The sequence below is a fragment of the Lynx canadensis genome, chromosome E2, assembly GCF_007474595.2.
Source record: "Lynx canadensis isolate LIC74 chromosome E2, mLynCan4.pri.v2, whole genome shotgun sequence".
Lineage (NCBI taxonomy): Eukaryota > Metazoa > Chordata > Mammalia > Carnivora > Felidae > Lynx > Lynx canadensis.
In genome coordinates this window covers 43,990,112-44,096,098 of record NC_044317.1, presented here as the reverse complement: position 1 = coordinate 44,096,098, position 105,987 = coordinate 43,990,112, and the positions used below count along the sequence as shown (strand labels likewise).

The following is a 105,987-nucleotide window of genomic DNA, read 5'->3' as shown; positions in this document are numbered from 1 at the left end:
TTTCTTTTTTAAAAAAAATTTTTTTAACGTTTATTCATTTTTGAGACAGAGAGAGACAGAGCATGAATGGGGGAAGGTCAGAGAGAGAGGGAGACACAGAATCTGAAACAGGATCCAGTCTCTGAGCTGTCAGCACAGAGCCCGACGCGGGGCTCGAACTCACGGACCGCGAGATCATGACCTGAGCTGAAGTCGGACGCCCAATCGACTGAGCCACCCAGGCGCCCCTAGAATTTTTTCTAATTGTGTATTTTTGTTTGTCAAAGAAGAAACTTACAACATTCTGTTTCCACACTGGCTAAGCAGGAAAAGTGAATTTATTGGCTGTTCCAGCTGACAATCCCAGGGGAGTGCTGGCTTCAAGCACTGCTGGATACAGTATTGAAACAAAGCCATGAAGGGCCTAGCTCTCTGTGTCGTTTGGCTCTGCTTTTCTCTGTGTTGATTGCATCCTCCTCTTCATTTAAGAAAGAAAGATGACCACTTACAGTTCTAGGCTGGCATTCCACAAGCTCAGAAGCCACAGTGCCTCAAAGCTGATAGTTCTAGAAAGTGCTGGGGCTGTTTTTCCTCAGCCCATCTTGAGTTTTAATCCCTGAACCAATCATTGTGGCCAGGTTAGAGAATATGCTGATAATCCTGGTCCTGGGTTGCTGAGCACCACTTGAACCACTTGGGTAAGTCTCTCCAAAGGAACTCCATGCTGTGGTTGGGTCTCTTCATGCACTTCCGGTTTCCTCTTTGTCATTGCCTGAATCAATGTAGCAAGTACCTATTGCTTCTGTCTGTCCAGAATCTAGTCCCTTTTATTTATATAAATAACTATGAATAAGACAAGTTCTTGATTACAGCAAGCTCCTGGATCTGGCTGTGCCTGAAGTTAAAGCCACTTCTGGACTATAAATTCCCCTCTCCACTTAGGCCAATCTGAATGATGACTCTAGTTAGTTGCAACATAAATGACCCTCTTTTTTTTTTTTTTCCTCCAATCAATGACCCTCTTTCTTAAGCCAGTTTGAATGGGCTTAATGGATACAAAATGGATCATTTTCAAGGAGCAGAGGCTCACTCAACCTCAAGCAGAGCTAAAAAAAAAAAAGCATTTGTTTTACTAGTTACTAAGGGAAGAATAGTAATTCCATAGTTGATAGATGCCACCTTATTCAAATGATCAAAGTTAACATTACCAGTCATGGGATGAAATGGCATCATGGGCCCCCTGGTATGAAATACTGAGGATCTGACAGTATGTCAATGATATTCCTGACTAAAATACATAATCTGAATCTAATAATGAGAAATGCAGATAGGAATTAAAGGATATTCTAGAAATGAACTGGCCTGTAATCTTCATCTATGTCAAGGTCATGTAACACAAAGGAAGATTGAAAAAAAAGAACATTAAGGAATTGTTTCAGATTAAAGGAGACTAAAGAGACATCAGACCTGAGGGCAACACATAATTTCCAAAAAAGATATTATGGGGCCAACTGGCAAAAATGAATAAGGATTGTAGATTAGATAATAATATATCAGTGTTAATTCTATTATGCTATTGTTGTGTAAGAGAATGCCTTAGTCTTAGGAAATGTAAACTTATGCATTTAGGGTGAAAGGGTATTGTCTCTTCAGTTTACTTTCGAACAGCTGAGGGGGAAAAAGTGTCTATACACAGAGATAGAAAAGAATAAAACAAGTGTGGTAAAATGTTGACTGTTGGAGAGTGTGAGTGAAGTGTATTGGGATTCTTGGTACTAGTCTTAGAAATTTTCCATATATCTGAAATTATGCTAAAAATTGAAAAATATATTGTAAAGGTGTAAGACAATGTCACAGAAGCAAAAAAAAACCAGGAAGTGCATCTGGGTCTCATGAGTTGTATAAATCTATCCGGTTCTTTTAATCTTTCATTGGTCCATTCATCTTTTGTCTGCATCCCTCCATTCTCTCCTTGTAGATATTTAGCTTCCCTCCTTGTCTATAATGATTGTATTTTGAGACATTGGCTGCCCCAGCTATAAAGCACCATGAAGCCTAACACCACACAAATGCTTGACTCTGAAATGTAGTACCCTTATTCCAAATCTCAGAGAAGCCAAATCTTATTGGCCCAAGTTGGGTTAAGAAAAATAAATCATAGGGGGAATAAATAATACCTAGAACTGGATGAAAAATGAAGATACCACCTATAAAAATCTGTTGAGTACATCAAAAGAAGTTCTTTGAAGGAAATTTATACCCTTCAATACTTACACTAGAAAGGAAGAAAGCTCCAGAGTCATGAACTAAGTGACTATCTTAAGAAACTAGAAAATGACATTTCACCAAAGAAGACATACAGATGGCCAACAGACACATGAAAAAATGGCCAACGTCACTCATTATCAGGGAAATGTAAATCAAAACTACAATGAGATATCACCTCACACCTGTCAGAATGGCTAAAATAAAAAACACAAGAAACAATAAGTGTTGGTGAGGATGTGGAGAAAAGGAACCTTCTTCAACTGTTGGTGGAATGCATACTGGTGCAGCCACTGTGGAAAACAGTATGGATGTTCCTTAAAAATTTTAGATACAAATATCTTACAATCCAGTAATTTTACTGCTGGGTATTTACCCCTTAAATGCAAAAACACTACTTCAAAGGGATATACGCACCCTATGTTTATTGCAGCATTATTTAGAATAGCCAAATTATGGAAGCAGTCCAAATGTCTATCAATAGAAGAACGGATAAAGAAGATGTGGTATAGGGGTGCCTGAGTGGCTCAGTTGGTTGGATATCTGATTTTGGCTCAAGACATCTCACAGTTCATGGGTTCAAGCCCTACATCTGGCTCTATGCTGATAGCTCAGTGCCTGGAGCCTGCTTCAGATTCTGTGTCTCCCTTTCTCTCTGCCCCTCCCCTGCTTGTGGCCTATCTCTCTCTCACTCTCTCTCTCAAAAATAAATAAGCATTTAAAAAAAGACGTGGTATATATACACAACGGAATATTATCCAGACATAAAAAATAATGAAATCTTGCTTTTTGCAACAACACAGATGGAGCTAGAGAGTATATTACTAAACGAAATAAGTCAGAGAAAGACAACTATCATATGATTTCACTTATATGTGGAATTTAGGAAACGAAACAAATGAACAAAAGAAAAAAGAGAGACAAACTAAGATTCTTAACTATAGAGAACAAATCAATGGTTACCAAAGGGGAGGTGTGAGGATATGGGTGAAATACATGAAGAGGATTAAAGAGTACACTTATCATGATGAGCACTGAGTAATGCATAGAATTATTAAATCGCTATATCATACTCCTGAAACTAATAGAACACTGTATATATGTATATTTTAAAGTGTATTTATTTTGAGAGAGAAAGACCATGCGCAAGTGAGGGAGGGGAAGAGAGAGGGAGAGAGAGAGAAAATCCTAAGCAGGCTCCTCACTGTCAGCATGGAGCCCAACATGGGGCTCGAACCCACAAACCCTGAGATCATGACCTGAGCTGAAATCAAGAGTCAGATGCTTAACCAACTAAGCTACACAGGCGCCCCAACATTGTATGTTAACTATACTGGAATTAAAATTAAAAACTCACTAAAATTTAATATAATAATAATAATGAAATGTTGGAAGATGTTTAAAAAGAAAAAAAAAACTAGAAAATTAACCATAGAATAAACCCAAAGAAAATAGAAAATTTCTCTACTTTTAAGAAAATTAAAGTTAATGAAAAATGTAGAATAGAGATTCTTTTTTAAAAAGCCAACACGATGTTCTTTGAAACTAACAAAATATACAAATCTTATTACAAAGAAGTCATCGAAGTTATGAATGAAAAGAACTGTGAAAAACAAGAAGTAAAAATAAAGAGCTTTCAGTCCTAAAGGTGCTTTGTGAGGCTAAAGCAAGCCTGGAAACTGTAAGAATGTGTACGTGTTTGGGGGGGATATGGAGAGCCATGACAGGCCTGGGGGCTAGGGGTCAGAGCCTAAGCAGACTGGGAGGGGTATGCACAGGAGGGTTGCCCAGAGTGGGCTGTTAGAGCCCTAGCATAGTGGAAAGGGCTGGTACGGAGGACAAGGGTAGCAGCAACAATGGGACATCAGTGAAATACAGAGGGATTGATCAAAGGAATAAATATATTAATGACAGCTAGCTTTCTCACCATCAGAGAAGGGGCTTCGTGTGGACAAGAAAGCATCATAAGCCGAAGATAATGGTTAATCCATTCGGTGTCCCTGGGGTCCAGAAGAAAAAAGAAAAACAGGACAAAACAAAAGTGCTCAGGCATAACTGTGTGCTCATGGGAGCATACGTTCATACAACCACTTTGTTTGGCTTTATCTACTAATTCTTTTTTTTTTTATTAAAAAGTTTTAAAATGTTTATTCATTTTTGAGAGAGACAGAGACAGAGTGCGAATAGGAGAGTGGCAGAGAGAGAGGGAAACACAGAATCTGAAGCAGACTCCAGGCCCCGAGCTGTCAGCACAGAGCCTGTCACAGGGCTGGAACTCACAAACTGTGAGATCATGACTTGAGGAGAAGTTAGACGCTTAACTGACTCAGCCAGCCAGGCACCCCTCTACTAATTCTTAACATACACATGCCCTACTAACATATAAGTATACTCCTAGGTATATACCCAATAGAGATGCTTATATCTGTGAACAAAAGAGGCATAAACTAGAATGTTCATTGGTACCAGAATCCGGAGACAACCCAAGGGTCCATCAGGGAGAACAGATAACTCAGTTGTATGTTCATCCAATAGATACTATGACAATGAAGATAAATGAACTACTGACTCAACAACGTGGACATATCTCAAAAACATAGTATTGAATCAGAGAAGTCAGACCCAAAAGAGAACACATTATATTTCATCTGCTTAAAGTTAAAAGCAGGCAAAAACAATTTGTAGCATTAGAAATCAAGAGTGGTCGTCTTTGGGAGAGACGGAAATAGTGATTGGAATGTGACACAAGGAGGGCTTCCAGAGAGATGATAATGTTCTTTGACCAGCGTGTTAGTTACACAGATGTTGTCACTTTCTGAAAATTTATCATACTGAACACTTGTGATACAGACACATTTCTTTATGTGTGTTTTACACTGTTAAAATTTTACATTATATCTCTTAAGTGGCATTATGGTTGGAATTGCAATTTTCCTGTATGGTGAACAATCTTTGGAGCCATTCTGAAAAACAAAAAATTATCATTTTCACTCTACTTACTTTAGAATTTCATTTCAGAAAAAAGTCAGTATATTTCAAACAGTACCGAAAATTTTTATGCATTTGTATATATGTGGTCTTAATAACTTCAGATAATTAATAAACTTTTTTTTTAACTCCTTTAAAGAAGGTTTTAACTTGTTTAGGGTGCGGACGCAGGGTCTAGCATTCCTGGTTCCTGACCTGTAAAAGTCTGTAGCGCCCTCCAAACAAGGTGGCAACCAAAAACATTTGTGCAAATTTCCAAAACTTCCACCAGGGGGCGGTACCGCCCCGTTGGAGAAGAACAAATCTAGACTACGATTCTAAAGTGGTTTGTATATTTTGGTCTGTGCTGGAGATAAAAACTTGGTGGTGGTGATGGGAGCGTCCTCTGATGTTAAGTGGTCGCCGAGCCCCAATATTTAAGGCTGAGTAGGTGTGCAAGGGCATTGAGACACAATCTCAGGAGTACGGGGTAGAGAGAGATTTTCCTAAAATTATTGCTGGAGAATTGTCAAGGCAGGAGTGATAGGAATTGAGGCTAGTTGAGATGGACCAGGATAAATCACGACGGTCTTCTTATGGTGTTTGTACTTTATCCTATGAATGGTAGGAAGCCAGTAAATAGTTGAAATAACAGCAAACAGCATTCATGAGCCGTCTGCACATGCCAATCCCCATTCTAAGTTCTTTTTGCGGGTTTTCTCCTGCAACTGTTACCACTCATGAGCCCAATTGTTTTATCATCTAGTGTCCATTCACCCTTTTCCATGCTGACTCTTGGGAAGCAGCAATGCCTATTTCTTCACTTTAGGTAGGCTTTGTGCATTGGATGGATGTAGACCTCTACCTGGTGCTCCTGCAAATGGCCACTCGGATTTGGCCAAAGTATTTAACACTCCAACCCCAGTGATTGGCTTAGAGGTCATCAGGGAACCCATTCAGAACTAATGAAAGGACTCTGACCCCAAAGCTGTTCTCCCACTTAGAACTATTTCTCTTTGCGAATATTAAATCCCCTTTCCCTCTCACCACAAAATGGGTGACCACCCACAGGACCATCTGGAACTTCATTCAAGAATCTTCCATGGCTACTATTGAGCAAACCACTGTGTTCTGTCTGTTCTGCCAAGCACCCAAGATTCCCCACCTAGGTTCTCCCCCTCCCAGTCTGTTATTTTCAACCTAACTTTACCCCGGTCTTAGATTTTTCCTTTGGGTAGGTCAGAATCTTTTGTTGTTGCTGTTGTGGCAGATTGTATTTTTCAAAGATGGCCACAAGATTTGCTCTTCTTACAATGTGACTCGACACTATCCACTGAAAGAGAAAATCTGTGCCCCCCCCCCAACACCTTGATCTGGGTAGGTTTATGACTGGCAGAAATGACACTGTGTGACTTCCAAGACTAGGTCATAAAAGGCAACACAACTTCTTCTTCATTCCCTTAGGATGCTCACTCTAAGAACTTGACCACCATGCTGTAAAGAAGCCCAAGCATTTTACAGAGAGGAACTGAGCCTCCCAGCCCACTGCCTTGACTCAGCTTCCAGCCAACAGCCAGCACCAACTTGTCATATATGTGAGTACAACATCTGGAAAGTGCATCTTCCAGCCTCAAGTTGAGCTGTCCCTGCTTATACTGCATGGAACAGAAACAAGCTGGCCAAGCTGAGCCCTGCCCAAATTGCCAATCTATAAGCAAAATAAATTACTGCTGTTGTTTTAAGCCACTAAGTTTAGGGGTAGTTTATTTTGCTACGATAGATAACTGGAGAATTGCTTCTGTTGACTCTCACTCATGGTGGCTTTTTTTCTTGTGTGCTTGGTGATCTTTGAATGTGAACTTATTACTTGATCTTAGTTACCAGGAGTCCTACAAACTTAAATTGGGGAAGCCTTCCTCCAGAGGGGATTTGCTTCTGGTTCCGGTGGTACTGAACGGGGCACAATTAACCTGGGTCTATCTCAGGTCCTCTCAGGGTCTTGGCTGAACTTGAGAGTATCAAGTCCAGATGCCCCACCTCTCTGATAGCCCAAGACTTAGCATCTCAATACCAATGCTGTCCTCAGCACTCTCAGGGCAGCTCTACCTGTCTCAACTGTCCCCTGCTCTGTCCCCTTCCCGGTCATGATTTTTTTTGAGGAGGTGATTCTTGGGGACTGTTTTACTTCTTGCAAGATCACAGCGACTCAAGAAGGGGGCAATTTATTCGTACTGCAGCAAGAAGGAATCTCTAAGTCCTGTATCCAACAAATGCCAAATAAATCCATTAAATCATTCATTTGTGCCACAAAAATTAAGTCCTGGGCTAATCACTGGGGATAAATTAATGACATAAACAAATGTGGTCCCTGCCCTCATGACACTCACAGTCTAGGTGTCATATTAACTAAGTATTTGCTCAAATAAGAATGAACGTGTCAGGAACTACAAGTAAGGGGTGGAATGGTTAAACTTCCCCTCTCAGCAAGAGCTGCTCAGGGCAGGACTCGTGGAGGGTGTGTCTTAAATCCTGAGAACTGAGGGCATGTGGGAGTTAATTAGGCAAATAAGAAAGGAAAGCGTTTTCAGGGAAAAGGAACAGCAAGTGCAAAGGCCCTGAACTGGATGAAACCTGGTGTGTTCAAGGGACAGAAAGGAGTAAAAGAGGGTGGGAGTGGGGGAGACATAAGAACTAAGTGAGAGAAGTGAAGGGGTTAGACTTTGGGGGCCAGGGTTCTCAGCTGGGGTGAACATTTACTCACCAGGGGAGCTGGTGGCATTCCTAATGCCTAAAAGAGAACAATTACATCAGACTCTGTGAGGTTGGGGGCCCAAATGTCAGAATTTTTAAAAGCTCACTGGATGCTGGAAACAACAGGTTAATGGATAAACAAGCTGAGGTGTATCCACACAACAGAATACTACTCAGTAGTCAAAAGGAGTAGAATTATTGATAAATGCAACAATTTACATGATCTCAGAGACATCATGCTAAGTGTAATAAGCCTGTCTCAAAGAGCTCATACTGTATGGCTGCATATATTTGACATTCTCAACAATACGAAACTACAGTGATGGAAAAGAGATCAGCGGTCATGGGGAGTTATGGGTGGGGAGAGGGTATGGCTGCAAAAGGAGTGTTTTGGAATGGTGCAATTGTCCTTGCCCTGACTGCAATGGGGAGGTGGATGAAATGGATTTATACGTGTGTTAAAATTCATTGAACTGTACACCAAAGGGGGGAAAAGTTATTTTTATTGTATGATAATTAAAATAATCTCCTCAGGTGATCTCATTGTGTAGTCAATGTTGAGACACTGGTGATGGCCTTGAAGGCCATCCGAAGGAGTTTTTTCTTTCTCTTCAGAACCATGGGGAGCAAGGGAGGGGCATCCCAGAGATGGGAACCCCCCAGGATGATTCATACATTAAGGCTGGTCCGGGGAGTGGAACACTCATTGGTCTGAAGGCGCCAGGGGGATGACACATATTTGAGCTTTTTCATGCATTCATTCAATAGCTATTCAGCACCTAGGTTGTGTTGCCTGTGTCTGGAGACTGCAGTTCACTGGGAAACAAAACAAAACAAAAACCTAAACTACTCCTTCCTCCTACCATGGAAGGAGAAAGGAGTAGTTTAAAGATGGCAAGGGGAAATCTGGGAAGGGAGTCAGAGCCAGTATCTCTGATCTCCCCACTTGGCTAGAGTCTCTGGGCTTGATTCCTGGAATCTGGGATTCTTATGGAAAAGTTTTTGGGGATCAGAGTGAGGGGACAGTGTTCCTCAGATGCCACACCTGATCAAAGTCTTTGTGCCTGTCACCCTTGGGACTGGGGTTTCCATGAAGATTTGAGGGGATGTGCCATTACCCATCCATGCGGTCTCCTGCGTATCTCTCCCCTTCTCCTCCTCCACTCTGTTCCTTCCTCATTATTAAGCCCCTGTTCCTGCTTCAGCCTCCTCCATGGCTTCTAGCCTTAGACCCCCTCTCTTATCTACTCTCCACTGGGCAGCCAGGGGGATCTTCTTTATTTTTTTTTTCAGGGGGATCTTCTTCTTTTTTTTTTAATAATTTATTTTTAAATTTACATCCAAGTTAGTTAGCATATAGTGCAACAATGATTTCAGGAGTAGATTCCTTAATGTCCCTTACCCCCCTCCCACAACCCCTCCAGTAACCCTCTGTTTGTTCTCTATATTTAAGAGTCTCTTCTGTTTTGTCCCCCTCCCTATTTTTATATTATTTTTGCTTCCCTTCTCTTATTTTCATCTGTTATGTATCTTAAAGTCCTCATATGAGTGAAGGCATATGATATTTGTCTTTCTCTGACTGACTAATTTCACTTAGCATAATACCCTCTATCTAGTTCCATCCATGTAGTTGCAAAAGGCAAGATTTCATTCTTTCTGATTGCCAAGTAATACTCTATTGTATATATACACACCACATCTTCTTTATCCATTCATCCATCGATGGACATTTGGGCTCTTTCCACTTTGGCGATTGTTTATAGTGCTGCTGTAAACACTGGGGTGCATGTGCCCCTTCGAAACAGCACATGTATATCTAGGGGGATCTTCTTAAAGCCTAAATCTGAGTTTCTCTTCCCCAGCTAGAACCTTCCATGGCTCCCTAGTGTGCTCAAGGTAAAATCGGCTCTTTATAACAAATATTTAAGGTTCCTCACAATCTATTCCCAAAATACAATTTTGCTCCTGGTTTCTCTCCTCTCTCTACACCTCCCTAAACTCTATTCCTCTTAATCTCCCAATGCGCAGGTGTAGGAAGGCTTTGAACCTAGACCCTCAGCTTGTCTCCTACCCTTGAGGCTGCTCTGGCAGAGCTCTTGAGGAGCCTGGAAGGCCTAATAACATGATGGTTAAGAGACCAGAATCGGGGACTCCAGAGTCAATCTAAATTGTCACTGGTAGGAGACTGAACTAATAAATTATGGCTCTTGACCAGAACACTGGATTTACAATAAATACATAGGATAAAGGAACATATTAGATGACATCACAAGAGTATAATCAGACAAATACAACATGAGGGGCATTCTACAAGACACCTGGCGTGGGCTTTTTTGGAAGGCTTTTTTAAAAAATCATGAGGACTATACCACAAATATACCTCAAACACTAAAGAGACATAAGAACCAAATGCAAAGCATGAACCTGGATTGATTCTGGTTTAAAAATAATAGTAACATCTATGAGAGCCATTTTGGAGACAATTGGGGAAATCTGAACATGAGTGCAATATTAGACACTAAAGAATTATTGATATTTTCTTAGATGTGAGAATGGTGACGTGGGCATGTAGGAGAATATTCTTATTCTTTATTCTTAAGACGTGCATGCTGAGATGTTACAACGTCTACAACTTTCTTTTTAATCTTGGAGACAGATGATGGGGGGAGAGGATCAGAGGGAGAGAGAATCTTAAGCAGGCTCTGTGCTCAGTGTGGAGCCTGATGCAGGGGTCGATCACCCTGGGATCATGACCTGAGCCAAAATCAAGAGTGGAGTGCTCAACTGACTGAGCCACCCAGGCGCCCCTATAACTTACTTTCAAATGGTATGGGGGACACATTTACATTAAGAGATAGGGGAAGAGGAGAGAAAAAGCAAATATGGCAAGGTTATTGGATCTAGGTGGAAGGTGTATAGGTGGTCTGTGGCCATTCTGGAAACCGTATCTGCAATTTTTTCATGTTAAGTGTCAGGAAAAATGAAGCCATCAATAATGAGAGCCCATACAATTGAACATCCTACAAATGTTAAAAATGAGACAGATCAGCAAAACACAGAGAATATTAACAAAGCCAAAGTTGGTTGTTTGAAAAGATTAACAAGATTGATAAAATCCCTAGTTAGACTGATCAAGAAAAAAAAGAACAGAAATTGCCAATATCAAGAATGAAAGAGAGGCTGTCTCTACAAATTCTGCAGTTAGATTTGACAATTTAGATGAAGTGAGTATTCTTTGAAAAACGCAAGTTATGAAAGCTTGTGAAATAGAAAATAAGAAGAGTCCTATATTTATTTAAAAAATTGAATTCGTTATTGAAAACCTTCTCATAAAGAAAACAATTGGCCCAAATAGCCTTACTGGTGGATTCTATCAAAGATTAAAAGAAGAAACAACACAGAACCTTTCAAATTTGAGATAGAGCTATGCACGCTGAGATGGGAATGATCTTTCAAAATACATCGCTAAGTAAAAAAAAAAAATCAAAGTACAAAGGAATAAGTAGTATTTTCTCATTCTGTAATAAATAAAGGAGATATATAGGTGCACTTCTATGCGTAGTATATTCTGTCTTTGCAAAGATACCCCATTGCCTTAGAAGGAAGAAATTGAGGGACTAAAATTCAGGAGCTGGAGAAATATTAATTTTTCACTCTGCCTCCTTTTGGATTGTTTTAATTTTTAAATATGAACTGTTCATGGAATAAAAAAAAACAGTTTAGGGGTGCCTGGGTGGCTCAGTCTGTTAAGCATCCGACTTTGGCTCAAGTCATGATCTCGCAGTTCGTGAGTACGAGCCCCGCATCGGGCTCTGTGCTGACAGTTTGAAGCCTGGAGGCAGCTTCAGATTCTGTGTCTCCCTCTCTCTCTGCTGCTCCCCCACTCGTGCTCTCTCTCTCTCTCTCTCTCTGAAAAATAAAGAAAACATTAAAGAAAACAGCTTAAAGACTTTTTTAGCTCAAGCTTTGCTGGATTTATAATCTAATTCCAGTCACATGTTCTGTGAATTGAGTCCTGAAAACAGACTACACAAAGAAGTGGTTAAAATCTTGAGGCCTTGGGTCTCACAGTTGGTGAGATCGAGCCCTGCACTGGGGCTGTCAGCATGGAGCCTGTTTGGAATTCTCTCTCCCTCTCTCTCTCTCTCTCTCTCTCTGCCGCTCTCCCACTTGAGCACACACACACATGTTCTCTCTCAATAAAAAAATAAACTTAAAAAAATCTTGAGGCCTGAGGTCTGGGGGACAAGGTCATTAAGCCCACGCTTGGCCATCAACTGGCTGTGTGATTTCAAGCAGGTATCTCCACCTCTCTGAGCCTCTGCTTTTAACACCCATGGATTAGGGGCTCATGTGAGAGTCCCTGGATGCAGTACTCCAGGCGTGTTGTCACGCATCGTGGCCAGGAGCCTTGAACGCTGCTCAGTGGCACTGGGAGAGAACTAGAAGATTGTGCCTGGGGCACAAGAGACCCCACGGGCCTCTTCCCTTTGTTATTTTTTAAATTTTTCAATTAAACACATTTTTTTTTTAAATTTTAGAGAGAGAGAGAGCAGGAGAGAGGGGCAGAGAGAGATGAAAAAAAATCTCAAGAAGGCTCCATGCTCAGCGAGGAGCCCGATACAGGGCCCAATCCCACCACCGTGAGATCACGACCTGAACTGAAATCAAGAGTCAGACGCTCAACCAACCGAGCCACCCAGGGGCTCCTTGCCTTTGCTATTTTTAATCTATCTCCTTTCACTGTGATAAACCATAACGGTGAGTAAAACATCTCTTCTGAGTTCTGCGGATCCTTCTAGCCAATAACTGAACCTGAGGTGGTTTTAGAGATCCCCAAACACAGCAGCGATTAACAGTATATACCTCACCAGGAGCACAGGCACCAATGGAATTTTGCACACACAGTACCTAAATATCACAGCCGGTACTTGCTGAGCACATGTTGTGTCCCAGGCTGTGTGTGCACATGAACTCACTGGATCCTCACAACAGCCCCATGAGACTGATACTCGGATTGATGTTTCATTTTTATCTTGTTGTGAAATGTATTGTCTATTCAGGGGTATAGAATGCAAATGTAGGGCATTAAAAAATACTTAATAACGTGAACAACTGAATCATCAGGTTAAGAAAGGACAGCCCCCGTGTGCCCCTGCCCAGCTACAGCGCCTCTTCTCTGGCTTTTGGGATAATCATTTCATTCACTGTGTTTTCTTTACAGTTTGACCACGCATGTACATATTCCTAACGCTGCTGTCACTTCCTTTTCCTTGCTTTCAGGTGCATTGAACAGAAGAATGCAGCATATCCTGTTTGGTGTCTGGCTTCTTTCACTCACCGCTATGGGTGTGAGATATTTTTTTAATATATATTTTTAAGTGTATTTATTTGGGGGGGGGGATGGGCAGAGAGAGAGAGAGAGAGGGAGAGAATCCCAAGCAGGCTCTACACTGTCAGCGTGGAGCCCGACATGGGGCTCGAGCCCATGAATTGTGAGATCATGACCTGAGCCAAAACCAAGAGCTGGACGCTCAACCGACTAAGCCACCCAGGCGCCCCTCTCCGTGTGTGAAATTTAACCATGTGGTTATACGCATCATTAGCCTGTTCTTTTTTCATTGCCGTATAGTAGTCCATTGTGTGAGCAGGCCACAATGTAGTTATCCATTCTCCACCTGACAGAAATCTGGATGGTTTGCAGCTGTTACCAACAGTGCAGTTGTAAACGTTCCTTCCTCTTCATGTTTCCCGACGGCGATGTTCTCAAGGTTCTCTTTCTCAACGTTCTCTACGCTATATGCTCAGCATGGTACAGCTGGGTTACAGGTTATGAGCATTTGTAAATTTATTCAGTAAGTAACGCTACCATCTTTCCCACTTGAAGATGAAGCACTTGCAACAAGAGAGGTTAAGTAACTTTCCCAAGATCCCAACACCAGACTGCCTTGAACCCAGGGGTCCTGGCTCCGGAGTCGCACTTTCACTTAGCGTGGAGAGCACCTAGGAATTGTGAGCTGCTGTGCTGAGGGTGGTTGGGGGTTATTATTGGGGCTTTCCTCTCTTGTCCCGTTATTTTGAACTCTGCCCCCCTCAGTTAATAATTAACTGCCCCCCAAGGAGCCTATGATCCTAAAAGATTTGCCTTTCCCTGGCTACTGCCTGGTTAATCAGTCACTGTCCCTGGCCGGGCAAGGGGCACTTGGTAGACCTCTTTACTTGCTGTCGGAGCAGCTGGGGATTCATGATGCTCCGGACCTGTCGTGCTCTCTGTTCCCAGGCTGGGCCCTCCACTGGAGGCTGGCAGGCCCTAAACTTTGATGGTGGGGCTTTTCACCTCAAGGGCACGGGAGAGCTGACACGGGCTTTGCTGGTGTTACGGCTGTGTGCCTGGCCCCCTCTGGTCACACATGGCCTGGCGGTGAGCAGTGACCGTGGGGACGGGCCTGGGGGGTCCCCAGGGCTGGATTCTGAGCCCTTGCTCTGTGTCACTCCAGCTCCAGGCCTGGTCTCAGCGGCTCCTGGGCTCCCGGCTCTCGGGCGCACTTCTCCGAGCATCTGTCTACGGGCAGTTTGTAGCTGGTGAGACAGCAGAGGAGGTGAGGGGCTGCGTCCGGCAGCTCCAGGCCCTGGGCCTCCGGCCCCTGCTGGCCGTGCCCACTGAGGAGGAGCCCGACTCAGCTGTCAAGACTGGGTGAGTAGGGGCCAGGCCCTGGGAGGTTGGCAGGAAGGGGGGTGGCGGGCTCCAGAAGCTAATGCCTGCTGGCTGGGCAGCGAGGCCTGGTATGAGGGGAACCTCAGTGCTATGCTTCGGTGTGTGGACCTGTCACGAGGCCTCCTGGAGACCCCTGGCCCGACTGGGAACATCCTTATGCAGCTGAAGGTGACGGCGCTGACCAGCACTCGGCTCTGTGTAAGGGACAGACCGGATGGGGGAGGGGGGTATGGCTGCCTACCAGGTCCTCCTCACCACTCCACCCACTACCCTATTCCAGAAGGAGCTAACCACGTGGATCAGAAGACCAGGGGCTTCCTTGGAGCTGAGTCCTGAGAGGCTGGCAGAAGCCATGGACTCTGGGCAGGTAAAGACCTCAGGCTGGGGGAGAATGGATGGTTGGTGGGGAATGTGGGGGGAGCGGAGTTCTCTGCACTTGGATGTAGCAACCACCTGTAAGCGGGATATTCAAACTAGGTAGCTACTGCTACTCCCCAGGCTTAGAATAATCAGAATAAGTATGCTATAGCCCTGGGGTCTGGTCGGAGGAGATGGAATATGGGTCATCTGGGGGTCTTGGGGAGGGGCCTGGGGGCTGGGAGTTCTCAGAGGAGGGAATGAGATAGTGGCTCTTTACCAACTAGAAGAAAGTAATCAGTATTTGGTCAATCAATTCAGCTATGCTATATGCTGAATGGCTGGGAGTTGTGATTAGGCCAATGGGGTTTTGGTTAATTCATTCATTCCTTTCTTTTTATTTGCATACACTATTTTTACCCTCCCTGCCATTGGCATCTGGCTTCGTGATGAACAGAGGGGCCCTCCTCCTCCCTGGGTCACTTGCTTTCCTTGGCATCCCTAAGAGCCTCACACCTGGTTTTCCTTTTTCATCTCTGCTGGCTCATTCTCCATCCTTTGGGGCTCTTCTCTGCCTGTCTCTTAAATATGGAGGTTCCCCAAGGCTAGGTCCTGGCTCCCTCCTCCTTACTCCTTAATCCCTTCAATGGGGCCTTCTTACCCACCCTATGGCCTCAGTTTCCCCAGTCTGTACTAATGAGGCCCACGTGTATCTCCAGCCCTAGCTTTTTCCCTGAGCCCCTGGATATCCTCCAGACCCCTCACACCTAGCAGGTCCTACCCTGGCTTGAGTGTCTCGCCAAGGCTGCTGCCCTTCCTGTCCCCATCTCAGAGACATCCCCCTACCATCCCACGTCTCAGATTTGAGTCCCTACCCTCCCTGGTCTCCACAGTACAATTCACAACTGTCCTGTTCACTGTCATATCCTCAGCCCCTGGCACCTAGACGAGATATGATAAATAGATGTTAAATAGATGGATAAATGGAGCAAGTGATTTTTAAGCAATAAATTAATAGCGAAGAACTTACTGATCACTCACAATGCACCACACACTCTCCTAAGTGGCTCACATATGTTTGAAGGAAATGTCTACCCTGCCTGTGAGTGGGTATATAGAGTGATGGTTAAGAACTCAGGGTTTGAAGGTGCCTGAGTGGCCCTGTCAAGTTAAGCATCCAACTCTTGATTTCAGCTCAGGTCATTATTTCATAGTTCGTGAGATTGAGCCCCAAGTCAGGCTCTGTGCTGTTAGCATGGAGCCTGCTTTGGATTCTCTCTCTCCCTTTCTCTCTGCCTCTCCCCAACTTGCTCTCTCTCTTTCTGTCTCAAAATAAATAAATAAACTTAAAAAAATAAAAGAACTCAGGGTTTGAGGAAGCCGTGTGGCTTTGGACAAGTGGTCTCGCCTCTCTGTGCTTCAGTTTCCCTCTCTGTAAAATGGGGGATGATAATAGTCCCTACTTCAAGGAGGTGAAGATTAAGGGAGTTAAATTCTTGGTGAGGTATGTGAAATAGCACCAGGCACCACGCAGGACCTCGATGAGGGTGGCCATCGCATACAGCGAGTTTTGCCAGTTTACCCCAGAACTCCTCCGAGACTCTGCCCTCAATTCTCCGATTGAGGAAAAGATGACTGGGCAGGTGCCCCATCTCTTCCCTCCTTCTGGAGAGTTTTCTCCACTAAGATCTGGGGGAGGTTTGCCATGTTCTCACAGCCCAATTCTGGGGGAGTTCCATTAGCGGACTTAGGCCTACATCTCCATGTGGATTCTGTTGGATATAATAGAACTAAGTCCCACCTGTTCCTCCTTCTTTAACTTCCCAATTTCTTTGAACTCACCTGGACTCCTTGCGTCACCCGCGGCTCACATTGACCCTTGGAATCTCCATAACAAGATCGTAAGTTAGGGACAAATATTATTTCCACATTACAGATGTGTTAATTCCCTGAATGTTTATTGACCACCTACCATGTGCCAGGTGCTGTGCTCCTCCAGGGGTGGAGGGTGGAGGGGACGATGACCAAGACAAACTCCCTGTCCTTGCTGGTCAGGGAGAGGCAAGAGACACTCAATAATTAAAACCAAAGCCAATATGGAACACGTGTCAGTAGGCATCATAGGGAATAGTAAGGCTGAGGAAGGAGAAAGGAAAGCCCCAGATCGGGAGCTGCAAACTTGAACCAGGGAAAACCTCTCTGAGAAGGTGACATTGAAACAAAGACCTGGAGGAGAGGTGGGAGCGAGGTAAGTGGACATCTAGGGGAAGAGTGTTTCCCACAGTAGGAACAGCCAGAGCAAAGGCCCTGAGGCAGGAAGGTGCCAGGCATGTTGCAAGAATAGCAGGGAGGCGAGTGTGCCTGGAGGGCAGTGAGCTCGGAGAGCTGAGGACAGGCAAGCAGAGGGGCCGGATGGGTGGAGCCTTGTGGGCTGCAGTGAGGCTCTGGCCTTAGATGAGGATACTGAGGTCCTAAGAGACCTAATACAAGGCAACACTTAATGGCACTTACTATGACCTAGCTACTGTTCTATGCACTTTCTATGTGTTAATTCCTAGTTACCTCACTCACCAACCTTCAGTCTTCTCCCTGGAAAATGGAGCTTGGAATAACCATCTACTGGGATCGTTGTGAAGATTATATCAATAAGCTAGTATATGAAGTCATTTATTAAAAATTGTTTAAAAAATTTTAATGTTTATTTTTTTATTAAAAAATTTTAATGTTTTAATTTATTTTTGAGAGAGAGAGACACACACAGAGTGAGAGCAGGGGAGGGGCAGAGAGAGAGACGGAGACACAGAATCCAAAGCAGGCTCCAGGCTCCGAGCTGACAGCACAGAGCCCAATGCGGGGCTCGAACCCATGAATGACGAGATCGTGACCCGAGCTGAAGTCGGATGCTTAACTGACTGAGCCACCCAGGCGCCCCATATATTTTTTTTTTTTTTTTTAGGGAGACAGTGCTAGCGGTGGAGGGGCAGAGAGGGGGAGAGAATCTTAAGCAGGCTCTGTGCTCAGCCTACAACCTGACAAGGGGCTCGATCTCACCACTCTGAGATCATGACCCGAGCCAAAATCAAGAGTCGGATACTTAACCGACTGAGCCACGCAGACACCCCGGAAATCACTTATTATTATAATGACAACATATATTGAGCGCTTATCATGCGCTGGGCCCCTCCCATTCTTCTGTCAAGGCACACTCCACACAGCAACTCCATGAGGTAGGTGCCATTATCGTCTAATCATTGAAAAAATAGACAACAAATGAGGCCCAGAGAGGTTATACCACTCATCCAAGGCCATACAGTAAGTGGTGGAACCAGGATTCAAACCCAGATCCTGGGTTCTTGACCACTTTATTTCCCTCAATAAATAGTATCCGTGTGATACAGCTACTTTTCATATTTCTAACGATTTCTAAACAGTTTTCCCTTCTCGGTGGTGGGGGAGAGGAGACGTAGGCCCTGGAAGGATCCAGTAACCCGAGCCATTCTCGCCTCCCCTCCTGCTCCCCCAGGACCTTCAGGTCTCCTGCCTCAACGCCGAGCAAAACCGGCATCTCCAGGCCTCTCTGGGCCGCTTGCACCGGGTAGCACAGGTAACATCTTCTGTGGCCTGGCCCCACGACACCTCCTGGGCACCCTGACGCCTGACCACGGCCTCTCTCACCCTCAGCACGCCCGGGCCCAGCATGTGAGGCTCCTGGTGGACGCTGAGTACACCTTCCTGAACCCTGCGCTCTCTCTGCTGGTGGATGCCCTGGCCATGCGCTGGAACAGCCCCGGCGAAGGCGGGCCCTGGGTGTGGAACACTTACCAGGCCTATCTGCAGGTGTGTGGCACGCTCTGGGGGACGGAGGGTGGGGGTCCCGATGTCCTGACCCGAAGCTGCCGGGGTCCTCCGCCAGGACACACATGAGCGGCTGAGGCTGGCCGCCGAGGCCGCTGACAGGGCTGGCCTGGCCTTCGGAGTGAAGTTGGTACGAGGGGCATATCTGGACAAGGAGAGAGCGATGGCTCGGCACCAAGGGACAGAAGACCCCACTCAGCCTGACTATGAGGCTACCAATCGGAGGTAGGACTGGGCCAGACAGGCCTCTGAGATAAACGATAACCTCTAACCTCTCATCAGAGCGCACTACATCATGCTGAGCTTCCTGTGTATGTCCATGTATTACTTCCTCTCCCCGGTTTAGGACATCGTCCCTTCCCACCCTGAACAGCAGCCTCCTCTTCGGGCTCCCTGCATCCTCCTTTGTCCGTCCCCCTCCCCAGTCTGTTCCCTACCGGCAGCCAGAGGGAGTCTATTAATATTGAAGTCAAATCCTGTCCCTCTTCAGTTCAAAACCCTTCCATGGCTCCCACTGCACCTCAATAAACCCCAAATCCTTAAAGCAGCCCACAGCTCCCTCATGATCTGAGCTTGTCACCTCTCTGACTTCTCTTCCTCCCACTCTGCTCCTCACTCACTGCACTCCAGCCACACTGGCCTCCTCGATGATCCACAGGGCCTTTGCACTTCCTGTTCCCACTGCCTAGAATGTTCTCCCTCCACACAGCTGCATGGCTCCATCCCTCACCTCCTTACGTCTTTACTTATTGGTACCTTCTCAGGGGACCTTCCCTGCCCTCCCTATCAAAAACTAGAACGCCCACACCTACTCTCTTCCTGAATTTATTTTTCTCTTTAGCCCTTACTTACTGGCATCTGAGGTTCTATACACTTTCGTATTCAATTGCACATTGTCTGTCTCCCCCCTCTCTGGAGTGCGGGCTTGGGAGGGCAGGGGTTTCTGTTTTGTTCATTGCTGAACACCCAGTGCTTAGAATCATGCCTTCTACATGGTAGCTTCTGTACAGGTCTGTTCAAAACATAAATAAACAACCCCAAGAAGTAGGTACTATTATTATTACCCCCCACTTCAGAGGGAGGAACCCAGGCACGGAGAGACGGAATCACTTACCCAAGGTCACATAGCTCGTAAGTAGCAGGGCCATGTTTTGAACCCAGCAGGCTGGCCCTACAACCTGCATTCTTACTCACCTCCAATCATAGTGTGCGGGGAGCAAAGTATGGGTGAGCTCCTTGGGCCCCCATCCCAGGACCCTAGGAAGGAGGAAATTGTTCCTTTACCACATACTTTCTGATCACCTAATTTAGGTCAGGACCTGTGCTGGACCCTGGTCCCAGTATCAACCAAGGTGGTCCCCAGGCCCTGTCCGTGTAAAGCTTACAAAGTCTACCTCCATTTCACATTGGATCCAGAAGAGGTTTCTAGAGATGCAGGGACTGACCCAAGTGTACAAGGCAAGTGGTCAAGCCATGGCTGGAACTGAGGCTTGCCTCCAAGGCCCATGAGGGCTCCTACATAATACGGTTGTGCCCCACAGGCTTAATCACTGGCACCATTATTATTTCTTTTTACTAAGATATAATTCATATACCATAAAATCCACCGCTTTAAAGTATACAATTCAGTGGATTTTAGTATATTCACAAGGTTGTGCAACCATCGCCACTAATTCCAGAACATTTCATCACCCCCCAAAAGAAACCCTGCATCCATTAGCAGCAGTCACTCCCCATTCCTCTAATCTTTCTGTCTCTGTGGATTTGCATATTCTGGACATTCCCTATCAACGGAGTCGTAGAATGTATGGCCTTTCGTGCCTGGCCCCTTTCACTTAGCATAATGTTTTCAGGGTTGTTGGAACCATGTCGTTGGATGAATCAGTACTTCATTCCCTCATACGTCCAAATAATATTCCACTGTATGGACGTACCACATTTTGTTTGGCCACTCATCAGCTGACAGACATTTGGATCGCTTCCACTTTGGGCCATTGTGACTAGTGCTGCTATGAACATTCCTGAGCACATTTTTGTGCAAATATACACTTCCAATTCGCTTGAAAGCTCAATCCTCTAGGAGTGGAATCACTGGGTTATACAGTAACTCCCTGTTTAACTTTGTGAGGAACTGCCAGATGGTTTTCCAAAGCTGCTGCACCTTTTTACATTCACACTAATAAATTTGTGTGATTAAAAATCACAATGATTCAAAAATGAATACAGGCATACCTCACTTCCACCCAAATCCCCATCTCATTTTGCAGGCTCCTCGCCCTCCACGGGTAACCACTTTTGTTAGTTTGTTACACATTTCCTAAGGTCCTTTATGCATAAATAGGCAAACACAAAGGTTTTGTGTGTCAGTGCACGAAAGGTATCATGCCTGCACACCGCTCCCTGTTTTTCCACTCAACTGCTTATTTTAAAGGAAGAACAGTCTAGTGATAATAAATCCAGGCCCTGAAGCATCAGACAGCCTGGGTTGAAATCCCAGCCCAGCCACTTCTAGCTGTGTGACCTGGGGGCAAGCTTCAGTCTTCCCCTCTGTAAAATGGAAATAACCAGAACGTCTACCTCATGGAGCTGACCTGAGAGTCAGAAGAGTGAATATGTGTGTGTCAGGCAGGACCCCAGAGGAAACGGAATTCCAAGCAAAGGGCTTTAACTACAAAGAAACGTAGTAAAATGCACTCTCTTTATAGAGAATAGGAATATTGAGGGAGCCTGGAACCTACAACAGCATGAGGCTCTTAGGGTCCTTGTGCCATAGCTGAGGAAGAGGGGCCACCCTAGAGGAGATGTGGCCACCCACAGAGCAGACAGGGTGAGCCAGGGAGGGGGCTGAGGGGTGAACTACCCCAAGCTCTCTCTCCTCCCACCTTCTGATCTCCTGCCCATTACACCATGGGTGATACAGGCCATAAACGTCAGTTTCCTGGGTAGGGGGCAGAGGAGGTCAGAGGACAGATCTGGCAGTCTGTCCAACTCAACTAGCCTAGTACATGAAGTCCTTAGGGTAGCGCTTGGCCTGCAGCTAGCTGGGAAAGCATTTGCCAGTCCTCTTACCTTTCCATATCAGTGCCCAAGAGGGTCCTCATCCCTTCTCACGGCTGCCCGGCCCTCCACTCTCCATTGTGTGCCACGATTCGTTTCCGCCAGTCTCCACTTACAGACAGTTGGGTTATTGCTACTCGTGTTCTGTAGATAATGCTGCAGTGAATGACCTTAGGTAAATTTCATCTTGTGCACGTGATGTGGCCCTTTGCTGTGAGACTGCCATTGTGCCAGGGGCTTTGACACCCTCATCTTACTCCATCCTCAGCAGCGCTGTTAGGTGAACTTGAATTGTTACAGGAGAGGAAAAAGGCTCAGAGAAGGGCTAACCCTTGCACCTGGTGCAGGCGGAATGGAGGGACTTTCTGACTCCAGAGTACTTGCCCTTAGGCACCCCACCTCCCAAGGACAGGAGCCCTTAGTCCCTGGGCACTGACCCTTAATCAGCGGGTGCCACAAGCTGAAGAGATCATCTCCCTTCAGCTACAGCCGCTGTCTGGAGCTGATGCTGACCCATGTGTCCCGCCGTGGCCCCATGTGCCACCTCATGGTGGCTTCCCACAATGAGGAATCTGTTCGCCAGGCAACCAAGCGGTATGTAGAAGAATGGAAATAGGGACCCACAAGAAGGCCCCCTTCCTTCCTCTCCCTTGCTCACATGCCAGGGTGGGCAGAGGGGTGGGTGGTGGACGTGGAATAGGGGGAGGAACGGTGAGGGGCCAGTAGGTCCACAGGGGTTCTGGGGAGGCTGTTCAGACTAAACAAGACATCGCTCCTTATTTGCTGGGGCATAGAGAGGTCTGAGGGTCCCGGGGAAGGAGGTGGGACTCACTGGAGAGCTTTCCAGGGGCTTGAGAGCAGTGGTTATCTATCACTGGGTTTGGAAGTACTTCAAAATTCTAGTAACTGAAACAGCCATATGACTGCATAATGGCTGCTTTCAGCTCTGAATCCAGCCACTGTCTGACTTGACGATGTGGCCTTGTTTGTAGCATGTGGGAGCTGGGCATTCCTTTGGATGGGCCCGTCTGTTTTGGACAACTTCTTGGGATGTGTGACCACGTCTCCTTGGCATTAGGTATGTGAATGGGCCCTTCTCCCCATACCCGACCACCATGCCCCACCCAGTCCTAGGCCTCATTCCCTCCCAGCCACATCCCTTCTCGCATTCCCAACCAATGCCTGGCCAGCCTCCCATCCAGACCCTTCCGGATACATCTGTTGTTCCCATTATCTGAAGGCCTTGCCTGCCTCTCTCTGAGTCTGCTGTCTGTTGGTTTTGTTGGTTCTTGATCATGGTGTCTTATTTCCTGTGTGCTTTGTTACCTTTCCTGTGTTGTTCCCCTGGGTCTGAGACCAGAAGATTTATGTTTTCTTCTGCAGGCACTAAGGGGTACAAAACCACTTTACCCTAAATTCAGAGCTTGAGGTTTCTTGAGGCATCTCAGTGATGCAACTTTGAGCTACAAATATGTGAGAGGGCTGATCCAAGGCCTCAGTCTCTCAGAGATGGGTTTCTGTTTTCTTCTGTGCTCCACTTACGGTCAAGGCCATCATTCCCTGTGAGTGGGGGAAGGTGGGAGGGTTGACTTCTGGTTAGCTCTTACACGGAGGGTGCAGCTTGATTTGGGGGAGTTCCCCATTACAACTCTCACCCTGGTCAGGCTCTGGGCCTCGATCTCTGCACCCCCTCAACTCTGCAAAGTCATCAAATAGCAGCTCACTTTTGCCTTCAGGGTGGAAGGACTTCCTGTGCATCCCTTCCCTCCGGGTGCTCACTTTCTCTTAATTTTGGAGTAGTAAGCTCCTTACTCTTTTGGCAGCATTTTTATAACTTTAAGAAGATTTTCTAAATGTTTACTGCAGGATTTCTAGTTTTCTAAGTGGGAGATTTTATCCAACTCACCTAGTCTGCCATGTTCTCCAAAATGAAAGTCTCTGTTCCAGATGGGGCCTCACCCCAAACAGGTGTTCATACCCTGCCAACACTCTCTCCACAGGGCAGGCCGGCTATGCCGTGTATAAGTCCATCCCTTATGGTTCCCTGGAGGAGGTGATCCCCTACCTGATCCGGAGGGCCCAGGAGAACCGGAGTGTGCTGCATGGTGCCCGCAGGGAACAGAAGCTGCTCAGCCAAGAACTTCGGAGGAGGCTGCTGGGGCGGGGCCTGAGGGTTCCCCATTAGCACCCCCAGGAGTCCTGTGGTTAATAAAGATCCTGAGAGCTATTGCCCAGGCCGCTGTCCTGCACTGAAGCCGCCTCCTTGGGGAAGGACTAATCTCAACCTCAGTCAGCCCATTCTAGGGAGACCTTTAGCTGACCCTGGAGCACAGCAAGGGCATTGATCAAAGACTTATGATGCCTCTCCCTAACCCCAAGGCAGCCTATCCTGCAATGGGCCTGGGATCAGTCAAGTAACTGATGAGGGTGCTTTCTTAACTCCAGTGGATGTCCAGATAAAGAGTAGACTTTGAGGTACTGCATCAAGAGGCCGGGAGGGGCAGAGGGAAGAGGCAAACCACTCATTCACTTGGTAAGCATTTACTGAGGCTCCTTCTGAGCTACACTCTGAGGTGAACAAGGCTGAGGACACAACAGTGCCGAAGACGACTCTGCAGGCCCTGCCTCACAGAGCTTAGTCAGTAGTGGTAGACAGATCCGTCTTCACATAATGACAGCCTGGTGGATCAAGAGGGCTTCCCAGAGAATTCATAAGACTAACCAAGTGAATGCTGAGCAGAGCATTCAAAAGCAAGGACATATGCATAGACAGAAAAGTGTGGAACAGACGGGGGAGTGGGGAGACAGGGATGGAAGGGTAGGCAGGCCAGATGATGCCATCTTGGATGCCAGACTTCAGGGCTTGGACTCCAACCCAGGGGCGTCAGGATGCCCTGGGGAGTCAGGACAGTTTCAGGTAAGGGAGGGACAGAGTTAGGCCTGGCTTAATAAGATTTCCCTGGTGCCATGGAGAGGGTGTACCACAGTGGGGTGACAGGCTGGGAGCCGGAAGGAAGCTGGGGTAAGAAATCCCTGCAGGCAGCTGGAGCATGGCAGGGCTGTAACAAACTGAGGAGGGGGCTGGCTGATGGAAAGGACACTAGGAGGCTGAGTGGATAGGCCCTCCGCAGACAGACTGGATGGGAGGGAGACATTGCAGGGAGAGGCCCAAGGCTCTGGCTTGAAGAGGGGGGACCCTGAGATGGGGACTGGGGAAGAAATGCAGTTTGGGGGAGATATTACGGCAAGCGTGGGACCCAGTGGATGTGAGGGTCCCAGGGGATTCCCAGGGGGAGGTGTCCAGGACACTGCGGGCCCCAGGTTTGGGCCAAAGAGATGAGGCTGGGGCAAGGAAAGGGAGGAAACAGCCCACGGGGATGGTGAGAAGCGTGGGAAGAAGACAGCCAGGGACAGGGATGAGGAAAGGCCCACCACCTCCAGCAAGTCCTGGGGCAGGCGTAATCAGGGGGTAACGTAGGGCACAGCCCACAGCTCTGGGGTGGACATCGCTTTTTCTTTTCTCGCGTCACTTCAGGGCTGGAGGGGCGCCTCTCAGGGGTGGGGGCTACTGCGCAAGCGCAAACGTGGCGGGAGGGGGCACTGATGCGCATGCGCCGCTGCTTCCCGCTCGGCCCGCCAGAGCTAGAGTGCCTGGGTCACGTGGCAGTCACGTAGTGCTTGCTGTGAGAGCCCAACGGTAGGTGCCAAGACCCCTGGGCTGGGCCCTAGGCCCCCAAACCTTCCTAGAGCTTACTGGGCCCTCAGCTCTTGGCCAGACCCGCCCCCAGGCCGCCCTCTCCCTCCTTCCCATCCTTGGTGGCCCGCAGACCCTACCCTTTGTCAGACTCTGGCTCCCAGCCCACGGGCACAGGCCTCAGATCCCCTTCTTCCTCAGTCCCTTCCCCCAGCGCGGAGATCCCAACCCAGCACCCAGAGGTTTCCCTGAACCTCAGTCCACATCCCCGGACCTCAGACCTTCTCCCAGCCCGCAGACCCTGCCCTCAGACTGTCTTCCTCCCTTCGATCCCCTTGCATAGCCTGGAGACCCTGCCCCTTCTCAGGTCCCAACCCTCAGGCCCCTCTTCCTCCAGACCCTTTTCCTAACCCCCTAGATTCCTTTCCTACGCTCAGATCCTATCCCTGGAGGTCCTTACACCTCCCTGAGATGGAGTGCCCAGCCCTCAGACTCCCTTAGATCCCAGACCTGCTGGTTGTAGCTCCCAGAGCCCACCCCTTTGCGCCTTCAAACGCCTAACAACAAATCAGACCCCTCCTGACTCCCCTGCCTTTCTCACACTGCCCTCCAGGACTCCCAGCCGGCTCTGTTTTTATTGCCCCCAGAGGTCCTGTCTTCACTTTCTCCTGCCCTCATGAGACCCCCTAGGTGATCCCCACCCGGGAGCTGACTGAGTCCGGAGCCCACAGATGCCCTCCCCGCGCTCTCGATTCCCCGTGGAGCTGGGCTCTGTTAGGGATCCAGAAGCCCAGGTGGGACAACTGCATCGCCTGGCTGTAGCTGGGGGCCCAGGCTGGGGCCTCACGCGGCTCCTGCGCAGAGGTGAGGGTCTGGCTGCTGCAGTTGCCTGTGGGGCAAGATCAGGAGGCAGTACAGAAGGTGTGACTTTAGGTAGCCAGTCAACGGCTGTGCAGCGGGCACCTGTTGTCCATGATGGGGATTTAGGGGTGAAGCTAACTTTTTGGGTCATTTCAAATGGAATCTATGAAGAGAATTTAAGAGAATGGTGAAGATAAAGTAGATACACTGAAAAGGATGGCTTTTTGGATGGGGTGATACTTGTCCCACGTTATAAAAGTTGGTCATGCAAAAACCTGGGGAAGGGCACTTCAGAAGGGTGGAATAGCCATTGCAAAGGCTTTGAAGTCCAAACAGACTGGGTATGTGTAAGTAGCCTTGGAGCAAGGGGGCTCCGAGAGAGGGCTGAAGCTAAGAGGCAGTGGGTGCAGACAGCAAAGGGCCTCAAAAGTAGTGTGTGAATTTTGTTAGATTTTGTTCTGTGTGTGATGGGAAAACATTGGAGTTGTAAGCAGGAAATGAAGGCCTGATTTACAATTTCCATTTTTTCATTGATTTTTGTAAGTTGATTGTGTATCTGGCTACTACTTTCTGAGCTTAAGTAATCGTCGTAATTTTTGGTTCTTTTACATTTTTTGTTACCTGAGGATGGTGACAGTTTGGTCCAGCCCTTTAAACTCGAATTCTTTTTTTTTCTCATGTGAGGTGTTGGCCAGAACCCCTGAACTTTGTTGTGGGTGGATAGCTCTTTCCTTCTTGATATTAAAGGGAATTAATCTGTATTTCTGCATTAAGTATCGTGCTTACTCTTGGGTTTTGGTTTATAATTTTTATGAAGTGAGGAAGTTCCCATCTATTCTTCATTTTTGAGATATTCCCCCCACCCCCAGTCATAAGTAGGCATTGAATTTTATCAGGTGCTTTTTCTGTATCTACTGAGTCAAATGTGATTTTTGTTCTTTAATACATGAATGTCTTTTCCTACGTTGATTTTGTTATGTTGAATCATCCTTGATTTTTGGGAATAAATCTATTGGGTAATCCCTTTTACTTTATTTAGGGGGGGTTGCATATATGATCATAAATGGAATTGAAATATACTTTCATTTTTGGTTCTGGAAGTTCATCTGGTTTTGGAATTAAGGTCTTACTAGCTTCATAAAGGGAGCCTTGCCCTCTTTTTCTCTTTTTTTTTGTTTTTGGATCATCGTGTATAAGATTACCTATACATGGAATGAAATGATTACCACTGTAATGATTATATCATGCAATGAGGTGTGTTTTAAGAAGATCCTTCTGCAGGGCAAGACAAATGCAGAAACCCAGTTAGGATGCCACTGTGGATGCAGTGAATGTGATATTCGGATGTTCCTAAAGGACCACATTTGGAGGGATTTTGTGACAGAGACCAGGCTGGTTTGGACCAAGTGCATGATTGATTTTAGTCATATCTGCCAAGGACATAGGAGTGCAGGGACAAAGACACCACGCATTTTCCCTCAGTAGGGATAGGGGCTAGGGCCTAGAGGAAGAAGGGTGAGTCCAGGGTAGCTGGGAGCAGTGGGCGAATGGGCTTCATGCGGTTAGTTACCTGTCCGCATGCAGCAGCCACAGCAAGGATGATGGGTGGGGAGAGGAGGGGTTAGCAGGGGGATCTGAGCAGGATGATGGGGGGGAAGGGCTTGGCATAGGCGTGGAGGCGCAGAGGAGGCTGCTACTTGGATTCAGCTCTTAGAAGCAATATTCAAAAATAAACTTGAGAGATTTCCTGATAAAATCCAAAGAGTTTGCTTTTCTTGAAGAACTGGATGCTGGCCACATGGGATGTGTATACATACACTGAATTAAAGCTGGGTAGAGGCTGCCTGCCGTGGACAGTGCTTACTCCTGTGAGCCGGAGTCCCTGAGAAGTCCACCTCCCCCTGGTCCCTGGGTACTTTTGTGTGACTTTACCACTTCTGGGACGGCAGATGGGTGTCAGCGTGGCAGGTAGACATCACCCCTTGTTGCAGCTCTGTGCACTTACTAGTGGTGAGTACTGTGTCGAGGCGAACTCTGAGGCAGAGTCCCCAGTGGCTGGAGGGTGGGGGGTTCCAGGACGTACAGATAGAACCTGGAGTCAAGGGTCACCCAGTCAAGGAGGGACTGTGGGGACTGGAAATTGGCAAAGGTGTTGCCTAGCAGCCCTCAGGACCTCTGCCTCTGGAGTAGAGGGCAGGCACAGTCCTGAGCCTCGCTGCCCCTCAGTTGTCCAGGTCGATGGTGAGAACTCTGCTGGGCAGACAGGGCTCTTCCTTTCGGCGCTGCTGGGCCACAGCTCTGCCGTGCAGCTCCTGCTGACCTTCGGCGCCAACCCTAACCAGTGAGTGGACGGATGGCGGTGCCCCCACGCTCCCAGGTCTCTGAGTCACAGTCCCAGAGGTCCTGGGAGCCAGGGCTTTCTTCTGAAGACACCTCTCTCCCTCAGGACACCCTCCTATCCCCAGTGACCTCCCCCTTGTTCTCTGAATTAACCCCTTCTTGTCCTCCAGTGACTATTCCCCTTCTCCTGGTATCTCCCATGCTCACGGTGATACTCTCACCTCTCAAAGACCCCACCGTGTCCCCCAAGTGACCCCTCCTGTTCTGATATCCACCTGCCACGTTCCTTTCATCCCTCGGTGATCCCATCCTGCCACCTCTTGTCCCTGTTACACCCTTTTCCTAACCCATTTCTGTCCTCATTGTTCTGCTGCAGCCGCTGCCTCGATGGCAGCACGCCTGTGCACGCAGGTGCCTTCTCGGGCCGCCGCCCGGTGGTGCTGCACCTGTTGCGGGCAGGGGGTGACCTGCGTCTACGTGACCAGCAGGGTCGCACGCCTCGGGACTGGGCAGAGCAGGGTGGTGCCAGGCAGAGCCGGGAGGTGAGCGGTGGCCCAGGTAGGGTGGGGGCGTGTCGAGCCAGCACCCCGATCTGCTTCAGCGCACCCCGCCCCCATCCAGGTGCTGGAGCTGCTAGAGCTATGCCGAGTCCGCGTAGCAGCACTGGTGCATGGCGGTGCGTTGGCAGCCAGTGCGTCCCTGGGCCAGCTGCAGGCCGGCTCTGTACACCACCTGTGTGGCTCCCTGTGGTTGCCGCGGCTGCTGCGTGCGGACGGGTAACTATCCACGCGTGAAACCCACTCGCCCGCCGCTCCCAGCTACCCTGGACTCACCCCTGTACTTCCCTTTGCCCCAGGGCACCGAGGCAGGAGCAGACCAGAAGACCCCCCCAAATCCCAGCCTTGGGGTTTGGCCAGGTAAGCGGGAGAGGTTGGGGGAGCAGGGGCCACCCCTGTCCATTTCTTGCCTCATAGTCTCACGCCCCATCCCCAGCTGAGCAGCCTGTGGCCACTGGGGCTGCTGACGGGCATACCCCTCGCGGACCCCAAGGAGCTGCTGCCAGCCCAGGGCGAGCCTGACCGCACCTACGAGAGCAGCTCCTGCACCCTCATGGCCAAGTGAGAGCTAGCCCCCCCACGCCCCTGCCTAACTGTCCGGCAGAGCTCTGGGAGGTGTCCAGCTCTCCTAACCTCACAAGGAAAGCCCCCTTGTCTCAGACCTGCACTCTTACCACCTCCTCATTCTCTAGCCTCCTGTGGAGGGGCCACCCTGTGACAGCTCGGCAGCTGAAGGTACCGGGAACTCAGCCTGATGTGCTGTTGGCCGACCTTCAACACTGCAGGTACCTCCACCCCCACCCCCAGCCTTGCCCTCAGGCTAGCCCCGTCCCACAGACCAGTCTCCTGCCTGCCTGTCCTACTCAAGTGTTTCACAAACAGAAGGCCAGGAACGTGACAGCCGCCACCGTTATAGTCTTCACCTCCAGGCCAGCGCTTGGCACGGACCCCTCTTACCGGAGTGACCACCCCTCCCCCTGACCGTAAAGTGGCTCCCCGTTCCGTGTGCAGTGTGTTACAGGCCGGTTGTAGGGAGGGTACCACAGGTGGGGTGTGAAGTGGGTGCCGGCCCTGCGAGCCAGGTCTCAGTGTCTCCTCTGTCTGGTGGCTGGTGCAGATCGTCAACCCCTGGCACGCGGTGAGCTGTGCCCAGGGGCAGCCCCCACCGTGCAGGTTGGGGCCTCCTTGTGAGTGGCCTGATCTCCTCCCACCCAGCACCCTGCACCACCCCAACATGTTGCTGCTGATGGCACTGAGCCCCTCGGCGGACCTGTCAGGACTGTGCCTCCTCTTCGAACCCGTGTGGCTGGGCTCCCTGCACGTGGTGCTGCACCCACAGGGACCGAGTCAGGGAGGGCCCCGCACTGTGCCAGGCCTGCCGCCCGGCCACCTGCTGCTGCAGGTGCTGGAGGCCCTGCTGTTCCTGCAGGCCCGCTGGCGTGCTCATGGCGGCCTTAGCTCTCATGCCGTGCAGCTGGTACGGCCAGGCCTGGCCAAGGTGGGCAGCCTGGAGCACGGGCGCCCGCTGCACCGATGCTGGCCGCCGCCCAGGTGAGTGCCTGCCTCACCTGCCCGCCCCTGTGTCCCTGTCCGGTGGCCACTGGCTCACCAGGCCCCTTGGCCTCCGCAGGCCACAGCAGGGCTACTACCCCCGGGGAGGCCCAGGCCCAGGGCTACCCCCGCCTCCTGAACTGTACCCATGGCTGCCACTTGAGCTCATCTGCGGTGACGTGCCTGCCGCCACCTCAGATCTCTACAGCTTCTGCATCCTGGCCCAGGAGGTCTTCACCGGTCAGTGAGTGATCCTACACCCCGCCCCACGGAGGTACCTGTACTGTTCGGTCCCCCAGTCATGCTTCCTCACAGGAGAGCTGCCCTGGGCTGGGAGAAAGGGACCTGAGGTGAAGGCTAAATTGGAGGCAGGTGAGAGCCCGGCCCTGGATCCCCTGGTACCAGCCCCCTACCAGGCCCTGGTTCAGGCTGGGCTGGGCCTAGGGCCCGCTGACCGCTGGGGCAGCCTGCAGAGTACTCGATACCTGCTGCGGGAGGCCATGGCCCAGGTACAGGGCAGGTTGGCAGGGTGGGTGGTAGCCTTGGAGCCTTAGGCAGGACCCACGTCCCATACTCAGCCTCCTTCCCCAGGACTCCACTCCTGAGGTGAGCTCCCGGAAGCATTGGCCCACACGGTACCTTTCATCCCAGGGTTCCCCACCAGGTGAGAGGGCAGGGAGTGGGTGGGAGCAGGTGGTGAGCTCAGCTCTGCTCTCCCCATTCCAACCAGCTGGTCTGTCCCCCCAGAGACACTGTACTGTGAGGTGGCTCCCAGAGCCAAGACTATACCCAGGCCTGTGCCCCCTGTGATGCCCCTAGGCCCCTCCCCATGCCAGGTAGGAGCCAGAGCAGGGACATGGAAGACCAAGGGAGCTGTGGGGCACCTGGGCAGGCCCTGCCAGCTCTCTGCCATGGCTCTTTGCAGGCCCCGGAGACTCCTGAGACCCCAGGCCACAGCAGAGTCCAGAGGGGCACAGCCTGGGACTCAGGCAGCAGCTTGACTCTAGGCAGCCTGAGCCCCAGCCCCAGCTTCTACCCAGGCTTCAGCCCCGCAGCCAGGGTCAGCCTGCACCGCTGCCTGGAGCCCAGCTCAACAGTATGGATACCCGCAGGGCCCTGTGCAACCATTCATTTGTTAATCTTTCACCCCTCACCCCAGGTGTCACCAACCCCAATATCCCTGGCTGCCTCCCCTTTGAACAGGGACTCACAGGACACCTCAACTTTCCTGTCACTCACCTGTGCCTCCCTGACCAACTCTATTTCACCCAGGGCCCTGTCCTGTGCTCTAGCCATCAGGACTCAGCCTCCCTTCTGGGGACCCAGGGCTCTTTGGAGGAGTTTGAGAGGAAGTGCTCAGTCACGATTCAAGCCCTGCAGGGACTGTGGCGTCACACACACAGGGCTGCCCTGCGGGGCCCCTCTACCGTGTGAGCCTAGCCCCTGCCTGCTGACCCACAAGGAGGCCTCCCATACCCTGGAGGCTGCTGGCAGGGAAGGCCATGAGGGCAGGTGAAGCAGAGGACCCTGAGCCTATCCCCTGCCCCGTGCCACCTTCCCGGGCACCCTCCATGGCCACTGGGTGGCAGCTCCAGCCTTTTTCCCCTGCAGGTGCCCAGTCCCGAGCTGATCAAAGGAGATCTCTTCTCCAGCCTGCAGAAGTGAGAAATGGGCCCTGCTGGGGGACCCCAGACCCCTTCCTCATCCCTGGGGTAACCTTGGCTCCACCCCTATCCCACTACTCCCCAGGATGGACCTGCTGGAGGAGGTCATAGCAGAGCTGCAAGGTGGATGCCAACTCAGAGACAAGCCCAGCCTCGACCCCACTCCTGACACACATTCTTAGGGTGCCCATGACTGCCTCCCTGAAGATATCACTGCTCAGAGCCTCCCAGGAGTGACTCCCCATTCAGCACTTGCTGAAATGATAAAGTGATAAAGCAGCCTATCTGTCTCTGCCTCTTTGTTCACTGCATCTGGCTCCAGCATGACACTAGCAGCCATGTTTTCACCATTTTTATTAATTTTATCAGATGGTTTAGTGGGGGGAGGTGGGCAGGAGCTGTTCCCCAACCCCCTGTGCACAGGGCAGGACAAGCTGGGGGCTCCTGAAGGGAGAGGGAAGACAGGCTGTTAGCCTAGCCCTCAGATTTGTGCGAGAGCCCCCAGGATGGGAGGACGGTGGGGGGATGGGTGTGCCCTTCGGCCCAGGGTAGGAAAGCTATAACAGGTTAGGGACCCACATCAGAAACAAGTTACAAAGTTAGAAACCAAGGGTAGGGGTCAGGAGCTCAAGAAAATACAAAACAAGGGATTGGATTGGGCCAAGATCAGTGAGGGGGAAGGGAAAGGAAGAAGGTTTCCCCCAGCTGTGGCTCAGCAGTAGCTTCGGGTCTGACCCTCAGAATGGAGGGACCAGCTGGGAGTGGGGTAGGGGGGTGGGGGACCAGCCCCCTCCCTTCCTTGCCCCCCATTCCTGTACAAGGATCCTCGGTGGTGTTCACCCCCCCTCCCGTAGGCTGGTGGGGCTGCCCTATACAGCAGAAGAGGCTCTGGAGGGCCCCAGGGCCCAGGCACCCTGTGAGGGGTGTGGGGGCCCCAGGGGGCCCGCTGTTTCTGGGGGAGGCGGGGGGCTGGGGGGCCAGGATCTGAACGGCTACGGGGGTGGGCAGGAGGGGAGGAGGAGCTGGAAGAGGCGGGTGAGGGACCCCTGGGCCCCAGAGCTAGGTTGACATAGAGGGGCTCAGGCCGGGTAGGGCGCCGGGCAGGATGCTGGGAGGCTGAGTAGCCAAGGTGGTCATGGGGAAAGCAGGAGGGGGGTGGTGGGTAGCTGAGCAGGAAGTCGGGGGACCTGTGGAGTGGTGGTGACTGGCCAAGCAGGCCGTATGAGGCATTGAGCCTATCTGGGGGCATAGAACGAAAGGGACTCCAGGACCGAGTGGGGCCAGAGTAGGGGGATCCCTCACCTGTCTCGATTTCATAGTACAGGTTCTCTCCCCTATCAAGTGGTGCAGGGGGACCTAGGGGGCTCCTCCAGACCGGGGCTGGGGAGCTGGGCTGGTAGGATGGGGAACCCAGGGAGTACAAGCCTGGTTTAGGGACCCCAAGGAAGGGTGGCAGGCACTCCCGGGGGGCCGAAGAGAAAAAGCCAGGAGTAGGAACCTGTGTGGGGACAGAATACAGGAACTGAGCTGCTGTCTCTGGCTCATCTCCACACCCCCTGCATCCCCCACTTGTCCTGAGCTGGGCACTGACCTGGGAAGGGCCTCGGAGTCCCCTCCTTGAGGTCCCTGGGGGACGCTGGCTCCTCACCAGGCTCCCGTCACTTTGTTGCCTCGGTAGGGAAGGTGGGGGTCCAGGAACCCAGGCACCCGGGTGGGCTAGGGAGTTGGGGGCTGGCCCAACCCCTGAGGTCCCTGGGGGCTCACCGCCCACCTCCAGTGACAGTGAGCGGTGGAAAGGGGAGTGGGGAGCAGAAGGGGTGCTCCCATGCTCCTGTTGGCTCTGTCTCTGGGCCACCTGCTGAGCCCGCTCAGCCAGGGCCAGGGCCATGAGGCGTGCTGGGTTCTTGGGGGGTGGGGGCGGGGCTCCCCCAGGGCGCAGGAGGGACAGGGGTGGGGGCAGCAGCGGAGAATCCGTACCAGGACCTACACAGAGAGGAATGGGAAGAGGAGTCAGGCAGGTCTTGGGTGCAGCTTCTGGGTCTATGAGGGTGTAGGGTAGGCTGAGCAGGACTCACCGTGCTGGCCTTGGGGCCCCCGGGGACCAGGCAGTGACAGCTTGCTGCAGATCTCCTGTTGGCAGGTGTCACTCAGCTGGGCCTCGGCTCCACGCAGCAGCAAGGGGATGAGATGGGGCCGCAGGCCTGGGTTGGGGCTGAGGGCTGGCGTTGGGGTGACTGAGGCAGGTGTTCCCCCAGCCCCCAGCAGCTCTAGGACAGCAGGTGGCACTGATACAGCTAGGGGCTCTGAGATGTCCAGGGCGGTGGGCGAGGCAGGGTTGGTGGTCCCACGGGGTGAGAGGGCCTGGGGGGTCACCCTGGGTGGGAAGGCAGAGGCAGGGGCTGGGGGTGCTGGGCTGGCAGGAGGTGCAGGGTCCCCTGGTGTGGGGCTGCTGCAGCGAAAGGTCAGGGGATCAAAGTCGAGCCCCCGGAGCCCCTCCAGGCAGCGGGGTGGGCTGAAGTCCAGCTCGTCACCATCATCTAGCCAGGCTGAGGTTCGGTGTGAAGGGGAGCCAGAGAGTGCCCCCAGCCCAGCTGCTGAGGATCCAGATGACGAGGACTCAGAAGAGGAGGAGGATTCAGAGGAGGAGGAGGAGGAGGACAGGCTCTCGCAGGAGCCAGCAGGTGCTGGGCCCACAGGGAAAGCATCGCTGCTGGAGTGGGGTCGCCGTAGCCTGTGCAGCCTCTGGAGGCCTGGAAGAGGGGACAGTTTGGTGTCAAGGGCCAGAACTTTACGTACCCATACATCAGTGAGAATAGGGCACACAGCCCAGTGGGTTGGTGGAGGAACGCGAAGAGGCACTTCCCTGGATAGGGTCACAATGGCTGCGAATCCAGGGAGAGCTGTTCAGACTCACAGTGATAAAGGAAATAAATGGCAAGGCCACGAGGAGAACCATTCCAGACCCAAAGGCAAGAACGAAGTCTGACAACCACATAGCTTGTGAGCATGAGACCAATGGGATCTCACAGGTAGCTGGTGGGAGTGCAGACTGGGGCAGCCATATTTGGAAAACAAGTGGGCCTTCTCATGTACAGTTGGACATGAACATACCCTACAGCATGCACCTCCATCCACTCCTGGGTACGTGCAGCGCTCTCACCAGAGTGTGGGGCATGGCAGAGATTGCTCACCAGAGCCCCTCAACCCATCGGGAGTGGGACGGACATGCAGCTCTGGATGGGACATCCACACACGGCTACCAGAGAGCAGCTGAGAGGAACGAGCCTGGGCTACACTTGGCCACATGGGTGGCAGTGAGTGAAAAGTGAAGTTCCTCATCCAACACCATACCCCCTTTCTTAGGATACCTTTAAAGATCCAAAGCCACTAGGACTGTGCTGTATGTTATTTGTGCAGACACCTACAGGTGAGGAGACCTTAGAGCAAGGGGATGCTGACCATCAAGTCTTGAGGGCGCCTCTGGTGGGGAGGCAGCAGATGCGAGGGGAGAAGCTTGCAGGTAAGGTCGTGGGGCTCTTTTAGTTCTGGCCAGTGGGTTCGTGGGTGTTCATTTTATTATCTAGATTTGTTTTTCAACAGGAATGCATAGAAGACTGTTTGAAAGGACCCTGCCTGAACCAATGATCACAGTACATCATGAACCAAGGGTGATGCTTTATCCAACTCATTGTACCTAATGTCCAGATTAAGGGAAAAAAAAACCCAACCCACCAAATTTGAAGCACATTTAGAGGCCACCTCAGGGCCCCCGGCCCTCCCAGTTCCACCTGGGCACAGGCATGAGCCACCCTGTGCTCACCAGCTCCGCTGGCCTGTGATGACAGAGACTCCTCGCTTTTGGCAGATCTCAGCGTGACAGTGTCAGGTCGGCCACCTGCTAGGAGAGGTACAATGGTCACAGGGCACTTCAGAGTGCCTCCCCCTACCACCACCGCCCACTGCCGGCCTCTGACCTGAAGGCTGCGGTGGGGCACGGGTGCCCCCCAGCCAGGGTAGAGGTTTCTTTCGGGGGATGCTGGGGCCCCGGCCCAGGGCAAAGAAGGTCTTCCAGCTGCTCCCCCCTGGCTTTCGCTGTTTCTCGCCTCTCTCCCTTTTCCTCCTGGGGTTTGCATGAGACACAGGAGGCAGTTTGAGGATCTGGGGCCTCCAGGCTGATCCTATGCTCCCCTAGCATTCCACTCACCTCTCCACAGGTGAAGCTGGGGCCTTGGGAGTTATGGGCTCCGTGGGTGTCCCCAGACGGCCCTGGGTGCGAGCCTGGGCTTCCTCCAGCGTCAGCAGGCGAGTGGAGGGGCCGCTGCCCGCAAGTGACTTGGGCCTGGGGAGGAGGCAGCGGCCTAGGGAATTGGGAAAGGGGGCAGCTGTCAGCTCAGGGTGCCATTCAAGGCCACGGGCAAAGCCAAGCGCTACAGCCCAAGCCCCGGCCCCGCAGCGTGCCCACCCGGGCTGGCAAGGCAGGGGGCCAGGGCGGATCAGGCGGGAATGGGTGGGCAGCAGGCAGGTGAGGAGGAGGAGTGAGGCAGAACGAGCTGATGAGGAGGCAGCTCCCGGCAGCCAGCGAGGGCAGCGGCTCTGGCTTCAGTTACCTCGGGCCAGTGGGCCCTCCGACGTGCTGAATCCTGATTGGGCTGGGGTCCCGGGTTGGGCGGGGAGTCTGGGTGGGGCCAGGGCGGGGTCAAGTCTGGGGACCTCCCACCTCCTCCCAGATGGACCCATGGCCCCAAGAGCCCCCAGGAGCTACAAGGGGTGAAGGAAGAACGATGTCCGGGCCAAGAAGTGGGGATCCTGAGCGTAGGAGCTGAAATGAGAAGGGGGGGGGAGGGGAGGGAGAGGCCGGGGCGGGGTCCTCAAGGAGCCAGGAGGGAGGTCCACCTTCAGTGGGGTAGGGATAGGGCTGGGAGCCCACCTGCCCTCCCACTGCAGCCCTAACAATGAGGGGGCAGTAGCCAGGACATGAGCGGGTGAGATGGGCGTACCTGCAGGGTCGAGGCCAGCAGAGGAGAAGGTGTCGCTAAACAGGACATCCACGTGGGTGAGCAGGAATTCCACCACCACAGACTGCACCCGAACCTCCCTGAAGGCTGCGGCCCCACCCAGCCCCACTGACTCCAGTTCCATGGACCTGGGTGGGAGGAGAGAGAGGGAGGCCAGGTGCTTTAAGCTCCAGCTGGTGGATTTTAGCTACCCAAAATGGGGAGCCAATGGAAGAAATGACTGTCATCTAACACCTCTGACCTTCCCCAAGTGATCACATCTAGCATTGGGTTCTCAACCTTCCCCCAAACCTCCTTCCTCCCTGTCCGCAGCTCAGTCAATGTTCAGGCCAAACACCTCCGGGTGTTGTTCCTGATCCCTGTCTTTGCCTCACACTCACATCCAATCTCTCAGAAATCCTCCCTGCTCCACCCACAAAATCTCTCCAGAATCTAAACTCTTCCCCACTGTCCCCACGCCTGGCCTGGCCTCTACCCTTCCCATCCCAGACACCACAGCTCCTCCCTGCCCCCTCCCCCTCCATTCTGTGTTCTGCCCTCTGCAGTCTGCTCCCCTCTGCAGCCAGAGGGAGCCCCTCCATGCTGGGTCAAGGCCCTCCGGGCTCAGAGCCCTCTCCTGGCTGCACCCCTGTCCTGGTAAAGTCTGTCCTCACCATGACCCACAAATCATAGGTCATTCCTCTGTCTGGTCCCCTGGCATCTCCGACCTCACCATCTCCTTCCCCTCAACCCCTCCCTCCCTTGCTCACTGGGCTCCAGCCACACTGGCCTCCCCGCTGGTCCTCCAGCACACTGGGCACCTTCCCAGCCTCCAGACATTGGCACTTTTGGTCCCCTCGGTCTGGTTTGTTCTTCCCCAGATATCCACATGTGTCCCTCCCTCACCTTCCAAAGTTCTTAAATGTTACCTTCTCCGTGGAGTCTTCCCCACCCACTTTATTTAAAATTGTAAGCTGCCTTCTCTTTTTGTTTCTTTGTCCTCATAGTTCTTGTATCCACCATCTGATGTACCACCTATTTTATTTGGGACAGAGAGCTTGCCTGTCTTGGTCACCATCAAATCTTCTGTGGCTCATGCTGCTACTGGCCACAGAAGCTTCTTACTGAAGCCTTCCCTGCCACTCTAAAAATCTCAAAATACCATGACCCTGTGCATCTCCCTTCCCTGCTTTGTAATCTTTCTCCTTGGTACTCATCACTATTAGACCATAGTCTCTATTTTTCTTGTTGATGGTTCATTGTTCATCTCCCCCATGAAAATGTGGACTTAGGAGCACAGGATTTTGCTCACTACTGTGTCCCAGTGCTGAGGAAAGGAACTGGCACACAGAAGGTACTCAAGAAATATGTGTTGAATGAAATGAATAAGAGAGCAAAAGTTGGGTTCTGGGTGTGGGGGGCATCTTGAGGCCCAGCCAGTGGAGAAGGCTGAGGGGGCAGGCTGGCGAATTGCCAGCTTACCGTAGCAGATTGGGTGCCCAGACAATGGCCAGGTTGCGGGCATGCATGCTGGTGTTGGCGCTGTGTCTTGCCATGCGGGCCAAGTGCCTCAGCAGGTACTCCAGGGTCCTGGGGGTGAGAGTGGAGGAGGACACCTGAGCCTCAACTCCCTTGGGACCCCACCACAGCCCTTCCTGTCCCTCCTGGTTTACCTGTAGTGTGGTGGGGGCAGCTGTTGGATGACGTCGTGGACACGCACCAGGCGTTCCTCCTCCCCAGGCACTGACATGGCTTCCTGAGATTATGCACAAGCATGATGGGGGCTGGGCCAGATGCATCCCAGCACCCTCCAACCTTGCCAGCTCCCTTACTCACACTGAACTTCCCATAGAGCTGGTATGTGAGCAAGGGGTTCGGCAGCTCCCGGAAGTACAGCTTGCAAAGGGAGGACACACTGTGGATGTCCTGCAGAAAGGCGGGGCCAGACAGTTCAGGGATCCTCTCACTGTCAAACTCATGCCTGAGGCCACCAGGTCAAAGAGGAGAAAGATTCAGGTCAGAGCCGAACCACCTGGCCATGTTCTTCCCCCACTTCCCAAAGTGGCCACACATAGGTGCACGCACATGGATCCTGTGCTGGGCTCTTCAGAGGCAGAACCTTACTGACCGCCTCCCCCCCGCCCCCCTCGCAACAACTCTGTGTGCCCCAGAGAGCATGCCTCATTTGACAGCAAGGACACTGAGGTTCAGGTGGGAGATGCCCCTGCTGTGGGTACCCAAGGCTATCTGAATCCAGAGTGTGACCATGCTCCTTCCATGAAGCTGTCATTCTCCTGGCTTCTGGAGGTCACTGAAAAACGTGGCCCAAATCCCAATAGCCCCTGCTCACCACTCTCTGGTGATGTCCCACTGCTCTTGGGTAAACATCCTATCATGTGACCTCATGCCTGTCTCTCAGAGTCTCAGGCTCCACACTGACACCTCATGCCTCCTGTCAGCCCCAGTGCTCGTGGCTCACTGCTTCCCCTTAGACTCTTCCACATGCTGTCCCTCCTCAGCTCAGAACCCTCCTGTGGTTACCCCCTTATTCTGAGTAAAAGGCAAAATCCTAACAGTCATAAAAAGGCCCTGTATGCTCTGCCCCCATTTCCTTCCGGGACATGACCTCCTGTCGCTTTCCCTTGCACTAACTGTTCCCTCCATGGTGAATGTTCATCCCAGCACGTCCACACAGCTCACTCCCTCACCTCCACCAGAGCAAGCTCTCTCCCAGGCGGCCTTCTCTGCCCACCCTATATAAAACTGCAATACCCCTCCCCAACTTATTATGAGCCTCCCCACCCCATTCTATTTTTCTCCATAGTACTTGTCACCTGCTAGTACACACTCTCATTTCCTTGTTTGTCTCTCCCTCTAGTATGTGAACCCCATGAGGGCAGGAATCTCTGGTTGTCTCTCATCCACCACTGTGTCCCCAGTGCCTCATGCTTGGCATGTGGCAGGTACTCAATGAAGGTTGATCTCTTTGCTTCCAATGCTTATTCTGCTCTTGCCTTTCAGGTCTCAGTGTGGGTATCACTTCCTCAAGGAAGCTCTCTTTGCCCCCAGCCCCAGTCCAACCCCACTCTAAGCCCTCCTAACCCCCCTGATAACTCTATGTTCCCAGCACATGGCACAGGGCCTGAAACAGAGATGATGCTCAGTAGGAGTTTGTGGAAGGAAGGGCTTGGTGGAGGGCCCTCACCGTAGCCTCTGGATGTTGGATGACACTCCTGAGAGCCGGTAGATTCCATCCACCACCCCATGGGCCTCAATAAACTCAGAGCAACAGCGAAGCACCTGGGGCACTGGGGAAAAGCAGGGGCTCAGGTCTAGGCAGGTTGCAACCAGGGTGGGAGGAGAGGGCTGGGCAGGGAGACATAGGACCTGTCCTCACCATCCTGGCCTGAATTGCTGAGATGCTCTCCAAGGTCACAGCCAAACACCCTCTGCCTCAGGATGCCCCGCTGCCGTAGCCGCTGCCGAGAAGGGCGGGAGCGCATGAATGTTCGGAGGAGGCCAGCCAGCTTCCCACGTGGCCGGGGCACAGCTGTGGGGGTAAAGGCAGGCCACACAGGGTCAGTGCAGCCACTGATCTTATGGTGGGGGGCAGGGGCCTGGCCCCTTGTTCCCATTACCTGAGGTCAGAGAAGAGACACCCTGGGGAGTTGGGACACCACACGGGGGACCATCGGCATCTGTGGGTGAACAGTAGGTGGAGAGAATGGATGGCAAGCAAAGGATGCAGGGAGGCCTCCACATTTTGCCCCTGGCACTTACCCCCCTTTAGTCCTGGGCCAGGCCGCTCTGTGAACAACTCCACACACTCACTGGGGAAGAAACCGACCTGAAGAGGGTTTGGGGTCAGCGAGTAGGCCACCCTAGCTGGCACAGTGCCCTGCCTCACTTGTCCACCCCAAGCCAGGCTCACCTGGAAGCCTCGCTTGCCCCTCCACCAGCTCCGATCCTCAGTGGGTGGCATGTCGATCACTGAGACAATGTCTCCCACCTGAGAGTGGGAAGGTAATTGGAGGGAGGGTCAGAAGGGACAGGGGAAGTGGGGAGCCCAGGTGGAGTCCGCTTCCCCACAGCCTCACCTCGAACGACAGCTCGTCTGGTGCCTGGGCTGTGTACCGTTTTATTACATGGGCAGCGGCCACCGCAGGGATGTTAAGGGAGGCTTCCTCGCTGAGGAGCAGTCGCCGGCCATGGTTGTCCAGCTGAGATGGTGGGGGGAGAGGGATGTGCAGGGAGAGGCCAGAAGAAGATAATAAAGGCAGAGGAGGTTCCTCCATGTCCAATGGAGCTTACTACCTGTCCCCTACCTAAAAGCCTCTGTCAGTCAGAGCTATCGGTCAAAGAGCTAAATTCTTGCCCCTACCCAACAAAGCCCCTCCTTCCTCTCATGTCCCAGGATACCCCTGCACCTTCATCCTCCATGACACTGCACATTTGGTATCTAAAAACCGACTGGTTTAAGCCACTGTTGGCCAAGTGTTCTGTGAGTTACAGTAAAACCTATTTCTAACTGATATATCTTGAAATCCTCACATCCCCATAGTCCAATGCCTCTAACACACACACACACACACACACACACACACACACACACACACTCATTCTCTCACACAGGCATGTGCCCACACAGACACTGAAATATCAGTGCCTCCTCCACTCTGGCTCGTTTCTTTCCTGTGCCCACACACTCTCTCCGGCTGGTTCTCACTCCTCAGACATCCCTCACTCACTCCCCACCCCAAGTCCCCTTTCCCGGGCCTACCTCCATCCAGGTGAGCACAGGCCCACAGTTGAGGTTACTGTCCACCAGTCCTGACAGGGTCTCCAGGTATTGTAGCAGCAGTGGTACCAGCATCTGGGGGCAGGTTGTCAGGATGGGCTTTTGTGAGGGGAACTTGAGAGAGTCACTGCCCTCCTATACTGCCCTAGCTCACCTCTAGGCAGGGCTGAAACTCAGCCTGAATGCATGGGTGCTGCTCCACTGGTAAGCACTGAAATATTTTCATATCAGTTAGTAAATAGGCTATGCCAAGCTCCTGTGTGCCCCCGTTGGTCTGGCCATGCCGACTCTCCCACCAAATCCCCTGGAACTCCCATGATCCTAAAGCTGAAAGGAGCCTCCAGAAGCTTGCTGCAGTTTTATTCTGGGCCTCTCCATTCTGATTGGTTGGAACTTGGGCCATACCAGTGTTTAAATATTTAACTATCCTCCCTTGATGGTTTCACACAGTGCTTATGAGGACACACCATAGCTGAGGCTGGGACCATAAACAGTTTACCTGGGCAGCCCTGGCACCCTCTGGGGGTGGGGGAAGCTCTGGGAGGCAGGAGAACCTCCTGTCAAATATGCACCGGTGTAGGTGGGCATCCAGGGAACGGAAGTCATCGTAGCTGCGCAGAACTGGCCACGAACGGCCCTGAGGGAGCAGGAGGGACAGAAAGGGGCAGTAGTCCTATTACACTGAGCCAGTGTAGACCACGAAGACCAGTCTGTCAGGCTAGATGAGAGGAGGGGTGGCCTCACCTGGCAGGTCACCTGTACCCCAAACACCAGCTCATTCTCTCCAGAGAAGCTGGGGCCTTCACGCTCTGGAGACAGCAGGAGCTATAGTGAGAAATAAAGGCTCAGGTAAGGGCCTCACTTTTGTCCCAGTCCTGACATTCCCAGGTTAGCACTATCTAGAAATGGATCTGTGTCCCCTGCCTGGGGCTCCCTAAGGGCAGGGCCTGCTGATGTCTCAGAGTACAGGGCCCTGGCACAGTGCGTACACCTAACAAAAAGTTAGGTGAATGGATAAAGAAACGAACAAATGAATGAACAGTTCTCCTCTTCCACCCTGCACCTCCTGCCAGCGACTGCTCAGCTATTCCTGAGATAGGCTTCAGGGGTAAAGTGGCTGATATTGCTTCAAGATTGGGTAGGATCTCACCCTCCCACCTGGGTGCAAAGCCCCCATACCTGAATATGGCCAAAGTCAACATTCTCATAGTGGAAATGGGCACAGTCAGCCAGCCGAGGGAAGGGACCTCGAGGAGCCGAGAGCCTGGGGGACAGGTGACACATCACTAGTGGCTCCTGTGCTTGGCCCCCCTCCTAAGCTGAGCCTCACCCTCACCTCTCACCTTTTCCCAGGCTTCCCCTTCACACTAGGCCCCCCAGTGTGGGGCAGAGGCTGCACTGAGCCTTCCCCTGGGCCATCCAGGCTGTCAGTGCTGCGAGCCTGTAGAGCAGAAAGAAGAATCAGAGGCCTCCAGAGATGGGAGCAGAGAGACAACGGGAGCATTGTTATCTGTGAGCCTGGGCCCAGAGGCCCGAATTGCTTCACAGGCTGCCCTGAGCATGGAGCAGAAGGGTAGGTCAGGGGGAGGTGAAGGCAACTGAGGGTAGGCCTGTTTCTTTGTGGGTGGTCTGGGGTGGGGGGCTGGAAGAAAAGGGACTGAGGGTGAGGGAAGGAGAGCGCACGCTGGTACCATCTCTCCCTGTTTAAAGCCCTCCTTTAGCCCCTGCGGAGTATAGTCATCTCCCCTATGTGCCTGTCCACACCTTTCATTGATGTCTGGACAATCATAGCTCCCATCTTATCAATCTTCCTGCTTCTAACCTCTCCCCTCCTGCTCGCTTCTTCCTAGCAAGTGCTGGTATAATTTTCTTACCACACAGATCTACCTCTGTCTCTCCATAGATCATAGACCTTCAATGGCTCCCTGTTATCTTCAAGATAAACTCTGAATTCTCAGGTCTCTCTTTACCACTCCAGCCCAGCCTTCCCGCCAAATGGCCTCTACTCTCAGGGGTCACACTTTAGAGTCCAACAAAAGCACGACCTTCTCATTTCCTCCTAGGCCTTTGCAAAGATTGTTCTCTCTGCATGGGACACTCTTCCTAATTCTTTCAGTAGGTTCACTCCTCCTCATACCTCAGGTCTCAACTCTCATTCTGTCCTCTTGACCCAGGCTGTGTCAGCCTCCTCTTCTGGAGTCCTCTATCCCCATTCCAGCCCTGAGCACTCTGAGATGTCACTGGTGACAAGCCCATCTCCCCCATTGGACTGTGACTTCCCCAGGATCAGGGACTCCAGCACATAGCTGGGCACAGAATTGATGCTTCTCACAGGGAAGGTTGCCTGATTCCTCTGTGGGTCCCAGTGTCCAGTTACACAGCAGGAACCAAGTAAAACCTGACAAATAAATTAACCAGCTGCCAGATAGGGATTTTCCAGGCTGGGCTCTAGCCTCTCCTTCCTTCATATCCCTGAGACCCCAAGTTCATTCTTGGGTCTCACCCTCAGGTCTGTCCCCCTCCAGCTCAGAAAGCTCCTCAAAGCAGGATGAGATCTGAATCTCTTTGCACGTGGAACATGGGGTCTGCCCGGAGGTATCAGGGAATGTCTGTTAAATGAGCGAATGAGAGAATGAATGGATGAATGAGCAGAAGCAGCATGGTGGGAGAGGGAGATGGTGGGGGAGGGAGGGTGAGGACAAGAAGATGGAGAAGGACCCAAGGATCTAGCAAGAGGTACACTGCTGGTTTGGGGTTGGGATGAAGTAAGGAGAGGGGAGACGCTGGAGAGGATGAGGTAAAGGTTCAGGCTGATGGGGGGTAAGGGAGCGTAGATTGAGAGGAAACAGAACGGAATGAGATGGAAGAGAAAGAGAAGAAAAGGGTCAGGCGGAGGATGGAGCCCGGTGGGGGTGGGGCTCAAGAACGCGAAGGGGGCTGGTGGTAGGAGGGGGAGTGGGCTAGTCAGAAAAGGGTGGAGGTGGGGAGAGGAAGCTGAGGATGGCTCTGGGATGGGGACTGGCGAAGGACCCGGGAAGCTTCAGCAGGCCCCTGCGGGGGCCACTTCGTGGTGCGGGTCCTTCCCGGGACTAGCCCCTCCCCCCCAAGCCTGGGTCCTCGGCCACTGTCACCTCCATCCAGGACATGGAAGGGGATGAGCACTGAGGGCGCGGGGCTGGGGTAAGGGCTTGGGCCCAAGACCAGGCCGGGGCACGAGAGGGACCTCGACGAGGGGTGAGGGGCGGCGCAGGCCGCGGGCTCGGGCGGGGCCGGGGGCGGGGCGCGCGGGGCGGGGCCGCGCGCGGACAGACTGACACGCGGACGGACTGACGCCCGCTTGGGCCCCTCACCACCATGGTAGCGTAGCCTCCTCAGGCGCCGGCCGCGCTCGGCCCGTCGCTCGTCGTCCTCGTCGCCGCTGCCGCCGCCATGGCGACACAAAGGGGAGGGCGCGAGCCGCGCGCGGGCGGCTGCAGGCCCCGCCCCTAACGGCTGCCCGTGGCTCCGGCGCGCGCCCCACGGAGGCGGGGCAGTGGGGACGCGGCGCCGCTTTTCATTGGCTCCTCCCTTGGCCTTAGGATGACTCCCCGCCCACCTAGCGGCTTTTCATTGGCTTGGGTTTTGGTCCCATCCCTGGCTCGGCCTCTTCGGTCCCGCCCCGCGAAGTTTGACAGCGCCGCGCCCATGACTGCTTTTCATTGGCTGTCATTGCCCTCCTGAGACACACCCCCAGGTTCTTTATGCTTTGCTTCCAACACTTCTAACACTAAGCCCTGGGCTCTCCCCTTAGTCCATTCTCAGTGACCACTCCTCTGACACTGTTTTCCCCCTTCTGACACTCTTAATTGGATTCTTCCATGGCCTCAGGGCTTTTCTCCACCCCCAAGTAGCTTTTCAAGGTCTCAATCCTCTAGCTCCAGCTTTGTCAGTTGACGCTGACACCGCCCACAGAATACTGAGGACATTTGCCCATGGATGGTTTTCACTGGCTCAGATACCCTGCCTGGGACATAATCTTTGCCCTTCCCACATTGTCCTTACCTCTTCCTCTACTGTTTCTTACAGGCCGGCCTCCGGCTCTGACTCCTTTTTCATAGGACCTGGTTTAGCCCGCAATGCAGAACATGACCAGGTCTCCTATAAAGCCAATCCCAATCTTTCCGCCTCTAACTTGAGCCAGGTCCAGAAAACACTATAACAATGCTGTTTCCAAGAAGACTTTCACTGGTCATGTTCTCAACAGGGCCCCTCACCTCAGAAAGTACAGCTTTGATTCATTCTCTCATTCATTCAAAAACTAATCACTTAATTTGTGGCTACGTCAGTATTCAAAGGAAGGGAAAATATATCCTGCCTACATGGAGCAGAGATAAACTGTCCCCAACTGTGCTGTGTCCAAATATCTGACTCACAGAATCCATGAACATAACAAAATGATTGCATTATGTCACTAAGGCTTGGAGATGAGTTAAAATCCAGCGATAGTAATTAGGATAGTCTTTTGTCAACTAGTTAATTCCTACCTGTCTCAGCTTGAACGTAACTTCCTCAGAAATCCTCTTTATATCTAAACAGCTATTTCCTTCTTTTTTATTTCATTTAATGGTGTGGTTTGCTCAAAAAGGCTGAAGACAAATATATGCCATGTCTATGACATACAGAAGCTACTTTTAATAGAAACCTATCCTATCCTCCCTCTTTAATAAATACAGATATCAACATAATCCTGATCATACATTCTCCAACATTTTATTATGAAAACTTTCTAACATACAGCAAAGTTGAACAATTTTACAGTTGACACCCATAGATCCACCACTTAGATCCAAAATTAACATTTTACTGTATTTGCTTTATCTCAATTCACTTATTACTCTATTCATCCTGTTTCATTAATCTTACTATTTTTGGGGATGTATTTCACAATAAATTATAGGCATTGGTATACTGTCCCCTAAACACTTCAGCATGCATATCTTTAACTAGAGTTCAATATTTATTTTTGAGGTAAACTTCACATACAATGACATTCAGAAATTTCACTGAATTTTGACAAGTGCATACACCTGTGTAACCAAAATCCCTATCCAGCATGGCAACTGGACTTTTTACATGGAAGTCCAGGGCTCCAAAGCATACAAAAGGAGGGGGGAGATCAGGGGGATACTGTATCGTCTTGGCTAATTTGGTTTAGAAAGTTAAAGCAGTATCATTTCCTCTGCATTCTATTCGTTGAGGCAGTCACAAAGTTTTATCCAGTTTCAAGGAGAAGGGACATAGAATCTACTTTTTGATGGGAAGCGTGTCAAATAATTTGCAGACAAAACAATAGGTTTTTCAATAGTCCAGGTGCCATAGCTTAGGCTGGGGTGAGGGCAGTGGAAGAATAAGGGGTTAAATTCTGGATAGATTTTAAAGGAATTGCTAGCCAAATTGACTGACTGTGGGGTGGGGGAAAGAGAGGAGTCAGGAATGGCCACATGGCTTTTGGCCTGGGCAACTAGAATAGAGCACAGGAAAACCAGAGTGGCAAGTTAGGGGGAAGATTGAGAGCTCAGTTTAAGACCTGTGAACTTTGAGACAGTAGGCATTGGCATGGAAATGGTGAGGAATGGAGCAGGTAGCGGAATACAGGAACCTGAGGTTCAGTGGCCCGGTCTAGGGCGAAGATTGAAATTTGGGGACTATTAGAATAGAGATGGGCTAGAGATGCCTGAGAATGAGTACAGATAGTTAAAGGCAAGGACCTGGGACATGCTAAGGTGACAGGTTGGAGCAATGACAAGGTGTGACCAGAGAGGTGAGGAGTGGGGTGGGGCATTGGAAGGGTAAGGAGGAGGTGTTTCAGGGAGGGAGGTATCGGCACACTAAATGCTGCTTCTGGCTCAAGCAGGGTGTGGACTGAGGATTGACCATTGCCCGGCACTCTGATGACCCCCATTAGTTTCATAGCCAAAGGACAGCCCTTTGGTCTCAGCTGAGACAGGAGGATCCACTCTGAGTTGAGAGTCAGCTAAGGTAAGTCCAGTCTTGACTGACATCTGTCCTGGAACCCCTCCCTGTCCTGACCTCAGAGAGGATTCCTCAGAGAGGAAACCAGAAGAGATTCTGTGCCAATGGTCAGGAACCAGAGTGGGGTGGGGCAGGGCAGAGGTACCTCGGATAGGGGGAGGGAGGAAGCCATTTCTCTTAATTAGCACGACTCTTAGCCTTTCCAGAACAACTCTCAGAGAAACTAAGTAACTTGAAAAAAATATTTTATTGGGAAAAATACAATTTGTATAATTCAGCGTCTGGTCTCAAGAGAAGCTCCTTCCTTTTGCAGTCGCCTCTCTGGGGACCTGGAAGGTGATCTGGTTGGAGGAGACCAAGTCGCTTGGTCTTCAGTGTCGTCCAGTAACAGCGATAACTGCGCGGCCACTTTCCTGCAAAAAATCCTGAGGTGGTTATGTGCTCAGGATTGGGGTCTGGGGTTGTGGATGGCTCTGGGAAAGGCGTGTTGTAGATCCTGGCGATGGTCACCTTTTTTGCAGCCTCAGCTCGGCCCTCTTAACTCTTAGCACCTGCAGTACAGGGTCGTCCTGGAACTCGCTGCCGTCAGAGTCTAGGGGAAACAGAGGGAGCGCCAGGAGGTTGACTCGTGGGGTGCTGGACTACTATCCAGATCTGGGCAGCCACGCACATCAGCTCACCCTCTGCAGCCTCTAGAAGTCGGGCGGCCTGGCAGAGCAGATCTGAGGAGGCGTGGTCAGCAGCGGACGGGGGCGTAGCCACCGCCTCCAGAGACCCCGCCCTGAAGGAAGGGGGCGGGGCCCCGATGCAAGCGGACACCTCCTTAGCTGGAGGGGGCGGGACTCTGGGTTTCAGATACCCAGCTTCAGCCAAGGGAGTGTCTTTGTCCTTCTTCGGCTCCGACATCGCTAGGGGGAGCTTGGCCTTGGCAATCCGAGACTCTGCTTTAGACCGACTAGGCGGGGTCTGTTCTTTGGGAAAATGGGATCCAGATAGAGGGGGTGTAACCTTGGTTTGGGGCTGTGTGGCCTTGACTTTCTGAGATTCAGTCTCTGCCAGAGGTGGGCCCTCAAGGTGAGGGGGCGTGTCCTCCAGGCTGTCCGGGAAAAGCCGCGCGGCTACTACCTGGCCCAGGGCGCCTCTGAGCTGCAGGCCAGGACCCTCGTCAGCTGCCGTGACTCTCCCAGCGGACTCGCGGCGCCGGGCTCTGCCACTCCCAGGCTTGGGGCCCTGCTTCTCAGGCTGGGCGGGGCAGCTTGGCGCAAGAGCGGGCGGATCCTGAGGGGCGGCTGGGGGCGGGGAGGTGGAGGCTGAAGGTGCCGCGGTGGAGGCCTGGGGCACCGGAGTGGAACCCGGAGGCGCAGGGGTAGAGGCGAAGGGCGTGGGAGGAATGGCCCCGAGAGGTACCCAGGGACCAGGCTGCGGGGCCCAGAAGAACCCATGGGGGCTGGGGCCCCAAAAGGTGTGTGGAGAGAACCCTGGCGGAATAGGAGGCCTCTCCATATAGAAGGCCTCCAGGGGACCAGGCCGGGTTACACTGCTCCAAAGTGGGACGCAATTAGGCTGGGTTCCCAAGGAAGCAAGGGACTCTGCAGGGGCAGCGGGAGCTTGTCGACAAACAGGGACAGGGACCTGAGATAAAGAGAAAGGGTAGAGGGATCCTCAGTCGCCTCCAGGCTCCTCTTTCCTCCAGCTCTCCTTAGCATCCCTCCCTCCAGCCCCCTCAAGCTCCTCCCTCCCCCATCTCACTGGAGTGGTGAGGGCAGGAGTCTGGGGTAGCACCCAGGTTCCATCACCCTGCCCTCCTCGAGCCCTTTCAAGCTTCCGCCGCTGCCGCCACTGGTATAGAATGTCATCCTCTGGACGCAAGGGTGCCTGGGAGGAGATCCGGGCTGGAGCAGGGATGGGGGCATGTGCTGGTGTTCCTGTGGGGTAAGCAGAGAGGGGCTAGGGTGATGAGCAAACCAAGGACAGTCTGTTTATATACCTTTTAACTGTACCAGAAAGTTATTCAGACAAGCTCTCCAGATAATGTCCCAACTCCTCATCCAAATAGGAAGTGAGAAAAGAAGCGGAGTCAGGGATAGAGCACTCCTGGGCTTCTCAAGCTGCCATCATACAATTCTTTATTCATCAGCAAGTATTTATTGAGCTCTTACTTTGTGCCTGGACATTATGGATACAGCAGTAAACAAGACAGATGCTCCAGAATCTGCCCTCTTCTCCCCCTCTTTTTTTTTTTTTAAATTTTTTAGACATTCATTTTTGAGAGGGTGGGGAGGGGCAGAGAGAGAGGAAGACATAGAATCCGAAGCAGGCTCCAGACTCTGAGCTGTCAGCACAGAGCCTGACATGGGGCTTGAACTCATGAACTGTGAGATGATGATGGCCAAAGTCAGACGTTTGACCAACTGAGCCACCCAGGGGCCCTTCACTTCTCCCCCTGTTTACTGCCCTTACCTGGGGCCAACCCAACAGGAACCTTTTCTCTTGTTTCTCTACTTCTGTCCTCCCAATCTATTTACCCTGCAGCCAGAGAGAGCCTGGGAACACCTGAGTCAGATCAGGGCCCTCCTGGATTAGAACCCTCCCCAGGCTGCACCTGTCCTGGTAAAAAGCAAAAGCCTGTGCATTTGTGGTTCCCACTGCCTGTCATGTTGTTCCCTCCTGTATGTACAGGGTTCAGTCCCTCAAATCCTTCCAATCTTTGCTCAGTATCACCTTCTTAGTGAGGTCTTCCCTGGCTACCCTATTTAAAACCACAACAACCCCCAGCCTTACCACTCCCAATCCTCTTTCTTGTTCCATTTTTCTCCTTAGTACTTTTCACATTCTAACATACTCAGTATGGCACTTCTTTGTTTATGTATCTCTGGCAGCTACACAAGGGCAGTGATTATTTCTGTCTGACCATTCTCATATCCCCAGTGTCAAGAACAAGGCCTGGTGCCACCAGTATCTGTGGCATAAATGCCAAATGAACTGATTATATTGAACTGCAGTGCCCAGACCCGTGCTAGGGATACCGCAGTGACTAAGGGTAAGGCCACTGGTTGTCCTCAGTTCAGTGGGGCAAATGGACATGGATATCATTCCGATCATTCAGAGCATAACTTCATCAATAATGATCAGTAGGGCTACCATTGTCTCTTAAAAGACCTGTCATTTGATGTTGCACAGAGAAGGGGGGGTGTCACCCTGGATCTCTCTCCCTCACTCCCCTCTATATCCTGTGACTCTACTTCCAAACCTGGCCACTTCCCTCTACTCTGCTCCTCAGGCTCTGGCCCAAGTGAAACTACCAGCATCTCTCACTAGGGGGTCAACAGCAGCCAGAGGGAGTCTGTTAATCCCCAACTTAGATCACATCCTTTCCCTGCTCAGAATCCTCCATGGCTCCCTAGTACTAAGATCATGACCAAATGCCTCCTGTGCCTACCTGGCCCAATGTAATCTGACTCCTGCCAATCTCTTCCACCTTACCCCACACTACTCTCACCCCCCGCATCCCTTGCCTTTTCTAGTCCATTGTCTGTACCATGTTCCCTCCCACCTCAGGTCCTGAGTACATGCTAGAGGGCTACTGTCTCCACCATCATTGTTCAAGTCTCCGGTTAGATAGCCCCTCTTCCCCGGAGGCCTTCTGTGACTTCCCAGCATCACAACCATCGCATGGCCTTCATTTCTGCTTACATTTCACTTTTGTTTGTGGGGTTATATAGCTATTTTCTGCCCTACACTGACTATATTATGAGGACCATGAAGGTGGGACCATGTATGGTTGGTTCACTGTGGAATCGCCAAGCCCACTCACAGGGCCTCATCCACAACAGGTATTCAATGTTTTGTGTGTGTGTGTGTGTGTGTGTGTGTGTGTGTTTTTAACACTTACTTTTGAGAGACAGAGCATGAACAAGGGAGGGGTAGACAGAGAGAGAGACACACGACACACAGAATCTGAAGCAAGCTCCAGGCTCCAAGCTGTCAGCACAGAGCCTGATGCGGGGTTTGAATCCACAAACCATGGGATCATGACCTGAGCTGAACTCGGATGCTTAACTGAACCACCATCTAAAAACCATCAATGTTTTTTAGATGAAAGAATGAATACATTTCTGCAGAACAACTCATGAAGTACATACTAGTTTTACCCCAGTTTTACAGATGAGAAAACTGAGGCTTAGGAAGGAAAGGTGAATAAAACGTGAGGTGAAGCTGAAAAGGAGCAAAGAATCAGACAAGGAGGCAGGGTCACGCACCAGGCACGAACGCCTGTCTGTTCACTGTGCCTGCCTGTCCCCGCTCACTTAAGCCCCATGAGACACGCAGAGCATCTGTTCTGTGCACCACGGCATCATCCCAGGACCTGGGCATGGAGTAACAGTAACAACAATGATGACAGTAGTAACCCAGGTCCTTCATCCCACTTCTGAAGTCTGAAAATTTCAGACAGCAGAAATGGAGAGTTCAACAGTTTGCATGCTTTAGCAGAGTCACACGATGTGAACAGCACTGCCAGGGGGCTGGGTCAGTACACCAGACTCAAACACATTAGCATTTCGCTGAACAACACGAAATTGCCAATATTCAACCACCTTTTACTTACAAAGACAGAGATTTTCATGTGGTTCAATGTAACACAACCATAGCAAAAATTGTACGACTAGTCACCCTAAATGAAATACACAGAGATCATAAACAGCCTTCATACTCTTTAGGTCAGATTTTGCATCAAATCAGGTATGGTGCCAAATTAGCAAAGAGCTAATTTCCGATTTTGGACATCTGTGTTCAGAACTGCAAACGGGATGCAGGGAGAGAGCCTGCCATACTAATGATAGGAACTGTTCACAAACCGGCGGTAAGCGCACCCTGCATTCATCGACTCATTTATTACCCCTGTTTTAAAGCTGCAGAAACAGAGGGGCCCAGAAAGGTCCCAGGTGACACAGCTGGTAAATGTCAGAGCTGGGATTCACATCCAGACTGCCCTCAATCGTGGCCTCAGAACTTACCGTGTGCCTTGGGGTCAGAGCCCTTGCTGGAGTCAGGGGTGAAGGTCATGGAGAAGGGAGAGAGGCCATCAGAGCTGACGGGGCATGAGGAGCCGCTGGCATCGCTAGGGCTGAGTGAGGAGGAGGAGACTGAGGCCTTGCTGTAGGGAGAAAGCAGAAGTGAGGCAACAGAGGTCTCAGAGGCAGTGGGCGGGGCCCAGAGCTGTAGGAGTGGGGACGATGAGGGCAGGGAAGGCACCTGCGTTTGAGCAGCCTGGCAGCTCTGCTCTGCAGGCTCAGCGTCTCCAGGTCCAGCAGGGGTGAGTTCCACGTGCTGAGGCTCTGTGAGGTGACAGGGGTCAGAGGCCAGCCCCCACCTCAAAGGGTGCTGGGAAAGGGGCTCTGGACAGAGGGCCCGAAGTCCAGTCTGCACTCCACCTGGTACCCTCACATGCTGGCTTAGAATCTGCTCCTCCTCCTCAGGGAAGGGGGACCCAGTGTTCCTCTGTGGATCCACCCCCGCCCATCCGCACCCCCCCCCCACCCCAGTCATTGTTGTGGGAGAAGGGTTGACCTCACCTTCCTGACCAAGACTGGCTAATCGCAACAATCTGTCCTCTGGTTCCACAGTGATTGGCTCAAAGATGAACGAATGAGAGTAAGCCCTGGTGCTCTGGAAGGAACTATTGGAAAATCCTCCTCTTTCCACTAAGCTAATTATGTAAGTTAGAAACCTAGAGCGAACTAAGGCTATCTTCGTGACTTCACGGGGAAAGCCTGCCTGAGATTGAACCCAACAAAGAGGAACAAAGATTCAAGAGAGTTGAGTTCCTCTTAATACTGTCCAAACACCTGGATCCAGCCATGCCTGAGAGCATATACATTTGGATTTCTTGATCGTATTAGCCAACGAATCCTTCTTTTTTGTTTAAGCTTCCTTGAACTGGGATGGACTCTAAGTCTATCCTAGGGCTGGAGCTGTCAGTTCAGGTACAGAGGGAAGGAAGTGGATGAGGATGTCACCTGCTTCATTTCCTGAAGGGGGGCCACAGCCTTAGCCTGAGATGTGCTCATCACCTTGGCAAGAGTTGAGACTGCTATGCCGGGTCTTCCTTCTGGTTCACGGGCTCCTGCTGAGAAGCCCCAGTTGACTTTGGTGGGGTATGAGGAATGTCTGCTGGGGACATTGATTGATCAGGAAAGGTTTTCAGCTGGGAGTGGATGGGACTGAAGCAGGTACCTGCTACAAGTTGACTGTTGGTGTCTGGAGATTCAGGCCGCAGCCACCAAAAGTCAGCTGGGCCTGCAGGCTGGCGTTCCTCTCTGCTTGTAGGCTGAGCCTGGCGGAACCGGTTTATGTACCTATGAGCATCAGAGAATGGGAGGTGGGTGAACGAGTGGAGCCAAATAATAATGACAATAACAGTCACAATAGTGACGTTTATCAAGTACCATGGAAGTACCTACTACTTGTCCCTCAACATCTGTTCTCCTTTCTTATATAATAATGCAATATTATATAGGACTATATAAGACTGGACAGGTCTTCTACAGATATATTTATCAGGGATCCTTACAGTTTTATGGTCATGTAACTAGATTCTTGACCAACAGGGTATGAGGAGATGTGATTCTGGAAAGTGGATGTGGCTGGGAGCCATTTTGGTCCATAAAGGAAAGAGCAACAGCCTAGTGATGGGAGGCAACAAGATAGAAGGAAACTGTGTTGTGTCCCTGACATCTCAACTAGGGGCTGCCATATCAGCCCTGGTTGCTTTTACCTGGACTGTTAGGTGAGGGAGAAGTAAATGTTCTCTTGATTAAGCCCCAACTAATTTGGTACTCTTTATTAAAGCAGCTGAACTTGTAGCATACAAATCCAAGTACTCACTATGTTATAGTACTTGTTATAGAAGCTTTATAGACAGTAACTCGTTGAAAGCTTAAGACAGCCCCAGGGGGATATGTTATTAATATCCCAATTTACAGATTGAGGCCCAGATTGGAGGGTAAGTGACAGAGTTAGGATTTGAACCCAGGCAGCCTAGCTCCAGGGCACTTAATAACACACATGAAGTGTGGTTCTAAAAGTGCTGCATTAACAACTCTGGCTATGATGATTATTATGGGATGCCTGCCCCCTCCTGACCCAAACCCTTCTTTCCCTCCAGGGCTCCTGGTACTTACTTGGCCACCACGGACTCCCGGCTGTCAACCAGGGTGGGTGTTGGGGAGGCTCCCTTCTGTTCTTCAGTGGTGCTAGGTGGGGAAGGGGTCTCTGAGCTGGATGGCCAGGACTCTTCAAACAGCTCAGAGGAGTTGGGACCTATGGCCAGAGCCTTAGGAACTTTGGGGAGCTTGGACTTCTGGGACCTGGACAGGCTCAGGGTCTAAGATATGGAGATGGGGAGAAGAAAGTGAGGGCTGAAGGGTCATCCCTGTAGGGGAACGAAGACACACACGAAGTGTGTCTCAGTCCAGAGGGGAGAAAACACATCCTACAATGGCAACAACTCAGTGATTGGGGCTATGACAGGGGATCCAGGTGACAGAGGACTGAGTAAGGGCAGAGCTGTAGGGAGGGCAGGAGGGACTGTCTCTTAATTTCCTACCCCTATCTCTCATCACATGTCCTCCTTCCCTCTAGTCACTCCCTCACCACTGGGCTCACATACAGCACTCTCTATGGGGTGTCCTCACCTTGGGGTGCCAGGTCTGGCTTCGGGATGGCCAGTAGTGGCTTTGATCCAGGGGAGTATCCTCAAAGGGGCTGTCTCCGACTGAGAAAACTGGCAGACTGCAAGGGGAGAGTAAGGCTGCAAGCGGAGCATGGTCAGTGCAGCCCTGTTAGGGGGTTGTGGGGTGGAGTCGGGTTGCAAGGTTGGAAGAGGAGGGCAGAACCAGATTACAATTCCCATAGATTCCTGGAAGAGATGAACTATAATTCCCATGAAGTGCCACTGCACATTCAAGATAATGATACTAGAGGCTCGATTCCCACCAGCCCTTGAAGCAGTCTCAGAAAACCAAGGAACTGCTAACTGGTGGCTCTTAACCCTAATCCAATCTAGGAGACTTTAAAAAATACAGATGCGAGGTCCTCACCCTAGGCCAAAAGAATCATAATATCTGGAAGGAGGCTGGACATCTGTATCTCTTTTGCATCATCCGTGACTTCGGCTCAGGTCATGATCTCACAGTTTGTGAATTCGAGCCCCAAGACTTGGTCTCTGTGCTGACAGCTCAGAGCCTGGAGCCTGCTTCCGATTCTTTGTCGCCCCCGCCCTCCCCTGCTCATGCTGTCTTTCTCTCTCTCTAAAAAATAATAAATAAAACATAAGAAAAGAAAAGAAAAGAAAAGAAAAGAAAAGAAAAGAAACAAGTCTAAAACTTATCACTGTACATTTCCCATAAGTCCTTGGGACACTGAGGAGAAAACAGTAAATGGACTACAGTCCCCGTAACTGGGCTCCGCCTTAAGCAAGAAAAAGAAAGGTCAAAACCAACACCCATAGGAGTCTGGGGGAAATTTTAAAATTAAAACATTTAATTTCCAAGAGGACACTGGGCATCTTTAGAGGAAAATGAAAAGTCCTGGGGCCACTTAGAAAGCGGAACATAAAACGCTACGGGACCCCCGAGATGATGAAGTCCAAGGCTGGAGCAGCCAAAGGATGTGGGGCATCTTGGGAGTTGTAGTTCCAATGCGGTTGAGAAAGAGACTCCGGACCCTAGCAAATCTGACCCAAGGCTGTGTTAATCTCACTCTAGGTCCTCCCCAGGCCTCCTGTGGTCCCCGGGAAGGATCGCTCACCTGCGGTCCATCCCGCAGCTACCTGGGCGCTTCCGCCTGCTAAGCTCCTTCACTGGGCGGACCCCGCGCACAGCTTGGTCGCTTAGCAATGCCTTGTCAGGCCCGCCCCTTTCTGGGAGTGCCGACGCTAAAGAGAGCGGCCTCCAAAGCGACCAATGATGGAGAGGAAAATAAAAGTAATTGGAAAGGGGCCAAAGGGAGATGTCTCACAACTGGCTGTATTGTCGGTCTGACTTGAGAGAGCATGTTTGATTGGAGAATCGTAGCGTGCGGCAGTAATTGGCAAGGCTGTGGACCAATGGAAAGGATCTGAGGGTGAGCTCGCGGCTAGGAAGAGTTCCAAAGTACACTAGCTATCCAGCGGGGTGTTCTAGCCACGCCCCCTTTTGCTGCAGAAATGGACTCCAATATAACTACCGCTTTTCGCGTTGCAGAGCAATTAGAGAATCCGTCCCCTCTCTAACCAAAGCCCCTTCATCCGTCGGACCAGCCAACCGGTCCCGCGGGGTCATTAACCACTTCTGTCTTGCTGCAGGAGCAGCTGGTTGCACTAAGTGCCAGGCCTGGGCTGCTAGCCGAAATGGTGGGATCAAAATGAGCTATTTCGGGCCCGGCGCGCGGCCCCTGGGGGGCCAGCCTGGACTGTTCGTGCCCGCGCCCTCTGGCTGCTGCTCACCTGGCAGACCCCACTACCCTGGGCACCCGAGGCTGAGTCAGAGGCCCAGAATTAGGCCTGGCTTGCCGGGGGGCTGGGCCCAAGGCCCTGTTGAGATGGGAGTAGGGTCTGTTTTGTGTCCTCCTGACAGCCTGGCTGGCTATCACATTCCCTGTACCCAAGAATCTGCTCCTAAGACCGCCATCTACGTCATCCCCGGAGCTGCCTGCGGGGCGGGAATGGATTAAAGGGACTGCGAACCGCGCGGTGGCCCTGGGTCCCAAATACCGTGCTGTTCTACCTACTCGGCAAGGCTGCGCCTCCTCAGCCTTAGTTTCCCCTTTGGGAAATTGGGGGATCACCTCTGGCATCCAGCAGGCGCTTAATAAATGGCCAAGTCATTGTTGGGCTTTCTAAATAAGGCTCTATTAATGGCCGGCGCTGGCCGCGGTCCCAGTGTCCCCGGGCGGCCCGCCGAGGGGCGGACACAAGGCGTACTATAAGAGCGGCTGCCGCGCACGCAGGGGCACTGCGGAGCCTAGGGGCGGCGGCGGCGGCGAAGCAGGATGGAGATCCCCGTGCCTGTGCAGCCGTCTTGGCTGCGCCGCGCCTCGGCCCCTTTGCCCGGGCGCCTCTTCGACCAGCGCTTCGGCGAGGGGCTGCTGGAGGCCGAGCTGGCTGCGCTCTGCCCCGCCACGCTGGCCCCCTACTACCTGCGCGCACCCAGCGTGGCGCTGCCTGCCGCCCAGGTGCCAGGCCTGGGGGAGGGCGGTAACCCGGCCACTTCCAAGGCTTGGGGCCCCGGTCATCCTGAGGGGGGGGGGGGGGGGGAGGCAGGCTTGCCCCCTGACTTTGAGCGGGGTGGAAAGTCCGGCCACTCAGAGGGGCTTCTAGAGTTGCCGGAGTATGGAATCTTAGCGGTCGGATTACTGAAGGGGGTGGGAGGTCCCTGACCCTCTGAGGAGGGGCTCAGCTCTGAGGGGCTGGAACGGCTGAGTCACTGATAGGGTGCGGCGGTCACTCCGAGGGGGAGCGTTGGTGGCTGAAGGAGACCGGTGATCCGGGGAAAAGGGGGCGCTCAGTCATTCTGAAGGGGGCGTGTGGGGTCCCAGGGACTCCTGAGGGGAAGGAATGTTTTGTCATTTTCGGGGAAGAGTTTGGAGACTGTATGTGGTGTCCCTCTGTCTCGAGACAGAGGAAGGGTCCTGTGACTTGAGAAAGGGGGGGCTGGCCACTCGGGGAAGTGGAGGATGAATACTGGTAACTGTTGAGGGCGTAAGCGGCCCCGTGACTCCAGTGGGAGGGTAAAGAGAAGACTCTGGAGGCTGGGGGAAGAGGCATCTTGGCAATTTCTGGTGGTGGTGGGGAGGGGGTACAATAAGGGCACCAGGAGTTCTGGGAGGAAGGGGGCTGGGGACTCAGTGTCCAAAGGATACGCTGGCTATGGGTCCTTGACACTGGGGGAGGGGGCAGGGTTACCCTGACTTTGCACAAGAGGGCCTCATCAGTCTGTGTGAGAGGAAAATCTGTGATTACAGGGGGAGGGGTGATCCCAGCTATTCCGGGTGAAGACATCCTTTGGGGCTGGGAGTGGGAAGGGAGACTGCCCAGTTCCGGAGGCCTGGGGCAGGGGCAGCCCCGGAACGGGCGGGGGGAGGGGCCTTGCTGGGCCCTGGGAGCCTCCCCCCCCCTCCCCCCCTTCCCCCCCTTCCCCCCCCCCCCCGCCCCAGCCATGACGATCGACTGTGCTTAGGTCCCGACGGAACCTGGGCATTTCTCGGTGCTGCTGGACGTGAAACACTTTTCCCCAGAGGAAATCGCCGTCAAGGTGGTTGGCGACCACGTGGAGGTGCATGCGCGCCACGAGGAGCGCCCGGTGAGCCCGCTGGCGGGGGTGGGACCAGAATGCGTAGGCGGGACCCACCGGCCGGAGCAACGGGGTGTCTATAGGGAAAGGGCGGAGCCACTCAAATCTCTCTTTCTCTCTCCAGGATGAGCATGGATACATCGCACGCGAGTTCCACCGCCGCTACCGCTTGCCGCCTGGTGTGGACCCTGCCGCCGTGACGTCTGCGCTGTCTCCTGAGGGCGTCCTGTCCATCCAGGCCGCTCCCGCGACAGCCCAGGCGACGGCCCAGGCTCCACCGCCGCCGCAGGCTGCTGCCAAGTAGGCGGTCATGCCTGAACCCTGGGAGCCGCCTCTGGCCCCCTCTTTTAAAGCCGACCTGACTCCGCCCAGCCAGATGTCCTGAGCGCGCCAAAACCACCCACCCAATCTGGGATCCTACCCTGACCCTTCCCAACTAGGCTCTGCCCTGGTAACCTAGACCTTTCTACTGACGCTCCCTCTCATACCCCCTCCAGCTTTCAACCCCCTGACACCTCCCTAGCTTCCAGGCCCTACAAGCACAACCCTTCAGCCTACAGTCTCCCAGCCCCACTGACCCCACTTTCTTGGCAATATAAACCCACTCAAAATTCCCTCCTCTGCTTCCTTCTGACTCATCTGTTAAAACATCTCCAAATCCCATTTTGATCCTTTCCCCACTCTGACACTGTGTTATGGTGTGGCCAGCCCTGCTCCCACCCTAGATCAGTCAAGCATAATCCCTCTCCACCCCTCAAATATCCCAGACTGCCCAGACCTCCCACCCCAGACCATCTGGGCCTGGTCCTCAAGACTCTGGATCCTTCCCCCTCGTTCCAACTGGACACTACTCCCCCTACCCATCTTGTGACTTGAAACCCCAGCCAGCCACCCCCAGACTCTTGAGACCCTTTTCTGACCCCCACCCCTGGACACCTATTTCAGGCCAAGCAGGACCCTCAGCCTCAGACTGTACAGACACCCACCCCATCTCCCCAGATTCTGCACAGATATCCTAAGCCCCATCCCCAACTCTACCCAGAACCCCCCAGTCATTCTGTCTTAACCCCTAAGTCTCCAACCACATATCCCAGGCAATCCACCTTCCACACACCTCCCCTTATTCTCCAAGACCCAACCAAGCAGCCACTTTTTCTTCGGTTCCCCACAATCCTTCTCCCTCCTTGAATTCCCTGCCACCCCTATCCCCTCATACTACCTAGGCCCACTCCCCGAATAAATGTGATAGAGCTGGTACCAACTGCTTTATGTCTGGGCTGGGAAGAATAGGCTGGAGCAAGCAGAGGCCAGTGTGAAGGTGTGAAGGAGGGGAATGTTTATTGGGGGGATGTGGGGAGCAGGGGAACATCACTGGCGCTCATACATCTCCCGTAGGATCTTCATGCTTTCTGAGTACCGAAGCTGGTTCCGATGAGATGCCTCCTTCCACCTGTGGTGGGGGTGGAGAAGCAGAGGGAGGACTCAGCAGTTGGGGCAGAGGCCATAGGGGTGCGAACAGGATGGGGATGCTCACCTCTGGCGGATGCGTTTCCAGCGCTGCATGTTGCGGTAGATGAGTGTGGATGGTGAGGGCTCAGGCTCGGAGGGCTGAGTGGACAGAGAAGCCAGGCTGGGTGGCCATGCCCGAGCCTCGTAACATATGCCCCATAGCCCTGGGTCAGTTTGCATACCCACCTCATCATCGGGAGTACCCTGGGTCTCAGGCTGCAGCGGGGATGGAATTCGGGACCTGCAAGCATCACCAGATGGCCCAGCGGCTGTGGGTGGAGGCAGCTTGTACACATCGCGACTCTTGCTGCTGGTGACCTCTGAACTCTGGGGAAACAAGGGCCCCACCCCGGGCCCAAGAGAGTTAAAGAAGGCCAGCACTATATACTTCACCCCTCCTGCCTCATCCAGTGACAATAGACATGAGGGTCTCACAGGGGCCTGTCTTAAGAGCCATGCCAAAGGAGTGTCTCCTGTCCAATCCAGGGACCCCCATCCACCTCTGCCCAGCCCAGGGACCCCCAGTTACTCCTGCTCAGCCCAACGACCCCCATCTTCTCCCCTAGGCCAGGTGGCTACACCTTTTTGCACTAAGGACCCCTGTTGAGCCCCCCAGCTTTTGGTCACATCTATCTGCCCAAGGGAACCCTGTTCCCTCTCCCTCTCAGGCCAGGTAGCTGTATCCGTCTGGTTTAGGGAGTTCCATCCATACTCTCAGCCAAAATGTTCATATCTGTGTGCCTCATCAGACCAGAAATCACTGAGGGACAGAGACCTGTGCCTGTCTATCCCACTAGCTTTGGGAGGACACCCTGTGGTTATCTACCCACTGCCCCACTGGCTGCTGGGAGGGGGCCCACCACACATCCAACCTCCTCATCCTCAGGCAGTGGGGGCAGTGGTGAGCTGGGTGAGCGTTCTCGCTCGCGCACTGAGGGGCTGTTGCGCATCCAGGCACGGCAGATTGGGTACAATGGTGTGTTCTCACTGAACTGAGCCAAGTCCACACTCCGGTCAAACAGCTTGATCACATATGTGTCTAGGGTGATGGGAGGGGAAGGTGTGTGAACATCCTCCCATAGCTCCCCATCATGGCCTGCCCTCTAGAGTCACCGCCTACTCACTGGATCGCTGCGGCCCTCCCTCAGCCAGCCCGTCATCCATCTCCCTCCTCTTCTTCCTCCGCTGGTGGGGGAAGCGGGCGGATGGTCTGTGTGGGGCAGGAGAACATCAGGACCAGGGCAGGGGCTGGAGACTTCTTGTCAGTTGGCTGGGGCCCCTGCCACCTTACCGTTTGCCGGTAGATGCAATGGAACAATCCCTGTGGGGAGAGACAAGATGTCAGCAGGTGATTCTAAAACAAATGCCTGCTTAAAACCCCAAAAGGTACCCTGGGGAGACTGAGATGTTCACAGGGACCCCACCGAACTCTTAGACCCTGCGTCCCACCCACGCCTCCAGGGCTGGAAGTGCCAACCATAAGGAAACCTAAGCTTCTGCTGCCACAGGGTCTCTGTACATGCAGGGTGGTCAGGACTGCGGTGGAGGAAGTGTGGGGCAGAGTGGTCAGAGCCTGGATGAAGAAGGGAGTTATCCAGCACAAGCCCTCAGATACAGATCCCATTAACAAAACTTACTTGTTGTGGGTGTCCGAGGGGGTTTTCCCAGCTTCCTCCTCCAGGCGCTCCCTGCTAGTGGAAGAGAACTGTGGGCTCAGGGTTCCCAGGGGCAAGTGGGTACGCACCAAGTAGCTTTTCCATTGGGCCCCTTCCTCCCTAAGCCAGCCTCTGGGGTCCTACCCAGATCCACCCAGGACGACCCATAACCCCTGCTGGGCTAGGTCCCAACCTGTCCATGTGACTCTTCTCCAGCAGACACTGCAGGACAGCATCAAGTTGGTTCCGGGCCTTGGCCATCTCCAACTCTGGGGAAGAAGATACCAACCAGGAGTCGGTTCTAAGGCCCACCGCAGGTGGGCAGCCAACTAGGCTGAAGAAGGACATTCACATCCAAGCCTACGGCCGGGCCCAGGCACATTGGGCGGTGCAGTGGGCAAAGACAACTGACGTGATGAGCAAGAGCTCCGGGTTCCAGGGTTGTCCCACATGCTCATGTGTGACCAAAGGCAAGTCACCTTACCTCACTGAGCCTGTTTCCTCAACTTGAAAATAGGTCTCCCAATGATACCTATCTGCAAGGACCGTTTGAGGTTTAAATAAACCTATGTTGGGGCACCTGGGTGGCTCAGTTGGTTAAGTGTCCAACTTGGGCTCAGCTCATGATCTCCCTGTTCCTGAGTTCAAGCCCCGTGTCAGGCTCAGTGCTCACAGCTCAGAGCCTGGAGACTGCTTCAGATCCTGTGTCTCCCTCTCTTTCTCTGCCCCTCCCCCACTTGTGCTCTGTCTCTCAAAAATAAATAAAATGTTAAATTTTTTTTAAACAAACCTATGTTATATATGAATCTCTTAGCAAGATGCAATTACAATAAGATGTACAGAGTACTTATTATGTGCCAAGAATTGTTCCAAGCACATTACACGTATTAACCCATTAAATTCTCACAATAACTCTGGCAGGTAGATAGGATTGTCCCCATCTTATGGATGATGAAACTGAGGCACAGAGAAGTTAGACTAGGAAATTGCAGGACTGAGGATTTGCACTCAGGCACTCCACAGCTGAAGTTATAAGGCAGAGACTCAAACTGGGTGCAGAATCTAGCTCCCAGATGTGGTCTGTTTGGCTGAGGCAGTAGTGTTATTTTAAATCTGAACTGAATCTAAATGGACAACATGTAATAATTGAGAGACTGCACCTAAAATATCCATTTTTGGCTCCCCTCCTGCCCCGCTCGAAATGAGATATGGGCCCACCTTCCTGCATTCCTGGCTCTGTTGGCCTGTGTGTTTGCCTCCCCTCATCATAGAACTTAAAGAGGTGATGATGTTATAAATATTCTCTCGCCCTTGTGGGCTGTTTGCTCTCGTTCCAGCCAGTACCTAGCATCACTCTGGTCCAGGGCTCAAAGCCTGGAAGGGCACTTGGGGACATGCTTTGCCAGCCCTGGGATGAAAGAGGCAGGGATTCCCAACAGCACGGAGGAGAGGCAGGGTGGGGGTGAAGGCTGCAGGCAGCTGAGATTCTAACAGAGAGCCCTGGACAAGAGCCCAGGTATAAATCATACATAGCCACATCTCTTTCCCTAGGCCCTGCTTCTCTCCTGAACCTCAGACCTTGGGATCCCATGGTCTCCTGGATACCTCCCCCTGGACATCCCCTAGGCCCCTACCATCTACTGGGTCCACACTGGCCTAGTGTCTCTCTAAACTTTACCACTTTTCCTGGGCCCCCATCTCTGGGGTAGCCCCACTCCCCCAGTCCTTCACTGGGCCTCATAATAGACATCTCTCATCCTCCTCCACCCCAGCTCACCAACCCCATGGCCTGTCCACTTGACCTCCTGAGTATCTCTCTGCTCTCTCCCTAACCTGGTTCTCTCCCTTCCCCCAGGCTCCCAGCCTCAATCTCCTCCTCTGACCTACCCTGCACAATGTGCCCAGGAGACTCTTTGGAAAACCAAACCCACCCTGATCCTCCCCTGCATAGAATAGTCCATCAGTCAGTAGTTCCCCAGGACTGAGTCTGAACTCTTTGGCCTGGTGTTCACAGGCCTCCAATGACCCTGCCTGCCCCCCGCCCCCACCATCATCTGTAGTCAGGCCATTATATTTTACTCTTCCACTCATGATTTTTATTTATTTATTTTTTTTGGAATTGGGGGGGATCTTTATTAACTCACTCCTCAGTTCAAAACCCTCCTTTGGCTTCCCATTTCCCTCAGAACAAAAGCCAAAGTCCTAATTTGGATCCACAAGAACTGTCCTCCTCCCTCTCCCTGTTTGCCATCATCTCACACTCTCCACCTGACTCTCTCTGCTCCAGACACACTGGCCTCTCTGCTGGGCCTTGAACGTGGCAGATGAGTCTTCCACCTCAGGACCTTTTCAGAGCTATTTCCTACATCTGATTTGCTGTTCCCTCATCTGTCCTCACTCCTTCTTTTTTTTTTAATTATTTATTTTTGAGAGAGAGAAAGAGAAAGAGAATGAATGAATCCTAAGCAGGATCCAGGCTCTGGGCTGTCAGTACAGAGCTGGACGTGGGGCAGGAACTCATGAACCCTGAGATCATGACCTGAGCTGAAGTCACAGGGCTCAACGGACTGAGCCACTCAGGTGCCCCACCTTGCCTCACTCCTGATCTTACCTTCTCCTGTTTCGTTTTATTAGAACTTATACCATCTAACACCCTACACATCATTTTCCTTTTTTGGGGGTCTGGATTCCATGCCTCTCCCACCACCGTCATTAACATGCCAGTCCTGGGTTCCCATCAGCTCGGACCCAACCCAAAATGACTTCCTCTCTCTCAGCTTCGGTTTCCCAATCTACCACATTTCCTACTTCCTAGGATTACTGGGATACAGGGACTGGGAGGATTAAATGCTTCTCTGTACTTCAAGTGCTGAGCACAATGCTTGACTCATGACCACTGCTGGAAATGGGGAAACCGAGGCAGAGGCAAGAAGTGTCCTTTTCATTGTCACACGTCTCAGGATCCCCGGGTCTTACTGTACCACACGGTCTGAGCCACCACCATTCAATCTCAACGCTACCTTCAACACAGACCGGGAGGGTATGAAGATGGCAAGAATCGTTCAATGCCTGATATAGCGATGGTCAGGTGGGCGGCAGGAAGAAGTCGCGTGGTCCGTCTGATCGCGATAATCTTATCTATCGGGACTCCCATACCCTGATGGGTCCGGTGCTCCCCTACAGGCCCCCTACCTCGGGGTCCTCACCTGATTTCTCCACTTTCACCTTCACCGGAAACATGGCTTGGGTCTGAGGTGTGGCTAGCTGGGTCAGAGGAGGCCAAAGAGCCCAGCGTCATAAATGGAGGCCGAAGACTGACGGGAAGAGGTCAAAGATAAGCTTTGTGTGCGACCAGTCCCCCGCGCTGAGCAGTGTCCGGCGGCGACCGCCACTACAGCCGCCACCTCCTCTGTTTCCCTTCTGTGGGCGGGTCCCTTTGGCAATTGCTTGTTCCCATTTGGCAGTGCCACCGTCGATCTCGTCCCTGACCAATTGACACCGCTGCCATCTGCTCCCAGCTGTAAGTCCCACCTTTCTGAGGCCCCGTTTCCGGAAACAAAGCAACGGCATCCCGCGGTGCTTCCTGGGAGGTGTAGTTCTACTTCCGAGACACAGGCAGGGTAACAACGCCTGCGCCGCGCGAGGCACGGTGGGAGACGTAGGATCAGGGCTGCGTGAGGTTTCTTGGAACTTGTAGTGTTAGGAGCCTTGAGGAAAACCAATTTAGCTATTACCAAGATTTATTTAACCGTAGGAGTCCTTCTTGTCCCCGAGAAGAAGACAAGTCTGGAGTTAGGCCGGGTTCAACCTTACTGAGCACTCGCCAGGTGCCAGCTACCTGTTAATCTCTCCTCAGAAGCAACCATTTACTTAGCAAATATTTATTAGCGTGCCAGGCACTCTTCTAGGCACGGGGGACACTGCACAGAACAAAACCGACAAAAATTCCTGCCGTAATAGAGCTTATATTTCAGAGGATGTAAGATTACAAGAAAGAAGTAAAACAGTTTAAAAGAAATGTAATAAAAGAAAGAATGCAACCTCAAGGCACTTAGGGAGTACCAACGTTAAGGATTGAAATTTTAAGTAGGATGGTCAAGGAAGCTTTCTCTGATAAAGCTCTTGGCTATGTCTATTGCTGCAGACAACATCTCCTTCAGAAAATGGGAAACTTCCACTTACCACAGATGCTTTGGGTCTGATAAATTCTAAGAGGTAGTATTGATATCCACATTTCTTTAAAAAAAATTTTTTTAATGTTTTATTTTTGAGAGAAAGAGAGAGACAGAGCATGAACAGGGGAGGGCAGAGAGAGAGGGAGACACAAAATCCAAAGTAGGTTCCAGGCTCTGAGCTGTTAGCACAGAGCCTGATGGAGGGCTCGAAGTCATGAACAGTGAGATCATGACCTGAGCCGAAGTTGGACACCTAACCTACTGAGCCACCCAGGTGCCCCGGTATCCACATTTCTGATGAGAGTACTGAGGCCAAGTGGGAAAGTAGAGTTTTCAAATTCACACACCCCCAGGACAGGATAGCAGCCCCTAGTAATGGAAGCATTGTTTCTTTCTTATTCTGCATCTGTAAAATAGGGTTCCTGAGCAGGAAAATTCCTATTTCAGAGGGTTCATAGAGTGAAGGATTGCACTACTGTGTGAAGCACTAAGCCTGGCACAAAGTGAGCATTCAATACACGTTTCTGAATATTAATAACCATTTTATGCTTCAACCTCCAAAAGATCCAGGAAGTCAATACAGAGGATTAGAGTCCTTTATTGGGGGATGTCAGCAAAGAACACAGGAGATGGGAACAAGTCTTAGGGGCTTGAGAGGGGCTTAGAGTAGAGGAGCCCATCCTGGGAGAATGAGAGAATGAGCAAGTCCCAGGCCTGTGTAGGAAGCTATCAGGGGGTACCTAGGGGTATGGTGAAGGAGAGATAGTCACCAAGGGCGCCCCAACGGGGCCGGTAGATCTGGAAGATGGTGATCCAGGTTGTGAGTACAATCACCCAGAAGAGGAAGCCCACAGCTGAGCGCCAGACATCTGTAAGAAGGAACAGGAATGGGTAAGGTTGGCCTCCAACTGCCCTCTGGTCTCCCCCAGACTGGCCCTCTCTTCTCTTTGGGAGCTCCAGAATTCTGAAACCTCCATCATTCCCTCTGGACACCCAATGGCCTCCCTTCATCTGTGTCCTAGACTCACAGCCTTTGATTTGGCTCTGCTCTGTGTACGCCGGGACTAGGAACGCCTCTCGGAAGAACCAGAAGATGTTGACCAACCAGAGAAAAGGCAGGAAAGCAAACCCACCTAAGAGAAAACAAAACAAAACAACAACAACAACAACAACAAAAACTGTAACAAAAAGCAATGATATTCACCCCCGCCCCAAACTTCTACATAGAGGACAGAAGGCCTTCTCCCATGTTCAAGTTCAAATGGAGATCTCTATCAGAGATTTAGGAATTCTGGCTCCTCCCTGTGACCCAAAAATCTGACTCCTCAATCGTCTATTTCTCAGGACCCAGAATCCAGCCCCACAGCTTCCCCCGTCTCTTGGGACCCAGAAGTTGAGGCCCCAGCTTCCTCTTTCCTCAGGTCTCAGACCCTTCCCTCAGACCCAGGAGTCCGCAACTAAGACCCAAGAATCCAAGTCCCCAGGTCCTCCTCCCTCGGGCGCTCTAGTCCTGTCCCCGTCCCCTCTCTTCTCCTGGGACTCTAGGAATCGGCCCTTACCCAGGTAGTACTTCCGGCACAGATTTAGCTTCTCCTCGTTGGACACCCGCTCCAAGTTCATAGTTGCGCTGAGGCGGAGTCGTCCCGAGGGTCTGTAAGGGCAAGAGCCGAGCCTTGACCCCAGGTGACAGATGCAGGGATCGCGAACAACCACGCCCCTATTACGACAAAACGGAGATAAAACTGAAGGGTGGGTTTGCTGAAAGAAGGGTACTCCGGCCCCCACCAGCAAGCTGACAGGGTTGAACGCTCTTCACGTTTATTGGGGTACGCGAAACGACCCCCTACTCACCAGTGGAACCTATTTCCTCCGCTTGGAAGCCTTTGCCACATTCAACTCCGGACGTTCGCGCGAGATACCGCAAGTATCTCTGGAGTTTGTAGTCTTTTTCAGTGAGGCAACGCTGCACGCATGCGCCTTCTTCGGGGACCTCCGGGAGGCGTGATTTTTGCGGGGAGGGCGCAGGTCTCCAACACGCAAGCGCAGCAGACGGTCTGGGAGCGCGTGCGGTGGAGGGAGGCAGCGACAAACTACACTTCCCAATGCTCTAAAGCAACGGAAATGACGTAAAGAGCCGACTGAGTTGGAGGGTTCGAGTAAAAATGGCTGAATATTTAGCTTCGATATTCGGGACTGAGAAGGACAAGTGAGAACGGGCGCAGGGAGTGGCCTCCTGCGGGGACCGGGGCCGGGACATTTGGTTCCCTGGTGGCTGGGAGGCGTTGGGCGGTGTTTCTGGGGTGTCCGGCCTCCCCGGCCCTCGGTTCACCTCTGTCTTTGCACCTCTTCCAGGGTTAACTGCTCTTTTTACTTTAAGATCGGGGCCTGCCGGCACGGGGACCGGTGCTCCCGGCTTCACAACAAACCGACTTTCAGCCAGGTGAGACCCGGCACGGAGCCTTGAGGGTTAACGCCTCCCAGCCATTCCCCTTCTGTTGTCCATCATCACGAGGTCCCGCCTTTTCCGGATTTCAAAGGCCCACCTTACCACCGGCTTTTTTCCTGTCGGGCCTCTGCGGGTTCCTCCCCTTCCCTCAGGTCCCTCTCGCCACGCCCCCGTACTTACGAACGACACTGCTGGGCTGTCCCTGACTGCTAGGTTTCTCTTCAGGTTTCCTTAAGCGCAAGCATCGCTGATGCGCTCAATCAAGGTGCTGAGGCTTCTTCTCTGTTGCCTGGTCTCAGCCCCAACCTTCATACCCCACCCGTTTGCATGAGCTCAGGCCCCCGCCCCCTTTAAATTCTGTTCAGACCATAGTGCTGCTCAACCTGTACCGGAATCCACAGAACACCGCCCAAACCGCAGACGGATCACACTGTGAGTGAGGGGCCGGTCTTGGGGGCAGGGCAGACAGACCCCGGCAGGCCACCCCCTGATTTCATCCTGCCCCCTCCTCCAGGTCACGTGAGCGACGTGGAGGTGCAAGAACACTATGATAACTTCTTCGAGGTGAGGGTTGGCAAGGGATGGGTTGAGTTTCCTGTGGGCCAGGAGCTCAGCTGAATGCCTCCTGATCTTCCGCAGGAGGTGTTCACGGAGCTGCAGGAGAAGTACGGGGAGATTGAAGAGATGAATGTGTGCGACAACCTGGGGGACCACCTCGTGGGCAATGTCTACGTCAAGGTGTCTGCTTTCCCCCCAATAGAGCCTACAGGTGGAGGCATTTCAGTGTCACCACTGAAGCCTCACAGCTTGAGGTCCATCACCAAATCCAGCCCAGCCCCAGAGCTGCTAACTGATTCCCTAAAGACTTCTGAGTTTGCCAACCCTGATCGATTTTTCCCTTAGTTTCGGCGTGAGGAGGATGCAGAGCGGGCAGTGGCTGAACTCAATAACCGCTGGTTCAATGGGCAGGCAGTGCATGCTGAGCTGTCTCCTGTCACCGACTTCCGGGAGTCGTGCTGTCGGCAATACGAGATGGGGTATGGTAGTACGGGGGTGGGATGGGCACCAGGAGTTCCAGACTCCTGTGTGTTGGGAAGCTGTCACCGACGGCAGCGTCCTCCATCCATCTATCCCCTACCCAGGGAATGTACCCGGGGTGGCTTCTGCAACTTCATGCACCTTCGGCCCATCTCCCGGAATCTTCGACGTCAGCTGTATGGGCGAGGACCCAGGCGCAGGTACCTCAGGATCAGCTTGTCAGGATGTCTCATACCCTAAGGCCTTTGTACCCTGGGATGGACCTTATCCTATGTCCCCATAACAGCGTGTCTCTTTTAGATCCTAAGACTAGTTCTGAGCATCATCCCAGGACCAGCGCCTAAATCTCAACCCCAAAACCAGCTGGAACTCCAAACCCCCAAACCCAAGACCAGTCTGGATCTCCAATCCAGAGATCAGTTCCTGAGCACCTGTCCTGATACCACTCAGTAACTCTGGTTATTTCATCACCTGCCCTGCCCTACCCCAGAACTGAGAGGCAGGCCTGGGGAAGTGTGCAACATTTTTCACAGCTCTAACCCTCATCTCTCATCTCCTGTTCCCAGGTCACCCCCAAGGTCCCATACTGGTCACCGCCCCCGAGAAAGAAACCGAAGACGTTCCCCAGACCACCGGCATGGCCGCTTCTGAGACCCTGGCTCCCTTGACCTCCACCCCTGACAGGCATAAATGTTCCTGGCCAGAACACCTCCTGAAAGCTTCCTTACCTCCCCAGCGCCATCTTCCCCAGGCTCTGGGGCTCCGTGATGTTAATCTGTTAAACACAGGGACCTTCCTCTACCACCCTTCCCCTAATAAAGTTCTGTATTGAGGGTTTAGAACCTGTTAGCTTGAGCCTAGCTGTGGGCTGGAGTTTCCTTCCACCCCCGCATCTCCTGACGAAAAGGGGAAGCGGGCTGGGCTCTGGCCACAACTTCAGCTGAAGAACTTCCAGCAACAGGTGGGAAAGCAGCAGGCTCAGGGCCCAAGGCTCTAGAAACCCCTCAGTGGGACCGGTAGCAGCGGGGACGCTTTTGTGCTGGGAACTTCAGGACATTTCTCGAAGGCTTCTCAAGGGGGAGGTGCCTGATTGTGGCAGGTTGGAGGATTCCCAGCCCGGAGGAGATTGGGGTTAGGAGCTAAGGTAAGGCCCCTGGGAGTTGAGTGGGAGTCTCCAGAGGGTGAGGTCCGGGTGCTCCATGCCAGCTCCCCTGAGGTGGGAGTTCGCGATACCTAATAGTTAAGCTTACTGTATGCTAGGTGCTGTTCTAAGCAGTTTACTTCTAGTAATGGTTTTAAGTCTTTGAAATAAACCTTCCGAGACAGGTACTGTTCTCCTGCTTTAGGGATGAGAAAAGAGGTAAGGAAGATGGCAGCGGTGGGATATGAATCCACTCTGTGGTTCCTGAGTCCTCATTCTAGCAATCTAGAGGCCTTGGTGGTCCTTCTAATAACGGGTCAGGAGCTGGACTAGGGGCTGGGGGTGGGGGGCAGTAGGTTCCCCGTCTTCCAAAACGGTTTGGGTATCCCAAGCCCCCACATCACTGCTTCCTTCTTCTGCCCCGGTTTCCTGGAAAGTGTGACAGAGGCGCTGTGGCCGGAAGTTCTGTGGTCACGGCCCCCCAGGCTACAGACCCCGCCCGGATGGGGCCCCTACGCCGCCTCCTGACTGCGGCACTACTTCTGGCTCAGGCTGCGCCTCAGGAGGCCTCCCAGCACTGCGGGCGCCTAGAGTACTGGAACCCTGATAACCGGTGCTGCAGCAGCTGCCTGCAGCGCTTTGGGCCGCCCCCCTGCCCGGGTGAGGAGCAGGGGCCGGGGTATGAGGGCGGAGCCAGGAGGTGATAAAGAGATGGGGAAGGGACGAGGTCTGTGGATTATTGTCTGTGAGGCTTCCTTCTGCGTGGGGGCGGCTGGCCCTATGCAGATAAGACCGCAGGGGCGCTGAGCCTGTGACGGAAGGGATGGTATGGGTTACGTTAGTGCCACGGGGAAGTGGTCCTGCCAGGGAGAGGGGCCGGATCTCGGCGGTGTTCAGAGGGTGGGCTGTGTGGCTAAATCGGGAGTGGGTGGGGCTTGGTGCCGAAGCGGGGCGGGGGCTGTGTAGAGAGGGTCTTGAGCCTGCTTGGCCAGTGCGGGGAGGGTGGCACGTCCACTGATAGGGTGGGTGAGTAGAGTACAAGGTCGGGATAGGACAAAGGGGAAAGGGCGTCGTTAGTGCAGAAGAGGAGGGGCTGGGCGGCCACACGTGAGACTTTGTTTCCCACCAGACTACGAGTTTTCGGAAAACTGCGGATTCAATGATTTTGCTGATCACGTGACATACCCCTTCAAAGAGTGTCCCTTTGGGCAGTGCAACCCCGACAATGCGGAGCTATGTAGCCCTTGTGGCGCCGGAGCCACGGCCCCCGCTCCCGCAGGGAGCAGGAGCGGAACCCAGCGTCGCTGCAGAGAGGTGCGGGTAGGCCCCGGAGGGCCTGGGAAGGGGGGGTGCAGCCTGTCGGAAGCGGGACAGGGGCTGGGGGGCGTGGTTTGGGGTTAGGTGGGCGGGGTCTGAACTAAGGGAGGGAGTGCAGTCCCACTGAAGAGAATAATAGGGTTGGGGGAATAGTAGTATCAGGAGACCTACCTGGGTTAGGGGGTGGGTCGCTGGCTCAGGTGGGGACTTGGTCCCACTGAGGGATATAAGGATGGGAGGTTCAGGCTGAGGGGGGCAGAAGTGGGTGGGGCACGCCTCCAGCTTTACTCCAACCTATTTGCAGAAGCCGGTCCCTCCCAAGGAGCCCTGTCCTCTCAAGTCTGGGAAACCCAGAGTCTATAGCTCCCAGGAGCCCAGCCCATCAGCGATTTCCAGTGTCTCCTGGACACCTGAGCGCAACGTCACTCAGCAGGCCTTGCCGAATTTCGCCCTGCCAGTGGTGCTGGTTCTCATGGTGCTGGTTCTGCTGGTGACCTCAGCAGTGATCCTTCTGCTTGCCCAGCGGTGTCACCGCCGGGCAAAAGTCCTCCATCCCTACCCCGGCTTGGTTTGTGGCGACACCAATATCCATACGGTCTTCTCCTTGCCCTCGTCCTCTCCAGGCTCCCTGGAGGCATCAGACGCAGGGGATAAGGTCTCTCTGGTTCCACTCCTGGGCAGAGGTTAGTCGGGGACGTGCCAGGGAGGGAAAAGGTGGACTAGAAGATTGCCCTTCCTCTTCCTCACCCCTCCATTTGTCTCCCAGAACTGCCGAGTCTGGCATCACAGCCCCTGTCTCGCCTCCTCGATGAGCTGGAGGTGCTGGAGGAGCTGATAGTGCTGCTGGATCCTGAACCTGGGCCAGGTGGGGGGATGGCACGCGGCACCACGAGACACCTGGCGGCGAGGTACGGAGTGCCCGCTGCCTGGTCCACCTTTGCCTACTCACTGCGACCCAGTCGCTCGCCACTGCGGGCCCTGATCGAGATGGTGGTGGCAAGGGAGCCCTCTGCTTCTCTGGGGCAGTTTGGCACACACCTGGCCCAGCTGGGGCGGGCAGATGCGCTGCAGGTGCTGTCCAAACTTGGCTGATCTGGGGCTTGTTTGGCCTACTCCTCAATAAAGTTTCCCATGAATTACCTGCTGCCTCTGGGCCTCATTAAGGTGCCCTTTTGAAATACGGTCTTAACTGGGCCAAGACCCAATGGGAATCCCCTCATCCCACCATGCGCAACTAGACCAGATGTGGGAGCCGGCCTCGGGCCTCTGGGCACCCATGGTCCCGAGAAATGGCCCTGCTACCCTGGGGAGAGCTCATTCACGGGGGCCCAGCCGGATTCTAACTGGGAATATGTTGAACATTTGTTGCTCCGAAGCCTTAACAGACCCTCACAATTTACTTGTAATTCTGAGTGATAGCCTCACCCTTCTATGGAGGCTGACAGGCTTCCCGGGCTAAGGCATGGCGAAACGGGAGCTCCTACCTGCCCCCAGCACCACACGAACGGGAACACCACCTCTCCAAACATTGACAGACTTTATTACGGGAGGTTCCCACCTGGGATCCCACCCTCTTAAATAAAAAAGTGCATAGAAAAGAAGGGATTTAGAAACCTTTGTACAGTATCTACATCCTGGGCCCCCAGGGCAGGAAGGGGGCGATTGCTGGGTGGGGTGGAGGCAGGGCCTTTGCCACCTGCATGCCCACATCCACCCTGAACAGGAGGGTGGGGGTGAGATGCTATGGGAGGGACGAGGGAGCCCCCAGACGAGGGGCAAGATGGCAGCAGGGGGTGTGGTGGGCAGCCACGGCTTCAGTTCAGGAACCGACGGCAGCGCTTGGCGCCACAGTTGCAGGGCAGCTTGTTGCTGGCATCCTCAATGGGGAACTTGTAGTCATAGGTGAGCTCCTCACCACGCAGGATGCGGCGTAGGGCGAAGATGACGATGTGCTTCTGGCCCTCCACGTGGATGACTCGAGAGAAGCAGTTGGGCTCACACGAGTGGTTGATGAAGCGGGCAGCATTGCCGTGCATTGTGGCATCCACCACATCAAAGTCATCCATGCGGAACATGTAGCACCCGATACCCTACGGGGATAGGATAGGGCAGTCAGGTGCTCCGTTCCCACGGATCAGCCCCACTTTATCCCCTCGTTCCCACGGCCTGGGGGAGCCCACCTTCCCGTCGTAGAACTTCTCCCGCTTGTCAGTCAGCACAGAGCGAATGACGATACCGGAATACTCAATGACCATCTCGCCGGCATCGATGTTGCGCTTACAGAACAGGCCCCGCCCATGGATGGCAGATCTGTGGGGTAGGATAGGCAAGGGGAAGCTCAGGGGGCAGGGGGACAGAACCAAGGCAGCCCCACACCAGGGCACCTGTCCATCCACCCAAGGGGCATCCTCCCCCCCAACCCCACTAACCTGTAGACACCCACAGCCTCTTTGGATGTCTTCTTGAGGTGGCGAAAGCGCATGGCCATGGGCAGCTCCAGGCTGGTGGCACGTCTGGTGGGGTCAGCAGTGTCACAGGCTGGTACCCAGGAATGACCTCTCTTGCCCCTGGTCACCCTCTTTAGGACCCTTCCAGAACACCCCCAGCACCCTGGCCTGCCCTCCATACCTGGTTGACCTGAGCTGCACCTCATCCTCTTCCTCGTCACAGGTGGCTCCCTCAGGGAGCACCCGGTGCTGGGAGGCCAGGAAGTTGAACATGTCAAAGGTACACTTCCTGCAGCAGAGAGAGGAGGAAAGAAGGGAGGATCACAGCCATTCCTTCAAAAAGATGCCACCTAACCTACCCATTGGCTTGGGTCTGCCGCTGACAAAAGAAATACCGCTACCACTGGAGACAGAGAAAAGGGGAATGGAGGGGGTTCGTTCTTCCGATGTGAACTTTAGGAATAATTCCTGGAGTGGCCTGGCATCTTCTCCCAGGCCTCAGTTTCCAATCTCTACAGACTTCACTCCCATGCTTGAGAACTCCCACAGGGCTCCCCAGACCTCTCACCGGAGATAGACCTCGGCACGGGCTGCCCCGTGGGGATTCAGGGGTGGTTCCTCCTGGCCCTCTCCCTGCTGGTGGTAGCGGAACTTATAGTGCTGGCAGCGCTGGGCCCCGGGAAGCTGCTCTGCCAGGAAGATGACAGCGTCGTGGTGGATGCCCAGGAGCCTTGCCCCGCTCATTCCTGGGGAGAGTCAAAGGTGAGGACACACAGGTCATGGCAGAGGTCCACCTTGTCCTCTGGGAGTCCTTCCAGCATCCCTGTGGGCTCTCCCCACTTACCACTGAAGGAGAGATGTCGGAGGCGGGCGTGCCCTCGGGCCTCTTGCACCTTCTCAATCAGAGTTCTCCATGCCCCTGAGGAGGGAGCAGGGCCAGAGCAGTCAGGACGGTGCTCCACCAGACACCTGCCCTCCGTCACCACTACTCCCGACTCACCCTCCAAGCTCTCTGCCTCCACGCTGAACCCATCCTCACTGCTGATCTCAAAGCGTAGATGTGGGCCAGCCCGTTTGGGGGCCTGGTTCTCTTTGTCCTCTGGGGATGGAGGCTCTTCCTCGGAGCTCGAAGCCTCACCTGATCCCAAGCAGCAGGTCACAGTAGGTGAGGGTCACCACTCCTGGACTCCAGAATCCCCGGTTCCCCACCACCCTCCCTTCCTCTCCCTGCACAAGCACAGATACTTGGTCGGTGGCTCTCTTCCTGCTCTAATTACCCAGCGAACCCTACAGGATGGACATTATTATTCTTTTTAGTGTTTACTTACTTATTTTGGAGAGAGAAGAGAGAGAACGAGCACAAGCAGGGGAGGGACAGAGAGAGAGGGAGACAGAGGATCCGAAGTGGGTCTATGCTGACAGCAGAGAGCCTGATGCGGGGTTGGAACTCACAAACCGTGAGATCATGACCCAAGCCAAAGTCAGGCACTTAACTGACTGATCCGCCCAGGCGCCCCTGGACATTTTTTTTTTTCTACAGGGCCTGCGGTCCCTTTTCTACGGGAGTTCTTGGCTAGATGAGCATTTACACAGGGGCCTGGAGTGCCCTGGCTCTGCAGGACACACTTCTGGTTCATTCAAACCCAGTTTACAAGAATGCCCATCTACACCCCTCATTCTTTCTCTCACAGAGAATTTAAAATACCAGAGAGGTGCATTTTACACATGTGTTTTTATATACACAGCATATCTGTATAAATACTGCAAATTTATTATTATATAGGTCCCTAACCACAGAGTCAAGTACGTGTATCTTATGAGCTATTTAAGGGATCTCTCAGGGACCAAAGATTTGGAAAACATAGAAGACAGAAGTTGTTGCTATAGGAGATGTGGATATGAGAGACAGTGGAACGTCAAGGACAGCTCAGGTTTGGGACCTGAACACCCAGAAGGATAAAACTGCCAATGACTGAGATGATGAGGGAGAGGGAGGAACAAGTTTGGGGTGAAGGTCAAGAGCTCAGTCTGGGACATGCTGAGTCTGAAATTCCCCTTAGAGAACCTGCCCTTGCAACCTGCTGGGGGAGACGGCAAACAGGTGGCAGGATCTAGGAGCCCAGCAACCAATCTGGGGGCTGTCGGAATTAGAGATGGGATCCAGAGCCATGCAGTAGCTGAGAACATCTGAGAGTACAGATAGAGAAGTCAAAGCCAGGGCCCTGGGACATGCCAAAGTGACAGGCTGGGGCAATGACGAGGTATAACTAGATTGGTGAGGAGAGGGGTGGAGTTCTGGAAGCCAGAGAAGGAAGTGCTGCAAGGAGGGAAATCAGTGCAAATGCTGCTGCTTGCTTAAGCAGGGTGTGGACTGAGGACTGTCATGGCTGGGGGGCGGGTGTGGGGGGAACCTAAGTTTGAGTGGAGTACACTTCAGGAGAGAGGCAGGACCCACTGTGGCCGCACTTTCTTCCCACACCACTTCTCTGCGCCAACCTGACTGCGTGCCCTCCCAGCCCTAGGCATGCCTCTAAACCTGATTTGCTGTGCGACCCACATCATCTCCAGGCCTCAGTGCCCCTGCATCCACCTCTGACAGTTTCTTCTACCTCCTCTTTGCCCTTGCCCCATCCTCACCTCCATTGTTCCCTGAACCCGACAGGCTGACTACAGGGGCCTCAGCCAGGCGCCCTCATTGCCTTCTTTCTCACGGTGCTCGTTCTCAGCTGCAGTACACTTGCTAATGTACGTGTCTGTTTCCTCTACCAAAATGTGGCGTGGTCCCTAAGGGTGGGGACCTGTCCATCATGGTCACTGCCATAACTTCACACCACCTCTGACCCCCATATGCGGTCTTTCAGTTAAGCAGTCTCTGTCTACCTCGCTCCGCTTCCACGCTCAGTAACTCAGCACTACGTAACGAGAGAATCCACACATGTGGACAGGACTCGGGCCAGGAGAAATTCCGAGCCTCAGGCTGCTCAGTTGCCAGCTTGGTTGGCTGTAGCCTACCCCTCTGCCGCGGTCCTCTGTAACCAACACAGCACTGCCCTCCTAGCTTCACTGAGGTTGGCAGCCCAATCCACTCTGTGTGCCCCCATCCTGTGTCCTGATGTCTCTGCCAGTGCGCTAACCTCACCTTTCCCCCAACGCAGCAGTCTCCTATTCAAACCCAACCACCATGCCTCCTCCCACCTCCGCTTCCATCCACAAGCCCCCTTCCCCCTCCTCCGTGGCTCTGCTGTCTCAGCCCTCACACAAACCCCTCTAGGTTGCTGCCTTCCCCTCAGACCCTTACGCAACCTTGCTGGCAAGATGCCTAAGTCTTGTTTTGGCTTCCTCATCAACCACAGTCTTCAATTCTGGACCCTGATACAGCATCCTTCCCAGCCGGTACACCAATCCTAAACCCCACATGCCTGGTGTTCTCTGAGGCAGTTAGGACTACCGACTATTCCCTTCCCAGGGCCTCTGGGACACCACTCTCCTGTGATCTCCTTCCTACTGTTCCTGCCCCTCCGGGTCCTAGGTGAGCTCTATCCTCATTGGCACCCAGGTGCTCTTATCTAGCTGCATGGCTCTGAATCCCATCCCATTCTGACAGCACCCCCCCCCCCCCCAGCTGCTCAGCTTTACTAGGAACCTAACCCTCTGACCTTGGCAGATTATGTTCTGAAGCTGACCTCCGGGCTCCTGGGCATGCTGCACGGGTACTTTCGAAGGGCCTCTTACATGGAGCTGAAACTTCCTCTCCATGACTGTTTCTGCCATGGGTCACACTCTCCCTGAGAGTGTCTCTAGAACTCTTCACACCTAGTCTCGGGCTCATAGCCAGGTGGGTGTGCGATGTGTGTTTTTGGAAACGGCCTGATTCTGAACTGACCACCACCCAGCTAAGGCAAGCACAAGGCAGGGAAGCAGAGTGACAGGCCGGTTCCTACCTGAGTAGTGGTGCCACTGGGACTCAAGCAGCAGGTCGGGGGGACCATCAGGGGCCCGAGGAGGACCACCTTCTGGGAGTGACAGCAGAGGGGACCGGTCCTGGAGGGGCCTGTAAGGAGAGACCTGTCAGAAAAAGGAAGGGACAGAGGTCCTAGAGCCTCCAGGGAAAGGGGACTGGCTACTCACCTTGGGCTTTCCTCCCCCGTGGGCTCCCCAGGCTCATCCAAGTCAAGAACTCCACGCACTGTGGGCGTTTTCATCCTTACTCGGCTAAACCTGGGGGAGGAACCCCGAGAAGGCTGAGCTGCTTTCCCCTGCCCACCTCTCACCCTCCTCCAGACTCAGCACACTCACTCACCCGCTGCCACTAAGCCCTGGACCCTGGGGGGCATCCTCCAAGGACTCTCCATCTTCCTCCAGCCGGGGAGTCTTGTTTGGGGGAGGCGCTGGTGGGGAACGGCCAGAGAAGGTGGACACCCTCTTGACGCGGATGGCCTGATGGGGTGGGCTGGGGGGTCCACTGCTCAACACCAGGGTCAGTGGAGGAGGGGGTGGGGGTGGGGCGGGGCGGACCACCCCTACCACTGGCAACACACCCAGCAGCGGTCCTGGGGGCAGAGTCCAGGAAGCAGGGGCTGTAGGGGGGATGGGAGGGGGCAGAGGTGGCTGCTTCACTGGGGGTGAGACGGGTTCACCCTCCCCAGCCATCTTCACAAACACTTGCCCCAACTTGTTGACAAGGATGATTTTGGATGTGGCGGGTTTGGGGGGCTCGGGGGCAGGGCCCAGGCTCAATACCCGGACCCCTGGGGCCCCAGGGAGCCAGGCAAACGTCCGAGTGGGGTCAGCTGGGCTAGGGGGTAGGCCCTGGGAAGGCTGGCTGCCATTGGCCAGGGGAGGTGCTGGGGGGAGGGGTTCCTCTCTGGGTCCAGCACCTCCCTCTCCAGGCCCTCCTAGGTTCTTCAACACAAAATCCACAATTTCTGACGGCAAGTCCTCAGGAGGTCGGGTTCTGTCCCCTGCAGCCCCGATGACCCCAGCCCGGCCCACTCCTGGCCCTGAAGGAGGAGTCCCCTGGCCCCGAGGCTGCTGGACTGCCTCTGCCTCGCTGTCTGTGCCGTCATCCACTCCGTCCAGCTGTTCGATGCGGGGGGTTCCAGGGAGGGCACCAGGGGCCAGGGCAGGGCCAGACACCACAGTCACAGGGAAGTGGACATAGCGGGGGGTAGGGCTAGCCTCCTCCTCTGAGCTGTCCCCTGGACCCCCGTGGCTGCTCCCCACTGCCCCTGCGGCCACAATCTCTTCCTGGAAGGGCTCAGTCCCCAGCAGGCTGGCCGCAAAGTCCAGGTCAGCAGCACTCAGTCCTGACACCACCTCCATGTCCTCAAAGTCTGGGCCCAGGTCTTCAGGGGGTGGTGGAGGAGACGGGGCTGGGCCAGGGGGAGCCAGCTCCCCTGAGGTAGGTGTGAGGGCTCTAACGACTGAGGTAGGAGGGGGCACCCTGAGCTGTGGGGAGGTTCTGAGAGGGGGAGAGGCCCGCCGCGACGGTGGCAGCCTTGGGGTCAGGGGGCTGGGACGACGGGAACGTCTGGGGGGAGCTGGAAAGTCCAGGTCTCCCACCGTAGGGATGTGGTGGGTCAGAGAAGATGGACTTCCTGTTGGGGGGAAGGGTCAGTGTCAGCCACAAGCTCCTGCCTCACCCACCCACCCCGTCTCCCCAACAGTCCCAGGTACTCACCAGGGGAGGGCAGGGGTCCAAAGGAGACACCCCCCAAGGGCCTCCGGGATGGTGAGTAGTTGGGCACTTTGATTCGAGCCCCTGAGAAGGAACGGGGGGCTGGAGGAGGGGCAATGCTGAGATCTGGCCGAAGTGGGGGGTCCAGGTTCTGAACAGGTGAGTGGTGCTCAGGAGCTCCAGGGATGAGGGCATCTGTATCTGGCGGGGGGTCCACATGATCCGGGGGTTCTAAAGAGGCAGGAGAATGGCACCAGGAATGACAAGGACCCTGTCAAAGCCTCTCCTCACACACCGTCCCTTCTTTTGAGTCAACCAAGGCTTCTCCACCCCCACCCAATGGTCTGGTCACAATGTGCACTGGTTCCCAGTCATCACCCAGGTTCCACACCCCTCTGTGGTTTCTTTAAAATGTCCACACACACCTGGGTCAGGGTCCCTCTGTAACTCCTCCTCACCCATCTCTGCCATCTCCCCCATTCCTGGCTGCCTACTGTTCTCTGACTCAGGCCCCACATTCCACAAGGGGCACTGCGCGCTCTCCAGCAGGGCCAGTCCTACCACTTTCTCACCTGCACTGTGCATCCCTGCCACATCAAACACATCCGCCTCATGCTGGCGCTTGGGGCTCCCCATTACCTGGCTCCACCCGATCTGTGAGAACAAATCTCTGCTGCCGCCTCCAACACTCCCCTGCTTCCAGCCAGGGTGGCTGCAACCTCCTCCCCTCGCCACTTCATATTGGAACCTGGCACAAACTCCTTTTCTGCAAACATAATCCGAATCTCTTCCTTCTCCCTTTCAGCTCACAACCTCTCCTTTTACTGTTCTCCAAGCCCAATCTTTGAGGTGTGCCATCCAGCGCTTGGCTACATCCCTCAGCACTGGTACAGCTATGAGGGGACCAATTCGGTTTGAATCCTGATTCCACCACTGTGTTACGTAGAGAGCAACTGCCCTTTTTAAGCTGCAGTTCGGCAGAGCTTGCACCTTCCTTGTAAGGCTGTGAGGAGCACCACGGGAGCACATAACCCCAAGTCAGGTGGCCATAAACATTATCTGTTTGTCCAGAAGCTGCCACCCCCCACAAGTAGGTAGCACGGTGCTCTTCCCTCACTTCCTGCAAAATGCTGAGCACAGTCCCTAGCACATAATGCTATCAGTTGCTGACACCATGACAAACGGAAGAACGACAAAACACCTAGAGTATCTTTAGGGGAGAGGGGAACCTGGTAGTGGGAAACCGTTTGAGGGCAGCATTCAGGGAAGGAAATGAGGGAGTTCCAACACCCATACCTGAGGAAGGGGTAGGGCTGTGCACAATGGTCTGGTTCTCCTCTGCTGCCTCCAGGTGAACTGGCTCTTCCCTTGGACCCCACGGACGATACTCCAGAATACGACACCGATACCAGCAGCGTCGCCGAGCATCCACTGTGCTCCAGTACAGACGGGAGCACCTGTCAGGTGGGTGTGTAGGTCAAGAGAGTCAGGACAACTTGGGAAGTGGGATCCAGTCCTGGAGTCCTTCAACCCCACCCAGGCCCCCTGGGCTGCTCACTGGTAGCCAATGGGGAAGAGCCGTCCCTCGCAGTCCGAGAGATCAGACAGGGTACCCAAGGAGTCAATTCGGATGGAACCTATAGTGCAAAGAAGTGATCAGAAGGGTGGGGCCAGGCAGGGTCAGGAAGACCAGGGTACAGAGCAAGAGGCTTACCAATGAGCACATTGATGGCATCAGGTTCGAGCCCCGTCAAGAACTTTCGCTTAAAGTTGATGCCCTCAAAGTCCACATAGACTCGGCGGAGAACATCAAACCCATCGGGGGTCACAATCTCCTGGGAGGTGGGTGGCAAATGGGGTTGCTGGATTGATGGGGGGGGGCGAGGGGGCTGTGAGGGAAGGCTCTGGACGCAAGGACTGGACAGTTGGGTGCCTGGCTCAAGGACTGAGGAAAACAAGGGAGACACCAAGAGGTAGCTGGGAAGGGCTGAGGGGCTAAAGGGGCCAATGAGTGGAAAAAGAGAGAGCAGTGTGGAGCTGTCTCCCCCATGGTCCTGACTCACCTTGCCATCCAGCAGGTCTGTGTGTTTCTGGCAGAAAACTTTCTTGTCGTCCTGGAAGATGCAGTAGCTGGCCCGGGCGCACATGAAGTGGAAGTTGCTGAGGCAGGAGGAAAGGCAGCAGCCCACCGTGGCTCCAGGCTTCAGGCAGAGCTCACAGCGCTGCGGGTGGAAGGGGCTGCTGACGGGAGAAGCCAGTGACCGAGACCAGGGTCTGATGCTCAGCATCACTGTCTGTGAGACTCTGCTTGGGCCCCAGTCTAGCCCAGCACCTCGCATAGCAAAGGCACTCACCAAACATAACCTCTTCCCTAGATGCATCCAATGCCAGGTGCGTATCAAACCTACTTCAAATTTTCTGAAGCAGAGTGTTGCAGTAGAGAGAAAAATAACAACAGCTAACGCTTACTTAGCAGCATTTACCATCTTTCTCACGTAATTTCTTAAATATTTATTTAAGTAATCTCTACACCCAACGTGGGGCTCAAACTCAAGACCCCGAGATCAAGAGTTGCATGCTCTTCTGACTTGAGCCAGATGTCCCTCTCACACCATTTTAATGTGAAACCTGTATCATTTCATTTAATCTTCACTGACCTCCCACCAAGTAGATATCCCCTGTGCTTCACTTCCTAATCCTGAGGCATCCTACGGCACCTAACCCAGGTCCCACACTGGTGAGGAGAGGTTCTAGCCCAGTCAATACCTCATCTCATAGGGACACGGTAAGAGCTAAGTGCCACACTGCATAGAAAGCATCCAGAACAGGTTGAATCAACAAAAGATCTTCCAACTTTTAATCTCCCAGACTTCAAGCTCAAATGGGGGTGGGGGGGTAGCCGCTATCATTGCAGCACCAGAGTCCTGGGACAACCAAAAAATGACACCCAGGACCAGCGGTGAAAGGACATGTTGGATTAAAGACCGTGAAACAGGAGCTGTCTCCCCTGCAGGGGGCCCTACCTGAGACCCCAGGGCTGCCCACCTCTCTAGGCCCGGGCTCTCACCATCTGCCTCCCTCGAGCTACAGCAGCATGCACGTTTTTGAGGGAGCCATCATTTTCCTCAAACACTTCAGCTGACCAAATGGCACAGTTGACATGTGTCCACTCATTCTGCCCAATGTATAGGAGCCGTCCCGCCTCCTGGGGGCAGAGGAGAAATGGTGTGAGGGGAGGCCCCAGGGACTAAGCCCCAAAACCTGGGACTTCACATGGTAGCCCTCACCTTAGAGTCTGCATCCCCATATTTGAGGCAGAGCGCACACTGACGGGGATCCTCCAGGTGTGAGAAAGCAGCTGGATCCTTGCCCTGAAAAGCTGGAAGGGGTGTGGAAAGGGAAGTTCCAGAATCAGGACCTAGAGTTTGTTCCACCAACTCAGGGGCCCTGGCTTCCAGCCCCCACTTCCCAGTACCTGCTGAGGGGTCCCCTGGAGGCTGCCCTGATTCTGGGGTCTCTGGTTCCTGCTGCCTCCACTGAGCGTAGACATGGTCCAAGGATGGAGGTAACACGGCATTGGGAAGAACTCCGCTGTGGACAGGCAGGGTCAGCATCTGACACGTCTAACATGGGTGGCCACCCAAATCTTAGCCTAAACATGCCATGACACACTTGGTCCTCTCTCCATGTGGCATTTCTCCCAGTCTCCCAAATGAGCCGGGGCCCCCCCATGCCACCTGTGACACGTGAAATGCTGTTCCTCATGTCTGTAATAACTCTTTTTCCACATCTCAGCTGTCATCTCTTCTGGAAAGTCTAAGGCCCTAGGAACCTTCTCTGGGCTCTCATATCCCCTTGGACTTTCCCATCACCACCCTGACAATCTGGCTTATCAGGCATTAATGTGCCTGTTCAACTTCAACTCCCACCCCCCAAACATGGCTAACTCATTGCTGTCCCCAACACTACCTTGCACAAAGTAGAAACAAAGCGGGCTAACCGCACAATCTGAGATTTTGCTGACCTAGAATCCCCAAGGACGCTCCTCCTGGCTCCACCGCCCTCTAGATGCTAACTCTATTCCTCGTCCATTCTCAGCCCAGGTTGACCCTGGATTCCCACGTGCCCTTGCTTTTGCCCTCATCCCCTAGATCCCCTCCTGCTACCCAGCCTTGCTCACTTCGGCAGCCGGGTACTCCGTCGCCAGTACTTGGGGTCATGGGCGTCGAACCAGCCGAACGCAGACTCTAGCAGCTGGGGAGTGGGTTAACAAAATGAGAAGAACTGGCTTCCCCAGGCAAGTTGGTGGGGGCAGGGTCTGAAGTACCCACTCTCTCCTCCCCACTTCCATTCAAGCCACCCTATAGGCTTTCCCCAAAGTTCTCACCTTCAGTAGGAGCCCCTTCATCTGGCCTCCAGCCCGGCGCTCTGGGGTTTCTCCTTCTTCTGAGTGCTTCATCAGGATGCCCACCATGTCCTCCATAAAGCTGTGCTGTAAGGGAGCTTGTCAGGATCAGAGCCCCCACCCCGCCCCCAACCCCCCTCCTCCTGACACCCACCTGTTCCTCTGTGTCCCACTCACCACGGACTTGTAGTGGCCTTCCTCGAACCGCCGACTCACGGCTTGCAGATCACAGGGCCCCGGGTGCAGCTGCTTTCCAGCCTGCCCACACTGCAGAGACAGGAAGTCAGCAGGGCTGGTGCTGGGCCTGGCCCCACCCCCCCTACCTCCCGAGCCCCCAGACCTGAGTGCACAGCAGCAATGGGCCCGCCACCTTGGAGCTCAGTAGGCCCTGGAGCACCTGGCGTAGGCCCCCCTGCAAGGCCCCACTCAGGGCCTCTCGCCAGCGGGGGTGCGTGGCCCCCGCACACGGTCCGCAGGTATATAGCACGGAGTCTGGCAGCCCAGAAAGGATCTCATAATCTTCATCTAAAACAGCCAAAGTAGGATAGGAGAGAATGGTTTGGGAGGACGTGAGAGTTGGCTCTCAGCAGCCCCTAGAGGTTGCCAAGGATTTTAAGCCCACCTGTCCCATAAGGGCCTGTGCTGTGGGTAGGACAGGGACCCCCTCAGGGCTGAGGCAGCAGCCCAGACACTCTGCTGCTCACCCGAGAGTCCCTCGCACTTGGCGTGCACCCAGTGGTCACACTGTGCACACTGCATCATCTTGCTCTCGTAGTCGTTGTCTTCATAGCAGCGTGTGCAGATTGGGCAGAAATTTCCTGCAGAAAAGGGAAGAAAAGGGCAAGTCAGAGAAGCTGGGGCCACTACCTGTCCCCTGGAGGTCTCTCTGGGGCCACCACCTCTTGGCTGCCGTGAGGGCTGCCTCTGCTATGTTCCATCTTGGGTCCCTACTATTCTCAAATCGTTGGCTGAGGATAAAGCCTCTTTTAACCCTGTGACCCCAATGCCTCACAAAGAAACCTTGCTAAATATGCTGCCTGAGCAAATGGGGAAAGCCCGGGTTCTCAAAGTGCTCAGTAGAGTCCTGAGGATCCAGGGGACATGTCAGGGACCACCACAACAATGGGATCTAGGCCCCCCCCACTCCCACTGTCCTCAGAGAAAGTATGTCCCTCTATCTGAGGTACTGGCTAGGCTTTCGTGGGAAAGTACCATGAATGGAAGGAAAGGTTCCGCGGCTAGAGGAGGATACAAAGCCACTAGAAAAACACATCTGTCCTGCTTGTCTAGGAGCCTGGCCCACTGCCCGGTGTCCCCCAGGGCCCAGGTCCCCTGACAGGTCCCCACCTTTCTCATAGAGCTGGGTGCACCTGGGGCAGAGGCTGTAATCTCCAGACCACTCGACGTCCCAGTTCTTCCCTGGAGTCGCCCCACAGCTCTTACAGCGTACGCAGGCTGAGCAGATCTGGGGGCGGGGGGGGCAGGGTGACATTAGGGGGAGCAGCCTGGAGCAGTGTTGGGGGGTACAGTGGGAGGAGATGGGCAAAGACGACTGGATGGCAGGCAGGAGACAAATGAGAAAGGACAGGTAAGAGGAAAAAAAGTGAGCAAGAGAAGCAAGGAGGAAGGAGGGAGAGGAATGAAGTGGGGAGACTGGCACAGGGAGACAGGGAGGAGTGGAGATCAGGCAGGAGCAGGGGATTCTGAGCCCAGGACCTTGGAATCCATGAGCCCCTGCAATCATCCTTTATAAGTTCTGTACGTAAGTCTCGTTTATACGAAATTTCAGAAGAGAAAATGCTGTTTATCAGATAAACTCTCACAAGGACCTCTGACCTTTCCCTCCTCATGGAAGCCCTGGCCTAGAGTAAGTCTGGGGGTGGTAGCAGCCTTAATTAGAGCTCCAAAGCAAGGGGCGTGGGCCTCGTGTCTCACCCAGTGGCGCCGTTTGCGTGTGGCCCGGGTTGGGTAGCTGGGCCCCAGGCAGGCTGGATGATAAGCATGGCGGCAGCGCTCACACTCCAGGAGGTGCTGTTGGGAAGTTCGAGAAAGACAACAATGGCAGAACCTACTGACACAAGAACATCCCTCTCCTCCATGCCTCCACCCACTCGCACGGCTCCCGTGCCCAAACCTTGGATCCCCGGCCTTTGCGCCCACAGACGTGGCAAAACTTGCAGCGGCGGCAGCACCAGGTGTCATGATGTTGGGGCAGGGGCCGTTCGGCCTCCTCCAGACAGAACGGATGGAAAGGGTCACAGCAGACTTGGCAGAACACCAGCTGGGGGTGGGGAGAGTGAACAATGGGCACAGTGTGAGGCCAAGAGGCCAGGGATGAGACCCTGCTGAGAGGGCCCAAGAACTCAGGCAAGGAGGGCCAATGGAGACCTGAGGGGCAGTGGGAAAAGGCGGGGATCCAACCTCATGCAGGCCTTTACTGGCACACAGCAAGCACACCATTGGCGGCCCCCCTGGCACGGAGGTGAGCACACTGAGGCCGCCCATCAGCCACACGTTCTCCAGGTCACAATCCTCCTGAGGGGAAGAGAGGACACAGGTCAGAGAGCAGCCAGAAACACAAGCCAAATTCTTCTTTAAAGCCCTGGTTTCTCATATACGATCAAGTTTCTTCCAAACATGGTCCTTGAGACCCTCTTCCTCAATGCCATACCTTAAAATCCACACGGACCCGGTGCACTCCGTCAGGGGACTTCTGTTTTCCAGTCCAACCATTGGGAAAAGAAGTAAAGGGGCCAGGGGCCAGAGCGTCCTAGAAAGGGAGGTGGTGATCGGAAGGACACCAAGGCTCACCCTCTGCAGACTTCCCTCCACACTGCTGTTTCCCCCAGTCTGCCCAGCCTTGCCTCTTGCCCAGATCCTACTTTGCTTTCCAGAAGGACAGGCCTGCCTTACCCCTCAGGGCCTGTCCTCTGGTGTGGAAAACACGGCACTCAGGTGAGTCCGTTACCCTGACTTGCTAGGAAGCTCCCGAAGGGCAGGAGCCATGCCTTCCACGGGGCTCAGGGTTCTTGGTGTGGGGCCTTGCTGACCTTGTCCAGGCGCCTTCGGGCCTTAAGCTGCAACACAGGCTGCAGGGTGGGTTTGCGGGGCCGGCTCTGCTCCTCAGGTTCTGGTACTGGTAGCTCTAGGCAGGACACATAAATGGTGAGGTTCCCCTATTTAGAGGTTCCTCACCCTAAATAGGTGAGGTTCTTCCTTCCCTATTCCCCTTTCTCCACAACCCCCTAATGTTACCTGGATCCCCAGGGCCATCTTTAACTAAGACCCACTAGGATGACCCGGCTCAATAAGCTACTGAAAACCTCACGCACCAGTTCTCCCTATCCACACCAAACTACCTCCTTTCCTTGCAGTCAGCTATGTTCTCTAACATACTGGTAGGGCCCCAGGTCTGGGAACCCCGCCCCTTCTACACAAAAGACACGGGACTAACTGGAAGGGCTGAAAGGGGAAGCAACAAGCAATTCGCACCATTCTCTCGGGGGGTCCGACGCCGGGGAGCAGGGGGACCCCCAGGCTCTGAGTCATCCGAGTCCTCGAAGATATCATAGGAGGGTCGCTGTTTGACGCAGCGCCGGGCTGACTTGCGCTGCAGTAGGAGGGAGTCCTGCTCCTCGGGCCCTGGGGGGGCCACCACCTCCTCCCGGGGCCCCCCAGCTCCCGCCCCCCGGCGTGGGCCTGGAGGACCAGGGGAGGCCTCAGGAGATTCATCGGAATCCCAGGGCAACAGCGTCTTCACTATCGTCCGGCCTGTGGGAACAGGGGACTTAGTAGGATCTGAGCTCAGCCAGGGACATGGGACACTGGGATGGACAAAAGCCAAAAAGAAGTGGGGCAGAAGAGAACGAGTACAGGAGAGATATGAAAGCACACGATGGAAAGACAACAAAGGTAGGAGACTGCAAAGATAAGGGGAAGAGAACAAAGAAAACATAGTTTCCTCCACACCACGGATCTAAACACGGTTGTATAAAGAAATACTCCTCAAGTCCTGTTACCTTTTTTAGCCAACCGTTCCATCTTCCGAGCCTCTATCTTGTCACACTTCCGGTATCTGGGGAGGGGAGCAGCACGTCACCAGGGTAGGGGACTGGTGGTCTGGGGGAAGAGAGGAAGCTCTCCACAAGGATGCCAATCCCACTGCTCTGGCGGGGCAGGAGGCCTGGGTGACTGACAACCATGGGTGGGAACAGAGGCTCCGCCCAGGCTACTCACACACAGCACTGCTTCTTGGTGTTGGGGCCCCCAAACTTGGGCTTGTCCAGGCAGTTGACACAGGACCCACAGTCCTGCACACGCAGGCAGCCCCGACAGTGTCCACACCGTGCCATCCGCATCTTCTTGCCATGATGGGAGGGCAGCGAGCGCCGGGGCGTTTGGGCCAGGGTCCCTCCAGACCCGGCAGGCTCTGAGTCTCCCCCAGGCCCTGCTGACTCCACCTTTCCCCGCCGAGACCGTGATGGGACACTCTCAGTCTCAGATGCTGATGACGTATCTAGCGTAACGCAGAGGAAAGAATGGAGTCACAAAGCCACTAGGATTTTTACCTAGATCCCATTCAATTGGCCCCCTGGTCTCCACTTTCCCACAGTGCTCAGGTCCCTGGTGCCCCAAATCTGCTCTAAGACCCAGCACTCCAACCCACTTGCCACCTGCCCCAAGCATCCAACTCAGCGCCCACCCTCCTAGGCTCTTGGTGCATTTGCTCGCCCCCAAACTTGACACAGCTGTCAAATCTTCCCACAACACACCCGCCCCTACCCTCCGTGGCGATGTCCTGCCGATCCCGTAGAGGAAGAGCACTGAGGCGGGGGACGTCTTCGGGCACCATGGCCCGGGCCTGACCTAGGGCCACAGCAGCATGACGACAGACATGTTTGATGCGGGGGCCTTGCACGGGGGACTCGGGGCCCTAGGGGAGGAGAAACCAGGAATACATGTGGAAGTAGCCCCTTGTGCTCCTGCAACCAGCCTTCTTCAGAGGGCCTTCCTCCCACTCCATACCGACGGTCTCTCTCTCTTAGTTTCCATCGATTCATCTTCAGACCTGACAGAACCTCTATCTGAGAGTTGCTTGACAGTCCCCACGACTTCCTCCATCTGCCCTCCAGGGCTCGGCTGGTGGGGGGAATAAACAGGGTCAGAGGCTGGAAAGTGAGGAAAGATAGGACCAGCGGACTAGCGTGGGGGAGGGACGGGGCCAGGGAAGGAATATAGGAAGCTGAGAGACAGGAAAGGACTGGCTCTGAGCGTTCCCTGAAATACTGGAGGCTGACTGAGGAGACAGGCAGTTAAGGAGAATTAAGAGAAGCAAGGCTGGACGATGGGTGCAGGAGCCTGGCCAAAGCACCATGCTCACCGGCAACAAAGACGCCACCTTCTGCTGCTGCTGCTGATCGATCTTGAACAGCTGCACCTTGGCTCTCTTGAGGAGGCTGAACATTTTCTCCTCCACACCAGACAGTGGTAAGGAACCCAAGCCTGCAACACGGGCCTTTTCCAGTGGTGGCGGCTGCTGTGGTGGCGGCTGTGGCTGCAGTTGTAACTGTGGCTGTAATTGTGGCTGCTGTGGTGGTAACGCCTGGGGCAGCAGCTGGGTTTGCAAGGCCTGTAGGGGCTGCTGTAGCTGTAGCTGAGCCTGAGCCTGAGGCTGAGGCTGCTGCCCATTGCTCAGAGTTGGCGCCCCAGGAAGGGGCACCTCGGCCTTGACAGGAGTGGCGACCACAGGGGCAAATCGAGGCAGGCTGAGGTGGTTGGTGCGGCCCACTGCCCGTGGCTCAGGCTCAGCTGGAGAGTCATCGGCGGGAGGAGGCTCTGGCTCAGGGGCTTCAGGGGCCCCAAGAGGAGTAGTAAGCACCGATTCGTAGATCTTCAGGTGGGCTTCGCTTGGGGTAAACTGAGGCGCCCGAAGGAGCAGGGGCCTCCGGGATGGAGTGACAGGGGCAGGAAGTGGAGGTGGGGCCGGTGGAGGAGCAGGAGGAGGAGGGGGCAGTTCCCGGGTCAGTGAGGTCCAGCGAAATGTGGGTTCCCTTAGAATGGACCGTCTCTTTTCAGGAAGCGGGACTGGGGTAGAGGGGGGAGTTGGGGCACGCGGTGGAGAGGGAGCTGGTGCCGGTTCTGGGGGGGCGAGTGGGGACATGGCAACAGGAGGCCGCAGAGTAGGTGAGACTTCTACCTTTAGGGGCTTGGGGGGGTCTTCGTCCATAAATCGCCGGGGTGTCTTGATGACACGGGAGGAGCGGGCACTCACCACGGGCATAATAAACTGCCGGATATTCTTCAGGAAGGTGGTACTTTTGGGGGCCACAGTGGGGCTGTCTTCCAGAGGGCCTCCCGTGGTGGTGCTGGGGGTTGGAGTGGGAGGAGTACCTTCTGGCACTGCCCGAGCAGCTTCTCGCTCTGCCCGCTGGCTGGGAGTCAGGGGAGGCCGGCCCCTCTTCCTGGAGCATGTAGCTGGAACCACTGGAGGAGGGGATTCTTCCTGCTCCTCTGGGGCAGGAGGTGGTGGAGGTGATGGTGGAGGCAGAGGGGACACTGGGGGTGGTGGAGGACACAGTGGGGATGAAGGAGAAGTTGAGGGAGGAGAGAGAGGTGGAAGGGGTGGTGGGGGCGGTGGGGGTGGTGGGGGTGGAGGGGGTGGAGGAGGTGGAAGAGATGGAGGAGACGGAAGGGGTGGAGGGGGTGGAGCGGGTGGAGGGGCTGCAGGGGCTGCAGGGGCTGGAGGCTCTGGAGGAGTCGAGGGTGGGGATGGCAGCTCTGCCTCTTCCTTTTCCTCCGCCAGCATCATCTCTTCAGGTCCAGCTCCCTCTACCTTCTCTTCCTCCTTCTCCTTGCCTTTCTCCTCTTCTGTCTCCTTCTCTCTCTCCTCCTCCAGCTTTTGCTCTTTCCTCCAGCAGGGGCCCTCTCCCTGTCCAGATCCAGCTCTTCCTTGGGGGGCATCCTGCCAGCTTTCCTCACGTTGATCTTGACCCTGACCTGATTCAACTCCCAAGGACAACTGTCCCATCTTCACTTTTTTGGCCTTTGAAACAAACTTGATGACGAGAGGGAGCCCGCCTCGGCCTCGGCCTCTACCTCCACGGCCTCCTCGCCCAGCCTGTCCTCCACGCTTAGGGGTCCCAGGTCCTGGGCCGGGCCCCTCCTTGCACTTCCAGCTGCCAGTTCGGTGTTTTACTGGAACCACAGGAGGTGGGGGCTCGGGTTTGGGGATTGTCACAGCTGCTTCTGCCACCACTACTGCTTGTTGCTTCTTCCTGCAGGGGCCTGCTGGCCGTCCTGGGGGCCGTCCCCGAGACCGACGTGGAGTGGAAGGCTCACATGTCCGGCCCCGGGGGGCTGGGGGTGCCTGGGCCCGCCGGAGAAGTTCAGTCAGTGCCTGTACCATCCGTTCTGTGCCTTCCTCACCCCGTTTCCGGGCAGGAGTCTTTGGGGGGGTAGGAGCAACATCTGCTAGGCGAGGAGGCGCAATGGGGGTCGTCTTATGCTTGCGGCCCCGACCTCGGGGGGCTCGACCTAAAAGGAGAATAGGTGTGGGGAGATGGGTCAAGCTAGCCCTGCAGACTGAAGAAGGCACTCCAGGAAGGCAAGGACTAAGTCTTACTTGTCTGTTTCCCCCACAGCCCAGCCTAGCTTGGGCTTGAACACAGAACACACTCTGTAACTGATGGAGACTCTAGTGGAACAGGGAAGAGCTGACACAAAGAGCAAGAATCACATTCCTGTAAAACTACAGAGGTAGAGTTTCCCCATCACTCACCTCGCTGGGATCGGAGCGCAGAGCGCAGGGAACTGGGGGCCACATCTTCATCTGAATGAAAACCCTGAAACTCCTGATTTAGGGGACCAGAGGTGGAGGGGAAAAACAGCAGTCAGTGCCAAGGCCCTCATTTCACCTGAGACTCAGGTATGGAGATATATCCCCAGTTTCCCTCTTAACATACCCCTACCTATTTACACAAAAACTTAAGAAGCTGGAAGATGTGAGAAGAATAGAAAACAGGGTCTCTCCCTAGGGACAGAGGCACAGGGTATTTTGATCCCCCATCCCCTGTGCCGGACCACATCAGCACAGCCACCAGTGGTTCACTGGCCCAAAAGGGAAGAGAACGGGGTCTTCCCAGGCCAGGAAGTAAACACTACCCTCAGATTCCCTCATCCTCTAACTCAGAAAACGGTTGGGACTTGTTTACTCACTCTCAGAATGTAGTTTCTTCCTGAATGAAGATGGGAACGGGGCACCCAAGTGGGGTGTGTGTTTCAAATGGTTTACTGTAATAGGTTCTACTCTGAGCCCTCAGGTTACTACACACTGTCCTAAGTAATACAACCCACACCTTCCTGACTTTTCTGGGAGGCTGAGAATAAATCCTGAGCTGAACTCAGACCTGCTAGAGTTCCCAGCCTCAGCCTTTATTCCATTTCTCTTCAATCTGTGACCCTGAGAGGAAGCCTTCCACCAGGCTACCATCCCTCCACCTTAAGAAAAAGAATCAGGGTACTGGTGAAACCAGTGATGTGTCAAATTGTAAGGCCAGGCGGAGCAGCCTACAGGTAAGAGCCCAGAGAGCCCTAGCCTAGGTCCACTAAAGCCACGCTGCTGCTGTCAACCACCACTGGTTGGGCATGCGGTACCCACAGTCTTCTCGCTCAAACCTCTACTGGCATAGCTTTGCCAACTACCAAGATCATCATCCCAGGACACTTCAGCAGGATGTGCCTCGGGCCCTAGTGCCCAGCTGCAGCCCGGCTTCTCTACCCACTTTCGGAGGCCTTTTGCACCGACACCTCCGTGCAGCCTATCTCCTCCCAGGCCTATCCGCAGGGCCCCACCATCCCTCCGCAAGGACCCTGAGAACCTCGCTTCCTCACGCCACCCCTCGGGGCCACCCAGACCCTTGGAAGCCCCCCGGCCTCCGCCCCGCCCGGCGTTGGGGACGCCTCTGACTGCCTCACCTCATCGTCGGATTCCTCGTCACTGCTCTCCTCAGGCACGCAGCCCCGGCTGGGGCCCCAGCCCCGGCCCCGGCCCCTGCCTCGGCCCCGCTGAATGCGCGGGCCGGCCCACAGGCGGCGGAGCCGGCGCAGGCCCCGGCGGAGCCCCAGCAAACGGAGCAGGGCCGTGTCCTCCCCAGGCTCGGCTCCGCCCGGCCCCGTCGCGCCGCCGCCGCGCCGCAGAGCTACCCGCACTCTCTCGGCTCCGCTGCCCCGTCCGCCGCGGCCCCCGCCCCCGCCGGAGCCCCGCGGCCGGCCCGGGAAGCGGCCCCGCGCGGAGCCAGGCCCGGGGCAACTGCCGCCGCCCGCCGCCGCCGCCATCTTGGCACCGTGAGAGGGGCCGGGGAGGCGGGGGGAGGGGCGGCCCGTGCGCAGGGCCGGGGGGAGGGGAGGGAGAGGTGGGGCGGGGCGGCTGCGGCTCACGACAGCAACCAGCGCCGCCGCGGGGCTAGCGGGAGCCGGGGGCTGGGCCGACCACGCGCGGGGCACCACGGGAGCGGGAGTCCGAAACCAGTCGGCCGTCACCCTTAGACCGCGCCTGAAGACCATAGACCCCGCGTTGCGGCCCGAGAGGGGTAAAGCGCAGGGGCCCCCGGGAAATGTAGTCCGGCCGCTTCGCTCCTTCCGCCGGGAGCTAGGGCCGCGAGAGCTGGGACTTTAGAGTTCAGAAAGCCATCTCCGGGGCTGCCGGGAAGTGTGGTTCTCGCCGCAGAACCCTCCCATGGTTTCTGTAGAGGCCAGCGGCACGCTTGAACTACCACTCCCAGGGTGCAGTGGCTTCGGACCCTGGGAAATCCCAAAGACACTGGGAAATGAAGTTTGCGACTGCAAGAGGCGTGGGCTGCTAAAGGGGCCGCGGCAAAGGATTAGTGTCAGTTAGAGGTGCGACCCGGCCGTCGTTCTGCGCAGCATGGAGGGAAGGTGCTTGAGAGACCCCGGCTTTGCAGACCCTGTGCTCAAGGAGTGGAGGCGGGTGGCGGAAAGCAGGGTAGAGCACGCGTTCCTCGAGCCCTGGACTGGGGGTCCCAGACTCAGACCCTGCGCGCCGTTGCTTGCTGTGGAAGGGGCGAATAACTTGGTGTCTCACAGGCTTCCCCCACAGGGCTTGCTGCTAAGTCAGCCTGGACTTCGCGGCCCTCGCAGGCCCCTACCTCTGGGGGAGGACTGATAGACCCGGGAGATGGAGGTGCTCCCCGCCCCGCCCCGCCCCGCTGACAGTGGATGCACGGCCACCAGGGGCCGCTACAGGACAAGAGGCAAGGCTGTCCTTCCCTCTCTCCTGCGCACAGACTGAAGTCTGGACTCGGCTTGTCCTGAGAGGAGGGCACAGGAAAACTCTTTATTTTGGTGATAAGATCGCCAGTCCCCGCACAGTTAATTTTCACTCGTGCAGACTTCACTTCCCACACCCCACACGGACTCGCTTGCCCAGGCTCATAGGGCCAGCGGTCACCTGGGAGAAGGTCTCGGCGCCCTTGCTGCAGTGCTTCTTGGAGCCAAATGTGCTACGCTGCCGTACCTGCGGTGCTGGGTCAGAAGCCTATCCAGCCCGGCGGCCCGTCTTTCATTATTTAATTTTATTGTTGGATGAAGCCAGAGAAGGTACCGACACCGTCAGGTGGTGGAGGAAGGGGATCTACAGGGAGAAGTCGAGGCCCGGGATGGCCTTGAAGAGGAGGAGTAGAGGAATGTGGAGCGAATGGTCCATCCAGGTGGGAGCTGGCTGGGCGAGTGGCCGCGCATGTGCGCCTGCATGGAGGCTAGGCTGGGGCAGCCCGCCCGGCACAGAGGGCAGCGGTAGGGTGCGACCCCGTGCGTCCGCAGGTGTTTGGTCATGGCTGAGAAGTCCCGGGAGCGCTGGGGACATAGGCTGCAGGAAAAGGGCTTCTCTCCTAGGGCAAGTGGAGGGGGAGGGCGGTGAAGGAAAGAAGGGGCGGAGGCTGGCCTAGGGGGTGATCTGGGCAACTGGACAGAGGAATTGTGTGGGAGCCAAGCAACCAGTGAAGGACTCAGGGACAGACTGGAGTTTGTAAGGGAGCAGATAATTCACCGAGGGCGGGGGGCCCATACCTGTGTGGACTCGGTAGTGTGTCTCCATCTGATGCTTGAGCGTGAACCTCTTTCCACAGACAGAACAAGAATAGGGCCGAGACCGAGCAGGAGGGGTTGGGGGAGGTTGTTGGCGAGGCGGGCCTGCTGTGCTCACCTGACTCACACAGGTTGCAAGTGCACCTGTGGGGACAGAAAAAGCATGGCTGGGAATCCCAGAGCTGGATCACTGGTACTCCCAGGCAAGACATCAGGAGGTACAGTGGGACTGAAGGCAAAGGTGCCCTCACCCTACTCACCTGTGTGCTTCTGATTACAGTCTTCCGTGTCCCCAGGGCTGAGCTTTTCGGAGCCCTGGGGGAGGGAACCTGGAGAGAGCAGAGTGAAGTTGGTGCCCTACTCAAGCTGGACTTCTGGAGCCCCAGCCTCAGGAGAGAGAGCATGTTATAATATTTGTACAGGTCACTGAGGGGCTTACCTGGGGCAGGACTGGAGGAGGCCAACTGGCTGTGGTTCCAGAGACCTTTCTCAGGGTTCAGGGACAGTGGGATCCTGGGGATGGGGTGGGGAAGAGTTAGCCTTGGCAAAACCTGGCCAAACCCATCCTGGGGAGAGAGGAGTCAGGAGTCCTCCTCAGGGGCTCGGCTTTGACTTCCCCTGTGATGAAAGCTTCTTGTCCTATCACCAGCTCAGGAAATGTACAGTAGAGATAAGAGATGTGGTACCCCTTCCACCCATCACTGTCTGCCTATCCTGAGCCACTCCCTCCCAGCCAGGGAGGTCTTCCACTAGGCTCTTCACTCACCTCTGGTCCTGAGGCCAGACCTCCTGCCAGGCTCCAGTGGTGGGGGTGCTATGAGAGAAGGGAGGGCCATATCTGGGTGGCAACAGCAGGATGCTCCACAGGGCAGGCTGGCCCTCCCCGAACCAAGGGGTCTCAGCCCAGCAGGGCCTAGGAATGACGCTGTTTTGGAGGGAGCCTGGTGGGGGAAGGGGGCCAGGGAACTCCCGAAGTCTTTCATCAGAACTCCCTGGGCTCTCTGTCACCCACATAATCACTTCTTGCTTTCCATCTATTCCCCCATGGCCAAGAGGGGGTTGCTTGAGTTTCTCCTTTGATCTCATCTCCTCCCCTTCACCCTCCTGCAGTGGTTCTGCTCTCTCAGGGCTCTCTCTTGGTGGCCTTTGCTCATGCAGTGTCTCCCATTCTATTCTACGAGCACTAACACATTTTTCTGGTCTCTGCTCTCCATGTCCCCCCAGTCCTCTTTCAGAATCCCTTGTGGGTTTCTCTGGCTCCTCCTGATGTTCCCTCAGCCCTGGACCCAGCTCTCTAACCCCATCCCATCGAGCCCTCCTGCATGCGTCTTCCAGGGACTGCACCCCCAAGGCCCTGGCCGCTTCCTCAAGGGGCCCCAGTTCCCCCGGCTGCAGCTCTACAGTCTCCCCATAAACAAAGTACAGAAGCTGGGCAAAGGTAGAAGGGCTGATGCCTTTCACCAGAGCCCAGCGGCCCCTACGGCCCAGCTGCTGGCTCGCACCTGCCAGCACCAGGCTGTGGGCAGGGAATTCCTGGCTCCCCACAGTGATCAGGGTATCACATAATGCTGGCCGGAGCCTGGCTGCTAGCCGTACCAGCCGATCAGAGCTGTAGGGGCTAGGCAGTCTTGTCCGGAACAAGGGCATCGTGCCTTGCCTGGGTACCAGTCTCAGAGGATCTGAAAGAAAGGCCACAGTGTGGGGTCCATGGTGGAAAGGGAAGAGAGCAACGGCATATTCTCAAGCCTGTGGAGGTGAGGGGAGAAAGAGTGAGTTGCAGGTTCAGAGCTCTCTGTGTCCTGAATGAGGCACATAAACTAACCCAAGAGAGGATCTGAGCTTACCTAGAATCATAACAGACCAGGGGGTAGGGATGAGGGTGGGGATGGCAGGAGAATGGAAATTAGACCAAATTCGGGACTTAAAAGAGTAAGGACCAAGCAGTTAGCAACCATATCAAATGATGGGTTTAAGGCTGGTGTAAGATGGGTCCAGTCAATTAGCAGTCTCTGACTTAAAAGATAGCAGAGGTTGATACTTATGCTACTCCAAGCCTTTCTGTGGGGAAAGACCTTGGAGCAGGCCAAGCTGTCTTCTTTCCAGACAAAGAAATCACCGTAAGACCCAGTCAGCCCTGGCAGTTAGGGATGGAGCACGACACTGCTTCACGGGAGAGTTTAGAACGCTAGCGTGCCACCCCCTCACCCCCACCCCAAGCCCATCACATGAAGTTGAGTAGTCCTGAGAGGCAGAAAGGGCAGCAAGACTGAGGTCATAGCTGCAGAAGGGCATGCTCTTTGAGGCATCAATAGATTATCTCCCTACGGCTGAAACTTCTAGAACATGTCCTCAGAGAAGGACCTAGAAGAGACCAAAGAATCCCCTCCAGTGGGTTGAGAGAACAGGTGCACAAGCCACAGAAGAGATGGTTCCCAACTCAAGGATGGAGAGAGATTTTGGAGAAGGTTTTGAGCCCTGAGGAAGTGGGAGAAAGGGAAATGGGAACGGTAGAGGGGGAGGTATTTCCTTTCCAGATTAGGGTAAGGAGATGGTTTAATTTTGTTTCCCACAAACCAAAAGCAAAGAATAGATAGAGTCCAAACAAGGTGGAAATTTATCACATATCAAAACTACCACGTTGGCTTTTAAGAAGAGAACTGGGAACTGAGATACTAAGAGATCAACAGACCTAAGTGTCTCAGCAGGCATATTCCTAAGTGTGGGCTCACTGTGAGTAAGGACCCTTATTGGGAGAATTACTGCTGGGCACCTCGGGGAGAAGGCTACTAATTGGCAAGAAGTGAACAGAAGAGGGGGTGTAATGGGAGGAAAGTCTCAGCTGGGGAGAAGCAACCACTCACCGGTTGTAGCTTCCTCCTGGACACCGCATGCTCTGAACTGCTGTTGGGGCTCCTGGGGCCCCCCTGGAGCTAGCCCCGCCCCTGACCTCACAGTCTTCCATTGGGTGTCCCAAGTACCAGTCTGCCACAGTCCCCCAAGGGGGTGTGGTTTTATAACCCTGGCTCTGCTTCACTCCCCTCTCCCCAGGAGAGAACACCCTCTCTACTTCCAGATTCAAGACATTCTGGCTCCCTGTCTCCTTATTTCATTTGTGAACTTCTAGAGTCAAAGAAGTTCATCTGAGGGGTGCCTAGCTGGCTCAGTCGGTAGAGCATGCTACCCTGGATCTCTGGGTTGTAGGTTCGAGCCCTGTGTTGGGTGTAGAGAGTACTTTAAAAAAATAAAATAAAAATCTTTTTTTAAAAAAGTTCATTTGAGGCAACAAGGAGTTTGGAATAATCAGACCTGCATTTGAGTCTCATCTCTGCCATTTACTAGTTGAGTCACCTTGAGCAAGTCGCCTCTCTGAGCCTCAGTTACCTCATCCATGAAATAGGGATAACCTTTGCTTACCGCATTTGGAGGTGAGCATAAAGATAAAATGACATGATAAATGTGAAAGTGGTTTGTCAGTACATCACATCATTCAAATAGTATTAATTCTGCTACTGAGAAGCATCAGTAGAGCTCTAGCAGCTGGAAGCTGTTTCTACTACCTCAGAAGTAAAAAGGGCTGAAACATCTGGATTCCAAGGAGAGAGTGAAAGAGGGCCAAAAGCATACATCGTCCTTCCTTGCCTTGACTTAGTACTAGGGAAGCTTTAACTGCTCTGTGGAAATGACCCCTGTCATCTGGGCCACCACTGGGGACTGAATGTGCAAGTGACTCAGATTCTCCCATCAAGCTTTGAAGGGGGCAACCCCAGGAAGGGCCTGCGGTGGTCTTCGAAGAGAAAACTCCCTTTTCTTGGGTTGATGACAAATGACATTTCTCTGAAATCAGAACCCTGGGGTTTCTTTCACTTCCTGCCAAAAGGGTCAAGCTCTCAGGAGATTTCCTCTGTTTTCACACTTTAGTGCTTGTTAAGCTGGGGAAAGGAGGTCTGAGAGACTCAAATTTCTTTTTCTGTTTTTTATTATTCCATTATCTCCCATCCTGTGGCATATTTTTCATTCTTTCAACAAACATAGATCATTTATGATATGTGCCTGCTGCATCGTATATGCCCAGTAAATAACTGGAAGATGTGCAAGTCAGGCACTGGTAGGCTGCTCTGGTGACATGACAGAGTCTGGTTCCCCCTGGGCTTCTCCCTTAGATCCTCGTCCCCTCCTAGACCCAAATATTCTGTCTCTGAACTCCTGTTTCTCCCTTTTGTTCAGGACCCCAAAATATTCAGACCAGCCTTCTACTTTCTCCCTCCAGACCAAACATGCCTTCCCTCTACTTCTTGTTCTAGCTTGGGTGCAGGCAGATGTTAATCCTTTCTATACAGGCAGGGTGTGCCAATGGGTGAGGCTGGTGGAGGGCAATAATAGGGTGGGGAGAGGGGAAGATGAGTCAGAGTGAAAGGGAAAATGCAAATGGACAGGCTGTATTCATGTGCTACTCTGAACGTTAAATATTTTCCATTTCTGAGCTTTCTAACTCCTCATACCACCACACCCAGGGACTCCTTAGACACCCATATTAAAGACACTTGGCCTGAACATATAAAAGCACCAATCCCTGATATGTATGCATACAGAGAAAAACATCCTTTCTTCAACACAGAAATACAATCCCTGGAGATACGGAATAAGTGGGGAAAGCCATGAGAGAGAAACCCCACGTGTAGAAGGAAGGTACAGGGGTCTGGACGATTACATCATCACCCCTTGCCTCCCAGCTCTACTTCATGGGTCTATGACTCAGCTCTCTCACTGGTATGATCTGCCCATTGATGATCAAGAATGTTGGAAACTGTGCTCAAAGGGCAGAATTCTCTGTAAGCCAATTGTAGCTGACGGGGAGTGTCAGCAGGCTTCCGGGAAACATGGAGGAGAAGGCGCAAGGAGATTCCCCATCCAGTGAACAAAAGCCCCCAAGAATGGGAAGCCTCATTTTGCCTCCCATCTGGTGTCTACCCGACCTAAGGATATCCTTTTAGAGACCGCCTCCTTAGAGGTATCTCCAGGGCCCTCTACACCTTAGCCCTTACGCTGGTGACACTTCAGGCCCTTCTCTCTACCTACATTCTTGACTACACAGCCCAAGACTTCTTGCATTGAGCAGTAACAGCAGAAGCATGAACAAATTGCACTTTGACTTGGAAGGGTAGGGACACTGCTAACTGTCTATTTTTGCAAGGTCTCCCATCACAGTCTCAAAACTCTTGTCCAGCTTCCACTTCCCAGGTTGACTCTGTAGAAATCACTTGCAGTTGTCTTATGGGGTGGACACAGGAAACCATGAGTTTTGAGGACACAAACCTGCATCCTGGGAGAGGGTACAGTGAGTAGAAGAGATTAGGTAGGGCATAACTGGAAGGAAGTATGTGGGAAAATGAGGTATGATTTTTGCCTCTCAGTCCTAACGCATTACTAAATAAAGTTTAAAATCTGATATTTTTTTATTCTCACTGATAGGCTTGATGATAAGCTCCTTCATAAGCCCCTGCAGGTACAATCCAGCTTTATATAAAAATGTCAACACAGCAATACAGGTATGGATTCTCCTCAAATATAGTTAAAACTAAACCATCAGAATAGGTCAGTTAGAGGTATGATTACTTGTTTTATGAAAATGTTCTCTCTTTATCTCACTTTTAAAAAATTTATTTATTTATTTGTTTGTTTGTTTTAAGTAGGCTTCGTGCCCAGTGCAGAGCCCAACACAGGGCTTGAACTCACAACCCTGAGATCAAGACCTGAGCTGAGGTCAAGAGTCAGATGCTTAACTGACTGAGCCACCCAGGTTGCCCCTATCTCACTTATTTTAAATATTGAGTACCTCCAAAGCCAAGGTAAACAAGATTCAAATTAGAAAAATTCTATGAACTTTCTACTCTCCAGGAACACAACTCTTTCTTCAAATTAAGGTGGTTAAACTCCCCCACAGCATTTCATACAGATTTAAGACCAATTACCTAAATCTTACATAAAATTTCAAATGCCCACTCTTTCTAGTTAAGTACATCCAATATATACCAGAGAAGAGACACCACGGAATAAATTAGTTTCTTTCTTCCTTCAAATCTATGTTTCATATAACTCAAGAACCAGATATAATCATAGCCAGTGTGCTGAATCTAGGCCATAGAGACCCTATCATAGTATATCTTTTGTGGATTAAGTGGAAAAGAACTAGACTAAAGTGAAAAAACAGAAACATAAAAACTTAGGTTCCACTGCATCCTCCCTGTTGGATGGCCTTTGTTTTTTCAGCCCTAATATGGAGCTAACTCTTTTGAGACCCTCAACTTCCTCACAGGGGCTGTCTTCAAGACCAGAACTGAATGCCAAACCAGAGTTTGGGGAAGAGTTTGGGGACAGGGAGTGAAAGGCTCTAAACGTGACCCAATCCTGTTTTTTTCCTAGAGACATCACATGGCAATAGTATCTCATGGAGGTCAAACATTGTATCTGAGATTCAGAAACTCCCTCCTCAAGAACCTCCAGAAGACCATGGGCCTAACCTCCTAGCCAGGTTGTCTAACCTGGACCTGGTACTGGAAAACCTGCCAACAGCACCTCAACCTGGAGTCCAGAGACCCGAACTATCCCCGCCGCCCGTCCTCCGCCCCGCCGCAAAGCCTTGCAACCACATATTCTCAGCACAGCCTGGATGCAATAGCCTTTGACAACTTCTCATCAGGCTTTCAACCCCAGCAATACTCACTCTCAGCCCAGGCTGGATCCAAAGACTCAAGAAAACCTCTCAAGTGTACATTAGTTTCACCTTTTGGCCAGTGACTCCCAACAACCTCTGGAGAGTCACAGGTCTCTCCTTCCAAGTCACCAGATCCAGACTCAGTCCAGAGACCTCAGACAACCTCTCACAGTTCAGAGGCCATACCTCATGGCCAATGACACCATGCAGAGCTCCAAAAGGCTTTCAACTGCCTCATAAGCTAGCCTCAGGGACCATGGACCAACTCATAGGGCATGTTGGCCTAGCCTCTGCCCAGCCTGGGTTCAAGGGTGCCCAGGAGGCCCCGTTCCCAGCCTCACCAGGGCAAAGGAAGTCTCCAGGGACTAAAGCCCTCAGTCCTCAATTCTTGACCCTCACGGCCACCACTCAAGCTCCCACACCCCAGCCTTTGCCTGGGTCAGCTCAGGCCTGAAGAAGTGTAAGAAAAACCATGGCACTCACTGACTCAGACCCTGTTCTTCTTCCCACAGCCTCACATACACTGAGGGCAGTGCAAGATCCAGTGTCCGTTAGAAAGTAGGGATGAGCGTGAGGCCAGGAGCTCGAAGCCTGGGCGCGTGCACAGCTCGCTTGTCTCCCTGAGGCGGACGCTGATTGGCTGCAGTGTGGACCGCATCTACTGAGCATTCTCAACATCCTAGGCGGCACCTAGGACAGCTCCACTTGCTCCCTCCAGCCTCGCACCCGCCGCTGATTGGCTGCGGAGCTCCCTCCGCCCTGCTTGCTGTGCGGAGTGGCAGGGCTTTGAGTCTAATTGGTCCGCGGACTCAGGTTTCAGGTCTCTAAGACTGAGATCTTATCCTCCAGCCCGTCCCCCACCCCTTCTAATTGGCTGCGGAATTTGCTCTCCCTCCGTCCCCCTATGAAAAAACTAGGCCCCGAACCTCTTTCGCTAACAGCCTTGGAATCTTCCTCTGCAAGGGCTCAGGATACCACCACTTCTTTGCTCCTGTCTTGCCAACGAGTGGCTCTCGTTGCAAACCCTTTCATCTCTCTCTCTCAACCCCTGACAGTCTATGAAATGTATGTCTGTGATTGGTTGGGAGGCCCTCAAGAGCCAGCCGGGATTCAGGTGCCTGTGGGCAGCTCCCCTTTCCTGCCTCTTGCCTTGCTTCACTACTGATTGGCTGCAGAACGCCCCCTGCCTCACCTGGAAGTATGCGGGGGCAGGGAAGGCACCAGAGGGGCAGTGCCTTGACCCGTGATTGGTCAAATGCTCATTGCCTGTCGGCTGAGGCAGGGTTAACTGCGTACTTCACGTACCAGCCTCCCCTGCCCGCCCCACAACCCCACCCCAGCCAACACACCAGAGAGAATGGCCCATTGCTTTGCCCCACCATTAAGTTGGTCAGAGCTAAGAGCCCAGCCAGCTGGCGTTCTACCCAGGAAGGGCTGTAGTGCTGACAGGCGACTAGCTCGAACGGCGCCAGTCCGAGAGCACTACTTGCCTCTCTCCTTCCACGAGCTCGGCTGCGGTTGCACTGCTGATTGGCTGGCTCCACTCTCTTCTAAGTGGCTTAGCCTTGCGTTCGCGCAGGGACACATCCAATGAGGAGCGAGGGCGCTTTCAGGAGGCGGGCATTGTTCGACCGGTTCCACTTCTGATTGGTCCAGGGGCTTGCCTCTTCTCTTTTGATTGATCAGAGGGGCAGGAGGCGGGAGCCCAGCTCAACGGTTATCAGGCGGCAGTTGGAGTTCTGTCCCTGTGCTTCAAAAGTTCAGGTTCAGGGCTCGGTGGAGTGTTGTCTGGCGCCTACTTCCCCGTAGCTAGCTGAGGAACTGGGGAGGGAACACGGGGGCAGGAGGACCTGGGACTGTCGCTGCAGCTCCAAGTCGGGATGGAGACCGACTGAGGCGAGTGGCGGACCGGCGGGTGCAAACCCCTCAAAAAGCTGGAAGAGTCAGGTGCTGTAATAGTAACAGCAGCTCCCGCTCACCGAGCCCTTTTGGTGTACCGCTGTGCGTGCATCATCTCACTGACTCCTTCTAAATAACCCTGTGAGGGAGCAGATTACTCTGCCGGTTAACCTCCGAGGGTCATTTGTCGCCCACAGCGAGAGCCGGCATTGCTAGAACTCCGACCTTGTTCTAGAGAGTCCGGCATTCGAGCTACACTATGATTAAGTAGGGTTGATCTTGTAGATGTGGGGTGGGGCCTGATGTGATCACCTTGGCCCTGGTTTACCTCGTCCATACATGAAGGTGTTTGGGTTTTGGTTTTGGACTAGGATCTGATCCTGAAGGCTTCACTCAGTACATATGCTCAAGTCCTCAAACTTTTAGGTAAATGCATTTGCATTCTGGGAAAGGATAATTTTAATGTTTATTTCTGAGAGAGAGAGCGAGCACAAGCGGGGGAGGGGCAAAGAGAGAGCGAGACAGAGGATCCGAAACAGGCCCCGTGCTGACAGCACAGAGCGGGACGCGGGACTCGAACTCATGAACTGTGAGATCATGACCTGAGCTACAGTCGCCGCTTACCTGACTGAGCCACCCAGGCACCCGAGGGAGTCGTTTAGACAACAGAAATTTTTTCCCCACCCCACAGTTCTGGAGGCTGGAAGTCCAAGATCAAA

At 53.5% G+C, this 105,987-nt stretch overlaps 10 protein-coding genes and 1 long non-coding RNA gene across 21 annotated transcripts; 5 read left to right on the top strand and 6 right to left on the bottom strand.

Annotated features, from left to right (window-relative positions):
* Nucleotides 1–14,149: 14,149 nt before the first annotated feature.
* On the top strand, nucleotides 14,150–24,175 carry PRODH2 (proline dehydrogenase 2). Of its 2 annotated transcripts, none has more exons than XM_030299474.1 (10): nucleotides 14,150–14,383; nucleotides 14,460–14,656; nucleotides 14,737–14,875; nucleotides 14,958–15,044; nucleotides 18,558–18,638; nucleotides 18,716–18,871; nucleotides 18,948–19,114; nucleotides 22,430–22,540; nucleotides 22,939–23,024; nucleotides 23,947–24,175. In XM_030299474.1, exons 1-10 carry the CDS (start codon nucleotides 14,207–14,209, stop codon nucleotides 24,129–24,131), a joined length of 1,386 nt encoding a protein of 461 aa, XP_030155334.1. In that variant the 5' UTR covers nucleotides 14,150–14,206; the 3' UTR covers nucleotides 24,132–24,175. The 2 variants fall into 2 exon arrangements, with proteins under 2 accessions (XP_030155334.1, XP_030155335.1); XM_030299475.1 differs by having other exon boundaries at nucleotides 14,219–14,285.
* Nucleotides 24,176–30,899: 6,724 nt separating this feature from the next.
* Nucleotides 30,900–32,889, top strand: LOC115503335. The gene is made up of 5 exons (XR_004343004.1): nucleotides 30,900–30,949; nucleotides 31,029–31,458; nucleotides 31,541–31,613; nucleotides 31,697–32,610; nucleotides 32,699–32,889. It is a non-coding gene; the product is annotated as an uncharacterized LOC115503335 (long non-coding RNA).
* A 72-nt stretch (nucleotides 32,890–32,961) lies between these two features.
* ARHGAP33 (Rho GTPase activating protein 33) lies at nucleotides 32,962–45,839 on the bottom strand. Of its 2 annotated transcripts, XM_030299216.1 has the most exons (22): nucleotides 45,756–45,839; nucleotides 43,749–43,846; nucleotides 43,585–43,669; nucleotides 43,150–43,230; nucleotides 42,905–43,042; nucleotides 42,388–42,480; nucleotides 41,705–41,827; nucleotides 41,539–41,616; nucleotides 41,388–41,454; nucleotides 41,246–41,305; nucleotides 41,005–41,157; nucleotides 40,813–40,915; nucleotides 39,444–39,588; nucleotides 39,281–39,363; nucleotides 39,090–39,197; nucleotides 37,611–37,756; nucleotides 36,818–36,971; nucleotides 36,588–36,733; nucleotides 36,434–36,508; nucleotides 34,689–35,363; nucleotides 34,205–34,596; nucleotides 32,962–34,111 (listed from the first exon to the last, which is right to left on the bottom strand). In XM_030299216.1, the coding sequence occupies exons 1-22, from the start codon at nucleotides 45,759–45,761 to the stop codon at nucleotides 33,326–33,328; spliced, it is 3,795 nt and encodes a 1,264-aa protein (XP_030155076.1). In that variant the 5' UTR covers nucleotides 45,762–45,839; the 3' UTR covers nucleotides 32,962–33,325. The 2 variants fall into 2 exon arrangements, with proteins under 2 accessions (XP_030155076.1, XP_030155075.1); XM_030299215.1 differs by having other exon boundaries at nucleotides 32,962–34,596.
* A 2,806-nt stretch (nucleotides 45,840–48,645) lies between these two features.
* PROSER3 (proline and serine rich 3) lies at nucleotides 48,646–57,316 on the bottom strand. Of its 2 annotated transcripts, none has more exons than XM_030299478.1 (11): nucleotides 57,226–57,316; nucleotides 56,112–56,208; nucleotides 55,599–55,801; nucleotides 54,652–54,773; nucleotides 54,435–54,544; nucleotides 53,671–53,753; nucleotides 53,433–53,572; nucleotides 50,167–50,342; nucleotides 49,098–50,049; nucleotides 48,928–49,009; nucleotides 48,646–48,830 (listed from the first exon to the last, which is right to left on the bottom strand). In XM_030299478.1, the coding sequence occupies exons 1-11, from the start codon at nucleotides 57,234–57,236 to the stop codon at nucleotides 48,692–48,694; spliced, it is 2,115 nt and encodes a 704-aa protein (XP_030155338.1). In that variant the 5' UTR covers nucleotides 57,237–57,316; the 3' UTR covers nucleotides 48,646–48,691. The 2 variants fall into 2 exon arrangements, with proteins under 2 accessions (XP_030155338.1, XP_030155339.1); XM_030299479.1 differs by having other exon boundaries at nucleotides 54,435–54,541.
* Nucleotides 57,317–58,328: 1,012 nt separating this feature from the next.
* On the top strand, nucleotides 58,329–61,004 carry HSPB6 (heat shock protein family B (small) member 6). Its single transcript, XM_030299179.1, has 3 exons — nucleotides 58,329–58,629; nucleotides 59,634–59,756; nucleotides 59,872–61,004. Exons 1-3 carry the CDS (start codon nucleotides 58,447–58,449, stop codon nucleotides 60,049–60,051), a joined length of 486 nt encoding a protein of 161 aa, XP_030155039.1. The 5' UTR covers nucleotides 58,329–58,446; the 3' UTR covers nucleotides 60,052–61,004.
* A 56-nt stretch (nucleotides 61,005–61,060) lies between these two features.
* On the bottom strand, nucleotides 61,061–66,390 carry LIN37 (lin-37 DREAM MuvB core complex component). Of its 2 annotated transcripts, none has more exons than XM_030299177.1 (9): nucleotides 66,118–66,390; nucleotides 63,105–63,180; nucleotides 62,894–62,947; nucleotides 62,548–62,577; nucleotides 62,381–62,466; nucleotides 62,129–62,295; nucleotides 61,443–61,583; nucleotides 61,282–61,355; nucleotides 61,061–61,197 (listed from the first exon to the last, which is right to left on the bottom strand). In XM_030299177.1, exons 1-9 carry the CDS (start codon nucleotides 66,149–66,151, stop codon nucleotides 61,116–61,118), a joined length of 744 nt encoding a protein of 247 aa, XP_030155037.1. In that variant the 5' UTR covers nucleotides 66,152–66,390; the 3' UTR covers nucleotides 61,061–61,115. The 2 variants fall into 2 exon arrangements, with proteins under 2 accessions (XP_030155037.1, XP_030155038.1); XM_030299178.1 differs by having other exon boundaries at nucleotides 62,894–62,944.
* A 1,274-nt stretch (nucleotides 66,391–67,664) lies between these two features.
* Nucleotides 67,665–69,102, bottom strand: PSENEN (presenilin enhancer, gamma-secretase subunit). 2 transcript variants are annotated; one of them, XM_030299180.1, is made up of 4 exons: nucleotides 68,938–69,102; nucleotides 68,646–68,803; nucleotides 68,115–68,219; nucleotides 67,665–67,955 (listed from the first exon to the last, which is right to left on the bottom strand). In XM_030299180.1, the coding sequence occupies exons 1-4, from the start codon at nucleotides 68,976–68,978 to the stop codon at nucleotides 67,816–67,818; spliced, it is 444 nt and encodes a 147-aa protein (XP_030155040.1). In that variant the 5' UTR covers nucleotides 68,979–69,102; the 3' UTR covers nucleotides 67,665–67,815. The 2 variants fall into 2 exon arrangements, with proteins under 2 accessions (XP_030155040.1, XP_030155041.1); XM_030299181.1 differs by having other exon boundaries at nucleotides 68,646–68,737.
* Nucleotides 69,103–69,199: 97 nt separating this feature from the next.
* Nucleotides 69,200–74,167, top strand: IGFLR1 (IGF like family receptor 1). Of its 4 annotated transcripts, XM_032591466.1 has the most exons (12): nucleotides 69,200–69,292; nucleotides 69,464–69,526; nucleotides 69,898–69,964; nucleotides 70,047–70,096; nucleotides 70,172–70,270; nucleotides 70,436–70,569; nucleotides 70,675–70,770; nucleotides 70,871–71,019; nucleotides 71,137–72,371; nucleotides 72,841–73,025; nucleotides 73,333–73,711; nucleotides 73,795–74,167. In XM_032591466.1, exons 9-12 carry the CDS (start codon nucleotides 72,215–72,217, stop codon nucleotides 74,118–74,120), a joined length of 1,047 nt encoding a protein of 348 aa, XP_032447357.1. In that variant the 5' UTR covers nucleotides 69,200–69,292; nucleotides 69,464–69,526; nucleotides 69,898–69,964; nucleotides 70,047–70,096; nucleotides 70,172–70,270; nucleotides 70,436–70,569; nucleotides 70,675–70,770; nucleotides 70,871–71,019; nucleotides 71,137–72,214; the 3' UTR covers nucleotides 74,121–74,167. The 4 variants fall into 4 exon arrangements, with proteins under 4 accessions (XP_032447357.1, XP_032447358.1, XP_032447359.1 ...); XM_032591467.1 differs by lacking the exon at nucleotides 70,871–71,019; XM_032591468.1 differs by lacking the exons at nucleotides 69,200–69,292; nucleotides 69,464–69,526; nucleotides 70,871–71,019 and having other exon boundaries at nucleotides 69,548–69,964.
* Nucleotides 69,215–71,276, top strand: U2AF1L4 (U2 small nuclear RNA auxiliary factor 1 like 4). Of its 2 annotated transcripts, none has more exons than XM_030299172.2 (8): nucleotides 69,215–69,292; nucleotides 69,439–69,526; nucleotides 69,898–69,964; nucleotides 70,047–70,096; nucleotides 70,172–70,270; nucleotides 70,436–70,569; nucleotides 70,675–70,770; nucleotides 71,137–71,276. In XM_030299172.2, the coding sequence occupies exons 1-8, from the start codon at nucleotides 69,249–69,251 to the stop codon at nucleotides 71,219–71,221; spliced, it is 663 nt and encodes a 220-aa protein (XP_030155032.1). In that variant the 5' UTR covers nucleotides 69,215–69,248; the 3' UTR covers nucleotides 71,222–71,276. The 2 variants fall into 2 exon arrangements, with proteins under 2 accessions (XP_030155032.1, XP_030155034.1); XM_030299174.2 differs by lacking the exon at nucleotides 71,137–71,276 and adding an exon at nucleotides 70,871–70,963.
* Nucleotides 74,168–74,546: 379 nt separating the features above from the next.
* On the bottom strand, nucleotides 74,547–94,905 carry KMT2B (lysine methyltransferase 2B). 2 transcript variants are annotated; one of them, XM_030299164.1, is made up of 37 exons: nucleotides 94,531–94,905; nucleotides 93,335–93,407; nucleotides 90,938–93,090; nucleotides 90,583–90,696; nucleotides 90,340–90,490; nucleotides 89,794–90,073; nucleotides 89,577–89,632; nucleotides 89,050–89,328; nucleotides 88,608–88,702; nucleotides 88,229–88,327; nucleotides 87,979–88,092; nucleotides 87,692–87,838; nucleotides 87,493–87,588; nucleotides 86,905–87,022; nucleotides 86,262–86,375; nucleotides 85,898–86,082; nucleotides 85,735–85,824; nucleotides 85,540–85,644; nucleotides 85,333–85,406; nucleotides 84,628–84,743; nucleotides 84,440–84,531; nucleotides 84,220–84,357; nucleotides 83,216–83,374; nucleotides 82,867–83,014; nucleotides 82,711–82,789; nucleotides 82,449–82,609; nucleotides 81,156–81,383; nucleotides 79,776–81,072; nucleotides 79,604–79,693; nucleotides 79,417–79,526; nucleotides 76,476–76,613; nucleotides 76,320–76,394; nucleotides 76,044–76,221; nucleotides 75,657–75,764; nucleotides 75,458–75,541; nucleotides 75,209–75,338; nucleotides 74,547–75,118 (listed from the first exon to the last, which is right to left on the bottom strand). In XM_030299164.1, exons 1-37 carry the CDS (start codon nucleotides 94,888–94,890, stop codon nucleotides 74,843–74,845), a joined length of 8,310 nt encoding a protein of 2,769 aa, XP_030155024.1. In that variant the 5' UTR covers nucleotides 94,891–94,905; the 3' UTR covers nucleotides 74,547–74,842. The 2 variants fall into 2 exon arrangements, with proteins under 2 accessions (XP_030155024.1, XP_030155025.1); XM_030299165.3 differs by having other exon boundaries at nucleotides 82,867–82,987.
* Nucleotides 94,906–95,877: 972 nt separating this feature from the next.
* Nucleotides 95,878–99,569, bottom strand: ZBTB32 (zinc finger and BTB domain containing 32). Its single transcript, XM_030299166.1, has 6 exons — nucleotides 99,519–99,569; nucleotides 97,424–98,403; nucleotides 97,097–97,170; nucleotides 96,918–96,986; nucleotides 96,640–96,801; nucleotides 95,878–96,461 (listed from the first exon to the last, which is right to left on the bottom strand). The coding sequence occupies exons 2-6, from the start codon at nucleotides 98,302–98,304 to the stop codon at nucleotides 96,184–96,186; spliced, it is 1,464 nt and encodes a 487-aa protein (XP_030155026.1). The 5' UTR covers nucleotides 98,305–98,403; nucleotides 99,519–99,569; the 3' UTR covers nucleotides 95,878–96,183.
* Between the last annotated feature and the right edge of the window lie 6,418 nt (nucleotides 99,570–105,987).

Bases quoted from the DNA above. Each gene is read 5' to 3' on its own strand.
- PSENEN (XM_030299180.1), bottom strand. From the start codon at position 68,978: ATGTGGCAAAGGCTTCCAAGCGGAGGAAATAGGTTCCACTG. The intron at 68,804-68,937 runs GTGAGTAGGGGG...TTGTCGTAATAG, and splicing joins GGAGGAAATAGGTTCCACTG to GGGCGTGGTTGTTCGCGATC. The intron at 68,220-68,645 runs GTAAGGGCCGAT...GTTTTCTCTTAG, and splicing joins GTGCCGGAAGTACTACCTGG to GTGGGTTTGCTTTCCTGCCT.
- IGFLR1 (XM_032591467.1), top strand. From the start codon at position 72,215: ATGGGGCCCCTACGCCGCCTCCTGACTGCGGCACTACTTCTGGCTCAG. The intron at 72,372-72,840 runs GTGAGGAGCAGG...GTTTCCCACCAG, and splicing joins TGGGCCGCCCCCCTGCCCGG to ACTACGAGTTTTCGGAAAAC. The intron at 73,712-73,794 runs GTTAGTCGGGGA...TTTGTCTCCCAG, and splicing joins GGTTCCACTCCTGGGCAGAG to AACTGCCGAGTCTGGCATCA.
- ARHGAP33 (XM_030299215.1), bottom strand. The intron at 42,481-42,904 runs GTAAACTGTTTA...ACCTGCCCCCAG, and splicing joins AGGGTGCCAGGGCTGCCCAG to ATGCTGGTACCACTGCTGCT. The intron at 36,509-36,587 runs GTCAGAGGCCGG...CTCTCCTAGCAG, and splicing joins TGCCCCACCGCAGCCTTCAG to GTGGCCGACCTGACACTGTC.
- ZBTB32 (XM_030299166.1), bottom strand. From the start codon at position 98,304: ATGCCCTTGTTCCGGACAAGACTGCCTAGCCCCTACAGCTCTGATCGG. The intron at 97,171-97,423 runs GTGAGTGAAGAG...CCCCATCCCCAG, and splicing joins GTCTGGCCTCAGGACCAGAG to GATCCCACTGTCCCTGAACC. The intron at 96,802-96,917 runs GTGAGTAGGGTG...CTGTCCCCACAG, and splicing joins CTGTAATCAGAAGCACACAG to GTGCACTTGCAACCTGTGTG.
- PRODH2 (XM_030299474.1), top strand. From the start codon at position 14,207: ATGATGCTCCGGACCTGTCGTGCTCTCTGTTCCCAGGCTGGGCCCTCC. The intron at 14,657-14,736 runs GTGAGTAGGGGC...CTGGCTGGGCAG, and splicing joins GACTCAGCTGTCAAGACTGG to CGAGGCCTGGTATGAGGGGA. The intron at 19,115-22,429 runs GTAGGACTGGGC...ATCTCCCTTCAG, and splicing joins TATGAGGCTACCAATCGGAG to CTACAGCCGCTGTCTGGAGC.
- KMT2B (XM_030299164.1), bottom strand. From the start codon at position 94,890: ATGGCGGCGGCGGCGGGCGGCGGCAGTTGCCCCGGGCCTGGCTCCGCG. The intron at 83,375-84,219 runs GTGAGAGCCCGG...TTCCACCCGCAG, and splicing joins TAGCTCGAGGGAGGCAGATG to CGCTGTGAGCTCTGCCTGAA. The intron at 75,542-75,656 runs GTATGGAGGGCA...TGACCCCACCAG, and splicing joins GTGCAGCTCAGGTCAACCAG to ACGTGCCACCAGCCTGGAGC.
- HSPB6 (XM_030299179.1), top strand. From the start codon at position 58,447: ATGGAGATCCCCGTGCCTGTGCAGCCGTCTTGGCTGCGCCGCGCCTCG. The intron at 58,630-59,633 runs GTGCCAGGCCTG...GACTGTGCTTAG, and splicing joins TGGCGCTGCCTGCCGCCCAG to GTCCCGACGGAACCTGGGCA. The intron at 59,757-59,871 runs GTGAGCCCGCTG...TTCTCTCTCCAG, and splicing joins CGCGCCACGAGGAGCGCCCG to GATGAGCATGGATACATCGC.
- LIN37 (XM_030299177.1), bottom strand. From the start codon at position 66,151: ATGTTTCCGGTGAAGGTGAAAGTGGAGAAATCAG. The intron at 62,296-62,380 runs GTGAGTAGGCGG...CCATCACCCTAG, and splicing joins GGGAGGGCCGCAGCGATCCA to ACACATATGTGATCAAGCTG. The intron at 61,198-61,281 runs GTGAGCATCCCC...CCCCCACCACAG, and splicing joins TGGAAACGCATCCGCCAGAG to GTGGAAGGAGGCATCTCATC.
- PROSER3 (XM_030299478.1), bottom strand. The intron at 49,010-49,097 runs GTGAGCTGATGT...TGTTTCCCCTAG, and splicing joins ACTTCTAGAGGCTGCAGAGG to ACTCTGACGGCAGCGAGTTC. The intron at 48,831-48,927 runs GTGACCATCGCC...GATTTTTTGCAG, and splicing joins GAGCTGAGGCTGCAAAAAAG to GAAAGTGGCCGCGCAGTTAT.
- U2AF1L4 (XM_030299172.2), top strand. From the start codon at position 69,249: ATGGCTGAATATTTAGCTTCGATATTCGGGACTGAGAAGGACAA. The intron at 69,527-69,897 runs GTGAGACCCGGC...AATTCTGTTCAG, and splicing joins ACAAACCGACTTTCAGCCAG to ACCATAGTGCTGCTCAACCT. The intron at 70,771-71,136 runs GTACCTCAGGAT...TCCTGTTCCCAG, and splicing joins GGGCGAGGACCCAGGCGCAG to GTCACCCCCAAGGTCCCATA.